This window comes from Medicago truncatula, chromosome 3 (assembly GCF_003473485.1).
Source record: "Medicago truncatula cultivar Jemalong A17 chromosome 3, MtrunA17r5.0-ANR, whole genome shotgun sequence".
NCBI classification, from domain to species: Eukaryota; Viridiplantae; Streptophyta; class Magnoliopsida; order Fabales; family Fabaceae; genus Medicago; species Medicago truncatula.
This window is the reverse complement of record NC_053044.1, coordinates 13,971,927-14,093,822: the sequence shown is the minus strand read 5'-3', so window position 1 is coordinate 14,093,822 and position 121,896 is coordinate 13,971,927. Positions and strand designations below refer to the sequence as shown.

The 121,896-nt window shown below is 35.6% G+C and overlaps 3 protein-coding genes, 1 long non-coding RNA gene and 4 other non-coding genes across 8 annotated transcripts; 6 read left to right on the top strand and 2 right to left on the bottom strand.

Moving 5' to 3' along the window:
* Positions 1-568: 568 nt before the first annotated feature.
* LOC25488847 (probable methyltransferase PMT2) lies at positions 569-7,140 on the bottom strand. Its single transcript, XM_013604000.3, has 7 exons — positions 6,911-7,140; positions 5,553-6,247; positions 4,764-4,974; positions 4,126-4,414; positions 3,163-3,528; positions 1,415-1,492; positions 569-1,066 (listed from the first exon to the last, which is right to left on the bottom strand). Exons 2-7 carry the CDS (start codon positions 6,198-6,200, stop codon positions 838-840), a joined length of 1,821 nt encoding a protein of 606 aa, XP_013459454.1. The 5' UTR covers positions 6,201-6,247; positions 6,911-7,140; the 3' UTR covers positions 569-837.
* An 11,323-nt stretch (positions 7,141-18,463) lies between these two features.
* LOC120579742 (uncharacterized) lies at positions 18,464-19,277 on the top strand. Its single transcript, XR_005645485.1, has 2 exons — positions 18,464-18,682; positions 18,878-19,277. It is a non-coding gene; the product is annotated as an uncharacterized lncRNA (long non-coding RNA).
* A 21,096-nt stretch (positions 19,278-40,373) lies between these two features.
* LOC25488844 (transcription initiation factor IIB) lies at positions 40,374-41,186 on the bottom strand. The gene has a single exon (XM_039831268.1). It carries the CDS (start codon positions 41,184-41,186, stop codon positions 40,374-40,376), a length of 813 nt encoding a protein of 270 aa, XP_039687202.1.
* Positions 41,187-69,826: 28,640 nt separating this feature from the next.
* LOC120579506 (uncharacterized) lies at positions 69,827-70,996 on the top strand. The gene has a single exon (XM_039831910.1). The coding sequence runs from the start codon at positions 69,827-69,829 to the stop codon at positions 70,994-70,996; it is 1,170 nt and encodes a 389-aa protein (XP_039687844.1).
* Positions 70,997-80,110: 9,114 nt separating this feature from the next.
* LOC120579826 (small nucleolar RNA R71) lies at positions 80,111-80,217 on the top strand. The gene has a single exon (XR_005645569.1). It is a non-coding gene; the product is annotated as a small nucleolar RNA R71 (small nucleolar RNA).
* A 12,259-nt stretch (positions 80,218-92,476) lies between these two features.
* Positions 92,477-92,583, top strand: LOC120579820 (small nucleolar RNA R71). Its single transcript, XR_005645563.1, has one exon. It is a non-coding gene; the product is annotated as a small nucleolar RNA R71 (small nucleolar RNA).
* Positions 92,584-97,942: 5,359 nt separating this feature from the next.
* Positions 97,943-98,049, top strand: LOC120579819 (small nucleolar RNA R71). The gene has a single exon (XR_005645562.1). It is a non-coding gene; the product is annotated as a small nucleolar RNA R71 (small nucleolar RNA).
* Positions 98,050-109,305: 11,256 nt separating this feature from the next.
* Positions 109,306-109,412, top strand: LOC120579816 (small nucleolar RNA R71). The gene has a single exon (XR_005645559.1). It is a non-coding gene; the product is annotated as a small nucleolar RNA R71 (small nucleolar RNA).
* The last annotated feature ends 12,484 nt before the right edge of the window (positions 109,413-121,896 follow it).

Genomic DNA, 121,896 nt, shown 5'->3' with positions numbered 1-121,896 from the left:
AAAGCTTGTTCATGTTTTCCCACATTTTTTTTCTCTGTTAATACTTATTACCGGACTTTATTATGCATCTGTTACCAGCAATCATGTGCACCTGGAATTCACAATCACCAAGGTGTGAACCTGACCATTTGGCTAACTAAAATGTCCAAAATCAGATTAGGTAACAAAGCTGTGGTAAGATAGTTTGAACGTTTGAGAAAATGAACATAAGGGTTGTATAAATAAGAAATTGTGAGTTAAACTTACTAACATTTTAAACAACTAATAATTAACACTTGCAATTAAAAAAATGGAGCTTATGCCCACAAAAGTTGATGCTCATAGAGATCTTTTCAGCCATAATCCACATCTACTGGAATGGTTTAAAGCAATATTTTAAATGTCGAACCGGCAAGACTTTTATGGTTCAATCACCTTAAACTGCCCGAATCAGGATGAAACTGTGGCCGAATCGCTAAAATAACTGAAACCTAGTAAAACGGCGGTTAACAATTCAGCCTACTGAATTGTTTGGTTTGGTTTCAAACAGCGGTTTAAAGTTATATATTCATAAAGCAGGAGACAATAGTTAACAGAAAAGAATCTTGAAACATAAGTCCCAAACCAAGCTCTACTATGATTTGAGGAGTTTCAAGATTCATATCATAGAATTGATGAATAACGACTATGATTTATATACTACAAAAATTAAGACATCTACAACTCTACATTCATCAAAATAAAGCATATATGCTCACTGATGTTAAGACTCTAGCCAATTTATACCCCAAATAAAAATCACAATTAGAACCATTATGTCGGCTGAAATCTTGGAACAATACTTCCATTCCGGTATCACTATGTGCTTGTGGTGTTGTCACCTGCAACCCAGTACCGCTTGACGGCATACAAGACCTTTTCTGAAATAAGTGGACCATCCTCGTGATCCACCATTTTGGTATTCCATCTCATTCCTTTTGCAATTCTTTTCACTTGCTTCAGCACACCAACCTGATCTCGGAATATAACCGCTCCTTCAGGCCGTAAGATACGGTCCATCTCCAATAAAATATCTTCCGCATTACACCTGCATTGATCATCAGAGTTAGGGAAAACCTAAAGTAGTTTGCATTACACGATTAGGTAGTGATTCATCACAGTGAAGCCTAATTCAATATGAGCTCCAAAAAGATACACACTAAAGATTCCTAGCGATTGGGTTCAATTTAGTATCAAATTGAGATACGACTCGCATGTTTGTAAGATACTGATAACCATGGTTTCTACTGCAATGTGATAACCATGGTTTCTATGCAGTGTCTATTTTAAGCATTTGACATTATTACCAATTTGTTTATGTTTCCAGTCACAGAAAATTCATTTTAGTTTATGCTTAGACCTGTACAAGTTAGGAAAGAGAGAGAATAAAACTTACGCGTTCTTGTACAAGGTGAAAACACCATTTGCATGGATAAGGTCATAAGTCCTCGGATATGTGGAGAAGGCTTCACACCTGGGAAGAAAATAGATAATTAATTAATAAACAGAACAAGGCTCGGTTTTTGAATTGCATGAGAACATAATCATTGACATACAACTAAGCCCATCTATTGCTTACTTAACATTGCCATACTAAATTCAGATTAAAAATCTCCGCGGGTTATAATTAATGAAAATTCACTGAAAGCAAATTTAGCAGGATTTGTTTTTGAAAGAAAAAATTCTGAGCGTGATCCTATTGCATCTTTCAGCAGATCATCTACTATATTAATTTTAAAGCTTCATCTCTTTTACTCCTATTGTTGTATGCTTTGTCCAATATATTAAACATCTACCATCTATACCCGGTAACAAATGATGATTGCTCATAGCATGCATATTGCAAACAATGAAATAAATATCATTGTAACTTTAGACTACTAAAATGTACTGCAGCTGCAGCAAACAGATCCCTGATAAACACACCAAAGATATTATATTTTATAATTTAGATTTTGTTCTCTCTAGTCTTCCTTCTCTACTTGAATCACTTAAAATTTTAACAAGGTATTAAAGTGGTACATCCGCCGTGTCTTGAGCTGTTCCTTTTTTAATCCTTAAGTTCCCCAAAGTTTAGAACACTTACAGATCTGACTAATTCCTCCCCCCTCTCCGCATTTAGGTTTGATGTGTTTGGTCAACTATTTTGCATTCATTGAGGTGGCTATATCTGATATGTTGTTGTTTTGGTACTACACGGCTTTTTATGAATTTTTGCATGGCACTCGGAGGAAAAACATGTGAAAGTGTTTGTCATGATGCCCTTGTTTAACTAGTGAATCTACCAGTAGTGATGACTTATACTAGCAATGGCTTATGTCGGCCACAAATCACACAGAACCCAAAGTAACAGTGGCTTATGTCGGTCACAACTCACACACGGGCCCTGTGTATATCAAAATATGCAACTGGTGGCCGTTAACTCTCCTCAAGGCATTATGTCCTTATCTCCAGTCACATGCAATTCATCCCATCTTTAGTCCCAAATTCATTTTGGCTGAGTTTCAAGTGCCAAACGATATGTATCTTAGACTAACTCAGAAGAGGTTTTCATATTTATTTATATGCTTCCTTGTTTGATTGGGATTAAGAGTTTAGTACTATATAAAGACGTATTGTTTTCTATTTTGTAACACATTGTTGTATTCAATAATTCAGAGTTCACTCTCTAACCAAATCCCTATATAACTTCAACAAAAAATTTATTCAATAAAACATATGAACCATCCAAAATTCTGAATAAATCACCAAAACATTCCTATTTCATTGTTATTTTTTTTTAATTTTAACAAGATACCAAATGCCATAATATTTACATTTCTCTTTATCCAGCAGATGGTCATAGACTCATAGCAATTATAATCTTAATGTTGACATCCTAATTTATAAATGGATTAGGTACATTGCTACATAGTAAAAAAAAATAGCATATCTGTCACCACAGTTTTACAAATGTATCAAAAACTGTCTCTTGAAGTGGCAGTAAGACTAAGAACAGTGGCATAAGGACTGTATCTAAGTTTAGTCCTTTATAGATTTAAGGAGAGAATTATAGAAAAAGATAACCAACTCAATGACTAATAAAATTCAGAGGAAAAGCCAAACAGAAAGAGAAAACAAAGAAAACCAAGTTAAGGAAGTTACCAATCATGATAAATTCCAATCAATCCACGCTCGAATACAACACCAAGGGTAGCTTTCTCAGCAATTGTAGGCACGACATTCATAACCCATAATTTTGGAGAATCCAGGGCAGCAGCAAAACTTCCAAAACCAGCATTCATGTCCATCACATTGCGATACCTCCCCGAGTCAATAATTTTGTTAACCCGCTTGTAAGCATTCACATGTTTCTTCCATAATCGGCTGTCGTCCTCAAATAACTGTGTGGATACGTGAGGAACAGATCCACTGGTGATTCTGGTAGGAACAACATTGAGTCTCTCTGGGAATGGCTTCCATGCACCACTAGGTTTAGCAGGAGTTACACAATTGTCCATCTTCTTGTACCTGATATTGTTTAACCATTTAGACGAGTATTGAAAACCAATGGTCCATAATCCAAAGGGTAGGGGCTGCACAGTAACTTCACATCATAAAAGACTGAAACTTTGATGCCTTTGTAACTATGAAGCACTGACACAGACACCAGACACAACACTGCCACGCCTACACTGACATGTTCAGACACCGGAGACGCCTACAATATGAAGTGTTGGTGCTTCATAGCTAAGAAAACATGTTTCTCAAGTACTCAATACCATGAAAGACACCATTTTACAAGCAATGAGTAATTCTTGCATAATGCATATAGAATAAAAATCAGTTTTTGTTAAATCCTTCCAATAACAGAACTAGCGAAATAGGTTGGGACTAGCCACTTACGGTAGAAACATGCCATCTGTTTTTCTTTTCAAAAACAGGGTATACAGTTTAATATTAATTACGTGTAAATTGTGAAGAAGAGTAATTAGTGTTGTCCTTCCAAGTTGACACAGAATCGGGTGTAAGAATAATAGGTATCTGACTATCAGAACATAAATCTGAACTAACCAGTGAAGCAAAAGAACAAAAGGAATGGGGGGAGAGAGAAGAGAAGCAATTTACCAGACATCATCGGAATTTGAGGATTCACATATTGTAGGTTGGGTATTTTGCTCACCGCATTCATCAATGTTTAATGCTTTTCTCCAGATTGCAATTTCACCTTTTTCGTGTTTCTTTTCCCAGCAAAGAAGTTTAGCAGTGTTCTCAATCTGCCTTTGCTCCTCCTCAAGTTCATTTTCAGGGCGTTGCCATGCTCGGAAGTTGTTCTTCCAGTTGATTGGAGGACCAGAAAGTATCCAATAACCACCAGGTCTAAGAACTCGGTCAACTTCCTTCATGTACAATCCACCTGAGAAAAAAGTTCCAATTATTATGATTTAATAATCAATATAGATTTAGTATATGAATCCAATTCTTAGTTGTCTAGAGTCGGTGCAAACAAATAAGTGTAGTTGTCTAAAGCTTATGGAATCGTTTCGTAATTAGACCAAGAATTTTTATTTTTTTTGAAGAATCTAAGCCCACCTAAATTGACACCGGAGAGAATCGAACCTGAGACCTTGAGGAGGAGCACACTCCAGGTCCCAAGACAATACCACTAGGCCAACCCAAGTGGGTTACCGAGAAATTTTAATTAGTAGATCCAATAGATTATATTTTAATCAACAATGGCCAAAAAAATTCATAAGTATTCTCACCATTTGCACCCCATGGAATCAAGCAGCGAGAACAATGTGCCATGTCAAAAGCTCCAGAAGGAAAAGGCAGCATTATTGTACCAAGAACACCAATGATTGCAGGAACACCTCTCTCCAAAGCAAATTGAACTTGTGCTTCATGAGAGTCCCTTGGTGCAATTGACATTGCAATGACATTTTTCTTAAACAAGTATGCGCCCCAACTAGCAACCTGGCATTATCAATGACAGGAAAGTGAGATAGAGCATAGAATCTACAAGTGGAAGCTACAAGCACACACACAGGGTTAAAATTGGAAAACAGGAAATAAACAATTGTAAAAGAGAGAATTTTGCATGGTTGAAGCATTCAGAAGCATAAGCTTCTACTAGAAAAGCTTATAAGATAAGAAGTCTTGACATCAGACAGAGGCACGGCACTGACATGCCGACACACGTAATGATTCGAGAAAATCAATTAATTGAATGTAACACATATCGGTGTGTTTTTGGTGTCAGTCACCGGACACGCCTTCAATCTAAAGCGCTGGTGCTACATAACTTATAAGTATTAGCCAGGGCTACTCATGATGATCGATTTTATTTTTCATGTAACCATCATGTGCATATGACCAACAAACAATGTCGTTTAATAACAGCTATAAGCGTAGCGGAATTTGAACAAAGTTTTCTTCTTCCGTGATACATTATTTAGTAAGGGAATTTGAACAATCCGCAATTGACAACGCTGCCAACAAAATAGTTTATTTATATCAAAACAAGGATGTTTGCTTAGTAGGATTTGACTTACCCCACAACCAGTATCTAAAGCAGTTCTAATCATCCCATTATCCAATGGAATAACACTTGCAAGTTGATTAATGTAAGCATCCGCACCCTGAGGAAACTGAGTTCCTCCACCAGGGAACCTAAAAACATTCCCTTCATACTGTATCCAATTCTGCACAGCCTTCTCAACTGTCAGGCTCTTGTAAGGCGCGTTTGCAAACGGCACATAATCACGACTCTTAGGCCAAGGAAACGGCGTCGAATACCCTTTAGGTGCGGCTATGAGACAATGCAATTTCTCTTCTTCAGGAGGACAATGCCTTTCTCTATAATTCATATTCTCTCGCGGAAACGTCATTGCCCTCGCTTGATCATGACATGGCGTGTAATCGATGTAGCTATCGTCGCAAGGCTTGAATTCCTTGACCTGCTCATCCACATCATCAGGCGTTCCAGCGTCATTATCATGGTGAGTTTCGTAATTTAGATCGGAGAGAACACTACAATCTGTGTGTTTAGTAATCTCAACAGCAATGCTATCTCCTTTTCCAAAACCACTCCTTTGCCACAAACCTAATATGTAGAAGAAACCACACAAAGCAACTACAATGAAAATTGACAGTGGACCTTTATTGTTTCTATTATCTCCAGGGTTCCCCTTCGTCGCCATGATGATGATGAATCTTTATAATATTTCCAACCAGACCTTATAAATCCCTACATAGTACAAAACAAAATTATATTAACAAATAAACGCGAAATTTATCAGATTTTAAATACAAGTCCACAACTGCAATATTTCGGTGACATCAAAGTTTCTCATGCCCCCGCAACCACAATTTGGGGCTGCGTCCATCATATTTGAAAACTGATATTTCAGCCATATCGTGAAAACATTCACAATATGTTTCACGATATGGCTGTAGACCTTATAAAATCTCCAGATAGTGCAATATGAAATTATATTAACAAATAAACACAAAATTAATCAGATTTTAAATATAATTCCACAACCATTGACATCAAAGTTTCTGATGCCTCGTCAACCACTGTTAACGGCCACATTCATATTTGAAAACTCTGATATTTCAGACATATCGTGAAAACATTCACAATATGTTTCACGATATGGCTGCAACATCAGAGTTTTCAATGTCTCTGACAACGCGGCCACAATTGAGGCCGCGTCTGTCATATTTGACAGCAATTCTCTGCAATATTAACCATCGCGATGTGACCGCTATTTAAAACCTTGACAATCCATTAAACTAACAACCAAGATGGAAATTTAAACAAAAAAAATTAAAAAATTGGGATTTAAAATTAATCAAAGAAATAAAATCTGTTACATCGGTTAATTAAGTAAGAAAAGTTGCTTACTGGTGTGAGAAAACCGTTGCGTTGCGTTGTGATGAAGGTGGGGTCCTATGAAATCATTGAAGGAAGGAAGGATTGTGAGATTGATGATAGTTTGTGATTGTGCATTGTAGAAGTGGAATGAATGAATGGGTGTTTTGTTTTTTCTGTTTGTTTGTGTCTCTCATTCACATATGGGTCACCGAAAACTTCGAGGAAACGAAATTCTGCTTCACTCATTCCTATGTATAATATCTTTCATTTCATTGGTTCTTTAACTAACTTCATCACTTAGTACTTATCAAACTTTTTTTTTTAAAAAAATTAAATGAATAATAACACATATTATAATACAATTTCTTACCGGACTATACTATTTTCTCGCGCGTTTTACAATATTTTAAATTATATAATCTGAAATGGGTAAAAATATTGTTCATCATTCTACAATAACCTCAAGAAAAAAATGGTCTTACAATAATGTGAGGGATTCTTATGAAAAACAATTTCCTTGATACAAGTTTTATTGGGCTTAAGGCACAATGATTAATTGATGCGTCACTTGATCGGTTGATATGCCAATATGATCGAAAAATTGCTTTTTTTGCCCCCGTATTACTCATAGACTCCATAGATCTCTCTCTCTCTCTCTCTCTCTCTCTCTCTCTCTCTCTCTCTCTCTCTCTCTCTCTCTCTCTCTCTCTCTCTCTCTCTCTCTCTCTCTCTCTCTCTCTCTACCTCTTTTAAGGTCTGTTGGGATTAAAGAACCGAGTGGTTTGAGAAATAACTTACGTTCGGTTAATTTTGGAATATAATTCAAGATACATCATGCTTTTATACTAGAGGTTAAGTTATGTACCTTCACTTCTTCTCCCACACTTAACCTCAAAATCACTCTGGAAGTTCAAATTTGGGGTAATTTTTCGCTCTCAAATAATTATCATTTCATGAAATAAAGTCTTTATACACTAAATTGTTGATCGAGAATTTCAGCAAGCGTACCAAATCGTTCGCAAGTAATAAAGTGATAAGTAGAATCATCTTCAAATAAATTGTCGTTTCAACTCGACAACTAGCGTTACTTATTTGAAAAGAAAATAAAAACAATTAAATTAAATAAAGCCAATAAACTAGGGGGTTGCAAGTTTGATTTGATTGCGCAAAGCAGTAGTGAATTAGTAACCTGATTTGATTGCAGAATGTTAGCGGTGGTTAAGATTTTTTGGATCCCCTCTATTTAATTGTTGGATTTAAAAGACAAATCTTCTATCTACTATGCGATGCTCATCTTTTCCTGAATCATCTTAACCTTCTCAATAGTCTGCTGAACAATTTCCGATCCCAACACAACACTTTCACTCGACTCATACCAACACAAAGGTGTTCTACATCTCCTCTCATACAAAGCATCGAAAGGAGCCATACCAATACTTAAATGAAAACTATTGTTGTAAGTAAACTCAATCAACGGTAAACAAACATCCCAAATCACTCCTTGCTTCAAAATACACGCCCTCAACAAATCTTCTAAGAACTGGATGGTCCTATCTGTTTGATAAGTAGAACTCAACCTCAACTTACTTCCTAAAGCTTCTTGCAAACTCTCCAAAATCTTCGATGTGAACCTTGGATCTCTATCTAATACAATGATAGATGGAACTCCATGTAGCCTGACTATCTGGTCAATATAAATCTTAGCCAACTTCAGCACTGTCATATAGGTCTTAATAGGAATAAAATATGTTGATTTAGTTAATATGTCTACAATTTCCCGAATTGAATCACTTCCCTCCGAGGTCCTTGGTGTAACGCCCTATTTCTATTAAAGCGATAAAACACGCGAATAATATGAATATTCAAGAAATAGACGCTACGTCTTCAACAAAAATCAAATCAACATGCATATATAAAAATTTTCAACGGTCGCAGCGGATATAAATCATACATCGCCAAAAATATACGTCATAACTCCAAATATATCAATACATGAAATCTTCAAAACCCGAGATATGGGCAAAATCTCCATAACATAAACAAATCCATAATCTCATAAGACTGACACCTAATCAGAGCCTAATCTAAGACTCTAAACACCGATAACGGAGATTAGCTCCTGCTATCCAAGCAATCACCAAGCAACTCACCGAAAGGAAACTAACCCTATACTTCGTCTACCCATTCATACAAACAGATAGGCGGTCAAAACCATTGGGGGTTAGCTTCACATCAATCATAATCAACATAAACAAACATAAGCATTCAAGGATTTCATGCATAACACATATACATACTCATCCCTCCTAGAATACTAACATCACATGATTATTATCCTCCATTCCATACACTTCAAGCTATCACATTACTAACATGGCATAGCAATTTTCATCATCAAAGGAATCACTAAATCATATATACATACATATGCAATTCTCACCTCATCATTATTATCAAAATAATTATCATCAAATTGATTCACCATGTGTATAAGTACAAACAAGTAAGGCATGCAATTAGAGCACAACTCAATATTTACAACCATCAACAAAGTCCACCAATGTACATATACACCATTCCACATATATCACAATATTCAACAAATTTCACCAATGCACAAATTCATCAAGTCTCAATTACATAGGTCATCTATCACGTCAACCACCAAGCACAAACACAACTAGGACTGATGCCAAGATATTATGCACCTAAACGCGACTTCTATATGTACAAGGTACCATCAACTACGACAAAGTCGTCAACTTATGATGCAACAAAACATCATCAACACGGATATAAAATCCATCAACTACGACAAAGTCGTCAACTCATGATGCAACAAAAACATCATTAACCATGTATGCATGAATATATGACTCAACACCAATAGATATATTCAACAACACATTCACCAACACCATTGGATGTAATATCCTATATCACCTTCAATTTGCATACATGCATTCACCAATAATATCACTATCAAAATTAGCATGTGTGGATTGACCACCTACAATTAACATTTAACATATTCAACCAACAACAAAACATAAACATGTTTAATTTGTCACAATTCATTCATCAAATAATCATCACCAAACATTTAGCATATATGCAATCATCAACAAATCGCCATTACTTAACATATATGCATTCACCGACATTATCACAATCAATTAACATATATGTATAACCAATATCAACTTCATCATATAATTCATCAACATCATATGATTTCCCACATTCCAAATAAGGAGAAAATACAACACCTTATGATAAACATCATATTCAACACTTAACAATCATTCACATATCTTCATTCAATCATATAAAGCTATTCACAAAAGATTTATAAGGTACTCGGCTTTAAAGAACCATTTTCGACAAAGTCCGTATCAAGTGGCAAAAATGGCCAACATGGATATTTTTCAAAGAAAAGTAACCTGTTCAAGTTTGAAAACGTACAACTCGATCTTAATTAATCATATAAGTATGAGCATAGGCCACTTACGAACTATCAAGCATTAGTTCAAAGATTAGCCTAAGTTCGTATGAGAAAATCCCAAGTTCACATATTCCACAATCCTTACATGCCTATTATACCATCCTTACATGGCTTGTCTAAGTCTATATGAACCGTAGACCAAGCTTGTAATCCTTTTAGTTCACAAAAGTTCATTTTCCGACAAAATCCGAAAAACCGAAACGACACAATTACAAGTTTCAAACCATTTGGAAAATCTAAGTTTCAACAAATCCAAGTCTGTTCCAGTAGAAAAGTTAGTGAAAACAGCAAAATTACACCTTCAAACGGTCGCCGCGGACCCCCACATGACTGCCGCCAAGCACCCGAATGTAACGCCCTCTTTAATTATTTGATTATTTTAATGAGTTTAGAATATACTTATATGATTTATTGATGAGTGGTATTTTGTTATGTTATATGTTGGTAGTTATTTGTTGTAGAAATATGTATGATTTGTTATAGAAATATATATGATTTGTTATAGAAATATATTTGTTATTTGTTATAGAAATATTTTATGTATATATGTATATATATATATATATATATATATATATATATATTTATATATTAGAATAGAATATTAAGATTTGGGATATAAGAGAAAAATAAGTAGGTTAAGGATTTTTATAAATAGGAGAGACCTAGTTTAAAAAAAACATAACGTAAGATCAATTTTGGAGAAAAGAGAGAAAAAGCCAAGAGAAGGGAGAAGACCTAGGAAAGCTGCGATTTCATTCTTTAAGGTAAGGGTGAGACTAACTTTGCAATCTTATTAAGTGTATGAATCAACGGTTACATTTAACATGAATTAGGATGAGTTTAAGAAGAATCGGAAATTAGGTCAAATTGAGAAAATTGATGATTAAACGGTGAAAACTTGTTAAAAGGATGTAGAAACTGTCCTTAGACCTTAGATAATGATTAGGATGAATTCTGGAATCGAGATTAGGCTTAAAACCATGAGAGTTGATGATTTTTAGGTGAAAACTGCATTCTGCCCATAGCGACATTCATCGCTCGCCCTCGCGAACGATGATCCTCGCCTCACGAACCACTTTCCCTCGCCTCGCGAGTTGCACGTCGCAGCTCGCCATAGCGAACAGATGAACTCGCCTAGCGAGCTAGACCAGAGAGCATGCAAGATTTCGTATTTTTGACTTTTGAGTTGAACCTTAGATGCTTTTGAGTGCCTGAACATGTCTAATAATGATTAGGAAAGAATGTAGAATGAGATTGAACTTGGAAAGACTTAGAATGAAAATTTAGAGATGGACCCCTGGGTAGTATTGTGACCTATATAAGAAGTTAATTATAATCTGTGAAGCTGTTTAAGATGTGTTGTTGTTGATTATGATGTGATATAATGTTTTATGCATTACTTGAGAATTATTTGAATATGATTTGATGTTGATGGTAATGTAATATATTTGTATATGCATTATGTGAATTATATAAGATGTTTAAGTTGTTGTTGATTATCATTTGATATTGTTATATCTTGAGATGTTTACGTGCTGCCTATGTTGCTGTTGTTGGTTATGTGAAATATTTATATGCCTTATGTGGAAGATGTATGATGTTTAAGTTGTTGATGCTTCACATTAATATTGTTATGTTGTGAATTGCTTGTGTTGTTTCTGTTGCTGTTGAATATTGATCAAGTTGCATGTGTTGGTCTAAGTTGTAAAGTTGTAAGTTGTCGTTCCAAAGTATTCCAAAGTATTGGAGTCTTAAGTTGTTGATGTTGTCTAAGTTGTTGAAGATGATGATGTTCCAAATTATTGGACTAATATAAGAGACGATGATCATGATGTTTAAGAGATCGAGTCCATGCATTAGCATACATTTGTTGGGGGCTCATGCCTTGGAGCTTTGTACTCACCACGATGGAGCTTATGCCCTGGAAGTATATTAATACTCAATAACGTTGGGGGCTCATGCCCTGAATTGGTACCACATGCATATAAGAGGTCTAAGTTGCATAGTCGAGTTGGAGTCGCATTTGTCGAGTCAAAGTCGTCGTTGATGAATTATCATCCATGAGTTGTTAAGTTGTTGATGAATTATCATCTATGAGTTGTTGAGTTGTCTTCTACCCATGTGTTGTTAAAGAAGTACCTATGAAGATTATACGATGTTCATGACGTTGTCAAGTTGTTTATGATGTTGTTTATAAGGTTGTCTATGTTGTTGTTATATTATTATAAAATGATGAGTAGGTGTCGTTACGTTATTATTATTAAGTGATGAATATGTTGTGATGTATATAATTATTATTATTAAGTGATGATTATGTTGTATTGTATATGATTATTATCATTAAGTGATGATTATGTTATGTTTGTTATATTTTTTATTAGATGATGAATATGTTGTTATTTAAGTTATTATGAGATGATGATTATATTGTGTTGTTTAAGTTATTAGTGATGATGATTACATGATGTTATCTATGAGTTGTTAAATGTACTTGATGATGGTTATGTTAAGTTGATAAGTTGTCTTTTATTCATGAATTGATAATGGGATGTTTGATGAATAATTATTATTATTATGAATTACGTATAGTTGCTAAGTTGTCTTCTATTCATGAGTTGCTAATGAGATGTTTGGTGGAGAAATGTTATTACGAATTAATGATGTTGTTATGTTGTATTTGAATTAGGATTAAGACGTTGTTATGTTGTATATGAATTATGATTAAGATGTTGTTATGTTGTATATGAACTATGATTATGATGTGATGATCTATGTTGGTTATGATTTGGTTATTATGTGTTATATGATGACGTTTATAATGTGATGCATATGAAGTAAATGATAATTAGAAGTTGGTTGAGTTATTAAGAATTATTACATGAAGGATTATTATTACTAATAGAGGAAGTTATTTATGTTGTTAAATATAATTAATGAATTATATGCTTAATATTATTGTTTTGTGAAATCTCACCCCTTCTGCTTGAAAATGTTGCTCTTCGTATGAGTAACTTGCAGATAACCAAGAATAGTTGATGTCATGTGAAGTTTCTCTCTCGTGTGTCTTAGGTGCTCTGATACGTAACAGGATGAGAACTTTGTTGTTGCTTTTCTATTCCTTACGTATTGTTTTTAAAAATTTATGACTATGTTTTTAGATTGGATTTTTATGAGACATTTATGAAGAGGCCTTCGTGCCAAAGACTGTTTTAGTTATTGAATAAATTCCACTGCGAAGTATTAAATATTTTGTTATTGAATTTTAAAGGATAAATAGTTATTTATTCAGTTTATGATTTTAAGAAAAGAATGTGACATTCCGTTTATGTTGAAATACTCTGATTTATATGTGAAATTTTTATGTTGGGAAAACAGGGTGTTACACCGAACACGGAGCAACAAACGTGTTGCCCTGTCCAGGGCGCCTGGCCCAAGGAGTGCAGCGCCCAGCGCTGGCTCTCTGTGACTGGGCGCCTAGCGCCCTACCTCAGGCGTAGCGCTGCGAAACGTGCTTTTTCGCATGTTTCGGCCACGGGTTTTTGCCATTTTTGCCCCAAAATCGAATAGTTAAGTCCCCTATCCATCAAAAATGATCCAAGGCACAACCCGAGGCTCTAACACATCGAATACACTCGTTTCACGGCATTTGAATAAAGTTTTGAAATTGATTTAATTGGTTTTTCTCAAAACAACAAGTCTTAACAACAACAATTCATCTCTTCCAATTTGACACAATTCAACAACAACAACTCAACATAATTCATACCCAAGCCATGATATGAGATTATCAACAACAATCAACCACAACCACAACCACAACTTATAATCATGCATTCCATCACAATTCAACCACAACATGTCATAATTCATCAATTGAGCACAATTCATAAACTACCCATTTATATATATATATATATATATATATATATCATGAACATGCAATTTCATCATCAACAATTCAATTATCATCAAATGAACATACTGAAACATATCACTACAACATGAGGACGAATTTCCACGATGAATCAATTACATGAAGTAGTTCAAAAGAGTAAGCGACAAAATGTAGACAGATGCGAGGTAGTGAGGTAGGGTAGTTGATGATGAAAACATAATTCCCTTAAATAATAAAGAGTCCAAGGTTGTGATTGGATATAGTAATAGGAGGGATATGATTGACGAGGAATAGAACATGTCTGTTAAAAATGAATACCAAAATAAATTGGGGAAATGTAAGTGTCTAAACGATTCGTAGTTGTGATGTTGATAAATGATCATGTAATGTTATAATATAAATGTCTTATTAATGAGTAACGATGAGAAATACTAAGCTTGTAACGACGATGTAACAATGAGAAATAATCTGTTTATAACAATGAGTAACGATGAGAAATACTATGTTTAAGCGATGAGTAACGATGAGGAGTACCTTGTTTCTAACAATGATAACAATGAGTTATATTTTCTCTTTGATGTTATGCATGATAAGGTGAATTGAATTACGATACGAGTGATTAATGATGTGTTGATAGGAAAATACTTGGTGACTATGTCTTCATGCATGCATATAGAATCATATTTAGGGTAACAATGAGAACGATGAGAAACGATGAGTGTATGTTCAGTAACACAACTCTGACATGCAATAAACAATGAGTAGGTATGGTACCGCATGCATATAGGTTGTATGAAAGGAGTACATGTGCATATAAGTGGTAGTGTTTTGAACTTGGTGTATGTATGAAAAGACGTGTAAACAATGAATGTATAAACTATTGAGAAAATCACTAAGATGTTGTAACTGATGATGATTGAAAATGATTATTTTTAATGTTATTCATATATCCCAATTTAATGTTATGAAGTATATTCTCACCCCTTTCTTGTTGTTGTATTTATGACATATGTACTCGTGCGGTATAGATTATCAGGACGAGGAGCTCTGGTTGCGTGACACTTAGAAGGCGGCGATGGGGAATTGTTTTCCATCATTTTTATATTAGTAATAAATAAACATGTAGTCAAATACGAGCTCTGGTATGTAACTCTAGGATCAGGGTGGCTATTTGATTCCATATTTTGAAGTTTGAAGTATTTAAATTTGTGACGTATTTATGAATGTTGAGACTTAATTTATTTTTAGTTAAGGATGACGGAGTTTCCGCTGCTAAAATTATGACTTGTTTTATGAGATGATGAAAATTAAGCATGTGTAACACTTATTTTCCTTTATTTTTATTCGACATTTCCCTTACTCCTTAATCTTATTAGGTTGCAACAACTTAACCCTAGAAATTTGGCTCCAAAATTGCAGCATTAAATGCTAAATGAGATAACCCTAAATTTTTTGGCTCTAAAGTGTTTGGGAATTTGAATTTCAAATTATTTTATTGGAACAAACCTACTAGCATTTATCAATATATGTTATTAATAACAATGATATTTTCCAAAGCAAAAATTTAACAAGCAAAAAATTAACCGAACAAAAATTTGACCAAGCTCCTAAATCATATCACCACTCCCTCTTTTTCCTCACTCTCTCTCTCTCTCTCTCTCTCTCTCTCTCTCTCTCACACGTAAGAACACACAAACTCTTTTCTTCTTCTTCTTCTTCTTCAAAAACACACAAAAACCATTCTTCTTCATCTTTTGCCTTCATTTCAATCCTCTAAAGTAAAAGCATCGTCTTCATTTCTTCGTCCTCTACAAAACCCATTTGCTTTCCACCACGCCGGAGTTGCACCATTGACGTTGACCACCGCGTCGGAAACACTTTCATCACCGCCGCTGCTGAATCCGTCAACTCCGATGGAGATAAATTAATGATGTCGGTGTTGTTTCCTTCGCTAAAACCATTGCCGCGGTTAGGTTTCACTTCCCTCCTTATAAAAATGAAAATCCAGATGCAAAAAAAAAACGAAAAAGATTTCAAATTTACGAAATTCGTCGACGACAGCGGATAGCGGAGAAAATCACTGTTGATGGTCAGCGGACAACAGAGAAGAAGGATGATTGCAGCAGTGAAGGTTCCGTCGACATGGTTCAATTTTTTCACAGGTAATATTTACATTCCTTCTTCTCATTTGGTTTACACTTTGATTATTTTGTCTTTCAAGGTTCAGATTCAAAAAATTGTAAAAATCAACGGAGGTTAGGATTTGTGAGTTTGATATGTAATTTTGTGTTTGATAATATATGGACGAATTGATAGACATATCTGAGAAAGGAAGTTACAAGGGCAATTAGAGACTCTTTTTCTTTGTTGTGATTGTTGCTATTTCCTCTTCCGATGTTGGCATCACCGCCCTAGATGCCATTATCTATCTCTCCAATTCATCCAGCCGTGACAGGTATATCTAGCAGCGAAAATTATGATTCAACTTTGATTAATTTTGAACTTAAGTCTGTTCAAAAACATTATACTTTGTGGAAGGTGTTATTTCTCTTTCAATCTATTTCTATAACTATGCTGAAAAACATTTTGAATATTACTTTTCTTCATTCAAATGGGAATCCTTTATATCTTTTGTTGTGATTGTAGCTAAGTTGTAACAAGCATTTTGACTATCTGAGGTGAGAGATAAATTTATCCCCAAATTTTGAAGTTGATTATCTAAAATCTAAATGTATGTAGTCATCAGATGATAGTGTGAATGAATCTTTCTTACGCACTTAACTAATCACCATGGACCTTTTTTGACGTTTTAACTAATCAGATGATAGTGTGAATGAATCTTTCTTACGCACTTATGGAAAATACAAAGCAGATTTTTCATTGGTCTTTGCCTAATCAGATACAGATGTTAATGTGAATACATTTTGCTCGATTTAAAATTATGGTGCTTATTTTTAATGTCTTTGTAACAGCTTAACTATAACCTTATGCATTATTAACATTCCCTTTTAGTGCATTAATATATTATTATGTTTCCTTGCTAATAACCTTAAAATAAGGCTTTCAGCCATTTCACTCCTTTAGATTGCGCGTTTAAAAAAAAAATGAAGATTTCTATATTATAGTGTTTCCTTGCTAATAACCTTAACATAAGGCTTTCAGCCATTTCACTCTTTTAGATTATGCGTTTAAAAAAATGCAGATTTCTATATTTTTCGTATTTCCTTGCTAATAGCCTTAAAATAAGGCTTTCAGCCAGCTTACAATTAGATTGTAGGTTTCTATATGTTTCTGTGCGTTTTAAAATGACTAATATTATTCCCATTTGTTTTTTCATAAAGGCTGACAAGATTCATGCTACCGTAAGGAAGTCTCTGGTGAAAAGTTTTCAGGCGAAGATAAGTGAGAGATCACTGTACGAGCTAGAACAAATCATGATTGGTTTCAATGAATGTCCTTTCAAGCTAACAAGGCATAAATATAAAATTACCATGATGCAGAACTCTAGGTGGATAAAAATCTAGAATGAGCCTAATATACCACTAAACAGTTTTGATTTTGAATCTTTTGAATCAATCCTGGCTTCAACAGTTGAGGAAAAGATAGTTGGTAATGCACTTTACAGTAAATGTAATAATTTCCACTGTATTTTTATTTTGTGTTTTCAATTTTATGACCTATTTGTTTTGGTGTAGATGTGATTGGTCACATAGTTGAAAAGGATGCACTGAGGGAGACAGAAAAAAATGGCAGGAAGAGCAGGGTCATTGATCTTACTCTCGAAGATCTGGAGTGAGTTACCTTGCAACTGTTTCATTCCATATAGCATAATCATCTTCATTTACTGATATGTTGTTTACAACATTCCACAGAAATCGTCGAGTTCATTGTTCTTTGTGGGGTAATTACGTTGATAAGTTCTTGCAGTATATGGAGGGCCATGACATGTCAACGCCAGCTATCTTAATGCAGTACTGCAAGCAACGAAAATATTTGAGTATAGATTGATCTGAGTTAGTTTATATTATTTATTATTTATAAAAAAAATAGGTTTTCATACCACTGATCATGTGTCATTTTATTGGAAAGGTATGATGGGAGTTTCAAATTCCTTTTTTGGAACAAATTTGATCATTAACGGGGATTATCAAGAATTTGCTGATTACAAATCTAACTAAGAACTTAAAACCGTGTCTTTAGATTTTCATATTTTTATAACAAATGAATCACATGTATTTTCTGATGGATGTTTTTCTATATTCTATTAGGATGCGAAATGCAGAAATTCGTGTGACACATGGTGTAAGTAGTATATCTGGACATAATTTTGTTCCTTTGAGCAATGATCTCCTCAACACTAGGAGGGATGTAGATTGAGGACCTTATTGAAGCTAACGAGGTTTGTGTTGGAGGTTTTAGTCTTTTTGACAGTTTAGGTTTCGTCTGATTGCATATTGACAATAAAATTAAATTTGAAAGGATGACTAAGTCCAACTTTGTGTTGCTTTTACAAGCCACATCTGGTTTAACAATTAAGTTATACTTCATGTTTGATTCAAAATTTCAAATTGGTTTTTATTCCTTACCAATGTAGGTGTGAATCGGAGTAATGAAGCACAATATTAAGGTGATAGTTTCCGCTAATGTAAAATGGCTTGGAGCAAGATAATAACGCAATGAACATGGTAGTTTAATGTTGGAGATGAAAAGAAGACTGAGTTTTGATGAAGTAAAAGCCTTACAAAAGAGCTTTAAGTTGAACAAGCTAGATCAAACGTGATATTAGAGATTTTGATGTTTTTATGTTTGAGTATAGTAATATCAATCACTTTGATTGCACAAATAAATAACCCATTTGAAATCCTTTTTATTTTCTTCAAGGAAAACCACTTGAAATGCTTTAGTTATGTGATAATCTATAACTACATTTACTACATCAATATGGTATATACATGGCGGTATCATGATAACTAAAATCATGAATTAAATGATCACATTGAAGCTAGAATTCCGACATATAACTTTTTTTGCATTTCATTATAATTAGATAGCATTGTGAAAAAAACATAGATAGCTAAACAGTAAGTAAACACATTAAGCCAATATAACTAAATGCTAATGTGATTTAGCTTATGTTTTGTCCATCCGTCTCTAATTATAAGTTTTTTTTTTAGGGTAAATACCTCTTTTCGTCCCTGTAATATTAGCGAATTCCGGTTTTAGTCCCTGTAAATAAAAAGATTTAGATTTTGTCCCTGTAATTTCTGATTCTTCCACTTTTGGTCCTTCCTTTCATCACGTCAGCAAAATCTGCATCAATTACGACCTTGTAATTTCAGATTCCTCCCACTTTTGGTCCCTGTAATTTCAGATTCCTCCATTTTTGATCCCTCATTTTACGTGCCATGTATGCAGATTCTGCTGACGTGGTGGAATGAGGGATCAAAAGTGGAAGAATTTGAAATTACAGGGACAAAATCTAAATCTTTTTTTTACAGAAATTAAAATCGGAATTCGCTAATATTACAGGGACGAAAAGTGGTATTTACCCTTTTTTTATTATAAATTGCATACTTAAATATAAGTCCCTATTTTTTTAAACGTAATATGTGTTTTGATTTTTTTCTCTTCAAACATACCATGATAGTAATACAAATTTATCTTTGATGAAGGGAACAATTGTTCATGGTACCCATGTAAATGCTAGAATAAGGGTCATTGAAGCACCTATCCATATATTAATGCGCTTACAACAAATATGATCGATCAAGTCTCACAAGATTTCTTTTTATTTGATTATTTCAACATTAAAAAAGAATGGTAAATTTTGTCAAAAAATTGCAAAATTAAAGAAAGTGAATGGTAAATTTTGAAATGATTTTAGCTCATAAGACCCGTGCGGCGCACGGGTCATCAATCTAGTTGTTAATTAAAGTTGGGGTCATAGGGTATTATTACAAATCCGGCACACAAACTCGATCTCAGAATTTCATAATCCCGTTCCCATCTACTTTGAAGTCAACTTTCTTACCTTGATTAATTAGTAGGAGTGACAATATGATCCACTACAAAATTCATCCAATCCATCCTCCACTAAACAAAAAATTTGTTAATGGATTGGTTTGGATCCACTCAATTAAAACTATGGATGGATTCGATCCACCCACCTTATTTTAAAAATCTAATGGATCACCTCTTTAAAAAAAATCCAATGGATAACTTCAAATAATATTAATCTTTTTTATTTAAATAATTATATATTTGAAAAAATAAAAATAATTTAATTATAAAAATAACTTAATAAAAAAACTGGCGGAAAAAAAAGGAAAAAATAATTTTATAATTTTTTTTTTATATTTAAATATTATTAATCTAATATATTATTTAATTATTTTATATTATTTTATTAGAGGTGGTGGTCAAGGCGGAGCTCCACCAGTCAACCCGGTGCTCCACCTCTGACCACCGTGATCCATCAGAGGACCGCCGCTGGTTGCCAGAAAATTGGACGTACCGCCACCGTGCGTCGCCGTTACATTGCCGGTGAACCACCGTGCTCAACGCCAGCGGCGGGTGACTGCCTCTGTGCCACCATAATATTTTAAATTAATTAATAATATTTAGTATGTTTAAATAATTAAATTTATTGGGCTTATTTTAATAAATATTGTTGATATATAAATAAGTAGTAAATATTATGTTGAATATTCATTCTGTAAATATATCATAGCTTAGTCTCTAAGCTACTTTACTTTTATATAATAAATCTTTCGTTGTGCTATTCAGTCACATAATATTTCATCACATGTCTCTCTTTTCTCTTTTATTTAACATGGTATCAGAGCCTATCCTAGTTCTATTGTTGGACTTCCCGCATCGTCCACGCTTCAGGCCCATTGAGTTGGGTTGAAGCGTGAAGGGGTATGTTGGAAGTTCCGCCTTTATTGCGGCCCGCCCCTAGCCGCCTAAATTGCGGCATTTGGTTTGCCTTCATTGCAGCCTCCATCACCTTCATTGTGTTGGCTTTGAGGGGCTGGATTTAGTCCCACATCGGATAAATAACACTCTTGAGAAGATTTTATAAAGAGGAGGCACTCCTCACCTTACAAGCCGGTTTTGTAAGGATGAGTTATCCCCCAATTTTCAACATGGTATCTAAAGCCTATTGAGACAAACTCTACACCGTGATTACCCGGTGGACCAACTGTTCTCCGGCGAGATTTTTTTTTTGACAAACTGTGTTTCATCTCCGGTTTACCCTTCCTTTGTTGCAGTGACATATTCCGGCACTCGTTCGAACATTTTTTCAGCCATAATAGCCACAACCGTCGTCGTAATCACCACTTCCGGCATCTTTTATGGAAAGTTAACACCACCATCCACTCCGTCTTTTCCATATTGGCCTACCCTCAGAAAAATCGCCGTCAGAAATGTCTGCACCCACCCGCACACTCCGCTCTCCTCTCTAACGAAAACCACCACGCACCTCCGGTTTCAACCGTGCGTGGAAGCACTTTCGGCCGCCGTTCAGGTTGCGTATGGTCTCTTCGGACGCGGAATCCTCTCCTGGTTCCAGATCCGGTGTTAGTTTTGGGTTTCGACCTACGTGTATTCATGTTGCAGTTTAAACAGTCGTGTTTTCGGACTTTTCGCACGCTTTTATCTCTCTCCTAACAAATCCGACAGTCAGTGTTTATGTTACTTGATTATTGCACATAACTTTTCATCACCGTTCTAGACAACCATCAGCCTCCATGACTTGTCCCAAATGTAAGTATTGCCACCGTTTGGGACATTCCATTTTTCAATGTTGGAAACTTCATGAATGCTCTTCACTTCCTTTGATTGCTATATCTGATGTCATTCGGATCATCGATTATATGCCAACTTATGAAAATTTTCTTCGATGGTTAAAATTTCGTCAAAGTTCAGCTATTTCGGGAGCACACATCGGTAAATCATTTAGTTGTAACTCTACATCACCCTCTCTTAATCCATGCGTTCTTGATTCAGGTGCAACTCATCATATTACCGGTAATAAAGATCTTTTGTTCTCTCTCACTACATCCGGTTATTTATCTAGTATTATCACAACAAATGGTTCTGAAACACAGTACTCTCTTCCCTGTCAATTACATTTGTCCTTTATGTTCTTGGATGCCCATTTAATTTAATTTCTATCACTCAATTGACCCGTTCGCATGACTGTGTTGTCACCTTTACAAATAGCAATGTTACGTTGCAGGATTTCGGGACGACAAATTGGCGTCAGGTGCGAGATTAATGGCCTTTATTATCTCTTAAATCCATCAATAGCATGCCCAACCACAAATTCCACTCTTACTATACATGCTCAGTTGGGTCACCCAAGTCTCCTCAAACTCCAAAGGCTGGTCCATAGTCTTTCTAAATTATCCGAGTTGCATTGTGAGTCGTGTCAGTTAGGGAAACACATTCATAGTCATTTTCCTGATCGAGTCAATCAATAAGCATCGTCCCCTTTTACTTTATTTTATTATGATGTCTGGGGCCCTTCTCGTCATATCTTCACTCTTGAGTCCAAATATTTTGTCACTTTTATCGATGACTTTTCTCACTGCACATCAATATTCTTAATGAAAAATAGATCTAAATTATTCTATATTTTTGAACAATTTTATCATGAAGTTCAAACTCAATTTGGAGTGTCTATTCGGTCTTTACATAATTGCATGCCTTCCTTAGTCTTAGGTAATCAAGTCCCACACTCAGTCCTTTTTCCTAATACCTCTTTACACTCGCTTCCACCCCGTGTGTTTGGGTCCACATGTTTTTTTCACGATCTTTCTCCTAGTCTTGACAAACTCTCGGCCCGATCACTCAAATGTGTCTTTCTTGGTTATCATCGGTGTCAAAAAGGTTATCGTTGCTACTTTCCTCCTCTTCTACGGTACCTCATCTCAGCTGATGTTACATTTTTTAAGTCTGTTCCTTTTTTTGGGTCAACCACTGTACCTCTTGACCCACTTCAGGCTGATATGCCAACCTTGTATGATATGTCCCTCTTTAACTTATTGTGTCTATCCCGCCCGAGTCCACTATTTTAGTTCTTCCTACAACCATTCTTGGCGACCCTCTCGCGGAGCCTCCCACTCCACGGCCTCTTCAAACTTACCAACCTCGTCAACCACCATCTGTTGTGCATGTTCCAACACCTGTTACAGATTTAGACACTGGTGTCATTCCAGACTCGCCTTTGTCGCCACCAACTTTACCTGATTTGACCACAAATGTTCCTATTGCTATTCGTAAAGGTATACGTCATACTAGATATCCATCTCCTGATTACATTGACCTGTCCTATCATCGTCTTAATTTCCCATTTGCATTATACTTGCTTGTCTTCTTTGTCTTCTGCTTCAATTACTAAATCTCAAGGAGAAGCATTATCTCACCCTGAGTGGAGACAAGCAATGATTGATGAGATGTGTGCTCTCCAAAGCAGTGGCACTTGGGAATTGGTTTCTTTACCTCCTGGAAAGTCGATAGTAGGTTGTCGTTGGCTTTATACGGTGAAAGTTGACCCTGATGGTAAAATTGATCGATTTAAGGCTCGCTTGGTGGCCAAGGGATATACTCAGATTTTTGGGTTAGATTATAGTGACACATTCTCATCTGTCGCCAAAATGGAATATGTTAGATTCTTTCTCTCTGTTGCAGCTATTCGTCATTGGCCTCTCCATCAACTTGCCACTTGGGTTTGTTTCTCAGGGGGAGTCATGTACCATGGCTTGTTGGCTGCATAGATCTCTTTATGGTCTTAAACAATCTCCTCGAGCTTGGTTTGACAAATTAAGCACAGTAGTGCAACAATTTGGTATGATTCGTAGTCAAGCCGATCATTCTGTTTTTCATCGTCACTCATCCCAACGGTGCATTTATCTTATTGTTTATGTGGATGATATTGTCATAACTAAGGACCTTGGTAAATTCCGTTACTTTTTGGATATTGAGGTAACCCAATCCATGGATGGTATTGTAATTTCACAAAGGAAATATGCTATGGATATTCTTGAAGAAACATGTATATTGAATGCCAAGCCAGTTGATACTCCTATGGATCCAAATGTTAAAATCTACCTAATAAGGGGGAGCCTCTATCAGATTCAGGAAGATATAAGAGATTGATTGGAAAATTGAATTATCTCATAGTCACTTGTCCAGACATTTCCTTTGAGGTTAGTATGGTAAGCCAATTCTTAAATTCTCCTTGCCAAGAACATATTTAATTTATCTCAGAGTCACTTGTCCAAACATTTCCTTTGCGGTTAGTTTGATATGTAACCCTAAACCTCACATATTATTTTCTAATAAAAATACAATAATTAATTAAACATGCAAGAGTGTCACACAGCTTCTTCAATTTAAAAACATTTCATTTAAATTAAAAATGTAACAAACAAGCTTTTGGAGTTCTTTTTTATCCTTGAGTTGTAAGTCTAAGGGGCCTCGGGTACTATACATAAACGAGATGCCATCTCAGAAAAACTTCACATACGTAATTTTTTTTTTAAATTTCCTTCACACAAGAATTTACAAAAACTTACTCCTTCTATATTGTGACCTTTTACCCATTACAATGACTATTAACAATGTTACAGTAATTATTACGGTGACCTAATTTTATTTGATTTAATAGTTTATTCACATTAGTTGTTATAGGAACATATCGCCTAGGCCCGATACTTAGAATAGATTCAATTCTTTTTCAGGTTAACTTTTTAAGTTGATATTGTTCTTCGATTAATCCACCTTCTTTGGTGTTAACGTTGAAATCTTTTCACAACTTCATAGTAACTCGGTTGTCATAAATTTACACTTTCGAATCATGTATATAAAAATTTGTTCTCAGAATACAAAATTTTAAATTATTTTTTTCAATTTAATTGAAAGATATTTAAAATTTCTATGATGTATACACACGGATCAGATCAATCTTAACTTCATGTTTATGTTTGTATTTTTTTTCTTTCAAACTATTCAACTACGGAAGACTCACACTTTGAATGATCTTTTTGGTGATGCTTATTGTAAATTTTCTCCCTTCTTTGCCCTAGTCTAGTATGCATGAGAAATAAATAATAATAATGATAACATATGAATAATTACAAATGGATTTACAAGCATTGATTATGTGATATATTGAATAGATTGTTTGTCATTAAAATGATAAATGCAATAAAAATTATATAGGGAATTTGATATTTTCTAGCTATAGCTGCAAACAATTATATTATAAGAGAACATTTATTGCACCATAAGGTTGGTTATGGAGGATCGATTTTGTATTTGTACACCCCCACAATTTTGCTAATTTGATATATTATCTATAACTATTAATAAAGACAATACTTGATTTTGGTGTAGTCTATTTTTTTTTTCCTACTTTACCCTTACAATTTGATTGTTTTTCCTATACCACCCTTCACGGTTAATTAACACTTTAGCAGTAACCGCCACAATTAACTACTACCATCTCATCCAATATTGATGTATGTGATTCACATAGAACAAACTCATGATAAGAGACAGAGAGAAGAATAAGGTAGTTTGGAAATCTTACTCATTCTTCATCACCGTACCGCCACAAATTGTAATCATCAAGTACACGCTTTCAGTTATGCCTATAAGTTCTATATATATTTTGATAAACTCATTCACACAAATATATACGCATGAATTTTATTCCAATTTGTAAAGTTATTTTGAAGCCTAAAGAAGTGTATATTGCTTACACGACCAAGATTTTGTTGGTGTTGACGGCATGTCGCTTCTTTCTCTGCAACCTATCTTTTGTTCTTATCTTTGATACACAAAAACAACAAGGACATGATTCTAATTCTAGAAATACTTCCAAATATTTTTTGACAAGAGAAATACTTTCAAATATGTTATTTTATTCTTGGTTTATTTGTATTTAATGTATTTTTTTTCTATATAAATTAATATGCATTCTTTTATACATAGCAATGAAATGTTGAAATATATGCACACATAGGACAGTGGCAGCAACAAGTTTTTCCTATCTCTTCTTGCTTTTTAATTTGTTTCATTCCTGGTTTTCCCTTACCAATCTTATCCTTAGCAAGTGATCATTATTACACTTGGTTTTGAAGAGACAGAGAAAAGGTGAAGAAATAGGAAAGGAGTTGAGCATCAAGGCCACATTTTTTCATCGGCCAGTTTAATTTTTTTTGATTGGGAAATGTGACGCTCAAGAAGTTACAAAGTAGTCGGTACAAAGCATCAAGAAGTTATAAAAAGAGAGTTCTCATAATGTGCCTGATCCATGCTTTGACCAGTTTTACTTTTTTACTTACGAACTTTTCTTTTAATCGTTCCTTTAATCTTTATGGGTGTTGATTCTTCTATTATGTTTTCTTTCTTCATGCATGGGTTGTTTAATCTAAAGGTTTCTTCAATTTGCATTCTTCTCAATTCATCGAAAAATATGAGATCCAATTAATGGTTTCTATATTTATACCTCATGTTGTTTTTCTCAAACTTCACTTTCTCTTTTATTGTTTTAGTTAGTAGTGAGTTTTTCTCAAACTTCACTTTCTCTTTTATTGTTTTAGTTAGTAGTTAGTGTATGACACAAATAGTCATTTTCTCTGTGATTTGTGTGAAGAACCTTAAGAAGATGAAGAATTTGAATGGCAATGCTTGAGAATGCGAATAACATTTTGCCTACCAAATATCTTATGAGACCAAAAGTTGTACAAACAGGAAAGAGGAATAATAGGGGAAGGGAGGGAGGGAGAGAGAGAAGAGAAGGGAGGGAAGGAGAGAGAAGAGAAGGGGGGACCAATAGGAAAAGAGGAATAAGAAAGCGATATAAGAGGGAGGGTCGTCGGTAGTCCATTGTTGAGAGATGGGGAGAGGATGAGAGATAAAGTAGGGAAGAACGACAATGTGCAAAGGAGGTTCTTATAAAAGGGAAATGTGAAGGAAGGAATGAAGGTGGTACTCTATACTAAAAAAATCACATGCCTTTTCATTTTCTAATTGGTCACTCATTACTTTTTATGTTTGTTTTCTTAGCTTTTGCGGGTGCAATTGAGTGTTTTCAAATGACACTATATAAATGTGATGTGGTTGGAAAGGTTGAACAACGTTAAAAGACTGAATTCGTTCTTACTCATTAATGCATTATTTTTTTGATTTAACTCTATCATGCATTCTTTTCAAAATATGTAGTTTTAAATTTATATTTTTTATAGAAGTAATGATTTTTTGTTGATTGATGTGTAGATATTTAGATTTGGGGTTGCTACATTGTCAATTTCCTAGAATGAATGACACCATACCATTTAAGGGTTGAATGAATAACAATTTAATCATGCCACTAAATATGGTCTTAAGGAGGCCTCTTACATATAGTAGAAAACATGACTCCATTCCGTTTGTCATTTTATTTGGTGTAAGCAATGCATTATGATAGAGGAATAATATGTGTATATGCATTACTGTCACAACTTTCCTTTTCATATTTACATTGTATTTTTACTCTCTCTCCCACCCTCTTTCGCTTTTTATTATTTTTGTCTCAAAAGAAGAGGGAAGAAATGGTTGTCCCAATTCATAAATAAAGTTGTCGATGAAAAATTGAGAATAATATTTTCACACGTTAACGCAGTAAAAAGAGCGGACAGACGGGCACGAGAGTGCCCGTCTGAACGCTAGTAATCATAATTGGGAATTAACAAAGCGCAATGAATTTATAATGAGTACCTCAATATTATCTAATGACATCCAAAATCATAGTTATTATAGTTCATTAGATAAATTAATAAATTATCCAACCATACCTAACTAATCATTTGAATTCTCTAATTTTTGTTGGTTTTGTGGGCTTGGTTTATATGCCTCCACATTTTTGTTATTTTTCTTAATATATCTTCTTTAACATATTTTTCTCCAAATTCTTAATTGTTTAATTGAGGTGCCAACATAATTGAGACAATAGAAATTTATGAAGACTCTAAACTTCCAATTTTTGCTTTAAAAAATATTCAATCTTTTTATGTATTCATTAAAAAAACTCAAACTTGTTGGTCGTGCAACAAAAGTTAGTTTTTTTTTTTTTTTTTTTTTAAATTGGAATTTCAATGAATTTGACAAAATCACACTAGAGCAGCCTGATTTGTTTGAAATTCCAAAATGCAGCTTTAAGTGAAATTAAGATGAGCCATTGTGATACTGATAAACACACCGTGATTCCAAACATGTAATCATTGTTTTCTATCGTTTGTAGTAGTTGGCCATAATTTTCCACATCCCATTATATATATATATATATATATATATATATATATATATAGACACACACTATTTTCGCTTCCTCTAATTTTTCTTTCTAAACAACATTTGAAGCAGTAAGGATGGGATAAGGGCATACTTTGGATCTTACGCTCATGGCAACCTGTGAGACATTGCTTTCTGTTGATTTTACAAAGAGTAACAATTCTTTTATTTTTCCATCTTTTCTTTTGGTATGTTCTTTGAATACAATTATTTTCTTTAGAAGAAGCATCAGATTCATCAAGCTTAACCATTTTATTATCAGATGTATATTTCATCCATTTGTGTATTTTCTAGTTTGAGCTTCTTACTAACCTTTGGTGTCCATTGATCATCGGGTTCTGCAAATTGAGCTAAACAACACCTTTTTGAAACAAATATAGTGAATAAACTTAATTCAGCATGTAAAGTGAATCAACTCTTTCTCAAAAGAAATTTAAAAATCCTTTTAGCCTCCAAAAGGGGAGTTTTATAGTTTTATAGGTAATTGAGGATCAGGTATTTAAGAAAATATTTTTCTTTTTTAAGGAAAGAAAATAAATTTTGGGTTAATACCTCTTTTTGTCCCTGTAATATTAGCGAATTCCGGTTTTAGTCCCTGTAAAAAAGAGATTTAGATTTTGTCCTTGTAATTTCAGATTCTTCCACTTTTGGTCCCTTATTCCACCACGTCAGCAAAATTTGCATACATGGCACGTAAAATGAGGGACCAAAAATGGAGGAATTTGAAATTACAGGGACCAAAATTAGGAGGAATCTGAAATTACAGGGACGTAATTTATGCAGATTCTGCTGACGTGATGAAAGGAGGGACCAAAAGTGGAAGAATATGAAATTACAGGGACATAATCTAAATCTTTTTTTTTATAGGAACTAAAACTGGAATTCGCTAATATTACAGGGACGAAAAGAGATATTTACCCATAAATTTTTAACAAGGGGTTGATTAGAAAAATCCATAGGGTCTCCTTGTGTGCTAGTCTAATAATGTTTATATAGAGCTCAAACTCATTTGATGAAAAATCACTAAACCAAGTATATAACTTGAAAAATTAGTGCAGGATAGCCAACTGGTGAAAGGGAAAGGAAATGATTATCAATGGGAAAAAAAGATAGAAGAAGGTAAAAATAGTAAAAATGTGCTTTTCAATAAAAGAATTGAAATATGTCATTATTGATCACAAAACTGATCACAATAAAAACCATTTTCATTACTGTTATTCTTGTCAGCTAAAGATTTACTTTTGGTTTTGTTTATTTGCTAGCTTATGAGGATTTCTTGACTTTTTCTACATACAACTCCAACACATTCTCTTAACATTTTCCCTTTCTTATAATATTAGCTTTCCCAACATCATGTGTAAAAAATATTGAAACCAATATGTAGATTTTTTTAACACATTTGATATAATATTAAATGAATTTGAGATATGCATATTATGCGAACAACATGGGGAAGGATCCTACAATCAAATAAATATTTGAGTCCTTTTAAAGGATTTGGATCCTCTTAAATGTGAAACACACTTTTAAAAGTATAGTGGATAATATCACATATTAATAAACAATTTAATAGCTAATATTTATATGTGTAGATGTGCATAACCAATTATGGGTTATTGGAATGTCAACTTATGTGTTATGTCCTTATAATATAAGCGTTTTCTTTAATCGTTTATCCAAAATAGCTTATTTTATATTAGAATTCAAAATCTTTTAGAATCATATTGCGCAACCATGAAATTACCTTTAACTAGATTAGAGGCATGATTCGTCAAATGTCCTTTTGAATCAGTCTTTTGTGAAAGCGGGGATCTCGAGTTATTGTTGTCCACCAAATTTAAAGAGCTTTCTAAACACTTGTCTTGTTGTTCATGAACATCCCAAGTAGGAGTCACTGGCAGGAGGAATTATACTCTTTTGAGAGATATTAGAGTCACTGAAAGAAGTATCTTTCTCAACTGTCACAATGACAATTTTCTCACCTTCATTAATATCAGATTCTACAATCATGTGAACTTAGGATAAAAAAATGGAAACGGAAAATAAATGAGTTCATATGATGGTAAGTAAAAGAATATGATATTATTGAAGATGAGGAAATTGACATTGTGAAAATGGAGGAAGGTACTGTTTTCAGTGACTCTGATATCTCTCGAGAAGAGTTATGCTTCATTCCAACAACTCATATTCAGGATTTTCTTGAACAACAAGACAAGTGCTTGGAAAGCTCTTTAAATCTGGTGGTGAACAACAACTCTTGATCCCCGCGTTAAGAAAAGGTTGAACCAAATGGACATTTGACGAATCACGCCTCTAGTCCAGTTAAAGGAAATTTCATGGTTGCACAATATTTTACTAAATTTGTTTGTATTCTAATAATAAAATTAAAACACTATGTTTGGATAAATGATAATGAAACACTTATAACATAAGCATGTAACATATGTTCCCTTGAGCTTAGCTTAGTTGGCAAGAACAATGCATAATATATGCAAAGTCCGGGGTTCGAACCCCGGACAACATGAAAAAAAATAAGCAAGTAACATATAAGTTTACTTTATGTGTGTGTGTGTGTATATATCATATTAACTATTAAGTTGTTTATCAATCAACAATATTATTCAATTTAACTCTTTAATGTTAGTTGTAACACCCCGTTTTCCCAACGTGAAAATTTCATTTATTTAATCAGAGTAATTCACCTAAACGGAATGTCACATTCTTTTCTTAAAATCATAAACTGTATAAATAACTATTTATCCTTTAAAATTCAATAACTAAAAAGTCTTTAATACTTCGCAGCGGAAATTATTCAATAATCAAAACAGTCTTTGGCACTAAAGCCTCTTTACAATATCATCTTAAACAATATCATCTTAAACATCATAGCATCTTTGATAAACAATTACCAAGTAATCACAACATTCGATCATCATCAATAACATAACATAATATTCACTTAATAATATTAATCATATATAGAACAACATAATCATCACTTAATAGTAACAATTATATACAACATCATAACAACTTAACAATATCATAATCAATATCTTACACAACATAGCAACACAACAATAACATAATCAACATGTTAAACAACGTAACAATATAACAATATCATAATCAACATGTTAGACATCATAATCAACATGTTAAACAACATAGCAACATAACAATATCATAATCAACATGTTAAACAACATAGCAACATCTTAGTCAACACCATATAATTCACATCATAAACATCGTATAATCTTCGTAGGTACTTCTTTAATAACACATAGGTAGAAGACAACTCGACAAACTCATGGATGATAATTCATCGACAACTTAACAACTCATGGATGATAATTCATCAACAACGACCTTGACTCGACATATGCGACAATGCAACTTAGACACTTATATGCATGTGGTACCAATCGTCATCATAAGTATTAATATACTTTTATCGTGCGGAGGACAAAGCTCCTAAAACGTGCGGAGGACAAAGCTCCTAATCGTGGTGAGGACAAAGCTCAATGAAATGTTATGCATGGACTCTTAACAACAAAACACCGTAATCATCGTAGTCAACATATCATCATGCATCCAATAATTTGGAGCTAAACGTCATCATTTCATAATATATATATAGACATCATGCACTTAGTTAAATAACAGCAGTAGCACAGTCAAATCACACAACAATAGAGATATCAATATATCAATTGCAATTCACAACATAACAATATTAATGTGAAGCATCAACAACTTAAACATCAAACATCTTCCACATAAGACATATAAATATTTCACATAACCAACAACAGCAACATAGACGACACATAAACATCTCAGGATATAACAATATCAAATGATAATCAACAACAACTCATGCAACTTAGTTAAATAACAATAGCAGCATAATCAAATCATATCAACAGCTTAATATCAATTCATTTTCAACAACTTCCTAATCATTCAATAATAATTCAAGTAATGCAATCAATCAATAAATCACATTATAAACACTTAGCATTTCAATATAGCTTCACAAATAACAGTTAACATCTTAGATAGGTCTCATTAGTACCTAAAGTTCCATTCCTAATCCATTCAAACGACTCAGGTCTCAAATTCCTCAAAAGCACTCAATTCTGAATGTGCTCGCGAGGCGAGAGTTCTTACTCGCCATGGCGAGTACCACTCATCTCCCAAACTAGTGTTGTTCTGGGTTCAATCTCGTTCTAAATCATTCTCTAATCAGTAGTAGGCACCTAAAGGTACTCAAAGGCATCTAAGGTTCAACTCAAAAGGTCGAAACACAAAATCTAACATGCTCTCTGCCTTAGCTCGCTATGGCGAGTAAGGTTGCTCGCAATGGCGAGCAATACCAAAACACTCGCGAGGCGAAGGGGAAGGCTCGCGTGGCGAGCGATGAAGATCATCACTCGCGAGGCGAGGATCATAGCTCGCCGTGGCGAGCGATGAATCTAGGCTCGGACATGATGCACTTTCTACACGAAAATCATCATCTAACAAGGTTCTAAGCCTAATTTCAATTCCAGAATTCATCTAAATCATTATCTAAGGTCTAAGGACAGTTTCTACATCTTTTTAACAAGTTTCCACCGTTTAATCATCAATTCTATCAATTTGACCTAATTTCCGATTCTTCTTAAACTCATCCTAATTCATGTTAAACTTAACCATTGATTCACATACTTAATAGAATTGCAAAGTTCGTCTCACCCTTACCTTATAATCAGGAAATCGCAGCCCCTCTAGGTCTCTCCCTCTTCTCTTGGCTTTTCTCCCTTTTCTCCAAAAGCAGTCGTACGTACGTTATGTTTTTCTAAACTAGGTCTCTCCTATTTATATAAATCTTTAACCTACTTATTTTCCTCTTAAATCCAAATATTAATATTCTATTCTAATATATACATATATATAAAATGTTTTTATAACAATAATAAATAACAAATATATCTCTATAACATATATATATATATATATATATTTCCATAACAAATCATACATATTTCTATAACAGATTATATATATTTCTACAACAAATCATACATATTTCTACAATAAATAACATTTATTTCTATAACAAATCACATTTATTTCTGCAACAAATCGTGTATATATTTCTATAACAAATGACATATATACATTCCTAAATCAAATAACATATATTATATTTTTAAATCAAATAGCATATATATATATTTCTAAATCAAATAACATATATATTATATTAATAAATATATAACATATATCATAACAAAATATCACTCATCAAAATAAATCATATAAATCACACAGATCATATAAGTATATTCTAAACTCATTTAAAATAATCAAATAATTAGAGAGGGCGTTACATTAGTTGCACACTTTAGACGATCCAAATCCTTTTAGAGGACTCATATCTTTATTAGAGTGTAGGTTCCTTCCTCATGGTGTTCTTAGAATTTTCATATCTCAAATACAATGATTATTATTTCAAATGTCTTTACATTTTTTACATATTGGTTTCAACCTTATTCACATATGATGATAGGGAAACGCGAATTAAAAGAAAATTAAAACAGTAAGAAATGGAATGGGAGTTGCGACTGAAAAAAATAAAAAAATACTCTTTTTTTTTATAAGGCCAAGAGAAAGGTTGGGCATCCGGGAGAGTCTAAAGCATCCCAACTAGGATGGCACCAAACAGACACCCCATCCTCTACCGCCTTTCCAATACGTAAAATTTATTAAAAAAATGGAAAAAAATTAACAATGAGGGGGGACTAAGCCAATACCCTCTAAAGAAAAATAAATAATTACAGAAAACTAGAAACAAAAATAGCTAAGAAAATCTATAGTTCGGCATCCCATTTCTGTCCCTAGCAAAATCCGCCCCCAAAGAGGGAGGCAACAGAGTGAACCACAAATAAACAAACCATTATGAGTGCAATTGTGCCAACGGTTCCGAAGACAAACATGAATAAGAGGTGGTATGCCTGGACCGCACTAGAGGAGTCCCCATGATATTCCAATAAATAATATTCATTTAAACGGTGGGAGGGGACCCTGAGAGCGGATTTTGTATGCAGCCTTTTGCACATAAATAAAGAAATACTCAAAAACTTGCAAATCAAAAAAACCTAAGAGTAAATCTTTAGCTAACAAGAATAATTATAATTAAAATGATTTCATTGTAATAAGTTTTCTGAAGATGTGAATCTATGTTGTTCGTCGGATTCACTCGCCAATCTTCTAGGTGTTTTGAACTTTTACCCACAATTTATTTTTGTTGCAATATCGTTTGGTGCCCGTATGTGGATTTGTTAGATTGTTTCCATGTAGGTGATTGATTTGGATTTTGTTACTATTCGTTTAGGGTTCCTTGTCTTTTACTGTTAGGTTGTTCCACTTTTATGCTGAACACAATCTATTTTATCTATTAGGGTTTGTTTATTCACTGGGTCAAGTTCTTTGCCTTGTCTTGCATTCCTTTTTAAGTTTTTTGTGCTGGTAATGGAGAAATTCATGATTCAGAAGATTGTGCGAATTATCAAGTTCCAACAGATATGAGTTACGCACAAATTAATGACCATGCATTACATAATAGTCCGTTATAAACACCATTTTCAGAGGATGATTTTTTTGTGGTAAAAAAACATTAAACTCCTAGTTATGAACACACTAATTGATATAGTAAAATATCATAGGTTAAAAAAAAAGATAAATAAAAAGCTACCGTCCAACTAAAGGACAAATTGATTATAGACACATACACAAACTTAACAAACTTCAGGAGAAACCATGAATTCCATTTATCACAAAATCTAACGAGGTTACAAAATGGTAACATCACTTAATACCGGTCTCTAACTCGATTACATATAAATTACTTACATATATTTAAAAAATATCAATTTTACTTGACCAAACAAAAATTCAATTTTATAACATTCACCTTGGATTTGGATTACATTTTAATGTTTGAAAAAATTCCTTTAAAAAAATTATATTAATGTTACTTATACATTAGTTTATAAAAATTGATATTTTTTGGGTTTACAAAAAGTAATTTCTACTTTTTTTGAAGGAATCTACGGTACACTTATGGTGTGTTGGATATGCTAAAAAATATGTATCGGACATACCAGCATAAAAATTATCAAAACAAGAACAGACATAACAACAAGAACAAACTTTTATGGTATTGAATAATTTTTTTTGTGGACAAAAGATTATTTTGATATTTTAGACAACTTGTACTTGAGACAAAAAGTTGTGTTATGATTTAGTGAGGGATAAAATTTCAGTTTTTGTCATGTCCCTTCCTCCAACGAAATTGTTTTGTTATGTCCTTCGTTTTTTAACATATCAAACACGCCTTTAGATATTTAATATGAACCGGTACATATCTAATATTTAATTTAGTAGTTAAATGAGTTCTTTATGAAAACAAAAAAAAATTATATCATTTACAATCATATAATAAGTAAATATCATTTACCAAAATATTCGAGTAATAAAATTTATTTTTATTTGAGAGGAGTTTGTTTAAATTTTTATTACTCATATTAATGAATATTAATTATTTTTTATGATAAAATATAATAAAATGGGTTAATAGTGTTTTACCCCGTGTAATATAGGTCATTTTCGATTTGATCCCCTGTAAAATATATTTTTGGATTTCGTCCTTGTAATTTGAAGATTTTTGCCTTTGGACCTTCATGAATTTTAACCGTACAAAATCGAAGATATGGGAGGGGTAAAGCAAAATTTTCTCAAATTAACAGAGGCGTAAACCAAAATTTGCTCATATTACAAGGGGGTAAACCTAAATTTGCTCAAATTATAGGGGGTGAAATTTTTCATGAAGGTCTAAAACCAAAAAATCTTCAAATTACAAGGATGAAATAAAACAAAAAAATTTACAGGGGGAAAACAGGAAATGACTTATATTACAGGGGGTAAAACACTATTAACTCTAAAAAAATTAGTATGATTCTATAAACAATGAAATAATGTTTTTTCTTATAAAATTATATTTTTTAAAGTATAAAAATCGACAAATAACTTTTTACTTCATGAAAATTGTCGGCAATATATTAATTTAAAACACAAAACTACCGATACATCTTAATATGCGAGTGTTGTAACACCCCGTTTTCCCAAGTTGAAAATTTCACATATAATCAGAGTATTTCAACATAAACAAAATGTCACATTTCTTTTTATAAAATCATAAACAGAATAAAATAACTATTTATTCTTCAAATTCAACAACATATCATGTTCAACCTTGGCACAAAGGCCTCAATGTAAAATCTTATAAAATTATTCCAACAACATGTTCATAAAACTTCATAAAATAATACGTAAGGAACATAAAGCAACAACAAAATTCTCATCCCGTTATGTATCAGAGCGACCCTAAGACAACGACACGTGAGAGAGTCGACTCGCTACACAACTAATCTTGATTACCTGCAAGTTACCCATACGAAGAGCAACATTTCCAAGCAGAAGGGGTGAAATTTCACATTCAAATAATAATAAGCATATAATTCATCAAAAACATTTAACAACTTAAACTTCATCAATTAATAACATTAACTCTTCTTATAATACTTCATTAATAACTCAACCAACTTCTAATCATCATTAACTTCATATTCATCACATTATATACAACATCATATAACACATAATAATCAGATCATAAACATCATCATATAACGACATAATCATCACATCATAAACATCATCTTATAACAACATAAACAACACATCATAACATCATCTCATAACGACATAAACAACAACGATTAATAAATATTAATTAATAATTCACTTAGTTCTTTATTAATAACTCATTGACAAATTACAACTTAACGACAACGACAATGCGACTTCTACAACTTAAACTCAACATATGCAACTTCAACTTCATAATCATGCATGTGGTACCAACCAGGGCATCAAGCCCTCAACATAAAGAGCATAAATACACTCACAGGGCATCAAACCCTCAACTTAAAGAGCAAAAGCTCACAGAGTATCAAGCCCTCAACGTAAGAGCAAAAGCTCACAGAGCATCAAGCCCTCAACTTCAAATGAGTATGCATGGACTCAACAACTTACAACTTGGACAACTTCAACAACTCATGTGACTCCAATATCTTGAAACAACAACTTACAACTTGACAACTTTGACTAACATATGCAACTTAATGATTTAATAATGAATACATCAGAGACAGTAACATACAACAACTTCACAACATAGCATCATTAATAATAACAACTTGAATGATATAACAACATTATTTTCTATATCATACCTTTTCCACATAAATATATGTATTTCACATTAACCAACAACATTAATCATTAATAACATCATAGTTATCAACAGGTACATTCATATAAGAAATCAACTTCATATATCATCATATTCATATACATTCATATAATAATTAAATCATCCAACAAAGATATTCACGTCAAACCAAGTTAGATCCATCACAACATAGGTTAAATACTCTTAAACCCCTTAATTAAACTCCTAGTACTTCTAGTTTTGAGGTTTGGAGACAATCCATAAGTTTTGGGTTGACCTAGAAATAGTTATGCGGAATTTTCATAAAAGTTCACTAAGACCTTCTTGAAGTATTTTCATCATAACTCAAAAACCAAAATTCTTTTTCAAGTCAAACCAAAGCCACTGGAAAGCTAACACAAAAATCTACAACTTTCATGTTTACACCAAAGGCCAATTCAAAACAGAAACGTGTGAAAAAGATGCAAGAACATGAAACAGAACGTGCTGTCAGAGAGCAACTCGGGAAAAACCCATTTTTCACCCCAAAATCTCAATTTTAACTTCCCTATGCCCAAATTTGATCCCAAAGTTTGTCAAAACATTTATATACATCAAAAGATTCTGAAAACCATATAAAACTTGACCCAAAACATTATTTTAGAAAATCACCAATTATCAACCTAATTCATCGGATTATCTACTCTTTATACAATCAATTTTAGTTTCAAACCCTAATTCTACAACATCAAAACCTACTAACAACTACAAGGTTAAACCCTTTTTCAGAATGATACAACTCATTATTAGAGAAAGCTAGTCCCACCCTTACCTTAGGTTAATGGATCGAACTATACAAGATTGCTCCTCTTCTCACAAGATTCTTCTCTTCTCTGACTTCTCTCTTCTCTTAGTTTTCTCCCTTTTTCTCCAAAAAGCAGTTTCACATAATCCTTATTTTCTAATTCTAACTCTCCCCTTTTATATAAATCCTTAACCTACTTATTTCCAAATCTACCCTCAAAGTCTCAATATTCTATTCTAATATAATATAAAATATTTCTATAACAAATAACAAATATATCTCTATAACAAATATATTTCTATAACATATATATTTCTACACCAAATAAGAAATATATTTCTACACCAGATAACATATATATTTCTACACCAAATAACAAATATATTTCTACACCAGATAACATATATATTTCTACACCAGATAACATATATATTTCAACACCAGATAACATATATATTATACTAATAAATATCAACATATAACATAACAAAATATCACTCATCAAAATAAATCGACTAAATTATAAAAAGACATCTAAACTCAATAAAATAAATTAATAATAAAATAGGGCGTTACAAGTGTATCATATACTGAAGCTCCCGTTACTCTTTTAAGTGTTGCTGTTTGAGTTAATTGACACAAAAGTTAAGATTATTCACTACAAGAAGAAAAATAACAAATCAGGTATATATTATATATTTTTTTTAAAGGATATTATTTTATCCTTTTATCAATATATATATATATATATATCTTGGTTAACATTTATTAATTTTGGTTCATAAAACAAAGTTCATAAAAAAAGCATCTCATAATTTTATGTAAAATTCAACTAATTTTACATTTGATTTTATTTTTTGTATTATTGATTTTAAAAAGACAACGAAATCCTTAAAACCCAACCCACCTAAAACTTTTTTTAAGTGAGGAAAAATATATTAGAAAAAGAAGAAATACAAAAATTTGAGGGGAAGATAGGACATCAAATTTTTATTTTTATTTTTAGGGGGAAGATAACCAAGTTCCTCTTAGTGCGAAAACTAATTCTTATATTCCAATGAAAATAAAGAAAATTATTCTAATATAATTTTTGCCCCAATGTTTCTAATACCATTGGGTGCACGTTTCCCATTTTCATTTGAATATTTTTCATATCCAAATCGATCATCTGTCTCCTCTAGGAATCTCTTCACTATCTCCATTGCTTGGCTTAATCACAATATCTTGATGCAAATTTTTATAATCTTCTCTCCTTAAAAGGGCCTCAAAAATTTCCGTAGAATCAATTTTGTACACTATTGATCCAAGTACAAAATATTCTTGAATCTCATTTACCATCCCTAGCTCAACCATTTCATCAACTCTTTTGCCTACATATTGAAATAGAGTAGGCAAATACACATCTAGTCAAATGAAAAAATAATCATATTTTGAAAGAAATGCAATGGCTGGATCCTCAATTAATTTTTTTTAGATAAGAATTGGACTCAACTATGCTATATATTAATTTTTTTTTGTTATTAAGAGACGCTTTCATTTCAAACAAAAAGTATACAAAAGTTCAATAAATCCAATACATCATCTAAGGTTGTTTAATATCACTGGTACTGATTTGTTTCAAGGGATGCAAAGGTTCTTCAGATCCTCTTCCTTTGCATACCAGGTTGGTATTATCTTTGAAACACGGGGATAAAGATCCTTGTATGAGTTCCTAATGGTTCCTTCCGCAACCCCTGTAGCAACTGATATATCTTTCAGGGATTTTTTATCATCTGAAAGCTGAGTTATGATGTATATAACTGTTGCAGCAATTGATATGGGACTTCTCCTTATATCAAATTCTTCTGAATTCTGAACAGATTCATTAGCAGCTTTAACAGCTTGATGATTCATACCAAGATTCGAACAAAATCGTCCCATAAAGTCCCCAATATGAGTTGTTCCCATTTCTACAGATTGACCACCATTCTCCAAAGCTAGTTGTTTCATGATGTATTGTTTTGCGCGGCCAATTTCCTTCTTGGTGGCTCCAATAGCAATCGAGGAAATTTCCTTTACAGTGTGTGGCTTGTCTTCTTGTCGACAAGCAATGTAGAGGCAAGCAGCCAATAATGCGTCCTGGTTTCTTGCCTTACTATACTTCTGATTTGCAACCAGCTTATATATCTCAATAGCTCGGTCCTTAATGGTCGGAACCAGTCCCAACTTCTCAGTCATAGTATCAATAATGAGGAGAGGGTTACTGGGACCACCGACACGAACATGATGGTTATTGACAGATTCGTTAGCAAAGGTTAGCAACTCGGAGGTTTCATCGATGGAGTGAGATCCCAAGACAAGACCACACTCTGAACAGACTGCATTGCCGGCGGAGTGGTCAAACACCACATCCGTCGCTCGCTTGCAGTCGCTGCAAAACGCATCGGACATGGTTCTGAGTTTCTGTCTCTTAGGTTTCAAGAAGAAAATGATTTTTTTTTTTTGCTGAAAGAACAAGAGAATGAACTATGCTATATAATGCTCTAAAGGAAACCATGGAATATATTATAAGATAGGAAAAACAATAAAAAAATATCCTCTTTATTTTTGGTCAAATTGAATATTAATTGCAGTCAAAATTATTTAAATAATAATATTATTTACCAACTATAAATGTGAATATAACCTCATACATATAATTTAATAAAGACAGTAAGAAATTTAAGAATAAAAATTATATAATTATCTTTAATTCGGTCAATGGTCATACAAACTTTTTTTTAATTTATTTTTTTTAGCTATCTTTTTCATTTTTAAGAAATGTTTTTTAGCTATGTAACAAAAAAAAAATCACTATATTTACAAGGACAATGTATAATGTATGCAAGGTCTGGGGTTCGAACCCCGGACACCACAAAATAAAAACCATAAAAAAAATGTTTTTTACCTATCTTGTTAGTAAGGGTGTGAATTATTTCAAGAAGAGGGTTGATCGAAACTCTGTTGTCACATTAATAGTTTTGTTCCTAAATAAATAATATGTAAATTAATTTATTATTTTGTTTGAGATGAGTGAACTACTCAATTGTTGTATATCTTTTATGTTTTACACTTAATTCATTTTTGAGTAAAAAGCTTAAAAATGTTTCGTTATATTGTCTTATAGGGAACACCACCAAAAAAAAGTAGTCTTATAGGGTTGGACAAAATACGGCCATGTCTTACGCTCATCCCAATAATAATGCATTGAACCGGGTCTGACTCGGTCAAAAGAAAAAATATATAGGACATGACAAGGACATAATTGAAATATGGACTGAGTTCAGGTCAGCCGTTGGGTTACTCGTCCCGTCCCAATATAATTTGAGGAATGCTCCTCTTGGACCTAGGAAAATATTTTTTTTTTGGATGGAGATCTGTTGTGTAGAGGGATTGAGCTCATCGTTGTCTGTTGTAGTGCTTCATGAGTCCTTCTCCACTGAAGGAGGCTTGTGTACTAATAACTGGAAAATAAGTGAATTATCAAGTTGCACTTAGCCCTCCATAATGGACAAGTAATTGAGTGAATGTAATGCCTTAAACATCTAATTAGTGCCTATTTTAAGATTTTATAGTTTTATTTATTTTTCGTGTTAATTAATCATTTAGAACTAGTGATGTTTGTTTATGATGTTTGAAGATATAGGTTATGGAATGACTCTAAATATGTGGGAAGCAGTAGCGTGGACGAAGGTTGTTTCTCAGAGGATTTGGAAAGCTGCAACGTCATGAATCTCTCGCCAGGTCGTACAAAGTACGAGCACGTGCGTCTAGTCTGGCCATTTCTTAATGGGGAATAATATGAATTGTCTCCAATGATTTAATCCTTGGAATAATAAAGGAATATCCCAAGAGGCAGGATATGATAAGGACATCACATGTGTAAAATGGAAAAAAGGTACACCTTGTAGTTGTAACACCCTAAACCCCGAATGCAATTAAATCAATTCTTTGAAAGAGTTTAGATGCTACATCTTCATTTTCTCCAAAACATACAAAAATCGGTTTTCATAAAACATGCAGCGGAAAAACATCATACATAAATATCTCATCAACATGTAATAATCCTGAAGTACATGAATAATAAAATCTTGACATCATGTCTCAGGTCTCATAATACATCACCAATAAATATATCAAATCTCAGACATCAATAGACAGTAAGTCTTAGCAACAAACAAAAATACATAGCAAAAAAATACAAAAATCCCGATACTTCTAAACTAGACTCCAAGCAATGATAAAGAGGTAGCTTCCAAGATAATCCACACACACACGCGCACACACACACACATAAATGTATATATGTTTTCCTTGTATTTTTGGTAAACAACCGCTGGTTTACAAATGGTTACTTGCAAGATCAACCAGTAAATCTTAAGACATATTGTGTTTGTTGTTTTTCCAGAAAATGATGAATGTTCTTGAGATTGTTATGCAGAATATGATTATAACCATTGATAAGAGGTTTGGGAGAATTAGGGTTTTTAAAAACATGCAACCATGACTTCAGCACAAGGGTTGTATTTATAGAAATCCTATTGTGCTCTACAAGTCAGAAGTCACTATTGAGCTTCCGTAAGCCCATTAAATCGTTTAGTGTTTTGCTAACTAATTAACGTGATTTGCTAAATGTACGCATCATATATGTCTTACTTATATTTCTCTTTTGATCGTTCTTTTGTGATTGACCCTATATGTTCTAGTCACGTTGACAATAATATTAAATTTAATATTTAATATTATAAACAATGAGCAATATCTAGCATCACATCATTGCTACCCAAGTGACAAGAATGTCAAGTGATATGACGAAACCTTTTCAGATAATATTCATGTGTACATATTACTCCTTTGTGCTCATATCTATATTGATCACAAGGCATAGATTTTTTCACCCTTGTATAGATCAATATTTATATTTTTTGATCCCAAAATATACTGAATAACGAACAAGCCCAATATCTCATTGTGACTTGATTCGGCATGACCATGAAATTTTACTGTTATATTTCATCAAGAGGCCTAAAGATATATCTCCTGTTATAAGGAGGGACAAATCCCATCTAGGATACTCATGTCCCTCAAGATGGTTCATCAAGTACCCATTAGTCAACATTATGGTTACCCTTTTACAAACAACGTTAGAATGGCAATAAAGCAATCGAGTCCACGTCTAGGGATTATAGTGGTTTCAGGTCTAAGAGTGATATACACCTTTATCAATGTGAGAATATCTTACGACATTTTCATAACATACTATGTAGCATTCTCACGGCAGGTCAATCCAGTATAAATATTCCTCCTAATATTTATACATATGTATAGACTTAATATCTCATATCCATGACCCATGAGATGTGGTCATCAGTCTACATATATAATAGTCTCTGTGCTTTATTATTATCCCAATTTATGTTAAAGCTTGACTACAGATACATTTAGAAATAGCTTTGTTAATGTTAATGTAGTTTCATGATTAAGTCACACTTAATATTCCATTACACGAACTATCTATTCTATGGACCGTATTAATCTTATAACAAATATAATAAAGAGTGCCATATATTATTTAATAATAAAAGTCATGATACATAACATAAGTTTAACATAAACTATTGGCCTCTAGGGCTTACACCAACAACTACGACGAGAAGCAATTATATGCATATGTGATTTCACAGCTAACTACTTTGCTGCAGAGTGCTGATCGATGTTTGCAGTAAAGGATACATATCAAATGTATTTCTGAAAGCTAGGAAATATACATAGGGTGTCTTTTGTGCTAGAAGCACTTTTTCCAGCTTTGAATCATGTTTTAAATACACTATTATTTGACAACAAGGTGTCTCTGAAACAAGAATGTTCTTCCTGATTCAACATAAGAGTATTTAGCAACTTCTTAAAACTTTGCAAATAAAATTGATGTAACTTTTTATATCACAATGATATTCATGATAGATTTGATCACAAACCTGTTTTAGCATGCTTTGCATTGCATCTTGCTATAATATCATTTTAATTTGAATTTTCTATAATACCATTTAGCCTAAAAAAACAATTGGTTTTGTAGTGATGGAAGTAGTTGTTTTATGCTTTGTTTGTAAATAAATTTTGTTGTTTTCAATTAGTTGCATATTTCTATTACTCTGTCAATTCTTTTAAATGAAGGGAAATGTTAACTAGTGCCCCCGGGCTACTGATTAAGGACTTTAAATGGTAAATTTTTATAGAAGTTTGTGTAATCAGTGCATTAGAAATTGAAAACTTTGACATTTAAAAAAAATAATTACTTAATTTAGCATTCTCAAAGCACTTGTTAACAAGACCAATAAATGAATCATTCCTGACAACATGCAATTTTAGAATGTTTTATTTGAGGTTGTCTACTCGCATAAGCACTTATAAAAGTGTTTGGCAAAATATATGAAAACAACTTATAACATTGTGTGAGCTTATTTTCATAAGTAATCCAAGATAGCTTATGAAAATAACTTATAGCATATACGAAAACAATTTAACTTTATTTTATCTTCTGTTATAAAACTTGCTTATACAAGAGCATTTGTCATGATAAGCACTTATGTTAAAATGTTATAAGCTTAAAATTAAGTTGTTAATCTAAATAGGGCCAATGTTTATACAAGAACATTTGGATATTGTTCAAATAATTGTGATTTGGTTTCTTCCTAGTTTTGTACCATTTTATGACCTGTGAAAACTGTTCCTTGATCAGTGGTAATACTTTATGGAATTCCAAACCTACATAAAATATGATTCTGAATGAAATTAATAACCACTTCTTGGGTTACATCTTTTTGTAGGATAGCTTCTACCCATTTGGTAAAATAGTCTATTCTAACCAATATGTATCGATTTCTTCCTGAGGAACTAGGTTTTATTTCACCAATTACATCTAGAGCCCATCCTCTAAATGGCCAAGGTTTTATGATCGAATGTAATTCACTAGCAGGGACATGTTGAATTCCTGCATGCAATTGACATTCTTGACACCCTCTTGCAAATTCTATACAATCCTTTAATATAGAAGGCCAACATACACCTTGTCGAAACAACAACCATTTCATTTTGTGACCGGCTTGATGAGATCCACATGCATCACTATGAGTGTCGGAGACTGCTACGTATGCCTCAGTTTCATTGAGACATTTTAATAAAACTCCATATCGAGTCTTTTTGAACAACTCATTTACAACAATCACATAGCTTAAGGCTCTATATTTAGTTTTTCGACTAACATTACCTGTAGGATTTTGCCAATACTCAATAATTGGTTTACGCCAATGGTTGTCTGATAAATTGTCAATGGCAAAAATTTCAGCATATTTGGTTCTCTTGCCCCCCCCCCCCCCCCCCCCCCAAGTTTTGGCATTGATAATTTATCTGGGAATAATTTTTTCGAAGCAAGCTTTTATCTTATTTTGATAAGCTCTTCAAACTTTACTTCAATGATCCTATAACCTGAAGCAATTTGCACTAACTCATTTGCTTCTTGGTTTTCGATCCGGGGTATATGTTGAATATTACATGATCGAAACATTTTAATAACGCGTTAGCAGTGACAAAATAAAAGATTAAATTTTCTTTAACGCATTTGTATTCCTTTGTTAACTGCTTGACAACCAATTCAGAATCACCTTTTATTTCGACATGTTTTACCTCAGCTCGAGTAAAATTTCTAAACCTGCAAGTAAGGCTTCGTATTCAGCATCATTGTTATAAAAAAATCTATCTAGTCGAAATTTGAAACTAGTGGGAATATTTTCAGGTGAAATGATTAGAATCCCCACTCTAGTGCCGTTTTTATGGTTGGAACCGTCAAAATAGAGTCTCCATGGTTGAACATCTACAAAGTTTAATGTTTCATTAACGACAGAGTGATCAACGATAAAATCAACAATAATTTGACCCTTAACAGATTTTAAAGATTGGTAAGTTAAAGAATATTATGTAAGTGCCAAAGCCCATTTACCAACTCTACTATGTAGTATTGGTTTCGACAACATATGTTTAATTATGTTAGAATGAGAATAAACATAAACATCAATAGGCTTTTTACATTGCTTAATGTTATACCCTGATTTTGGACCTAAAAATACTCGTTCAAATTTCTTTTCTAACACTGATATTTGTCAATTTACTGTTGTTTTACTCTGAACCTTTACTCTCTTTTCATCTGCATATTTTACTGTCTCTGTCTCGAAGTGTGTTCAATCATGATTTTCTTGCATAAAACTATCCAAAGTGTCTTTCTTGCATTACAAGTCATTTGAAAACTCTCTGAATCATTGCATTGCTTTTCTTGCATTTTATTTCAAAAATCATACAAAAAGGGTATTTTGGTCATTTCCTGCATTGGAACCCATTTTAGTCCCTGTAACTGTCTCTGAGTCTTTTTAACTTGTCTGTACAAATCATTGTTGAATCTCTGTTTAAAATCATTTCAAAAATTGCATTTGAGTCAGTTTAGTCCTAGGGGCATTTTGGTCTTTTCCTGTCAAAATTTCGGCAGAGAGGTATTTTAAAATACCTCATTTTTGTATTTGGTTCATTTTAGTCCTTTTGTTGATTTTATTTTTTTTGGTTTCACTTTACGTTTTGTCCAATTTACCAATTTTAGTCCAATTTTATTTTAATTGCATTTCAGTCCCTGAAACAGTTTCTAAAATTGCATTTTAGTCCAATACTTTTTAAAATTGCATTTTTAGGTCCTTTTTTGTAAATTGCAGTCCAGTCCTTCAATTTTCTTATTTTTGCAGAAAAGTCCCTAAGTCCAAAACAGGTGTCCTCTCATTGGTCCAGAAACACACATGGCAGCCTATAAATAGTGCACAGTGCCACACAGATCCACAGAATCAGTGCCACCTCAACAAACAGAATCACAATCTTCTCTCTCCATTCAGTTAGATCAAAAACTAAGAAAATCACCAAGAACGTGAAGAACAAAACTCAAACCCTAAATTTCCAGAACCACAATTCAATACCAAATTCAGTGAATCTTTCGCAATTCTCAGAGATTCATCACTGAGTCTTCATCATCGAATCGGTTTCCTTCGCAATTCAAGGTGCGAATTCGCCATTGGCAAACTCAAGCACCGATCACGAAGGAATCAGTGAGAAGAAGAAGAGAAAGAAGACGAAAAAGTTTGAACCAGCGAAGAAGAAGAACTGATTTATTTTTGGATTCAAATCCAAAAATCAACAAACAGAATCAAGTTCAAGTGTTTCCGAAGATCTTCTCTCAGAATCTCCAACTGAAACCACAGGTAAACACATAAACTTCATCTTTCTTGCTTAAAAACAACAACGAAGACAAATCAAATGTAGATCTATGGAGTTTTAAAGGTTTCATTCGAAAAAACTGAAAAAAAAACCTAAAAAATTTCATTCGAAAACCGTGAAGAAATTTCCAGATCTACGTTGATTCAAGCCTTGCATGCAAAAAATAAGTTCAGATTCGTGTTTAAAACAAAAAAGCATATCCAAATATGTAAAAAAATTTGAAATCGGAGAAACTTGCTCAACTCTGGCGGCGGCGTCGCCACCCTTGGGCGGCCGGCCACCACGCCGGAGAAGCAAGGTTCACCGGAGAAGATGAAGTTCATATTCTATTTTCCAGAAACCGGCGAGGGAGGAGAAGAGAGAAGTGAGAGCTTCTCTCACTAGATGAGAGAAGAGAGAGAAAGGAGAGGAAGAAATGAAATAAACCGGTGTCCATGTGCTTTTATAAACAACTGAACCAGTCCGTTTATTTCCGGTTCTTTCCCTTCATTCTGAGCCTTTAGATCTAGGGTTTGGCTTCCTGGATCAATCCAACGCTCCCTGTGTATCCGGATCTGTGGGTTTTGGGCTTGGGCTTTCAGTTTGTTTGTTTCTGCATCTTTTTTCTTATTTCTTGCTATTGGCACCCTGTTTCTTGCTATCTGAACCCCCTGCTTATCCAATTTTCTTGCAAAAAATTCCTAAAAATTCCTATATGTTTCTTGATGTATTTTTAATACTTTGGTGATGTTTTTACATGTTAAAAAAATGATAAAAATATATGTAATATTTTCTTGTTGATTTGTTCATTTTTTGATTAAACTTGTGAATTTTCTTGCCATAATTCGTTCATGAGGTCTTGGCATGATATGAGTGATTAACATGCAATTTCATGTTGAATATTCTACTGGTTGTGTGATTGTTTTACTGTTTTAATGTGATTTGTTAATTTCTTTTGTTACAAGTAATGTGTATTTTTTTTTACATTTTGGTTATTGTTGTCATTTTTACCGTTTCGCCTCGTAATTCTTTGCTTACTTTTCTTACCATTTTACACCTTGTTTTACTAACCATTTTATTTCTTGTTTCATTCACCTCATAAGCATTCTATCATTTCATCTCCATTTCCCATAGTTTAGGCCTTTTTACCTTTTAATTTCTATGTTAAAATGTCATGTAATATTTTAGGTAGTTTAAATTTCCTTTTAATTTCTTGCAAGACCATAGAATGTAAATTAGGGCAAATGTAACGGACAATGGACTCTCTAATGATGTACACCGACACAAGCACCGACACGCACACACGTTGTATGTTTACCGCTTTAGATGTGATGTTTAGGGAACGCTACACTTAGAAAAATATCAATTTTCCAAAATAAGCATATTCCATCACTTGAAATTTTTTTCCAAATAAACCTTGGAGTCAAAACTCCATTGAATTTTCCCTTTATTTTCTTAATCAAACTCAAATGAACTCTAATCCCAACTTAGACCTTTTTTAATAATAATTGAACCATCCATTCACCATTTTCTTCTCTCATGCCTTTACGGCCTCTTTCTCTTCTTCAAAACCGTTTTCCAAAACTTAAAATCAATTGAAACACACAAAAACATTTTTGAAAGAGAACTACATGGAATTTTGATCCCTTAAAAGGGTATGTAGGCAAGAGGTCAAAACTTCTCCAAGTCCAATAAAATAAAATCTCAAATACTCCTCCCCCCATTCTTAAAATAAACAACTTCTTTTTTCAATAAATAGCATTAAAAAATAAAGCGTAGACATAAAATTAGGAAAACGGTTCCTATAGAGTACTATAGTCGTTGTGGGTGCCTAACACCTTCCCGTAACAAAAGCGACCCCCGAACTTAGAATTTCTAAGGGTTTTCTCAATTTTACCCTTCCCAAGAAAAAATAGAGATTATCAATGATTGAAAGGTTCAAGCCTAATTAATGACTTGATACCCCAAAATCGTGATAACACTTAAGTTTCATGCAATAAAAGTATAAACAAAGGCATAAGTTTTCACTTGGATGATACCTTGTTTCAGCATCATTTAAAACCCTACTAAGATAATAAATGACTCTTTCTACGCCATTTTCATCTTCTTGAGCTAGCATACTATCTATGGTACAATCTGAAGCAGCTATGTTTAATTTCATCACCTTATCTCTTATAGGAGGAAGCAAAATAGGTGGGTTTATTAAATAAGCCTTAATGTCATCAAAAGCCCTTTGATGTTCTGGTTCCCACTTGAACACTTCTTCCTTATCCAGTCCAAGTAATGGCGAGAAAGTTTCAGTTCTACCACTTAGATTTGAAATGAATATTCTGCGAAAGTTGATTTTTCCCAAAAAAGATTGAAGCTCTTTCTTTGTCGAGGGCGGCTTTGTTTCCAAAATCGCTTTTGTTTTGTTTTGATTAATCTCAATACTTTTTATATGAACAACAAAACCTAAAAAATCACCTGCACGAACACCAAAGGCACATTTTAATGGATTCATTTTCAATCCATATTTTCTCATCCTCTCGAATGATTGTTGAAGGTGATTTAAATGATCCTTCTCAGCTGATGATTTAACAATAATGTCATCTGTGTAAACTTGCATAAATTTTCCTATAAAATCATGAAACTTATAATTCCTTGCCCTTTGGTAACAAGCACCAGCATTTTTGAAAACAAAAGGCATTACTACCCACTCATAGCAACCTAAATATTATGGGCACCTAAAAGCAGTTTTCGATACATCTTCTTCAGCAATATATAGTTGATTATAACCAGATAACCATCTAGCATACTTTAATATTCATTACCTGCTGCTGAATCGACAAGCATTTCTACCACTAACATAGGATAATCATCCTTAGGAGTAGCTTGGTTTAAGTCTCTAAAATCAATACAAACTCTAAGAGTCCCATTTTTCTTAACAACAGGAACTATATTAGCTAACCAATCTACATACTTGGCAGTTCTGATGAAACCACACTTCAAGAGCCTCTCGATCTTTTCTTTATCTTCGACTGAATTTGTGGTGCAAACCTGCTTGGAGTCTGTTTCACTGGTTTCTTGTTAGGTCCAATAGGTAACTTGAGTTCCACCATGTCTCGACTCAAACTTGGATTTCATTATAGTCCCATGCAAAACAGTCTTTGTATTTCAATAATTTGACAATCTGAACTTTGAAGTCTTTGTCGATCTTGGTACCAATGTATGTTGTTTAAGTATAATATTTGGTTTCGTTTTATTTAGATTTAAGTTTATTTTATTTAAATTATTATTTCCTTTTAGAGCTATTTTACTTCAATTGCATATTATTATATTTCATGAATGAATATTTGATTGATTGAATCTTGGAGCAAAAGAAAGGGGTTTGGAGTTGATCCGGAGCAAAAATACAAAGATTTGGAGACAAAAATACGTCTTCCCCAAGTCAGAAGCTTGGCACGGCCGTGCCACCTCCCAGGACCACCTTTTTCTGCTTTTGCTTAGATTTTAAGCTACTCTATTTTTGTTTTACCAAAAAGACCGCAGTTTGTTGTGGAACATTCTTGTGATGTAATTGCTTAGATTTTAAGTCGAATGTAAACTATAAATAGAGTAGCTAGCCATCACAAATATTCATTACCTGCTGCTGAATCGACAAGCATTTCTACCACTGACATAGGATAATCATCCTTAGGAGTAGCTTGGTTTAAGTCTCTAAAATCAATACAAACTCTAAGAGTCCCATTTTTCTTAACAACAGGAACTATATTAGCTAACCAATCTATATACTTGGCAGTTCTGATGAAACCACACTTCAAGAGCCTCTCGATCTTTTCTTTGATCTTCGACTGAATTTGTGGTGCAAACCTGCTTGGAGTCTGTTTCACTGGTTTCTTGTTAGGTCCAATAGGTAACTTGAGTTCCACCATGTCTCGACTCAAACTTGGATTTCATTATAGTCCCATGCAAAACAGTCTTTGTATTTCAATAATTTGACAATCTGAACTTTGAAGTCTTTGTCGATCTTGGTACCAATGTATGTTGTTTAAGTATAATATTTGGTTTCGTTTTATTTAGATTTAAGTTTATTTTATTTAAATTATTATTTCCTTTTAGAGCTATTTTACTTCAATTGCATATTATTATATTTCATGAATGAATATTTGATTGATTGAATCTTGGAGCAAAAGAAAGGGGTTTGGAGTTGATCCGTAGCAAAAATACAAAGATTTGGAGACAAAAATACGTCTTCCCCAAGTCAGAAGCGTGGCACGGCCGTGCCACCTCCCAGGACCACCTTTTTCTGCTTTTGCTTAGATTTTAAGCTACTCTATTTTTGTTTTACCAAAAAGACCGCAGTTTGTTGTGGAACATTCTTGTGATGTAATTGCTTAGATTTTAAGTCGAATGTAAACTATAAATAGAGTAGCTAGCCATCACAAATATTCATTACCTGCTGCTGAATCGACAAGCATTTCTACCACTGACATAGGATAATCATCCTTAGGAGTAGCTTGGTTTAAGTCTCTAAAATCAATACAAACTCTAAGAGTCCCATTTTTCTTAACAACAGGAACTATATTAGCTAACCAATCTATATACTTGGCAGTTCTGATGAAACCACACTTCAAGAGCCTCTCGATCTTTTCTTTGATCTTCGACTGAATTTGTGGTGCAAACCTGCTTGGAGTCTGTTTCACTGGTTTCTTGTTAGGTCCAATAGGTAACTTGAGTTCCACCATGTCTCGACTCAAACTTGGATTTCATTATAGTCTCATGCAAAACAGTCTTTGTATTTCAATAATTTGACAATTTGAACTTTGAAGTCTTTGTCGATCTTGGTACTAATGTATGTTGGCCTGTTAACTAAACCATCACCAAGATCAACTTCTTCCAAACGATCTTGCACCTTCATTCTTTTGGCGGAGCCCATTGGATCTTTCTCAAAACCTAAAGGTTTGTCATCATAGACGCAATCTAACCTTTGGTTTTCGATCGAACTGTACTAAAAATCATCTTTGGCATTCTTGATAAATTCTTCTTGTTCGATTTCGGCCTCTAAAGCCGCTTTTGCACTATTTTCGGCTACATAAGCCGTAATCTTGTCCCATATATTGGATTCAGTCATCATTAACGTCGCTATCTTCCGACCCGATTGGTGAGACTCCAATCTCAGGATGTCCCCACACTAGGGCCTTAGCATACATAGAGGCTCTGGTCCTGAGTACATTCTCTTCACTGACAAGTTCCTTTTTCCAGATGAATCCATATTTTGGATGAAGTTTCATGGACCAAAGTAAATTGTCATGATTTTCATGACAAATTTTAGAAATAGCACATGGTGCTATCTTCGCCATTTTTTTGTCGAAAGTCTTTTTGGTGATGGTGTCAACCTCAACAATAAAGTAACTTTGGTCAGCTTCAATATTTTCTAACACATCATCTTCCCTCCAAAGGGTAAGCCTTTGATGCATGGATGAAGGTACAGCCCTAACACCATGTATCCACTCCCCTCCTAGTAGTAAATTGTAATTAGCCTTCGAAGCAACTACCAGGGACAATGTTTCTCTTTTCACTGTTCCCACCACTAAATCAACCTCAACAGCTCCGAAAGAACTCCCAGATTTCCCTTTGTAGTTAGAGAGAAGAGAGAACAACACTATGTGGCTTCAAATCAGATTTTGATAAGCCAATATTTTTTAGGAGAGATTGTGGTAATAAATTCACCGCATGACCACCACCTACCAGCACCTTGTTCACTCCAATTTCATTGATTTTAGCTTGAATGAACAAAGGTTTGAGATGACTCTTCATATGATATTCAGGTGATGAGTCAATAATTAGTTGTTTAAGTATAATATTTGGTTTCGTTTTATTTAGATTTAAGTTTATTTTATTTAAATTATTATTTCCTTTTAGAGCTATTTTACTTCAATTGCATATTATTATATTTCATGAATGAATATTTGATTGATTGAATCTTGGAGCAAAAAAAAGGGGTTTGGTTCGGAGTTTAAGTACATTCTCTTTACCAAAAAGACCGCAGTTTGTTGTGGAACATTCTAGTGATGTAATTGCTTAGATTTTAAGTCGAATGTAAACTATAAATAGAGTAGCTAGCAATCACAAATATTCATCTTTTGTTCTTGGAATTCAATAAGTGTCAATTGTCTTTCTCATTAAAAGTTATTTCTTTTACTTTCTTGTTATTTGATTTATGTTCTTCTTCTTCTTCTCTATGTCTACGATGAACATGAGTGAGTAGACTTCTCTTGTCTTGGGATTGTTGTATAAGTCTAATGACATAATCCTAATCAAACCAAGCCTTAAACTCTAATTTATGTAACCCTAGTTTCTAATTTAAATTCACCATTTTAACATGAATTAACGAAAGTGGAGGGTTTGATAATTGTTAATCTATCATCTCAAATATCAATTCATAAAACGAATGTGGAGTTTTGATATTCGAACAAGTGAATTTAGACAAGGATTGCGAAACATGAAAATAGTCTAGCAAAACCTTGGGACATATAAAGTTTTGAATTTCAACGACTCTAATAGCAGTCAACCATGAAAATAGGCGTGGTTGCTAGAGGAACACACTCACTGAGACCAAAAGGATATGTGATAGTATAAATAGAAAGTTGTCCTTAGAAATTAGGTCTAACATGAGGATTTAGGTTTATGAAAAATTTGTCGCCATGACGGACCAATAATCCCAAGGCTCTTTTTATAATTATTTTCAAACGTTAAAAAACCCCAACTTTTCAAATTGAACTCTCTCTAATCATCAACTGAAGTTAATTGAATTAAACAACTCCTTGTCGGAACGATACTCTCGTATTACTACTTCGATAGAACCGTGCACTTGCAGTTTTATCCCATCATCAGGCTTCTCAAACATAGCTGGATTGTCTTCGACGCAACCATTGTTCATTACATAGTAACACATTGGCTTATGAACAACCATTTATTCAGTAAAGTCATATTCATCTTCAGTAACTTCTAATGTAACGTCATACTCAATTGGAAGAATTGACACAACACAGATTACATCGAAACTTGCTTCAGAATTAGTGAAATTTGAAGTCAATTCTTCGCCTTCGACAGGAAGATTTTCTTTGACAACTAATAGGGGAGGAAAAATCCTTTCCGTGGCTGGCTTCCTAAACATTTTGAAGGTCGCCATTTATTTGTTCTTTCCTTTGTCAGTATTCGTAACACCTTTCAAGGCATCAGCCTTCTTCCGATGTTGGAACCTACGCCATTGAGTCTTAGTCATGGGATTTTTACCTTTATAGTTGTTGTTATCGGCAAATTTCTTCGAATCAGATATGCCTTTTTTTTCTTCAAGTCAGGTGTTTCGTCTTGTTTGTTAGTAACAGTGACTCTCTTAACCCATTTCGTGGGTGGAGAGATGTAATTGGATTTTTCCCAGAAGAGAAAACCCATTGCTCAGTTGGAGACTTGGGAGTAGGAGTGAAAGTTTTCACTTGTCCTCTTTTTTGGCTTATGGTTGGAGGTGTGTCTTTGTGAGGAAAACCCCTTCTGTCGAAGCTGAACTTAGGCCTTTTATCAACCTATTTTCCTTTTCTCTTCGAATGTGGTTTAAATCCTACAACTTTTTTGGCAGCCTTTTTTTCAAATACATCACTGCATATGGGACACATCATCACTAGGGAGCAAGAAATTTTTCATCTATTCAGAAAATCAGTCAGATCTTCTTCAAGTTTTGGAAACACCACTTTTATTTTCTCTGCATATTTGCCTTCAGTAACCATTTCATCAGCACAATTATGGCTTTCAGTAGCCATTTCAACATCAACCTTTGGGCTTTCAGTAGCCACAACAGGTTCGATCTCAGATATTTCCACCATGTTCACACCTGTTGTGTCAACATACATGGAATCTGCTTTTTTCAAAGCATCAACATCAACATGCATTGGCTGCTTTGATTTGTCTCCAAATTTCAGCCTGCCTTCATCTAGTGTTATTTGCACTGAGTCAGTGAAAATTGCACAACAGGATGTGTTATGACCTAAAAAACCATGGAAATTACAAAATCCTCACTTTTGTCTTTGTTCTAGTAGAGGCAATTTTAGGCCCTTAGGCACTACCATTATGCTTCAGCAACTAAAAGATAAAAAATTTCATCACATTTAGTAACATCAAATGTGTATGTGTTAGAGCATATTTATCATTTTTAGGCTCTTCAGGAATTTTTCCATTAGATGGTGTCAACACCTTACATGTATACGGAGGTCCTGGTTTTAATTCAACGACATTAATTTCGCTTTCTTCGACAACACCCCAATGAATGTCGAATTCTCGGTTGTTGTTGTTAGTGTCGACATACGCAACCTTTTATTTTTTACCGAACCTATTAGTCCTTGCTTTTTCATCTTTAAGTCTTCCGACTTGTCAGACTCTATCAGCTAATTGTGCCATATCTCTTAGATATTGTGTATCTAGTTTCTTTTGAATAGAATAGTCTAGGCTACTAGTAGCCATTTCGAATAATTCATGTTCAGGAATTTGGGTAAAACATCTAGCCTTAAGGAGTCTGAACCTATTTAGATAATCATCCACATCCTCTGACGTTTTGCGTCGAGCACTGGTCTATTCTTTGAGACTAATTTTGGATTGGCCCATGTAAAATTGTTCATGGAACACTTTCTCTAACTGACTCCAAGTGAAAATGGAACCTGGGGGTTATGTTGTAAACCAAGTGAATGCATTTTTTGTAAAGAACTTGGGAAATACTTCATTCTCATATTCTCATTATTTGCTATATCATCTGCTTCTGTCAGAGAACGAGCAATATGTTCGACAGTAGATTCGCTAGTTTCTCCACCAAATTTGGTGAATTTAGGGACTTTCCAATCCCTGGGTAACTCTTCCATTAAAACATATTCAAATAAAGCCGACACCAAGTTAGGCCTATGTAAGCCCATATTGAAACCATTTTGGGTTAAAAGGGTTTCTACTATGTTGGCTATGTTATTTTGGCCCTCCAAGTTGTTTTGTTGGGCTCGCCTAATTACGTGATCGGCATCTTAATTCCTTTGAACTATTATGGGGACTCTTCCTTATACCCTTGGTGCTTGTGGTTCGACCATAGGTTGTTACAATGGGTTTTCAGGAATCCCACCATTAGGTCTATCAATGTACCCTTCGATATGCCTTGGGTTTTCATTATGAATTGTTGGCGTATTAGGCTCTGGAGGAGCGCCAAAGAAATCAGCAATTCGTCCCATTTGATCAGACAATGTTAGGTAACTATTGTGAGTTTCCCGAATCAAAGGGTTAAAAACTGTTCCAATTTGTTGGGCCAACATGTTGACAATTTCATGGTTAAAATCTTCCAATTGGTGTCTTAAAGCGACTAGGGAAGCATTGGTTAGTGATTATTGAGGGTTTGAACTAGGAACACTCGCGCCAGGATAATAGAATTGAGGGCGCATTACGTTTAAATTCTCTGAGTAAGTGGATGGATTAGTATGATGGCCTACGATAAATGATGGCGGCATGCCATATGGATAATTCCTGTTATTTAGTGCATAAAAGGTCCATAGGCTTTGGTTCGATTGTGCACCAAAACTTGCGTTAGACTGGGCTGCTGCAACAACGGTTGAGGCTGAAGCTGGCATGTTCGAAGATATATGGGAAGGAATTGTTACCCCTATAGTATCGTAATGATTTGCACCAATGGTTGGCATTGCTTGTGGAATTTTTTGTGAAGTCGCATCAAACGTTGTATCCGCAATCTATGCCATTGTTGGGCTTGATGGAGAATCGTTACTGCGTGAAGGACGTACCATTTCTGGAAGTTTTTTCTTATTTCTTAAGAACATACATATCAAGAGTTACAAGTCTTAACATAACAATTTTTCAAGAAAATTAAAACAAAAACCAAACAGTCCCATTGGGCATGCCAATTTGTTTACCATGGTTTATGGTAAACAACTGCTGGTTTACAAATGGTTACTTGCAAGATCAACCATTAAATCTTAGGCTTAATTCACTTTTGGACCCCTATCTTTCCAAAAGTTGTGGTTATGGCCCCCTAACCAATTTAAATACAAAACACCCCCCTATGTTTTGTTTGTTTGGCAGTTTTGGACCCCCAGTCCATTAGTGAGGTGCCACGTGGCCCCCTAAATAATACACGTGGCACCTCACTAATGGATTGGGGGTCCAAAACTGCCAAACAATCAAAACATAGGGGGCTGTTTTGTATTTAAATTAGTTAGGGGGCCATAACCGCAAGTTTTGGAAAGATAGGGGTCAAAAAGTGCAACTAAGCCTAAATCTTAAGACATATTGTGTTTGTTGTTTTTCTAGAAAATGATGAATGTTCTTGAGGTTGTTATGCAGAATATGAATATAACTGTCGAATCCAACAAAAGGTTGAATCTGTCGAGATTATTCAAAGGATTAACGTAAAAAGCTTGATAAATACAAGTAAATTGCAAGGAATTTAAAGGAATGAACTTAAATTTCATAAATTGAATGTATATTGGTACATAGATTCATACATTGTGACTTGTTACTCGTTTCTCTCTGAATGCGGATAGTTTGAGTATAAGTTTTTTTATGATTGAATTGTGACTCGTTTTTCTTATGAAAAACTATTATTTATACTAAGTAACTACCTACACAGAAACGTTCGAATGTAACTGCTAATAACTACCTAAGATACATCTTAATTGAATTTCAACTAAGACCCTACGATGATAACCACTACATGATTCCTTGATTCGGCACCAAATTCTCTTCGACTCTTGTTTCTTTGTTGAACCGATTCTCTTCAACTCTTACTTGTTCTCTTCGACTCTTACTTGTTTTTCGAACCAATAAATCTCTTTAAGTCCCAGAATTCGACCAAGTTAAGTAATCGAACTCATTAACTCTTCTTCAAAATCTGATTCAAACTTCATTAACTGCATTTATTATAGCCTGTCAAAAATAAAGGATAACAATCCTACTTGGTTATTCTAAGTCATATTCGTGTATTTTCACAAAAATCACTTATTTGACATCTTTCACAAAGATCAAGTATCATGTTCATATCAATCCTACTTGGTTATTCTAAGGCCATTGTTACAGATAAAAGTCATAGTCTTATCATTTCGTTTGAGAAAACCAAGTTTCAGAAATTCCAAGTTCATGTGCATTTTCACTCAAAGTTCATCTCAAAATCATAACACCAATTTAATCCAAATCAAATGATGTTCAAGTAGCTATATCAGTTAAAACATCATTTAAACGCATTTAAAGGAGCACTTGGGGATGTTCGGAAACAATCCCAAAGACTAGGAACATCCAAAATTATGGGTTTTATCCTGCGTCGCTCGCCACGGCTCATCGACTGCTTGCCTAGCAAGTTCATAAGGAACCGGAGCCCAGGATTTTAGGTTCATCTCGGGAACTCACACCAAATTTTCCCCAAAACGCCAATTTTGATCCCAATTGACCCAAAATCATTCCACAAACTTCACCAACAGTTAACATAATGTTTACCGGTGTTTTTGGTAAACAAGAAAGGCTGGTTTTGGTTATTACAAGCAGGATCAAACTAGAAATCCAAGGACATGTTGTGCAATGTTTTTCCAAAAAGTGAGTGAATGTTCATCAAATTCATAGGTTTCTTTATGAACAAGATGAGTTTGTGTAGTGTCTAATAATAAAAGAAATGCAAGTAAAAAGACTTTAAAAGTTTAAAACGCATAAACTTACAGAAAAGGTTAATTGCATTGCATTAATGTAACGATGGTTCAATAAATCAGATTACATACATTTTGTATGACTCTTTTCTCTAGACGAAAATACTTCAACTGCTAGAATTCTATAAGTGATTTGCAACCTCTTTTCCGTATGAAAAACTACTATTTATACATAGTAAAAACGAGTGAAAAGTGCATACTTCCACGATCAGCACTTGTTTCATAAAATAAATTCTTGTCCCCCCCGTTATCACTAAAGAAACCGCTGCTTTTGAATTTGAATTCTTTCCTCTTCGACGATAACTGCATGGCTTCGACGAATTTACGTCCTGACTCAAGTCTTGCCAAACTTCGAAGCTTTTAGACTCTTTCAAACGCTAAGTCTAGACTTTGTCGAAATCCCCATACTGAAGAAAAAGGACTTTGATTCCATAAAAGACAAAAGTCAACAAATGTTGACTGCATTAATTGAGCCTGTCGAAATTACAGGTTAGCAAATTGCCCCAAAAAAATGTCATTTTCGACTAATAAAATGAAGGATATCCAAATATTAGTATTTTCAATTGACCTTTTTAATACCTTGTTATCATCAAAATTCAAAGTGGTATTGTCAAACACATTTTGTTCTAACAATCTCCTCCTTTAATATGATGACAAACATTTGTATTAAAAAGTTCAATTGTTGGTAATCTAATTAACAAGTTGACTTTTAGGGTCTGAGGTTTGTAAGGTCCCCCTAAGTGCAATAGCTCTTTAAGGTGAGGTTTGTAAGCTCCCCCTAAGTTCTATACAAGTTAATTAAATTCAATTTAAAAACATAGTAACACTCAGAATAATATCACATGAAATGAAAGACTAAGAGATGTGAAGTAGTTCTCCTAGTTCAATTTGTTAAGAATTAAATTAGTGGGGCTCAGACCCTAAATATTATATCTACTCCCCCTTTTGTCATTAACAAAAAGTTAAAAAATGAAGACAAATAAAGAAGTGAGAAAAACATCATAAGCTAATTCCAATAATGCATCATAGTAAATAAAGCATATAAAAAAATTCAGAAGCAATAACAATGTATCAGAAGCAGCAAATTATAAAGGCAGTTTATCAGAAGCTAGACATAAGACAAAATAGAAATGTTATGAAATACAAGTTAAAATGAGTGCAATCTAAGGTTTGGCTTGATTCTTCATCATTTCCATCATCTCTCTCATCATGTTGGTCAGAGTCTCTGATTGCTTCTGCATTGCTTCTTTTAACTCAACATATCCTTTAGCATGTGCTTCTTCTCTTACTCTGCATTCTTCTTGATGAACAGTCATTCTTCTCTTACTCAACATATCCTAACAGATCTCTTTCCAGCTTCTTGATTCTTTGCTCTTGAACAGAATCATGTTTCAGCTTCTTAAGAATAGAAGCATCAGTTTGAAGTTTCAACTTAGTTAACCAGGTTAAATCAAGATTTTCTGAATGTACACTTGCAGTGATTATACTTGAAGCATCCAAGTAAATAGGGTATCTGTGATATACAACTTGCTCTTCTCTTGATTCATGTTAACTTCTACTTCTTCCATACTATAGATAACATCTTTGAACCAGTTCTTGAGAGTGTTGAGAGACTGATTATGAGCTTCTAGAGATAGCTTCTGAAGTTCACACATAACATAGTCTACTCTTTCTCTAAGAGCAATCCATTGATCTTCATAATTCTCCTTGTCAACAAAGTTGTTTCTAGATTGCACCAATTTGTTCAGGTCCTCAAAGATGTTCTCACACACCTCTTTTAATATAACAAAATCTAATAAAAGGGTAGGTGGGGGTGAGACATTTATAGTTAAAGGTTATGGAATGTTTTGAGCTGAGGAGCAGTGTTCATCTGTGCTTAGGATTTCAGTAGCATCAGTATAATCTGGTTCTAAGGGTGGGTCATGAACATACTTTAAAACAAAAGGAGAAGATGAGTCTAAAGATACATTGGCTTGAACAACATGCTTATCTTCAGCATCTGAATCTGTTGTGATAGTAAAACCAGATTAAATAGTTTGTTCATGAGATGGTTAAGAAACAATTTCAGCTTCTAAAGAGACAGCAGGCAAAGGTACAATAAATGGTTGTTCAACATGAGTTTGCTCCACTGATACTAAGATGTTAGCATCAGAAGCAGATTTACTAGGTGATGAAGACTCTTGTGAATTTGGATTTTGAGGTTCTAGTCTTTGTTCAGGTTAATGTTGTAGGGGGTTTTCTAAAACAACTTTATGAGAAGCTATTTCAGAGGCTTTTTCTGTGTTTGGAACATAGCCAGATAGTTCTCCTCTGTAATGATCAGACAAATTATCAATTACAGAGGTATCACTAGGTTGGTTTGTAGGTTGAGGTTGCGATTATGTTGGTGTATTGGTGTCAAAAGCTGGCTTAATAGTTTGAAGTTGCTTCAAAAAAATCCAGGTTGAAACCAATGATTAGGTGGCAGTTTCTGACTAACATCTATTCTTATTTGAATTATATCACCTATTCTCTCCTTAACAACAGGATACATAGGTACAAAGACATTGTAACACCCGTTAAAAATTTCAAAACAATTATCAGAGTAAACATCAAATAACGGGATATCACATTCGAAACATAATCCAAAATCAGTTAAATAACAATTGAACTTCAACAAATTTCTCAAACTTTGCAGCGGAAATTAATTCGAAATCTATAAATCGTTTTGGCACGTAGGCCCCATCAAAATATCTCAAAACAGTTAATCAACATCATAAATAATCACGTAAGGCAATGAAGCATGCATATCAAAACCCCATCCCGTTACGTATCAGAGCGACCTAGACGACTCAGTGAGGCAAGGCCACTCACGACAGCAAACTGCACACTAAGCACGATCACCTGCAAGTTACTCATACGAAGAGCAACATTTTCAAGCAGAAGGGGTGAGATTTCACAAAACAATAATATTAATCAATATAATTCAAAATCATAATTAACAACATAAACAATCTTAAACATCATTGCATCTTTGATAAACAATTAACAAGTATTCACATCATTCAATCATCATCAATAACATAACATCTTTTGACTCGACAAATGCGAATATTCAAATCTAAACCTCTTTATGCATGTGGTACCAATCAGGGCATTAGCCCCCAACATCATGGTATTAATATACTTTTAAGGCATCGTGGGGAGGACAAAGCTAATTCGTGGTGAGGACAAAGCTCCAGGGCATGAGCCCCCAACAAAGTATGCTATTGCATGGACTCAATCAATCTAAAACAATCTTAATCAACATCTCAATATGCATCCAATAATTTCGAGCTCAACAACATCTATTCATCTTATAATGACTCATGCAACTTAGTTAAATAACAGCAGCAGCATAATCAGATCACAACAACATTATAATTTCATAACAACAATTCATTTTCAACAACATCAAAGTTACTCAAGAATAAATCAAGTAATGCATTTTAATATTAAAATCACATTACAACAGCTTAACAATTCATAACAGCCTCAAAGACCTTAGTTAACATATTAAATAGGTTTCCTTACTACCTAAAGTTCCATTCCTAACCAATTCAAACCACTCAGGTCACGACATTATCAAAAGCACTCAGTTCTAGAAGTGCTCGCGAGGCGAGAGCATCTGCCCGCCATGGCGAGTACTTGCCAGATTTCCAACTAAGGTTGTTCCAGGTTCAATCTTGTTCTAAATCCTCCTCTAATCTTTAATAAACATCTAAAGGTACTTAAAAGCATCTAAGGTTCAACTCAAAAGTCCAAAATACGAAAATCAACATGCTCTCTGGTCAAGCTCGCTATGGCGAGTAAGTTTGCTCGCTGTGGCGAGCCACGACTTGTAACTTGCGAGGCGAGAGGTATTGGGTCGCGTGGCGAGCAATGAACTTCATCACTCGCGAGGTGAGGATCATCGTTCGCCAGGGCGAGCGATGAATGTTGGCTCGGGCAGAATGCAGTTTTCTTCAAAAATTCATCTAAACTCATGGTTAAAAGCCTAATTTCGATTCCAGAATTCATCCTAAACATATTCTAAGGTCAAGGGACAGTTTCTACATCAATCTAATCAATTTTCACCGTTTGATCATCAATTTTAGGGATTTGACCTTGTTTTCGGTTTCTCCAATTCAATCATAATTCTTGCTAATTAATCGTTAGAACTATACGAATTAACATTACTGAATCATTAGTCTCACCCTTACCTTGTTAGATGAAAATCGCAGCTCTCCTCTTGGTCTTCTCCCTTCTATGTCTTTTTCCTCCTTTTTCAAAATTTTGATCGTACGTACAAAGTGTTTTTCTAAAACTAGGTTTTTTCTTTTATATCTCTTCCTAATATCTTATCTTATCTCACTTTCTCTCCCAAAACTCTCTAAAATCTCAAAACAGCCCTCAACTAAATATTTTATTTTATTTTCAAATCTTATTTTATTTAACAATAAAATAAGTCTCAGATCTCAACAAAAATCATCAAATCTCATAACTCATCTCAAAATCATCTAAATCGTCATAAATCAACAAAATTCACACATATATTATATAAATATAATATAATTCGTCTAAACTCGATTAAATAATTAATTAAACGAAAGTGGGCGTTACAACTCTCCCCAACTTAAAAGATTTTCGTCCTCGAAAATTTACCTCAAGCAAACAACTCTGGATAAGACTCCAACATCTTACTCTCAAGCTCCCACGTCAAGCTTTCACCAGTCGCTCCAGCCCAAACGACTCTAACAAGGGGTATTTCCTTGCCTCTCAACGTCTTCACTTTCCGATTATCAATCCTCACCGGTAAAGTCTCTACCGTAAGGTTGTCTCTAACTTGCACATCATCACTCTGGATCACATGAGATGGATCCGGAACATACTTCCGAAGTTGCGACACATGGAAAACATCATGCGAATTCGAAAGATGCGGTGGTAATCCCACTCGATACGCCACCGTTCCAACTCTTTCCGATATCTGATACGGACCAATAAATCTCGGAGTCAACTTCTTTGAAACTCAAGATCTTTTCTGCGCTTATCATGATAACTCTTTTGTCGACTCTGCGACGCTTTCATTTTCTCTTGAATCATCTTAACTTTCTCAGTAGTCTGCTGAACAATCTCTGGTCCTAAGACCACTATTTCACCTGACTCAAACCAACACAACGGAGTTCTGCATCTCCGACCATATAAAGCCTCAAAAGGTGCCATTCCAATACTAGAATGATAACTATTATTGTATGTGAACTCAATCAACGGAAGATGACTATCCCAAGTTCCTCCTTGCTCAAGAACACAAACTCTCAACAAATCCTCTAGCGACTGAATCCTCCTCACCGACTGACCATCTGTCTGCGGATGATAAGCCGAACTCAATCTCAACTTAGAACCCAAAGCCTCTTGAAAACTTTTCCAAAATCTAGAAGTAAATCTTGGATCTCTATCTGATACAATGCTCGAAGGAACACCATGCAACTTCACAATCTCTTTGGTATAAATCTCTGCCAACTGGGCAACAGGGAAACTAATATTAAACGGTAGAAAATGAGCCGACTTCATCAATCTATCAACGATTACCCAAATTGCGTCGTTCCCTCTAGGAGTATTCGGCAAACTCGTCACAAAATCCATGGATATACTATCCCACTTCCATTCTGGCACATCTAAAGATACCATCATACCAGCAGGTTTCTGATGCTCAATCTTCGACTTCTGACAAACTAAACGGGAATACACAAACTGTGTCACATCACGTTTCAATCCAGACCACCAGAAAATCTTCTTTAAATCTTGATACATCTTCGTAGCTCCCGGTTGAATGCTCAAGCTACTTCTATGACTCTCTTCAAGAATCATTTTCCTCATCTCTGCATCGTTAGGAATGCAAATCCAACCTCGGAATCTCAACACACCATGGTCTTCGACTTTAAAGTCACCATCTTCAGTCTGATTACTAGCAACCAACAAGTCTACAAACTTGACATCAACTATTTGTGCCTCTTTAATACTCTTAAGAAATTCACTATCAATCTTCAGCATTCCCAGTTTCACACTCTGAGGTGACCATTCACAAACCAAACTCATATCTCTAAACGGTTCAAGTAATTCGAACTCTCTAACCATCATAGCGGACATATGCAATGTCTTCCTGCTCAAGGCATCTGCAACAACATTAGCTTTACCTGGATGATAATTCAAACCAAAGTCATAATCTTTCAGCAATTCTAGCCATCTATGCTGCCTCATATTCAATTCCTTTTGATCGAACAAATACTTTAAGCTCTTGTGATCATTAAACACCTCAAACCTCAAACCATACAAGTAATGTCTCCATATCTTCAATACAAAGACCACAGCCACCAACTCTAAATCGTGTGTCGTTCCTTCCAGCCATTCTGATATTTTACAACAAGTAGCAACAACAACATAAGATAGTAATCCAAATATTACTAAGACTCAACAAGACTCTTCTAATTGGCCAGACGGACCGACCTGCTCTGATACCAATTGTAACACCCCGTTTTCCCAATATAAAAATTTCAAAACAATTATCAGAGTAAACATCAAATAACGAGATATCACATTCGAAACATAATCCAAAATCAGTTAAATAACAATTTAACTTCAACAAATATCTCAAACTTTGCAGCGGAAATTAATTCGAAATCAATAAATCGTTTTGGCACGTAGGCCCCATCAAAATATCTCAAAACAGTTAATCAACATCATAAATAATCACGTAAGGCAATGAAGCATGCATATCAAAACCCCATCCCGTTACGTGTCAGAGTGACCTAGATGAATCAGTGAGGCAAGGCCACTCACAACAGCAAACTGCACATTAAGCACGATCACCTGCAAGTTACTCATACGATGAGCAACATTTTCAAGCAGAAGGGGTGAGATTTCACAAAACAATAATATTAATCAATATAATTCAAAATCATAAATAACAACATAAACAATCTTAAACATCATTGCATCTTTGATAAACAATTAACAAGTATTCACATCATTCAATCATCATCAATAACATAACATCTCTTGACTCGACAAATGCGACAATGCAAATCTAAACCTCTTTATGCATGTGGTACCAATCAGGGCATTAGCCCCCAACATCATAGTATTAATATACTTTTAAGGCATCGTGGTGAGGACAAAGCTCAATTCGTGGTGAGGACAAAGCTCCAAGGCATGAGCCCCCAACAAAGTATGCTAATGCATGGACTCAATCAATCTAAAACAATCTTAATCAACATCTTAATATGCATCCAATAATTTGGAGCTCAACAACATCTATTCATCTTATAATGACTCATGCAACTTAGTTAACTAACAGCAGCAGCATAATCAGATCACAACAACATTATAATTTCATAACAACAATTCATTTTCAACAACATCAAAGTTACTCAAGAATAAATCAAGTAATGCATTTTAATCTTAAAATCACATTACAACAGCTTAACAATTCATAACAGCCTCACAGACCTCAGTTAACATATTAAATAGGTTTCCTTACTACCTAAAGTTCCATTCCTAACCAATCCAAACCACTCAGGTCACGACATTATCAAAAGCACTCAGTTCTGGAAGTGCTCGCGAGGCGAGAGTATCTGATCGCTGATGATGTTGCATCAACACTAGCTTTTAGTTATGTTTATGTCATTTTTAGGACATTAAGAGAGTCAACTATTTGTAAATCTAGGTGAAATCAGACCAAAACAGGAACAGGAGCTCAAAAGACGAAACTGAGAAAAAGATGAAAAATTCCTGAGAGTTAAGAATCGTGCCACGATGAAGCTGGTTCGTGGCACGATAAGTAAACGTGGGACAAAGGTTCAGCACTGGAAATTTCATGGCACGAAGCAAATTGCAACGTGCCACGATGCTAGGTTTTGTCTGCTGCTACAAAGGATTAATGATGCTATTTGTGCCACGATTGGATCGTATCGTGGCACGATGATGGGCTTTCAGAAGATTTGGGAAGTACGATTTTGAGCATAGAAGACATCAGAAGACCGAAGAACAAGCCCTGAATCTCATACCAACTCATAGTTGGTCCTGATTATGTATGTTCACTGTCAATTATGTTTATAATCGTAAAACCATGAGTAGCTAAACTCTCGGTATGATTGAGCCATGATGAACCGTTGTAATATATGAATTAGTAGTTGATACTCTCTTATTTAATAATATTATTCATTCTTTATTCAAAATTATTTGTGTTCATTGCTTTTCATATAATTGCTTGTATGACTATTAACCCTAGCTTTTTGAATTATATGAATTGATATTAGGAATTGAATGACTATTAACCCTAGCTTTTAATCCTGAATTAGTAATTCTGTTTGATTCAACATAAGAACCTAGAGATAGGAAATTGAGAATCATGACATATGAATTAACTTTCTGACATCGCTTCCGCAGTTATTCAATGGGTTTAAGAGATTAAAAGGTTATAACTTAGGAAAGGGTTTTGATTCAAGAGATTGATCAAAACCAATTTGTTAATTCGTCGTAAAGAATGAATAGTAAGAAGTAAATAAGGGAGGTAATTACTGATATAGAACAATAGGGATTCATCGGCTTAATCATTCTTCTTTAATCATCTTTTCAAACAACTTTTATTTGCTTTTGTTATACAAAAACCATCTGCCTAGGGCAATCAATATGACTTTTACATATCCTAAAATAATAACGTACTTGCTATAATTGGAATTAATACAATCCTTGTGGAACGATATTTATTACTACTTCGATAGGTATTGGTATACTTGCCAATTCTCTATCAAGTTTTTGGCGCCGCTGCCGGGGACTGTTCATTTATTTCAACAAGGCAATTGCGTTTTTAAATTAGGATTTCTGCCATTTATTTTCTGTTAAAAAAAAATTATCTCTTGTTTCAGTATTCATTAACTATTTTGTATTGTGTAGTGCTATTGAGGTATTTTGCTGTTTATGCGAGGTAGACGTAATTCCGAAGACCTCGAGTACGATCCTGAAATTGAAAAGACTGCATGAGCTAACCGGAGAGCTGTCCGGTTGTCAAAGTCAGTTCCACCGGGTACACGCACACCTATACCAGATCCGACACTTATTGAAACTGAAACAACCACCCCTCCTCCGGTAATCACAATGGAAGAGGGTAACCCACCAGCAGCAAGGCCTAAGTTGGGAGATTATGGGTTAGCAAATCACCGTGGTCGCCTAACTCACGTGTTCAGACCTGCTAATCCTGTTGCTTTTGAAATCAAGGCATCCGTTCAGAATGGATTGAAGGAAAGACAGTTTGATGGTACTGGGACCATCAGCCCTCATGAACATCTAAGCCACTTTGCTGAAACTTGTGAGTTTTGTGTTCCTCCAGCAAATGTTAATGAAGACCAAAAGAAACTCAGGCTTTTCCCGTTCACTTTAATCGGTAAAGCTAAAGACTGGTTATTGACTTTGCCTAATGGGACTATTCAAACATGGGAGGAATTAGAGCTTAAGTTTCTAGAGAAGTATTTCCCTATGTTCAAGTACTTGGATAAGAAGCAAGAAATAGTAAGCTTCCGACAAGGTGAAGGTGAATTACTTTATGATGCTTGGGAAAGGTTCAATTTGCTTCTGAAGAGATGTCCAGGACATGAGTTTTCTGAGAAACCGTACCTCCAATTCTTCACTGAAGGATTAACTCATAGCAACAGAATGTTTCTAGATGCCTCAGCTGGAGGTAGTTTAAGGGTAAAAACTAATCACGAAGTTCAAATTCTGATTGAAAATATGGCCAGCAATGAGTACCGTGCTGAAGCGAAAAAGAAAGAAAGAGGTGTTTTTGGCGTAAGTGACACTACTTCCATACTAGCTAACCAAGCAGCCATGAATAAGCAAATCGAAATTTTAACCAAGGAGGTACATGCTTATCAATTGTCCAACAAACAACAAGCAGCTGCAATACGGTGTGATTTGTGTGGTGAAGGCCATCCTAATGGTGAGTGTGTGCCAGAGGGAGCTAGTGAAGAAGCCAACTATGTGAACTATCAAAGGTAAAACCCTTACTCCATGAATAAGCACCCTAACTTGAGTTACTCCAACAACAACACCTTAAATCCCTTGTTTCCTAATCCACAACAACAACAACAACCAAGAAAGCCTCCAGGTATTGAGGAAACAATGATGAGTTTCATGAAAATGACTCAAAGTAACTTTGAAGAAATGAAGAAGGGTCAAGACCTTGAAAGGAAGAACAATGAAGCCTCAAGGAAAATGCTTGAAACACAACTTGGGCAATTAGCTAAGCAGTTGGCTGAACAGAACAAAGGGGGATTCTCAGGAAATACTCAAGAGAACCCTAAAAATGAAACTTGCAATGTTATTGAGTTGAGGAGTAAAAAGGTTTTGACACCTTTAGTTCCAAAAGTTCCCAATAAAGTTGATGAAAATGTTGTGGAGGTAGATGAAAATGTTGAAGATGAGGAAGTAGTTGAAAAAGAGAGTGATCAAGGTGTAGTTGAAAATGAAAAGAAGAAAAAAACAGAGGGAGAAAAAAGTGAGAAGTTAATAGATGAAGACTCGATCTTAAGAAAGTCTAAGAGCCAAATTTTGAAGGATGGGGATGAACCACAAATTATCCCATCTTATGTGAAGCTTCCCTACCCTCATCTAGCCAAAAAGAAGAAGAAGGAGGAAGGACAATTCAAGAAATTCATGCAACTCTTCTCACAACTTCAGGTGAATATTCCTTTTGGTGACGCTCTTGATCAAATGCCGGTGTATGCTAAATTCATGAAAGAAATGTTAACGGGGAGAAGAAAACCAAAAGATGATGAGAACATCTCTCTTTCCGAGAATTGTATTGCTATTCTCCAAAGGAAACTTCCTCCTAAGCTTAAAGATCCTGGTGCTTTTACTATTCCTTGCTCCATTGGGCCGGTAGACATTGGAAGAGCTTTATGTGATTTAGGGGCAAGCATCAATTTGATGCCCCTTTCAATGATGAAGAAGCTTGGAGGTGGGGAGCCAAAACCTACAAGAATGACTCTCACTTTAGCTGATCGGTCAATCTCCTATCCGTATGGTGTGCTTGAACATGTGCTAGTTAAAGTGAACGATCTAATATTTCCTGCTGACTTTGTAATCTTGGATATGGCTGAAGATGAAGATATGCCTCTTATTCTAGGGAGACCATTCCTTGCAATAGGCCGTGCTTTGATTGATGTTGAAATGGGGTAGCTAATCTTGAGATTCCATAATGAACAAGTGGTGTTTAACATCTTTGAAGCAATGAAACACCGAGCTGAAAATCCTAAGTGCTACAGGATTGATGTGATTGATGAAATAGTTGAAGACAATTCTCGTGAACCCAAACCAATACACCCTTTGGAAGAGACAATTGTTAATTCTATAGAGAGTTGTGAACTTGTCGAAGATCTTGAGGTGCAAGAATGTGTTAAGCAACTTGAAGCGAATGAGCAGCTGCTTAAACCCACCAAACTCGAAGAAATAAGTAATGAAGGGAGGTTGGGGGCGAAATCATTGAGTAATGAGGAAGAAAAAGTTCCAGAATTAAAAGAACTTCCTTCTCACTTAAAATATGTCTTTCTTAGCAAGGATGTTTCAAAACCGGCAATCATCAGCAGCACCTTGACACCTTTGGAGGAAGAAAAATTGATGAGGGTGCTAAGAGAAAATGAAGGAGCTTTAGGTTGGAAGATTTCTGATTTGAAGGGTATTAGTCCAGCTTATTGTATGCATAGAATTCACATGGAGGCTGAATACAAACCAGTTGTTCAACCTCAAAGAAGACTGAACCCAACCATGAAGGAAGTGGTCAAAAAGGAAGTGCTAAAATTACTGGATGCAGGTATGATTTACCCTATCTCTGATAGCTCATGGGTGAGTCCTGTTCATGTTGTACCAAAAAAGGGTGGAATGACGGTGGTGGTAAATGAAAAAAATGAGTTAATACCCACCCGTATTGTCACTGGTTGGAGAATGTGCATAGACTACCGGAGGTTGAACACCGCAACAAGAAAAGATCACTTTCCATTACCATTCATGGATCAAATGATTGAAAGGTTGGCTGGCCAAGCCTTTTACTGTTTCTTGGATGGGTATTCGGGGTATAATCAGATAGCGGTGGCCCCAGAAGATCAAGAGAAGACTGCCTTTACTTGTCCATTCGGTGTGTTTGCTTATAGGAGAATGCCCTTTGGGTTATGTGGTGCACCGGCAACCTTTCAACGGTGCATGCTCTCCATCTTCTCTGACATGATAGAGAAGAACATTGAGGTATTTATGGACGATTTCTCTGTATTTGGTAAGTCGTTTGACCAATGCTTGTTTCATCTCAATGTTGTCCTTAAAAGATGTACCGAAACTAACCTTATTTTAAATTGGGAAAAATGTCATTTTATGGTAACTGAAGGTATAGTTTTGGGTCATAAAATAAGTTCTAAAGGCATAGAGGTGGATCAAGCTAAGATAGAGGTTATAGAAAAACTTCCTCCACCTATGAATGTTAAGGGGGTAAGGAGTTTTTTGGGGCATGCCGGTTTCTATCGGCGGTTTATAAAGGATTTTTCAAAAATAGCCAAGCCCCTCTGTAAACTTTTAGTTAAAGAAACTGAGTTTGATTTTGATGCTGAATGTTTAAATGCTTTTTCTTTGATCAAAAACAAGTTCGTGACTGCACCAATAATCATTGCACCCAATTGGGATTTACACTTTGAACTTATGTGTGATGCAAGTGATTATGCTGTTGGTGCAGTCCTAGGCCAACGCAAGAACAAATTTTTCCATGCAATTTACTATGCAAGCAAGGTTTTAAATGAAAGTCAAGTAAACTATTCAACAACTGAAAAAGAGTTGCTTGCGGTAATATTTGCATTGGAAAAATTTCGTTCTTATTTAATAGGCTCCAAAGTCATTGTTTTTACAAATCATGCAGCTCTTAAGTATCTCTTGACAAAAGGGGATTCCAAACCTCGACTTTTAAGGTGGATCCTTTTGTTGGAAGAATTTGATCTCGAGATTCGTGACAAGAAGGGAGTAGAAAATAATTCCGGATGAGCAAAGAAAGAAGGGGCCATCATGGCTGAATTTCCGGATGAGCAGCTGTTTGCAATAAGAGACAGACCTTGGTTTGCCGACATGGCAAATTTCAAGGCCGGGAACATAATTCCTGATGACATGGAACAACATCAAAGGAAAAAGTTTTTCAAGGATGCAAACCACTATTTGTGGGATGATCCTTATCTGTTCAAGGTAAGCACTGACGGTTTGATTAGACGTTGTGTTGCAGGTGAAGAGATCAAAAACATTGTGTGGCATTGCCATAGCTCAGCTTATGGGGGCCACCATAGCGGCGAATGAACCGCTACGAAAGTCTTGCAAAGCGGTTTCTGGTGACCTACTCTTTTCAAGGATTGCCATGATTTTGTGAGGCGGTGTGACAATTGCCAAAGAACAGGTAGTATTTCTAAGAGGAATGAGATGCCCCTAACGGGAATCATTGAAGTTGAACCATTTGACTGTTGGGGCATTGATTTTATGGGACCTTTCCCTCCCTCTTCCTCTTATCTCCATATACTTGTGTGTGTTGAATACATCACCAAATGGGTTGAAGCAATACCATGTGTTGCTAATGATTCCAAGACAGTTGTCAATTTTTTAAGGAAAAATATTTTCACTAGGTTTGGAACACCTAGAGTCTTGATCAGTGATGGGGGGAAGCACTTTTGTAACAACTTTCTTGAAACTGTGCTTAAAAAGTACAACATTAAACATAAAGTTGCAACTCCCTACCACGCTCAAACTAGTGGTCAAGTAGAGGTTTCCAACCGTCAGTTGAAACAAATTTTGGAGAAAACTGTAGCGTCTTCAAGGAAAGATTGGTCTAGGAAGTTAGACGACACTCTTTGGGCTTCTAGGACTGCGTTTAAAACGCACCTTGGGTTGTCACCTTATAAATTGGTCTTTGGCAAGGCGTGTCATCTTCCAGTAGAGTTAGAGCACAAAGCTTATTGGGCCATTAAAGCTCTTAATTTTGATCAAACTCTAGCTGGTAAGAAAAGACTCTTGAAACTCAATGAGTTAGAAGAAATGAGACTTGGTGCGTATGAGAACGCCGTCATTTACAAAGAGAGAACTAAGAAGTATCATGACAAGGGTCTGGTGAGGAGAGAGTTTTATGTTGGACAACTTGTTTTGCTGTTTAATTCCAGGTTGAAACTATTTCCCGGGAAATTAAAATCCAAGTGGTCTGGACCATTTATGATCGAGAGTATATCTCCTTATGGAGCTGTGGAGCTGAGTAAACCTGGAGAACCAGGGACATTTAAGGTTAATGCTCAGAGGATAAAACCGTACCTCGGAGGTGAATGATGAGATAAAACCGCAAGTGCACGGTCTTACCGAAGTAGTATAAAAGAGTATCGTTCCGACAGGGAGTAGTTCAACTTAATTAACCTTTAGAGGTGATTAGAAGAGAGAAGAGAATTGTAAGTTGGGGGTTTTTAAACGGTTAAAAAGCAATATAATAAAAGAGCCTTGGGATCGTTGGTTTCATCTAAATAACAAGTCCTTCTCAAACCAAAACCATAAGCTTATAATGTTATGTTAGACCTAATTTCTCAAGACAGTTTCTCTTAAGTTCCTCTAGCAACCAAGCCTATTTCGCTGACTTGATTACTATTGGATTTTGGTTCCTCTAACAACCAAGCCTATTTCGCTGACTTGATTGTTATTAGTTCCCTTGAAGATCGAAACTATATGTCTCAAAGATTGCAAAGCCTATTTCGCTGACTTTGCAATCCTTGTCTGAATTCACTTGTTCGAATATCAAAGCTCCACTTTCGTTTTATGAATTGATATTTGGAATAATGGACGAACAATTATCAAACCCTCCACTTTCGTTTCCACAGTTTGATAATGGTTAATCCATGTTAAGACGGTGAATTCAGATAAGAAACTAGGGTTACATAAGATTAAGGCTTAGGGCTTGGTTTGATTAGGATTATGTCATTTAGACTTATCCAACAATCCCAAGACAAGAAGAAGTCTACTCACTCATGTTCATCGTAGACATGGGGGAGAAGAGAGAAAGCATGAAAGTAAAAGACAAGAAAATAAAGGAAAGGAAAAGAACTTTATTTAGAAAAGCAATTGTCACTTATTGTATTCCAAGTAAAGATGAATCTTTAGTGATGGCTAGCTACTCTATTTATAGTACACAATTGACTTAAAATCTAAGCAAGTATATTCCTAGAATATTCCTCGGTAGATTGTGCGCCAAAATAGAATAGCTTGAAGTCAAAGCAAAAGCAGCAAAAGGCATCTGGAGGGTGGCACGGCCGTGCCAAGGCTAGCACGGGCCGTGCCAAGCTTCTGACTTGTGGGAGATATATTTTGTTTCCCAATCTTCATATTTTTGTGTCCAATCTGCTCCAAATCCCTTTCTTTTGCTCCAAGACTCTCTCCATCCAATATTCTTCCCTGAAATATAATAAATTGCATTTTAAAGTAAACTATCCTGAAAAGGAAATAATACTAATATAAAATAATATAAAATCTAAATAAAACTAAACTAAACAGCATATTAAAATAGCATATAAATGACTCATCAAACTCCCCCATACTTGAATCTTTGCTTGTCCTCAAGCAAAAGGCATAAACATAGTAGCATCAACAGTTAAATCAAATGACAATTAATTAAAGCACATGTCTCCTCAAGGGCTTAAATCCCAAAATGTACACTAATCACAAACTCAAGTATTTCTTGAAATCTTTATTCTACCCAACAATCAAGTTTCAAGTGAGTGTGTGTGTGAAGTCCAACCCTTTTCTTGCTCCTGTATAAGATAGGTATAATGAGGAAACATGGTCTAATCCTAGCACTAAACTAACCAAGAAAAATTCCTTCTACAATTCATATAAGAGAGATGGGAGTTTTTGAGAATCTTTGTTCTTTTGCCATATGCACATTTTAAGTTCTTTATTTAAGGAACACCATTTTCACGTAGGAGGTCGGAGGGCCTACCCCCTTCCCCAATCTAGATTCAATGGTATTCCTTAAAACATCGTCTTCACGTAGGAAGTCGGAGGGCCTACCTCCTTCCCCAATCTAGTTTCAACAATGCTTTTTAAAGTTTTTCTCAAGATAACAATCACCTTCACGTAGGAAGTCGGAGGGCCTACCTCCTTCCCCAATCTAGATTCAGTGATGAGATCTTGGATTTATTTGGCTTTTTGGCTTTTTATGAATTCCCTTATACTCACTTATACTACTGGCGCTTTGAGAGTCTTTAAAGGTTAATGCACCACTAAGATTAGAACGCGTTTCCTTAAAATACCTATTCATACATTTACTCAAGGGAAGCAACTTTGTGTTTTTCTTATTGGAGAATTTTATTCATTTTAAAACAAGATGTGGTTAAATCAAGAAGACTTAAAACACAAGAGTTTGCTTTTATGTACAAGAATCAACAAAATAAGAGGAGACAATGAAAAATTTTGTGTCATGATGTTTTCAATAAAAAAATAGCTACTTACCCATGCCTTTTACCATAAAACAAAACAAAAGAATGAAGTTCAAGGGAGTTTGGAAACACTACGACTAAAGACACTTTATTAGGCTCCCCCCACACTTAGGAGAAGCATTGTCCTCAATGATTCAAGATAAAAGAAAAATAAAAGAAAAGGAGAGGTAGAAGAGTGAGATAGAGATTGAAGAGATAAGGTGAAAAAGAGGAAGAGGAAAGCTCACATTTTTATTGAGGTCCATAGGGAGGGCCCTGAAGGTGTAAGTGTTGCATCATGTTCCGAAGCATTTGGTTATTTTCTTCGGATATGCGGTTGCCCCGAAGGACATCATTTCTTAGCCCAGATAATTCAACACCTTGCCTTGGTTGCTCGGTGCTTATCCTTTGTACCTCGGTTTGCATCCATGCCCATCTTTCATTGTTGTCGTTATGGTCATGGGGCTCTTCTTCATGGTGCATGTGGGCACCTTCTTCTTCACCTTGATTATGCTCGTCATGTATCTGTAATCCATCACCAACATACAACAAATTTTCCTCCACCTCGGGGTTAGTCCGAGATGGGTTAGGAAGTAGAAATAATAGTGGTATGCGAAGTTGAAGTGCATAAGTCATGGGTGGGTGAATCTTAATGAAGTTCATAGCAACAAGGGTTTCAATATTAAGTCTATTGTTGCCCTCAATTGGATTTATCCCATCTTCCTCACCTACTCCAAACTTTTTAGCGATGAAGGTAATAATACCACCGACTACTATCTCAGCTCTATTGTCAGGTCTAGCTCCTATGGAGGAAAGGTAGTCAAGTAGGTAGAAACAAGTATTAACGGGATTGTTACTAAGCATTGCCCAAAGCATAAAAAGTTCATCCGTCCTAGTGGTTCCTACTTCTTTTCTACCCCAAATGGTACAAGCCATGACTCTCTGGAGGTATCTAAGCACGGGGTTGTGAATGTTACTAGCTTTGTTGGTGCGGGGGTTATATTGCCTTAGCCCGGTAATGCGTTTCTAAAAGAGAGCGGGGTTATAGTGTTCCGACTTTAAATTTGGATTCCAAGAGTCATGGATGAACCCCGCATTTGCAAAGTCCATCTCTAAGCAGAAATTTTCAAGAGACATCTCATAATCCATATTCAAAAGTCGGAAGGAGACTCTATGATCGGGGTTGTCAAAATTCACTTTATCCTTCGTAAATTCAATAGAACTCAAGAATTCATAAGTGAAATTTTCGAAGCCCTTCATAGGTCTAAGTATATCAACCCATCCTAAATTTCCTAGTAAGCTGAACACATTATCCCTTAGTCCTAGCACACTCAAAGTATAAGGATCCGGATATCGACAAGGATGCAAAGGTTTAGAGATAAGAATTTTATACCTGTCCCTTTGCTTGGTGTCCTTGAAGATTATGCCATGATTCTTGGCTTGAGTCTTCTTCTTTTGTTGTGGTCCTCCGGAAGAGCTTGCTCCACCTTTCCTAGATGCCATTTATCTGGAACCTTGGTTGACCGTTTGTGTTTCGGGTGAGGGTTGGTTTTTGGGAAATGTTTTGAGTAGAAAAGGTTGGTTGGGTGATGGGGTTGGGGTTTGAGTAAGTGTTAGGAGTTGGATTGGGTGAATTGGTGAAGAATTTGTGGGGTTTTAGGTAGGTTTATGGGGGCTACGAATTTGGTGATATTTGGGAGGGATGGAGGAAAGTTGTATTTGATTGATGGGTTATGATTGAAATGGGTTTGTGATTGATTGGGTGAAGAAATTATGTGGAAATGGTGAAGTTTTGGGGTAGATATGGAAGCTTTGAATTTCTATGGTTATGGAGGTTTTTGAGAGAAGTGTAAATGGAGAGAGAGTTTGTGGTGGAGAATGAGGGAAGAAGAAGATGAAAAGGTGGGTTTATCCTTACCTGTAGTCGGGCACGGCCGTGCCAACCTTAGCACGGGCCGTGCCAACTTTCTGGAGTTTTGGCTGGTTTTGGATGTGTATGGTCTGGCACGGCCGTGCCAGTGTGAGCACGGGCCGTGCCAAGGTTCTGGACAGTGGCCTCAAAATTTTTCTCGTTTTCTTGAATCACCTTCGGACAATTACCTACAAAATAACTTAAAAACAAAAATGAAAGCAGTTAAATACGTGGGTTGCCTCCCACGAAGCGCTTCTTTATAGTCATTAGCTTGACGTTATAAGAAAGTGTCCTTAGAATGGATCAAAGAGGTCATGTTGTGTAGATGGCGCTAATAAGCGTTCTTCCACTTTATGACCTTTAATCATATTACAAGAATAGAGGGCGGGACCTTTCATATAATTCTCCAACTCAAATCCTATCAACTCATCACTCACTTGAAAAACAATCCTACCGTTTTGAACATCTATTATAGCACCCGCAGTGGCGAGAAAGGGTCGTCCTAAGATTATAGGGCACGCATTGTCCTCATCTATGTCAAGCACCATGAAATCAGTTGGGATTTCCATCCCTTCTATTTTAACGGGGACGTCCTCGACATATCCGACAGGTTGGATATCAGAACGATCGGCTAACTTCAATGTTGTTTCAGTAGGCTTTAGCTTGCCTAACCCCAGTCTTGTAAAGAGAGGTAAGGGCAACAGACTAACACTAGCTCCTAAGTCACACAAGGCATGGTGTAAGGTTTCATTCCCTATCAGACAAGGGATGGCAAAACTTCCAGGATCTCTAAGCTTTGTAGGTGGCTTCTTGATGATTGCACTATTGTCCTTTGTCAAAGCTATTGTTTCATTATGATCTATAGCCTTTATCTATGAAAAAATTTCTTTGAAAAACTTGGCGTATAGAGGCATACGAGACAATGCTTCAACATAGGGGATTTTAACGCAAATCTTTCGAATTATGTTAAAGAGTTTAGCGAATTGAGCCTCCAAGTTGAGCTTAGTAAGCCTTAAAGGTGTTAGGGCTTTGTTCTTATCAAGCGGTTTCTCACTTTTTATCACACCATTCTTACCTAGACACCTGACACTCTCCTTCTTGACATTTTTGGCCTTGGTAACAGTCTCTTCTATCTTACTACCCCCTAGAAAAATAGCGTTGACATGGGCTTTGGGGTTTGTTTCAGGCTGACCAGGAAAGACTCCTGGTGTTTGAGAAGAGATGGCCACTTGTTGGGCCATTTGGGAGATCTGGGTCTCAAGCATTTTGGTGTGTGTGGCGATGGAATCAACCTTGGTGTTGAGCTTGGAGAGGGAGTCGTTCAGAGATCCTGTTTGGTTTTTTAACTCCTGAAGTTGTTTATTTTGATTCATCATGCAATTTTCCAACAGTATTTCCAAACTAGATTTCTGAGCTACTCTCTGGTTGTTTGTATAGCCAGGTGGTGTTGTTTGCCCATAGGAACCTTGAGGATTTTTGTAAAAATTTTGATTTGGCCTCATTCCTTGGTTGTATTGAGCGTAATTCAGTTGCTCAATGTTAGCAGCACTACCTAACTGACAATCAACACCTATATGACCAGTTATACCACAGATTTCACAAGGAGGGGATGCAGAAGAAGGTGGGACAACATTAACATTAAGTTTTTCAATTTTTTGTGTTAATGCCTCAACCTTAGCAGCAAGGTGGTTATATTCAGAGACTTCGTGTATACCTGCCTCTTTCTTAGAGGGAGTAGGAGTGGTGACGGCTCTTTCGTTGGTCCATTGGTAATGATTCTGAGCCATGTCCTCAATCAAAGCATAAGCCTCCGTGTAGTTTTTGTTCATTAGAGCTCCACCTGCAGCTGCATCAACAGACATCTTAGTGGTATATGATAAGCCATTATAAAACGTGTGGACTATAAGCCACTTCTCTAGGCCATGGTGGGGACAAAGTCTAAGCATTTCCTTGAAACGCTCCCACGCCTCATAGAGAGATTCCCCATCTTTTTGATTGAAACGTGTAATTTGGTCTCTAAGCTTAGCTGTTTTGGATGGGGGAAAAATCGGGCGAGGAATGCTCGCCTCATATCGTCCCATGAAGTAATGGAACCGACTTCTAGGGAATGGAACCAAGCGCCAGCTCTATCCCTTAAGGAAAAGGGAAAGAGCTGAAGTCTTACGGCTTCTTTGTTCTCTTTTATGGTGCCAATGAGTCTAAGGAAGGAAGAAATATGGAGATTTGGATCCTCAGTGGGTGATCTAGAAAACTGGTTTTGCTGCACTAAATTGAGTAGTGCAGGCTTGATTTCGAAGTTATTACCCGCAACCGTTGGGTACACGATAATAGCTTGTGGTTCTTCCGTTGAAGGAGTAGCATACTCTTTGAGAGTACGTTCAGCCATAGCGGTATTATTTTGTGCCTCTCTCTTTTTCTTATGCAAAAATCTTTCGATCTCAGGAATAAATTCTCCGAGACTTTTGCTTCTTCGCATAAGAAACCGAGAACCCAAGAAGTTAGTGGTAAAACAAAAGAAAGAAGTAGAAGAAAAGAGGAAGAGAAGAGAGTTCTAATCACAAGGAAAGAGTTAATCAAATTAGTTTACTCCCCGGCAGCGGCGCCAAAAACTTGATTAGATAAAACCGCAAGTGCACGGTCTTACCGAAGTAGTATAAAAGAGTATCGTTCCGACAGGGAGTAGTTCAACTTAATTAACCTTTAGAGGTGATTAGAAGAGAGAAGAGAATTGTAAGTTGGGGGTTTTTAAACGGTTAAAAAGCAATATAATAAAAGAGCCTTGGGATCGTTGGTTTCATCTAAATAACAAGTCCTTCTCAAACCAAAACCATAAGCTTATAATGTTATGTTAGACCTAATTTCTCAAGACAGTTTCTCTTAAGTTCCTCTAGCAACCAAGCCTATTTCGCTGACTTGATTACTATTGGATTTTGGTTCCTCTAACAACCAAGCCTATTTCGCTGACTTGATTGTTATTAGTTCCCTTGAAGATCGAAACTATATGTCTCAAAGATTGCAAAGCCTATTTCGCTGACTTTGCAATCCTTGTCTGAATTCACTTGTTCGAATATCAAAGCTCCACTTTCGTTTTATGAATTGATATTTGGAATAATGGACGAACAATTATCAAACCCTCCACTTTCGTTTCCACAGTTTGATAATGGTTAATCCATGTTAAGACGGTGAATTCAGATAAGAAACTAGGGTTACATAAGATTAAGGCTTAGGGCTTGGTTTGATTAGGATTATGTCATTTAGACTTATCCAACAATCCCAAGACAAGAAGAAGTCTACTCACTCATGTTCATCGTAGACATGGGGGAGAAGAGAGAAAGCATGAAAGTAAAAGACAAGAAAATAAAGGAAAGGAAAAGAACTTTATTTAGAAAAGCAATTGTCACTTATTGTATTCCAAGTAAAGATGAATCTTTAGTGATGGCTAGCTACTCTATTTATAGTACACAATTGACTTAAAATCTAAGCAAGTATATTCCTAGAATATTCCTCGGTAGATTGTGCGCCAAAATTGAATAGCTTGAAGTCAAAGCAAAAGCAGCAAAAGGCATCTGGAGGGTGGCACGGCCGTGCCAAGGCTAGCACGGGCCGTGCCAAGCTTCTGACTTGTGGGAGATATATTTTGTTTCCCAATCTTCATATTTTTGTGTCCAATCTGCTCCAAATCCCTTTCTTTTGCTCCAAGACTCTCTCCATCCAATATTCTTCCCTGAAATATAATAAATTGCATTTTAAAGTAAACTATCCTAAAAAGGAAATAATACTAATATAAAATAATATAAAATCTAAATAAAACTAAACTAAATAGCATATTAAAATAGCATATAAATGACTCATCAGTGAACTCCCTACAAATAAAGCGGGAGTGGTGCTGAATGATCCTTAGGGGTCGTCATAAGTCAAGCTAGTGACGATAAAGAAGCGCTTTATGGGAGGCAACCCATCGGACTTAGATCCGCGCAGGTAGTTCTTTCTAATTATTTTTGTATTTAATTACTGCAATTTCTTTTACAAACAAAAACAGCAAAAAGATTTATTTTTTTTAGGAAGTTGAAAAGAAAAAAAAAAAAAAAATCTCTAAGTCATGACCATCGTGGCACGATAGTATTCATCGCGGCACGATTTGAGAACTTCTGAAAAGAGGATAGCCATTGGAAATATCATGGCACGAAGTTTCTCAAATCGTGGCACGTTTGCTGGAAGAACTAAGATCGTGGCACGAAGGGTATATGATCGTGGCACGAAAGTGGGAATTTCAAACATTTTTGACCATTACAGAAGGCATCGTGGCACGACAGACCCGTATCGTGGCACGATTGCTGGCCTCTATAAATTCATTCCAAGAAAATTTCTCATTCAAACCAATCTCCCCTACCAAAACTCTGCCAAAATTTCCAATTTTTCTCACAAATTCGCCCCATCACCAATTTCTAACCTTAACCTCACTACCAACCTTATATAACCTATCAATTTCACAAACAACTCACCTTTCACCATAAATCAAGCCAAACCCTAACTCCACAAATCCATAAATTCATCCACCAATTTTCCTCAAACCTAACCAAACTCCACAAATGGCTTCTAACAAACGCACCAGAGGATCCCGCAACACCCAATCAACCCAACCAACACAGCAACCCGGCTATGAGAAATTTTCTGATCCACAATGCGAAGAACGGTTTGAAAAAATTAAGGGGTACAAGTTTGCAGGCGAAAGGAAGTTTGATTTTATCAATCTGCAAAGGTATCCTCAGTTTGAAACGAAGTTTACTGCTTTAGGGTGGAAAGGGTTCAACAATATGGTGGTCAAAGAAAGCAACTGTACAATAGCACTTGAATTCTTTGCTAATGCTTACGGTAAGGAAGATGATAAGGCTGTTGTTAGAGGTAAAAGGGTTGATTACAGTCCTGAAGTGATCAATGAATTGTTGGGTTTAAGGGAGCCAACAGAGTGTCATGTGGAATGGAGGAGATCCAGAAGCCGTAGGAATTTTCCTACTGATGACGAGTTGGCTCAAATTTTGGCTGAAATTGGGAAACATAGGGTCGATTATGTGCGTTCACGAGCAACAGGTTTTCCAACTAGGATGAATGTGGTGGATCTGAAACCAGAGTACAAGGCATGGGCTTCTTTCATTCATTCTACCTTAGAAAGTGTATCTGCTACATCCGAGTTACCCATGGAGAGATTGTATATCTTGGAAGCCATCATTTTTTGCCATGGAATCAATGTGGGGCGACTGCTTAACATGAGTATTCAACAAATGGCTAACTGTGGCTCTTCTGTGACTTTGGGTCATTGCTGCCTAATTAATGCATTGTGTCAAGTTAAAGAGGTTCCGGTGGAACGAGGGGACATAATGTTTAATTCTAAAGGAGACATTGATGATACAGCTATGACAAAGTTTGAGAGGGAACTAGCTAGGCAAGGTTGTCGTGAACCTCAGTAGGTTCAGCCTATGCAGGAGGATGCACCACAACACCCGCCACTACACCCAATGTTGCACGATTACATATGTGGTATGGCTAACTGGGCCCAAGACACTTCATCCGAGCTTTATGTGAACGGGCCCTATTTTGGAGTGGAACTTTCTCCTGCTGCAGATCAGCACCGTCAGATGCCTCTCCAGGGAAATGCATTTGAGAGATTTAGTACCGAAGAGGCCATGGAGACCTATTTTGTTGATCAAAGAGGACGAGCTCAAGCTAGGGAGCAACGTGTCAGAGCTGACTACGCACGCGGGAAGGCAGCAAGTGAGCAGAGGGCTAGTTAGTTCTATGCTGACATTGAAGGAAGCTCCGAGGATGAGTAGTGATGGGTTTTGGAGTTTATGATTGTCTTTTCAGCTTTCCAATTTTCTTATTTCTATGTATTTTTTATTTATTTTTGCAGACATTGTGTTGATGCATCACTTGTTTAATCCTTAAGCTTGTATGCTTTTCTTTGTTTATTATTAATGAATCTGTTTGTTTTTGGAAACTTATCAGTCTCATAACAGTGTTGTACCAATGATATCTCAAAAGTTCAAAGGAGGATGATGCCTAATATGTCAAAGGGAAGTGTACGGCAAGGAATTAGGTAGCCACAACTTCCAGATACCTTAACTTGTAAGGTTCATAGCCACATTTTTATTTTTATTTTTTTCAATTTTACATATATGAGTGTTCCATGCAACTGCTGTTTCTAGAACTTGCGATATTTCTCTATGTGTTGATTGGTCTTGTTTTGTACACACTAAGGCAAGTGCTTGGTACCTTGAGCCTTTTTGAGCCTAACTTGATATAATTGTTCAAATACCCTTTGTTAAGCCAATTTGAGCCTTTAGGTATAGATCTTTTTTTTTCGGTGACGAGCCATGTTACAAACCTAGAAAGCCTTAGGAAGAATGTCCCAAGATTTTCTTTGAAGTTAAGCTTTTAGGTTGTGTGAAATGTGCAAGTTTGGGGTTGCTTCTGGTATTAGCAACTTATTAAGTTTGGGGTAGGGGATAGTAGAGAACAGAGATAAAAGAAAAAAAAAAGAGAAAAAAGCAAAAGGCACTTGTTACATGTGCAGAAAAAAAAAAGAGAGAAGGAAATTGTTTCAGAGACCAAAAATATCTATATGTCTCGAAAGAATAGAAAAGTTCTCTAGTATTCTCTTCTTTTAAAGTTGTAAAGGAGATTAGTGTGGTGTGTTCTTAGTGATCCAAGTAGGTTGAGCTTAACTTCATTGTTGTCAAACTACTTTCCAAAATATATCCACCTTTCACCTAAGCCCCGTTATAACCCCGAAAAGACCTTTAAAGTGTGTACTTAATTTTGACTTTGATTGACAGTTTAGAAATGTTTCAAGCTTATGGTAATACAGCAGACCTGCATGATGATTGAGAGTACCTATTCAAACATATGCGTGGAGTTGTGGAAATTGTGGTATGAGCTAGGCATCCGGTACATCATTACACCGGAAAGGCGTGAACTTTTGTACATATCATTGGTTGGTAATCTGTTATATTACTGCAATTTTTCCATTTGCAATTTGATTCCTTGAGGACAAAGAATAGTTTAAGTTTGGGGTTGTGATGATGTTGCATCAACACTAGCTTTTAGTTATGTTTATGTCATTTTTAGGACATTAAGAGAGTCAACTATTTGTAAATCATGGTGAAATCAGACCAAAACAGGAACAGGAGCTCAAAAGACGAAACTAAGAAAAAGATGAAAAATTCCTGAGAGTTAAGAATCGTGCCACGATGAAGCTGGTTCGTGGCACGATAAGTAAACGTGGGACAAAGGTTCAGCACTGGAAATTTCGTGGCACGAAGCAAATTGCAACGTGCCACGATGCTAGGTTTTGTCTGTTGCCACGTAGGATTGATGATGCTATCGTGCCACGATTGGATCGTATCGTGGCACGATGATGGGCTTTCTAGAACTCGAAAAATCTTTCTATATAAGGCGAGATGCGGCCAAGGATTAGGGTTCGATTTGGGAAGTACGATTTTGAGCATAGAAGACATCAGAAGACCGAAGAACAATCCCTGAATCTCATACCAACTCATAGTTGGTCTTGATGATGTATGTTCACTGTCAATTATGTTTATAATCGTAAAACCATGAGTAGCTAAACTCTTGGTATGATTTAGCCATGATGAACCGTTGTAATATATGAATTAGTAGTTGATACTCTCTTATTTAATAATATTATTCAGTCTTTATTCAGAATTATTTGTGTTTATTGCTTTTCATATAATTGCTTGTATGACTATTAACCCTAGCTTTTTGAATTATATGAATTGATATTAGGAATTGAATGACTATTAACCCTAGCTTTTAATCCTGAATTAGTAAATCTGTTTGATTCAACATAGGAACCTAGAGATAGGAAATTGAGAATCATGACATATGAATTAACTTTCTGACATCGCTTCCGCAGTTATTCAATCGGTTTAAGAGATTAAAAGGTTATAACTTAGGAAAGGGTTTTGATTCAAGATATTGATCAAAACCAATTTGTTAATTCGTCGTAAAGAATGAATAGTAAGAAGTAAATAAGGGAGGTAATTACTCATATAGAACAATAGGGATTCATCGGCTTAATCATTCTTCTTTAATCATCTTTTCAAACAACTTTTATTTGCTTTTGTTATACAAAAACCATCTGCCTAGGGCAATCAATATGACTTTTACATATCCTAAAATAATAATGTACTTGCTATAATTGGAATTAATACAATCCTTGTGGAACGATATTTCTTACTACTTCGATAGTTATTGGTACACTTGCCAATTCTCTATCACTCGCCATGGCGAGTACTTGCCAGATTTCCAACTAAGGTTGTTCCAGGTTCAATCTTGTTCTAAATCCTCCTCTAATCTTTAATAAACATCTAAAGGTACTCAAAAACATCTAAGGTTCAACTCAAAAGTCCAAAATACGAAAATCAACATGCTCTCTGGTCATGCTCACAATGGCGAGTAAGTTTGCTCGTTGTGGCTAGCTACGACTTGTAACTCGTGAGGCGAGAGCTATTGGCTCGCGTGTCGAGCGATGAACTTCATCACTCGCGAGGCGAGGATCATCGTTCGCCAGGGCGAGCGATGAATGTTGGCTCGGGCAGAATGCAGTTTTCTTAAAAAATTCATCTAAACTCATGGTTAAAAGCCTAATTTCGATTCCAGAATTCATCCTAAACATATTCTAAGGTCAAGGGACAGTTTCTACCTCAATCTAATCAATTTTCACAGTTTGATCATCAATTTTATGGATTTGACCTACTTTTCGGTTTCTCCAATTCAATCCTAATTCTTGCTAATTAATCATCAGAACTATACGAATTAATATTACTGAATCATTAGTCTCACCCTTACCTTGTTAGATGAAAATTGCAGCTCTCCTCTTGGTCTTCTCCTCCAAAAATTTTCCTCCTTTTCCAAAATTTTGATCGTACGTACAAAGTGTTTTTCTAAAACTAGGTTTTCTCTTTTATATCTCTTCCTAATATCTTATCTTATCTTATCTTATCTCACTTTCTCTCCCAAAACTCTCTAAAATCTCAAAACAGCCCTCAACTAAATATTTTATTTTATTTTCAAATCTTATTTTATTTAATAATAAAATAAGTCTCTATCTCAGCAAAAATCATCAAATCTCATAACTCATCTCAAAATCATCTAAATCATCTAAATCGTCATAAATCAACAAAATTCACACATATATTATATAAATATAATATAATTCGTCTAAACTCGATTAAATAATTAATTAAACGAAACTGGGCGTTACAGACATCATCAGGCTTTTTCCTAGTTTGGTTAGTTGATGATGGGGATAAGGCTTTGTTTGAAATGGTTGAGGATGAGGAAGTGTCTAATTCTGTTACATTATCAGTGATAGTGTGAGAAGGACAATTACCTCTAGTAGCTTCTGAAGTAGCAGCTTATAAAGTGCCAACTTCACGACAAGTGATGGGATAAAACTGCAAGTGCACGGTTTTACCGAAGTAGTATGAAAAGAGTATCGTTCCGACAGGGAGTTATGAATTCAATTAACTTTAGAGATAATGATTAGACTAAAGTTTTATAAGGTAGAAAGTTTTGGGTTTTTAATTGAAAGTAAATAATAAAAGAAAAGATAAAAGCCTTAGAATTATTGGTTCATCCTAATGACAAGTCCTTCAAAACCAAACTATTAAACTTATAACCTTATGTTAGACCTAATTTCTCAAGACAGTTTCTCTTTTGTTCCTCTAGGAACCAAGCCTATTTCGCTGACTTGATACTATTAGATTTTGGTTCCTCTAACAACCAAGCCTATTTCGCTGACTTGATCATTATTAGTTCCCTTGAAGATCGAAATTATATGTCTCGAAGATTGTAAAGACTATTTCGCTGCCTTTACAATCTTTGTCTAAATTCACTTGTTCGAATATCAAAGCTCCACTTTCGTTTTATGAATTGATATTTGAGATGATGGATAAATAATTATCAAACCCTCCACTTTCGTTTCCATAGTTTGATAATGGTTGATCCATGTTAAAGCGGTGAATTTAGATAAGGAATTAGGGTTACATAAGATTAAGGTTTAAAGCTTGGTTTGATTAGGATTATGTCATTAGACTTATCCAACAATCCCAAGACAAGAGAAGTCTACTCACTAATGTTCATCGTAGACAAGGAGAAGAAGAGAGAAAGCATAAAAGTAAATAACAAGAAAGTAAATGAACTTTTATTAGAAAGACAATTGTCAGATATTGCATTCCAAGAAAAGATGAATATTTGTGATGGCTAGCTACTCTATTTATAGTTTACATTCGACTTAAAATCTAAGCAATCACTAGAATGTTCCACAAGTAAACTAAAACAGAGTAGCTTAAAATCTAAGCAAAAGCAGCAAAAGTAGTTCTGGAGTGTGGCACGGCCGTGCCAAGCTTCTGACTTTGGGGGAGATATATTTTGTCTCCAAATCTTCGTATTTTCGTACCGAATCAGCTCCAAATCCCTTTCTTTTGCTCCAAGACTCAATCAATCAAATATTCGTTCCTGAAATATAACAATATGGAATTAAAGTAAAATAGTTCAAAAATGAAATAATATAAATATAAAATAAACTTAAATCTAATTAAAACGAAACTAAATAACATATTAAAATAGATAATAAATGACTCATCAAACTCCCCCACACTTGAATCTTTGCTTGTCCTCAAGCAAAAGGCATAAACATGGTAGCACAAAATAATATTATCATATGACAATTTAATTAAACACATGTCTCCTCAAGGGCTTCAATTTCAAGCGTACACTAATCACAAACTCAAGCATTTCTTGTAAACCTTATTCAACCCAACAATCAAGTTTCAAGTGAGTGTGTGTGTGTAGTCCAACCCTTTTCTTGCTCCTGTATAAGATAGATATTATGAGGAAACATGTTCTAATCCTAGTACTAAACCAACCAAGAAAAACTCTTTCTTCATTTCATATAAGAGAGATGAGAGTATTTGCAATCTTTTTGATCTTTGCCATTTGCACATTTTTGGAATTTCAACATACTTTATTTAAGAAACGACACCTTCACGTAGGAAGTTGGAGGGCCTACCCCCTTCCCCAATCTAGATTCAGTGGTGCCTCTTAAAACATCATCTTCACGTAGGAAGTCGGAGGGCCTACCCCCTTCCCCAATCTAGATTCAATGATGCTTTTTAAAGTTTTTCAAGATAACATTACCTTCACGTAGGAAGTCGGAGGGCCTACCTCCTTCCCCAATCTAGATTCAATAATGCAACCTTGAAATTATCTTGGCTATTTGGCTTTTTATAAACTCCTTTATACTAACTTATACTACTTTTACTTTGAGAGTTTTTAAAGGTCAACGTACCACTAAAATTAAAACGTATTTCCTTAAAATACCTATTCATACACTTACTCAAGGGAAGCAACTTGTGTTTTTCTCATTGGAGAATTGTATTCACTTTGAAGCAAGATGTGGGTATATCAAGAAAACTTAAAATACAAGAGTTCACTTTCATGTACAAGAAATAACCAATTAAGAGGAAACAATAAAAAATTTATGTCATGATATTTTCAATAAAAACAAGCTACTTAACCATGCCTTTCACAATAAAACAGAACAAAAGAATAAAGTTCAAGGGAGTTTGAAAACACTACGACTAAAGACACTTTATTAGGCTCCCCCCACACTTAGGAGAAGCATTGTCCTCAATGATTTAAAAGAAGAAGAAGAAGAAGAAGAAGAAGAAGAAGAGGATGAAGAAAGAAGAGAAGTAGAGAAGAGTAAAGGAAGAGGAGAGCTCACAATTTTATTGAAGTCCATAAGGTGGTCCTTGGAGGTGAAGATGTTGCATCATGTACCGGAACATTTGATTGTTTTATTCATTCATTTGATTGCCCCTTAGGACATCATTTCTTATCCCGATCATTTCAACACCTTGTCTTTGTTGCTCGGTGCATGTTCTTGTTAATGGTGCAAGTTTGCACCTACCTCCTCTTCATCACCCCCATCATCACCATCATTGTGTACCTGTGGGTTAGTGCCAACATAAACCTAGTTTTCTACCACCTCCGGATTAGTAATATCTGAATTAGGTAGAATAATCAAGAAATTAGTAGTATTGACTCTCCACTCATATTGGTAATTGTGAGAAGGGCCATGAATTCTAAAAAAAAACATGGCAGTGAGGGTTTCTAAGTCTAGATAGTAGTTTCCCTCAATCCTATTTATCCCTTTATTCACATTTACCTCAAATTTTCTAACAATGAAAGTGATGATTCCACCAACCACTATATCACCTTTATATCCAGTTTCTTTCTAGCAATTGAAACAGGATAATAAATCAAATAATAGAAAATGTTAACATGGTGGTTATAAAGCATAGCCCACAACAAAAATAGCTCAACATTCCACATCATTCCTACCTTTTTTCTACCCCATATGGTGCAAGCAATAACCGTGTGAAGGTACCTAAGCACAGGGTTGTGAATTTATTCAACAGCCTAATCATATGTTCATCTATTTCTAGTCTATCCATAGCATTAACATCAAGGTATCTGCAAGGAGAGATTGTTCTAGAGATTAGAGATTTATACCTATTTCCTTGCTCGGAATCCTTGAATTGGATCCCATGATTGCAGGTTGTTGATTGCTTCTTGCTTGCACCACTTCAATCTTCTCACCTTTCCTTTTTTATGCCAATGACCTTAGCTTGGTTTGGGTGTGGGTGGAGGTTAGGCTTGGACAAGGTTTATGTGGGAAGGGTTGGTTTAGTGATGGGGTTTGGTTTTAGTGAGGTTTATGAGTTGAATGGTGGAGATTGGTGAAGAATTTTTTTGGAATGGTGAATGGGGATAGATATGGAGGTTTGAAGATTGATGTTATGGAGGTTTAGAGAGAGAAGTTGAAGGATGAGGGAAGTTTGTGTTTGAGAATGAAGGAAGAAGAAGAAAAGTGAAAAAAAATGGTAAAAGAGGGTCAGGGACGATGGCACGGCCGTGCCACCACAGGCACGGGCCGTGCCAACTCTCTGGAAGTTGGTGGATGTTGGATAGGTCACAGGCACGGTCGTGCCAAGCTTCTGGACGTGCAAGGCTCAATTTTCTTCATTTTTTTGCATCATATTTGAACAAATACCTACAAAATAAATTAAAACAACACAAAACAAACAAAATAAAAGCAATTAAACTCGTGGGTTGCCTCCCACGAAGCGCTCTTTTAGAGTCATTAGCTTGACGATTAGAAGGTTTCTCTACCCAATACCCAATCTTTCCCAAAGGGATAGTGGCATCAACTTGAGATTCTCTCCCAAATTACACATAGCTTTTTCAATGGTTTCACTCTCAATCACACAAGGGGTGGAAAAACTCTCAATCACTATGAGGTTAGGCTTAACAAGCCTTTGTGAGACATGGATTTTGAGTTTATAAGGTAGTGAAACGATTGGCTTATCACTCTCTCCTATGACTTTCTCACCTTGTTGCTTTTCACTCTCTATCTCACCCTCAATTGTCTTAGTTTTCATAATGGGGTCCTCTAACTGCTTACCGTCCCTAAGTTGAATAGCATTTATAAGGTCTTTGGGGTTGGCTTCAGTTTGACCTGGAAAGACTTCGGGGGTTTGAGAGGAAGTAGCTACTTTTTGGGCTACTTGAGAGATTTGAGTTTCTAGCATTCTACTGTGAGTAGCAATGGAGTCCACTTTAGATGTAAGCTTGACAAAAGAGTCATTCACAGATCCAGTTTTATTTTTAAGTTCTTGAAATTGCTTGGATTGCTCCATAGCATGTTTTTCTAGTAACATTTTCAAGCTGGATTTCTGAGGGACTCTTTCGTTGTTTGCATAAACGGGTGGTGTTGTTTGTTGTCCAAAGGTATAAAATTTTTGCTCGGGACTTTTAGCAATACTACCTAGTTGGCATTCCACACCAGTATGGTCAAGTATTCCATAAAATTCACAAGGTGGTGAAACAAGAGCAGGTGTGACGACACTTACAGTTAATTTATCAAATTTTTGAAGAAGTGTGTCCACCTTAGTAGATAGATGATCAAGGGTAGAAACTTGGCACATACCTGCCTCTTTTTTAGAGGGTGGAGGAGTACCTTCAGTGATAACTCTCTCACTTGTCCACTGATAGTGGTTGTATGCCATGTTCTCGATCAAATCATAGGCTCCTGTGTAAGTTTTATTCATCAAAGCTCCACCTGCAGCTGCATCAACATTCATTTTTGTGGAAAACAAAAGACCATTATAAAAAGTGTGGATAATAAGCCAATTCTCAAAACCATAACGGGGGCAAAGCCTAAGCATTTCTTTAAAACGCTCCCACGCATTGTAGAGAGAATCAACCTCTTTTTGAGTGAATTGTGTGATTTGACTCCTTAATTGAGCAGTTTTACTATGGGGAAAGAATTGGGAAAGGAATGCCTTCCTCATTTGGTCCCATGAAATTATAGAACCAATTTTCAATAAATGAAACCAAGCACTAGCTCTATCCCTCAAAGATAAAGGAAAGAAGTGCAGCCTTACGGCCTCTTGGTTTGCCTTCAAAGTTCCACTTAGTCTTAAAAAAATTGAAACATGAAGATTCGGATCCTCAGTGGGTGATCCAAAAAATTAATTTTGCTGCACTAGGTAAATAAGTGCAGGCTTTATTTCAAAATTATTACCCTCAACCGTTGGGTACACAATAGCATCGTACGGCTCATCTGAAGATGTGATTGCATACTCTTTGAGAGCATGTTTCTCAGCCATATCGTTATTATTGTGTGTTTTTCATCTTAGAATAAGAACCCAAGAAGTTAACGGTAAAAACAAAGAAATAAAAATAAATTTTTTTTTTTTCAGACTAATCGTTAAAAAAAAAGTTAATCAAATTGCAATAACTCCCCGGCAGCGGCGCCAAAAACTTGATGGGATAAAACCGCAAGTGCACGGTGTTACCGAAGTAGTATGAAAAGAGTATCGTTCCGACAGGGATTTATGAATTCAATTAACTTTAGAGATAATGATTAGACTAAAGTTTTATAAGGTAGAAAGTTTTGGGTTTTTAATTGAAAGTAAATAATAAAAGAAAAGATAAAAGCCTTGGAATTATTGGTTCATCCTAATGACAAGTCCTTCACAAACCAAACTATTAAACTTATAACCTTATGTTAGACCTAATGACAGTTTCTCTTTTGTTCCTCTAGCAACCAAGCCTATTTTGCTGACTTGATTACTATTAGATTTTGGTTCCTCTAACAACCAAGCCTATTTCGCTGACTTGATCATTATTAGTTCCCTTGAAGATCGAAACTATATGTCTCAAAGATTGTAAAGACTATTTTGCTGCCTTTACAATCTTTGTCTAAATTCACTTGTTCGACTATCAAAGCTCCACTTTCGTTTTATGAATTGATATTTGAGATGATGGATAAATAATTATCAACCCTCCACTTTCGTTTCCACAGTTTGATAATGGTTGATCCATGTTAAAGCAGTGAATTTAGATAAGGAATTAGGGTTACATAAGATTAAGGTTTAAAGCTTGGTTTGATTAGGATTATGTCATTAGACTTATCCAACAATCCCAAGACAAGAGAAGTCTACTCAGTAATGTTCATCGTAGACAAGGAGAAGAAGAGAGAAAGCATAAAAGTAAATAACAAGAAAGTAAATGAACTTTTATTAGAAAGACAATTGTCACATATTGCATTACAAGAAAAGATGAATATTTGTGATGGCTAGCTACTCTATTTATAGTTTACATTCGACTTAAAATCTAAGCAATCACTGGAATGTTCCACAAGTAAACTAAAACAGAGTAGCTTAAAATCTAAGCAAAAGTAGCAAAAGTAGTTCTGGAGTGTGGCACGGCCGTGCCAAGTCTAGCACGGGCCGTGCCAAGCTTCTGACTTTGGGGGAGATATATTTTGTCTCCAAATCTTCGTATTTTCGTACCGAATCAGCTCCAAATCCCTTTCTTTTGCTCCAAGACTCAATCAATCAAATATTCGTTCCTGAAATATAACAATATGGAATTAAAGTAAAATAGTTCAAAAATGAAATAATATAAATATAAAATAAACTTAAATCTAATTAAAACGAAACTAAATAACATATTAAAATAGATAATAAATGACTCATCAAACTCCCCCACACTTGAATCTTTGCTTGTCCTCAAGCAAAAGGCATAAACATGGTAGCACAAAATAATATTATCATATGACAATTTAATTAAACACATGTCTCCTCAAGGGCTTCAATTTCAAGCGTACACTAATCACAAACTCAAGCATTTCTTGTAAACCTTATTCAACCCAACAATCAAGTTTCAAGTGAGTGTGTGTGTGTAGTCCAACCCTTTTCTTGCTCCTGTATAAGATAGATATTATGAGGAAACATGTTCTAATCCTAGTACTAAACCAACCAAGAAAAACTCTTTCTTCATTTCATATAAGAGAGATGAGAGTATTTGCAATCTTTTTGATCTTTGCCATTTGCACATTTTTGGAATTTCAACATACTTTATTTAAGAAACGACACCTTCACGTAGGAAGTTGGAGGGCCTACCCCCTTCCCCAATCTAGATTCAGTGGTGCCTCTTAAAACATCATCTTCACGTAGGAAGTCGGAGGGCCTACCCCCTTCCCCAATCTAGATTCAATGATGCTTTTTAAAGTTTTTCAAGATAACATTACCTTCACGTAGGAAGTCGGAGGGCCTACCTCCTTCCCCAATCTAGATTCAATAATGCAACCTTGAAATTATCTTGGCTATTTGGCTTTTTATAAACTCCTTTATACTAACTTATACTACTTTTACTTTGAGAGTTTTTAAAGGTCAACGTACCACTAAAATTAAAACGTATTTCCTTAAAATACCTATTCATACACTTACTCAAGGGAAGCAACTTGTGTTTTTCTCATTGGAGAATTGTATTCACTTTGAAGCAAGATGTGGGTATATCAAGAAAACTTAAAATACAAGAGTTCACTTTCATGTACAAGAAATAACCAATTAAGAGGAAACAATAAAAAATTTATGTCATGATATTTTCAATAAAAACAAGCTACTTAACCATGCCTTTCACAATAAAACAGAACAAAAGAATAAAGTTCAAGGGAGTTTGAAAACACTACGACTAAAGACACTTTATTAGGCTCCCCCCACACTTAGGAGAAGCATTGTCCTCAATGATTTAAAAGAAGAAGAAGAAGAAGAAGAAGAAGAAGAGGATGAAGAAAGAAGAGAAGTAGAGAAGAGTAAAGGAAGAGGAGAGCTCACAATTTTATTGAAGTCCATAAGGTGGTCCTTGGAGGTGAAGATGTTGCATCATGTACCGGAACATTTGATTGTTTTATTCATTCATTTGATTGCCCCTTAGGACATCATTTCTTATCCCGATCATTTCAACACCTTGTCTTTGTTGCTCGGTGCATGTTCTTGTTAATGGTGCAAGTTTGCACCTACCTCCTCTTCATCACCCCCATCATCACCATCATTGTGTACCTGTGGGTTAGTGCCAACATAAACCTAGTTTTCTACCACCTCCGGATTAGTAATATCTGAATTAGGTAGAATAATCAAGAAATTAGTAGTATTGACTCTCCACTCATATTGGTAATTGTGAGAAGGGCCATGAATTCTAAAAAAAAAACATGGCAGTGAGGGTTTCTAAGTCTAGATAGTAGTTTCCCTCAATCCTATTTATCCCTTTATTCACATTTACCTCAAATTTTCTAACAATGAAAGTGATGATTCCACCAACCACTATATCACCTTTATATCCAGTTTCTTTCTAGCAATTGAAACAGGATAATAAATCAAATAATAGAAAATGTTAACATGGTGGTTATAAAGCATAGCCCACAACAAAAATAGCTCAACATTCCACATCATTCCTACCTTTTTTCTACCCCATATGGTGCAAGCAATAACCGTGTGAAGGTACCTAAGCACAGGGTTGTGAATTTATTCAACAGCCTAATCATATGTTCATCTATTTCTAGTCTATCCATAGCATTAACATCAAGGTATCTGCAAGGAGAGATTGTTCTAGAGATTAGAGATTTATACCTATTTCCTTGCTCGGAATCCTTGAATTGGATCCCATGATTGCAGGTTGTTGATTGCTTCTTGCTTGCACCACTTCAATCTTCTCACCTTTCCTTTTTTATGCCAATGACCTTAGCTTGGTTTGGGTGTGGGTGGAGGTTAGGCTTGGACAAGGTTTATGTGGGAAGGGTTGGTTTAGTGATGGGGTTTGGTTTTAGTGAGGTTTATGAGTTGAATGGTGGAGATTGGTGAAGAATTTTTTTGGAATGGTGAATGGGGATAGATATGGAGGTTTGAAGATTGATGTTATGGAGGTTTAGAGAGAGAAGTTGAAGGATGAGGGAAGTTTGTGTTTGAGAATGAAGGAAGAAGAAGAAAAGTGAAAAAAAAATGGTAAAAGAGGGTCAGGGACGATGGCACGGCCGTGCCACCACAGGCACGGGCCGTGCCAACTCTCTGGAAGTTGGTGGATGTTGGATAGGTCACAGGCACGGTCGTGCCAAGCTTCTGGACGTGCAAGGCTCAATTTTCTTCATTTTTTTGCATCATATTTGAACAAATACCTACAAAATAAATTAAAACAACACAAAACAAACAAAATAAAAGCAATTAAACTCGTGGGTTGCCTCCCACGAAGCGCTCTTTTAGAGTCATTAGCTTGACGATTAGAAGGTTTCTCTACCCAATACCCAATCTTTCCCAAAGGGATAGTGGCATCAACTTGAGATTCTCTCCCAAATTACACATAGCTTTTTCAATGGTTTCACTCTCAATCACACAAGGGGTGGAAAAACTCTCAATCACTATGAGGTTAGGCTTAACAAGCCTTTGTGAGACATGGATTTTGAGTTTATAAGGTAGTGAAACGATTGGCTTATCACTCTCTCCTATGACTTTCTCACCTTGTTGCTTTTCACTCTCTATCTCACCCTCAATTGTCTTAGTTTTCATAATGGGGTCCTCTAACTGCTTACCGTCCCTAAGTTGAATAGCATTTATAAGGTCTTTGGGGTTGGCTTCAGTTTGACCTGGAAAGACTTCGGGGGTTTGAGAGGAAGTAGCTACTTTTTGGGCTACTTGAGAGATTTGAGTTTCTAGCATTCTACTGTGAGTAGCAATGGAGTCCACTTTAGATGTAAGCTTGACAAAAGAGTCATTCACAGATCCAGTTTTATTTTTAAGTTCTTGAAATTGCTTGGATTGCTCCATAGCATGTTTTTCTAGTAACATTTTCAAGCTGGATTTCTGAGGGACTCTTTCGTTGTTTGCATAAACGGGTGGTGTTGTTTGTTGTCCAAAGGTATAAAATTTTTGCTCGGGACTTTTAGCAATACTACCTAGTTGGCATTCCACACCAGTATGGTCAAGTATTCCATAAAATTCACAAGGTGGTGAAACAAGAGCAGGTGTGACGACACTTACAGTTAATTTATCAAATTTTTGAAGAAATGTGTCCACCTTAGTAGATAGATGATCAAGGGTAGAAACTTGGCACATACCTGCCTCTTTTTTAGAGGGTGGAGGAGTACCTTCAGTGATAACTCTCTCACTTGTCCACTGATAGTGGTTGTATGCCATGTTCTCGATCAAATCATAGGCTCCTGTGTAAGTTTTATTCATCAAAGCTCCACCTGCAGCTGCATCAACATTCATTTTTGTGGAAAACAAAAGACCATTATAAAAAGTGTGGATAATAAGCCAATTCTCAAAACCATAACGGGGGCAAAGCCTAAGCATTTCTTTAAAACGCTCCCACGCATTGTAGAGAGAATCAACCTCTTTTTGAGTGAATTGTGTGATTTGACTCCTTAATTGAGCAGTTTTACTATGGGGAAAGAATTGGGAAAGGAATGCCTTCCTCATTTGGTCCCATGAAATTATAGAACCAATTTTCAATAAATGAAACCAAGCACTAGCTCTATCCCTCAAAGATAAAGGAAAGAAGTGCAGCCTTACGGCCTCTTGGTTTGCCTTCAAAGTTCCACTTAGTCTTAAAAAAATTGAAACATGAAGATTCGGATCCTCAGTGGGTGATCCAAAAAATTAATTTTGCTGCACTAGGTAAATAAGTGCAGGCTTTATTTCAAAATTATTACCCTCAACCGTTGGGTACACAATAGCATCGTACGGCTCATCTGAAGATGTGATTGCATACTCTTTGAGAGCATGTTTCTCAGCCATATCGTTATTATTGTGTGTTTTTCATCTTAGAATAAGAACCCAAGAAGTTAACGGTAAAAACAAAGAAATAAAAATAAATTTTTTTTTTTTCAGACTAATCGTTAAAAAAAAAGTTAATCAAATTGCAATAACTCCCCGGCAGCGGCGCCAAAAACTTGATGGGATAAAACCGCAAGTGCACGGTGTTACCGAAGTAGTATGAAAAGAGTATCGTTCCGACAGGGATTTATGAATTCAATTAACTTTAGAGATAATGATTAGACTAAAGTTTTATAAGGTAGAAAGTTTTGGGTTTTTAATTGAAAGTAAATAATAAAAGAAAAGATAAAAGCCTTGGAATTATTGGTTCATCCTAATGACAAGTCCTTCACAAACCAAACTATTAAACTTATAACCTTATGTTAGACCTAATGACAGTTTCTCTTTTGTTCCTCTAGCAACCAAGCCTATTTTGCTGACTTGATTACTATTAGATTTTGGTTCCTCTAACAACCAAGCCTATTTCGCTGACTTGATCATTATTAGTTCCCTTGAAGATCGAAACTATATGTCTCAAAGATTGTAAAGACTATTTTGCTGCCTTTACAATCTTTGTCTAAATTCACTTGTTCGACTATCAAAGCTCCACTTTCGTTTTATGAATTGATATTTGAGATGATGGATAAATAATTATCAACCCTCCACTTTCGTTTCCACAGTTTGATAATGGTTGATCCATGTTAAAGCAGTGAATTTAGATAAGGAATTAGGGTTACATAAGATTAAGGTTTAAAGCTTGGTTTGATTAGGATTATGTCATTAGACTTATCCAACAATCCCAAGACAAGAGAAGTCTACTCAGTAATGTTCATCGTAGACAAGGAGAAGAAGAGAGAAAGCATAAAAGTAAATAACAAGAAAGTAAATGAACTTTTATTAGAAAGACAATTGTCACATATTGCATTCCAAGAAAAGATGAATATTTGTGATGGCTAGCTACTCTATTTATAGTTTACATTCGACTTAAAATCTAAGCAATCACTGGAATGTTCCACAAGTAAACTAAAACAGAGTAGCTTAAAATCTAAGCAAAAGCAGCAAAAGTAGTTCTGGAGTGTGGCACGGCCGTGCCAAGTCTAGCACGGGCCGTGCCAAGCTTCTGACTTTCGGGGAGATATATTTTTTCTCCAAATCTTCGTATTTTCGTACCGAATCAGCTTCAAATCCCTTTCTTTTCCTCCAAGACTCAATCCATCAAATATTCGTTCCTGAAATATAACAATATGGAATTTTTTTTTTTTTTTTTTAGGAAATATATTGATAATCAAAAAAGAGAAACAAAAAGAGGGAGGACAAACAACCAAAACCCTCCAAGATTAACAAAATCTAAAGAAAGGTAAACCTAACCTATTTCTGGCGAAATCAACTCCAATTTGTTGAGGAAGTTGATTCCACCAGAAATAAGTATTTAAACTAAGCCCAATATTAGCTAATTGATCAGCACAATGGTTCCCTTCCCTATAAATATGAGTTACAAAAAAAGACATTGATGATATTAAATGTAAACAGTTTTCCCATCTGTTTCTTAATTGCCAAGGAACAATCTTCATAGATTTAAAAGCCAAGGTCACCAACATTGAATCAGTTTCCAGCCATAAGTGATTCCAACCTCTGTGATGAGCCAACTCAATTGCAAACATTGCCCCATTTAACTCAGCTACTAAAGAATTTGAGATTCCAAGATTATAGGCAAAAGCTCCAAGAAAATCTGCATTTTTGTCTCTAAATATTCCCCCACATGAAGATGGTCCAGGGTTGCCAAGAGAGGCACCATCTATATTACATTTTATCCAATCAAACACTGGAGGTTGCCAAATTATCTCCTTAATTTTAGGAGCATTCCCATAATTGATTTTGACAGAAAAAGCTTTCAAAAGAACAAAGTCAGCAATAGAAGAATTTGCAGCACATTTTGAATTATTACCAGACATAGCAGTTGCTGAAATAATTAAGTTGATAGCTGACCGATGGTTTATCTTTCTACCAGAGAATATCAGTTGATTCCTGCAGTACCATATTGTATTTAGGCAGTTAATAACAGCTGAGAGGACAACCACCTTGCAGAGGGGAGACCAGCTTCTCTGAACCACCTTGATGGCCTCCTGAACAGTCACAAAGATGCAAGGAATTTTGATAATAGAGGCTAACCATTGCCAAATTAATTTAGCAAAATCACAAGTGAGCAATAAGTGATTAGTTGTTTCTTGTTCCTTTCTGCATAAGCAACAAATAGAGGGTAACTGACAACCTCTAGAGGACAGATTTTCATCTGTTGGAAGCTTATTGTGCAAACTTCTCCAGACCATAAGAGATTTTGAAGGAGGAATGGAGTTATGCCAAATGATTTTGGCCCAAGATATGTTCTGGCCAATCACACAATGATATTGATAAGCATCTTTAAAAGATAGCTTACCATCATGTGAGTGTTTCCACATTAGCTGGTCATCTTTATCAGCAACAGGGATGCAAACTTTGTATATGATGGATTGTAAATTGGGGAAGATTTGAACTAAGCTTACTGGGATATTCCATGTGGTGCCATTGATGAAATCACTAACAGTTGACTTCAATAAAGGATGAATGATAGGAGAGATGTTTAGAGTAGAAACTAAAGTCTCACCACACCAATTATCAGTCCAGAAGTTGATCTTTGATCCATTTCCAAGTAACCAAGATGAATTATCAATGACTTCTGTGTATTTGTGTTTAATTCCACTCCATATAGAGGAAGAAATATGATATTTAACTGGCTGCTGATTTTTCATTACTCTATTCTTTAAAAACTGAGACCAAGGAAGATGACAATGAATCATTTCCCAACAGAGTTTAAGATTTGAACCTTCATTTACCTTTGATAAAGACCTGACTCCCAATCCACCTTCTTTAGTAGGAGCACATACTTTGTGCCAAGCAACTGTTACAAGCTTTCTTTTGTTCACATCTCCACTCCATATAAAATTTCTCATCCATCTTTCCATGTCTTTTATCAAATTAACTGGCCAAGAGTAAATTGTAATGCAGTGAAGCAACATGCTATGAATAACACTCTTCACTAATTGAACTCTTCCTGCAATAGAGAGGAGAGATGCTTTCCATGCTGCTAGCTGGAGTTTGATCTTGTCAGCAATTGGTTGAAAATATGCAGTTTTAGCTTTGCCTTTAAATATTGGAACACCTAGATAAGAAAATGGTAAAGTGCCAATAGTAAAACCTGTCAAATTAAAGATTTGGGTGATTCTTTGTTGAGACATTGAACCAGCATAGAATGAAGACTTCTGAGGATTAACAAATTGGCCTGAGTTTATTGAGTAATCTGTGAAAAGATTTTTGAGAGTGTTAATGTTTGCGGATGTGCCCTTACAAAAGATCATTATATCATCAGCATAAAGGATATGTGATGGAGCTGGGTTGCTTCTTGAGCCATGAATTAACTTTAAACTACCATCTCTGACCAGCTTAGTAAGGCTTCTACTCAAAACTTCCTCAGCAAGACAAAACAACAAAGGGGATAAAGGATCCCCTTGTCTGACTCCCCTTGAACAAGAAAAGAAACCATGAAGCTTACCATTGATTGAAATAGACATCTTAGCAGAGTTCAAGATAGTTTTGATCCAACTGCAGAACTTATCACTAAAACCAAACGTGTTCAAAACTTTAAGCAGAAAATCCCAATTCAAAGTGTCAAATGCCTTTGCCATGTCAACCTTTATTGCAAGATTTCCACCAAATGTCTTTTTGTGCAGCACATTAATAACTTCTGAAGTCAAACATATACAGTCTTTGATACTCCTCCCCTTTATAAAACCTCTTTGTTGAACTGATGTTATTGCTGGCATGATTGTTGAGAGTCTATCAGCCAAGATCTTTGAGATGAGTTTGAACTTGAAATTTGCTATTGCTATTGGCCTATATTGTTCCACTGAATCTGCATGGTTAATTTTTGGAACAAGAGCAATAATATTTGAATTAAAATTGGGAAGTAACCAACCAGATGTGAAAAACTGTAAAACAGCTTTACATACATCATGTTTGATTATTTCCCAGTAATTTTGAAAAAAAATTGCTCCAAAGCCATCTGGCCCTGGTGCACTATCACTATTTAAAGAAAACACTGCATTTGAAATTTCATCACAAGAAGGTAACATTGTAAGCATATTGTTGATTCTTTCTGTGATAAGATTTGGAATAACCTCTTCAATCATACCAGTTTGAGTGACATTTGGATTGTTGGTAAAAATATTGGTAAAGTGATTTACAACATGTTCAGAGATCAAATTAGGGTCAGTCAGTGTGATTTCACCATTCTTCAAAGTTGAGATAAGGCTGGAGGTTCTTTTGATCTTTGCAACTCTATGAAAGAAAGCTGTGTTTCTGTCTCCTTCACAATGCCAATTAACTTTTGATTTTTCATGCCAGAAGACCTCTTCTATGTTCAAAGCACTCTCTAAATTCAATTGAGCAGCCTTTTCTTGATCCATTAGAACATCAGAGTATCCAATACTATCAATCTTCACTTGAATATCATCAAGTTCTTTGTATGCATTATCAACTTGAGAGTGAACATTACCAAAAGTATTCTTGTTCCATACCTTTAAAACCTCCTTCAGATTTTTAAGTTTTTGATTCAACACAAACATTGGACATCCTACAACTTGATTGGCCCAGCATTGTTTGATGATATTGATACAATCCGGATGAGCACTCCACATTTTCATGAATTTAAAGGAAGAAGAGAATTGAATGTTCTGGGTTTGGAGTTCAAATAGGATGGGGAAGTGATCAGACCTAAGTTTGGTTAGGGTGCAGGCACTAAGTGATTCACAGTTATCTATCATAAGTTGGTTCACAATGGATCTGTCTAATCTTTTTCTGGTATTGTTTCTACCTCTTCTTCCATTAGTCCAGGTAAAAGCAGAACCCCTAGTTGGAAGATGGAATAAATTGTTAACATCACTCCATTGCTGGAAATCTAACATAGGTAATCTGGCAGGGGTATGGGAACCTTGATGCTCATGAGACCCTAATATTGTATTAAAGTCACCAATGCAGCACCAAGACAGTTTATGTTGGGTTTGAATGTTAGAAATCGCTGACCACAACTGTCTTCTCTTAATATAACAAGTGGAAGCATATACACCAGTGAAACCAAAAGGCTTACCACTAATATCAATTTGAATTGAAATTTGTTGATCATCAACACTAATTAAGTTTGGGGAAAGATGAATTGAACATAAACACCAGAGATTAGGGATTAAAGAGTTTCTATCATTAACACAAAACACTTTAAGACCTAGATTAAGAAGCCATCTAGGTGACAAATCAGACACAAGCATCCAAGGTTCAGAAATGAAACAAACATCAGGTTTATATTTAGATAATAGTTTTTTAAGAGCTAATTTTGTAGGAGAATTAGCTAAACCTCTTAAGTTCCAATAAAGGCACTTCATCTAAAAGGCTTGGGAGCACCAACCTTTGATCTTGTGATATAAGGCTTTGATTTTGAACTCTTCAGCAATGCAGCTCTCTTTTCAGCTTTCTTAGTTGTTTTACTTGTCACCATCTGAAATTCATGCTCATCAACTTCTGGAACTGAATTATCTGCTTGTTTAGACATGGCTTGCTGTGCTGGTAATTTACCATACAAGTTCCTATTTGGACTGCTGGGATTGCCTGCATCAGTTTGTTGTGCATTATCATCAAGTAAATCATCAGTTGGTTCCATCTCCTCAAGATTTGCCCAAGAATCTTTTAGAAAGTTTATGTCTTTTTGCACAATTTCCTGTACTTCATCTTCATAGTCTGAACTGTCATTCTTTTCAGAGCCAATTCCCATTTGAGTTGCATCAACAAACTCATTAGTGTTACTAGAATTTTCAATGTCATCCTCGTCGTGATTATTGCCATTCATGCTTTTATCTTCTGCCTGCACTGGTGCGTTTTGCTCTAGCTCTTCATTAATTTCTTTCTCCAGATCCAAGTCCTCTTGATTCCTATCTTTTGATGTTGCGACTTCAACATTAACCTGTTCAGGACCCTGATTCTTCTTAGGAGCATACACTTGAACAACATGGCCTTTCTTTGCTTGAGACTTTTGTGCCATTTCTATGTTTTCAATGGGTTTCCTCTTACAAATTTCAAAGTAGTGACCAGTACACTTGCAATAACTGCAAAAATCTGGGAGATTCTCATATTCAACATCCACAAAAAAAGCATATCCTTTTCTCTCCACTAGAATCCTATGGCATAGTTCTTCATTCAAGTTTAAATCAATCAGAACCCTAGCGTAGTGACCAAATGATCTTTCTAACATGGATTTGCTAGTTATGTTATCTGTGCATATTGGAGTACCAACCCCGCTCGCAATAGCAAATAAAATTTTGGGGCGCCAATACTCTTGAGACAAACCTAAAATACGAATCCATACCTGTGTGGTTGCTTGCTGCTGAATGCTAGGGTTAAAATCCTTTGACCATGCAAACAACTTGAGAAAGCCTGGGTTTAAATTCCACGAACCGGAAGATCTAACCCTTCTCATGTCTTCAACCGAAGTAAATGAAAACTCATAAAACCCTTTGCCAATAGATGTCACTCCCCACCTACCTATGTCTTTCCATAGAACAGCTAGCTTCTTTCTCAAGCTTTCAACAGTAATAGGGTTCGACCCTTTGGGCCAGATGATTCTCCCTTGCAAGTTGTGCTTGCATGCATCTAATCCAGCATCATATTCATCATCTGGGATCTGTATTGCCCTTCGATCACCCTTGATGCAAGGTTTTGGCAATTGACTGAACGGAATGTCACAAACATTGCTTACAGCTTGAGCAAATGTTTTTTGATGCTTGTTTTGTGAAGGTGTAGGTTTGGAAGTTGGTTTAAGGGGTGGAATCGGTTCATTTTGCAGACAAAGCCAAGGACAAATGATGGAATTGGAGGTGTTGTTGGCGGTGGTCATGGTGGAATGTTGGTGGTTGACGGTGGAAAAGAAGGTTTCTTAAGGGTAAGGAAAACTATGTTGAACAGTACTTAAATCGCACTAAAATCGCCTAAGTAATCAGAGAACATGTTGAAAATCTCTCTAATAAGTTACTTCCCTAAAATAAAGTTTAAATTCAACAATATGGAATTAAAGTAAAATAGTTCAAAAAGGAAATAATATAAATATAAAATAAACTTAAATCTAATTAAAACGAAACTAAATAACATATTAAAATAGATAATAAATGACTCATCAAACTCCCCCACACTTGAATCTTTGCTTGTCCTCAAGCAAAAGGCATAAACATGGTAGCACGAAATAATATTATCATATGACAATTTAATTAAACACATGTCTCCTCAAGGGCTTTAATTTCAAGCGTACACTAATCACAAACTCAAGCATTTCTTGTAAACCTTATTCAACCCAACAATCAAGTTTCAAGTGAGTGTGTGTGTGTAGTCCAACCCTTTTCTTGCTCCTGTATAAGATAGATATTATGAGGAAACATGTTCTAATCCTAGTACTAAACCAACCAAGAAAAACTCTTTCTTCATTTCATATAAGAGAGATGAGAGTATTTGCAATTTTTTTGATCTTTGCAATTTGCACATTTTTGGAATTTCAACATACTTTATTTAAGAAACGACACCTTCACGTAGGAAGTCGGAGGGCCTACCCCCTTCCCCAATCTAGATTCAGTGGTGCCTCTTAAAACATCATCTTCACGTAGGAAGTCGGAGGGCCTACCCCCTTCCCCAATCTAGATTCAATGATGCTTTTTAAAGTTTTTCAAGATAACATTACCTTCACGTAGGAAGTCAGAGGGCCTACCTCCTTCCCCAATCTAGATTCAATAATGCAACCTTGAAATTATTTTGGCTATTTGGCTTTTTATAAACTCCTTTATACTAACTTATACTACTTTTACTTTGAGAGTTTTTAAAGGTCAACGTACCACTAAAATTAAAACGTATTTCCTTAAAATACCTATTCATACACTTACTCAAGGGAAGCAACTTGTGTTTTTCTCATTGGAGAATTGTATTCACTTTGAAGCAAGATGTGGGTATATCAAGAAAACTTAAAATACAAGAGTTCACTTTCATGTACAAGAAATAACCAATTAAGAGGAAACAATAAAAAATTTATGTCATGATATTTTTCAATAAAAACAAGCTACTTAACCATGCCTTTCACAATAAAACAGAACAAAAGAATAAAGTTCAAGGGAGTTTGAAAACACTACGACTAAATACACTTTATTAGGCTCCCCCCACACTTAGGAGAAGCATTGTCCTCAATGATTTAAAAGAAGAAGAAGAAGAAAAAGATGAAGAGGATGAAGAAAGAAGAGAAGTAGAGAAGAGTAAAGGAAGAGGAGAGCTAACAATTTTATTGAAGTGCATAAGGTGGACCTTGGAGGTGAAGATGTTGCATCATGTATCGGAACATTTGATTGTTTTATTCATTCATTTGATTGCCCCTTAGGACATCGTTTCTTAGCCCGATCATTTCAACACCTTGTCTTTGTTGCTCGGTGCATGTTCTTGTTAATGATGAAAGTTTGCACCTACCTCCTCTTCATCACCACCATCATTGTGTACCTGTGGGTTAGTGCCAACATAAACCTAGTTTTCTACCACCTCTGGATTAGTAATATCTGAATTAGGTAGAATAATCAAGAAATTAGTAGTATTGACTCTCCACTCATATTGGTAATTGTGAGAAGGGCCATGAATTCTAAAAAAAAAACATGGTAGTGAGGGTTTCTAAGTCTAGATAGTAGTTTCCCTCAATCCTATTTATCCCTTTATTCACATTTACCTCAAATTTTCTAACAATGAAAGTGATGATTCCACCTACCACTATATCACCTTTATATCCAGTTTCTTTCTAGCAATTGAAACAGGATAATAAATCAAATAATAGAAAATGTTAACATGGTGGTTATAAAGCATAGCCCACAACAAAAATAGCTCAACATTCCTCATCATTCCTCCCTCTTTTCTACCCCATATGGTGCAAGCAATAACCGTGTGAAGGTACCTAAGCACAGGGTTGTGAATTTATTCAACAACCTAATCATATGTTCATCTATTTCTAGTCTATCCATAGCATTAACATCAAGGTACCTGCAAGGAGAGATAGTTCTAGAGATTAGAGATTTATACCTATTTCTTTGCTCGGAATCCTTGAATTGGATCCCATGATTGCGGGTTGTTGATTGCTTATTGCTTGCACCACTTCCGGAGGCTTCAATATTCTCACCTTTCCTTTTTTATGCCATTGACCTTAGCTTGGTTTGGGTGTGGGTGGAGGTTAGGCTTGGACAAGGTTTATGTGGGAAGGGTTGGTTTAGTGAAGGGGTTTGGTTTTAGTGAGGTTTATGAGTTGAATAGTGGAGATTGGTGAAGAATTTTTTTTGGAATGGTGAATGGGGATAGATATGGAGGTTTGAAGATTGATGTTATGGAGGTTTAGAGAGAGAAGTTGAAGGATGAGGGAAGTTTGTGTTTGAGAATGAAGGAAGAAGAAGAAAAGTGAAAAAAAATGGTAAAAGAGGGTCTGGGACGATGGCACGGCCGTGCCACCACAGGCACGGGCCGTGCCAACTCTCTGGAAGTTGGTGGATGTTGGCTAGGTCACAGGCACGGCCGTGCCAACATTGGCACTGGTCGTGCAAGGCTCAATTTTCTTCATTTTTTTGCATCATATTTGAACAAATACCTACAAAATAAATTAAAACAACACAAAACAGACAAAATAAAAGCAATTAAACTCGTGGGTTGCCTCCCACGAAGCGCTCTTTTAGAGTCATTAGCTTGACGATTAGAAGGTTTCTCTACCCAATACCCAATCTTTCCCAAAGGGATAGTGGCATCAACCTGAGATTCTCAACCAAATTACACATAGATTTTTCAATGGTTTCACTCTCAATCACACAAGGGGTGGAAAAACTCTCAATCACTATGAGGTTAGGCTTAACAAGCCTTTGTGGGACATGGATTTTGAGTTTATAAGGTAGTGAAACGATTGGCTTATCACTCTCTCCTATGACTTTCTCACCTTGTTGCTTTTCACTCTCTATCTCACCCTCAATTGTCTTAGTTTTCATAATGGGGTCCTCTAACTTCTTACCGTCCCTAAGTTGAATAGCATTTATAAGGTCTTTGGGGTTGGCTTCAGTTTGACCTGGAAAGACTTCGGGGGTTTGAGAGGAAGTAGCTACTTTTTGGGCTACTTGAGAGATTTGAGTTTCTAGCATTCTACTGTGAGTAGCAATGGAGTCCACTTTATATGTAAGCTTGACAAAAGAGTCATTCAAAGATCCAGTTTGATTTTTAAGTTCTTGAAATTGCTTGGATTGCTCCATAGCATGTTTTTCTAGTAAAATTTCCAAGCTGGATTTCTGAGGGACTCTTTCGTTGTTTGCATAAACGGGTGGTGTTGTTTGTTGTCCAAAGGTATAAAATTTTTGCTCGGGACTTTTAGCAATACTACCTAGTTGGCATTCCACACCAGTATGGTCAAGTATTCCACAAAATTCACAAGGTGGTGAAACAAGAGCAGGTGTGACGACACTTACAGTTAATTTATCAAATTTTTGAAGAAGTTTGTCCACCTTAGCAGATAGATGATCAAGGGTAGAAACTTGGCACATACCTGCCTCTTTTTTAGAGGGTGGAGGAGTACCTTCAGTGATAACTCTCTCACTTGTCCACTGATAGTGGTTGTATGCCATGTTCTCGATCAAATCATAGGCTCCTGTGTAAGTTTTATTCATCAAAGCTCCACCTGCAGCTGCATCAACATTCATTTTTGTGGAAAACAAAAGACCATTATAAAAAGTGTGGATAATAAGCCAATTCTAAAAACCATAATGGGGGCAAAGCCTAAGCATTTCTTTGAAACGCTCCCACGCATTGTAGAGAGAATCAACCTCTTTTTGAGTGAATTGTGTGATTTGACTCCTTAATTGAGCAGTTTTATTATGGGGAAAGAATTGGGAAAGGAATGCCTTCCTCATTTGGTCCCATGAAATTATAGAACCAATTTTCAATGAATGAAACCAAGCACTACCTCTATCCCTCAAAGAGAAAGGAAAGAAATGCAGCCTTACGACCTCTTGGTTTGCCTTCAAAGTTCCATTGAGTCTTAAAAAAATTAAAACATGAAGATTCGGATCCTCAGTGGGTGATCCGAAAAATTGATTTTGCTGCACTAGGTAAATAAGTGCAGGCTTTATTTCAAAATTATTACCCTCAACCGTTGGGTACACAATAGCATCGTACGGCTCATCTGAAGATGTGATTGCATACTCTTTGAGAGCATGTGTCTCAGCCATATCGTTATTATTGTGTGTTTTTCATCTTAGAATAAGAACCCAAGAAGTTAACGGTAAAAATAAAGAAATAAATTTTTTTTTTTTTTTCAGTCTAATCGTTAAAAAAAAAATTAATCAAATTGCAATAACTCCCCAGCAGCGGCGCCAAAAACTTGATGGGATAAAACCGCAAGTGCACGGTCTTACCGAAGTAGTATGAAAAGAGTATCGTTCCGACAGGGAGTTGTGAATTCAATTAACTTTAGAGATAATGATTAGACTAAAGCTTTATAAGGTAGAAAGTTTTGGGTTTTTAATTGAAAGTAAATAATAAAAGAAAAGATAAAAGCCTTGGAATTATTGGTTCATCCTAATGACAAGTCCTTCACAAACCAAACTATTAAACTTATAACCTTATGTTAGACCTAATTTCTCAAGACAGTTTCTCTTTTGTTCCTCTAGCAACCAAGCCTATTTCGCAGACTTGATTACTATTAGATTTTGGTTCCTCTAACAACCAAGCCTATTTCGCTGACTTGATCATTATTAGTTCCCTTGAAGATCGAAACTATATGTCTCAAAGATTGTAAAGACTATTTCGCTGCCTTTACAATCTTTGTCTAAATTCACTTGTTCGAATATCAAAGCTCCACTTTCGTTTTATGAATTGATATTTGAGATGATGGATAAATGATTATCAACCCTCCACTTTCGTTTCCACAGTTTGATAATGGTTGATCCATGTTAAAGCGGTGAATTTAGATAAGGAATTAGGGTTACATAAGATTAAGGTTTAAAGCTTGGTTTGATTAGGATTATGTCATTAGACTTATCAACAATCCGAAGGCAAGAGAAGTCTACTCAGTAATGTTCATCGTAGACAAGGAGAAGAAGAGAGAAAGCATAAAAGTAAATAACAAGAAAGTAAATGAACTTTTATTAGAAAGACAATTGTCACATATTGCATTCCAAGAAAAGATGAATATTTGTGATGGCTAGCTAATCTATTTATAGTTTACATTCGACTTAAAATCTAAGCAATCACTAGAATGTTCCACAAGTAAACTAAAACAGAGTAGCTTAAAATCCAAGCAAAAGCAGCAAAAGTAGTTCTGGAGTGTGGCACGGCCGTGCCAAGCTTCTGACTTTGGGGGAGATATATTTTGTCTCCAAATCTTCGTATTTTCGTACCGAATCAGCTCCAAACCCCTTTCTTTTGCTCCAAGACTCAATCCATCAAATATTCGTTCCTGAAATATAACAATATGGAATTAAAGTAAAATAGTTCAAAAAGGAAATAATATAAATATAAAATAAACTTAAATCTAATTAAAACGAAACTAAATAACATATTAAAATAGATAATAAATGACTCATCAACAAGCAGGTTCTTCCCTCTGAACTTCCATTGCAGCCTTAAACAGTTCACCAGTTTCCTCAGTAACTAACCCTTGGACATCTTCTGCTGACTTAGTAACCTTCTGAGCATCTTTAGCAGCAGTGTCTTTCACTAAACTTGCAGCAGGTATATCTATTTGATTTGCAAGAGCAACAACTTTATCTAAAAGATAAGCTGCTTGTTCTGCCGTAACTTTCTTGTTCCATTCCATTCTTGTAACAAGATCAGTAGCAGCTTCAACTTCTGCATCTTCTTGTAATACATAGTCAGATACCTTCATCTTCCTTACACATCTTATTTTCTTTGGAATTTTAGGTTGAGGATGATCAGAGAGAACTTTTGAAGATCCAACTGAAGTTCCACCTCCGGTTCTCTTGTCTAGAATCTTCACTGGCTCTAAGTCTTTAAATTTTTCTTGAACTGTTGGAATTGCAGGTCCTACAATGTTCTCTTGAGGAACAACCTTTTCTTTCTTAGCCTTCTTAGGTTTCTTAGGTTTTGGATCTGAGACTTCAACTTCAGCAGCTTCTGAAGTGATCTTCTTGGACTTTCTCTTCTTACTTGCAATCCTGAGAGGAGTACCAGCCATAGTATATGGTATTGTGCTATAGTTGATAATTTCTCCAGTCTTCTCATGGTGAGTTGTCACATATGCAACAAGCACTTCGGGAGGGTCTTCCTTTGAGATAGGTGGAAAGTCTGTCATCAGGTCGGATACAATCATGGATTCCTTCAAGTCACTTTTTAGCTGGTCAACTTCCTTTATAATGCACATACTCCTTAAAGTATATCCACTGATGTATTTTCCAACTACTGTGCCCAAATGCTCATCAGCAACAACATTAGAATCCTTCAAAGCTTTTAGAAGATCTCCTTGATAGAAAATCTCTAAAAGTAATCTTCCATAAGGAATGAATTTTCTATTGTTGTCTTGGCTTTCCTTTGGCTTTCCTTTTGTTCTAGTAAATTCCTTCAATACCATTTCTGCTCTGGTTTCGCCTTCCAGACTAGGGTCTATAAGAATCTTCTCCACTTCTTCTAGCTTAGTAGCATCTTTGTCAAAAATTTCTGCCCTGACCCTGAAGTACTTCACTAGTGCCTCACAAGTTGGTCCATTCAACATACCAAAGTAAGCATCCAATTTTTGATGAAGAAGATAACTTGTGAGATCAACCTTGTGATGCATTAATGAAACAAAATCTACTGGATTTTCAACTTGTACAACCAACTTGTCTTCTGTGATCTTCATAGTTTTAGGCTTGACTTTGTAAGATTCTCCAGAATCTAGTTGCATGGAGGTAGCTTGACTAGAACTTGATGATGCCGTGAAGATTGATTAAGATTTAGGGTTCTAAGGTTTTGATTTTGAAAAAGAAGAGATTTTTAGAGATACGATATAAAAACAGAAAGTGTAGGTAGTGTTGTGAGTAGTGTGTGATTTTTTCTAATGGTGTGTTTGGTTTGGAAAAGAAGTTGTGAAGAGAGAAAGAGGTGAGAGAGAGTATGAGAAGAGAGAACTATGAGAGAAATAGAGTAGATTTTATGTATTGTTTGGTATAACAGAGATAGGAGAGAAATTGAAAAGAGAGAAGTTGAATGATTTTATGAGTTGACAAAAATGTCCCTCTCAAAAAAATCTTATATTTGTAGTAAACAAAAAAATATAAAAAATGTTAAAAAGTTTTTTTTTTTTTTTTTTAAGAAATCAAAATGTTATTAAATCATTAAGAGTGATTCATCTCGCACAAGGTGTGTAAAAGAGAATCACCCAACAAAATACAAGGTTACAGTCTGTTACCAAAACAAACGCCTAGCACAAAAAAGAAGAGAAGAAAGCTAGTCCCTAACACCCATACATAACAAAGGGTTCCGCCACCAGTCAGTATATCGGAAGGCGGTATTTATCATTTTAGCTTACAATCAAGAAAAGTACAAAAATTTAACACTGTCCAATAAATTTACCATTTCCTGTGCCGTCAGCCGGCGTGGCATCACTTGGAGAAAAGAATGAGTAAACCACGGTAATCACGCCAAATGGCCAAACTGTTAAAGATGATCATGGACGGATTCTGGAGGAGTGAAATTACAGAAGATACCACAAGCTGCCAAAAATATTGCAATTGAAGAAAAGGTGATATGTGGTCTCTAGGTAACCACAACCACCTACATAAAGAGAGTCTTCATCATGGAGGACTCGTCGGCGGAGAAGGTTATCTTTTGTGGGGAGTCTGCTGCGAAGAAGTCTCCAAATAAACACGGAGACGTTTTGCGGAACCTGTTTCAACCAAGTTGCATCGAAAAGGCCAGTATCCAATTCAGTGTCAGGCATCGTAAGATACTGGTAAGTCCCCTTAACGGAATAACCATTAGTACAATCAAGAATCCACCGCCATCTGTCAAAAATAGAATCCTGCAAGACAACATTAGACAACAAAGTCGAGCACTCAACCTCCACCTCCAACCCCCCACCCTCTAGTAGCCATATCCCTAACAGACACCCCTTTATTTTCAGCAAGGCAAAAAAGGCGAGGAAATTTCATGCGTAAATTCACTGCACCCACCTAGTTATCTATACAAAAATAAGTGTGAACACCTCCGCCGACCACCCTACGAACGTTATCCTCAAACCAACTCCCCACCCCCAACCCTACTCCACTACGAATTCCAAAAAACATCCTCCACCAAACCGAACTATTCCCCCCTTCCAACAGTCGCCCTCCCTCTTCACTGTATCTTGCCTTTAAGACTCGATACCATAACCCCTCCTTATCCACCAACATACGCCAACACCACTTTCCCAACAACGCTACATTAAACACCCTCCACCTCCTGACACCTAGCCCTCCCTCCTCCTTCGATAAACACACAGTATCCTAGTCAACCCAACAATTTTTCTGACATCCTCACCACCAAAAAAAAAATTTAAATAAAGATTCAATGGAAGAAATTATACCTGTAAGGGCCTTGAAGAAGGAAAGAAAGTAAACCGGTAGAGATGACAGGACCGATTTGAGAAGAATCAGACAACCACCAAACGAAAGAAATTTGATCTTCCAGTTCGACAATCTAGAGGTTATTGTAACGCCCTAGTTGTTATTTATTTTATTTTGAATTATTTGGAGTCTCATATATGATTTTATATGATTTTTGGTGATTTATGTGGTGTGTGCATTTTAATATATGGTTTAATAAAATAATAATTAAAATTAGTGGGAATTATTATTATTTTAGAAATTAGGGAGTTAATTAGGATTTAATAGAATTAAGGGGAGTTTAATGAAATAAAAGGGGAGTTATAGTTTGGGAGTTAGGAAAAGAAAAGGTCAGAAGTAGTTTTACGTGAAACAAGTTTTGGGAGAGAAAACCAAGAACAAGGGGAGAGAAGAACAAGTAGAACCAAGATCAACCGTGTGTCGTGCGATTTTCTGAACTAAGGTAAGGGTGAGATTTACTTTCAATAGTATAGATTGTAATTCTGATTTTGATTTAACATGTTTCTGGTAGAAATTGAGAAATTTGGGATTAGGTTTTGATTATTGGTTTTTGAATGAAAAAGTGTAGAAACCATAGAATTGAATGGTGAAAAGAGTTGTTAATCAGGTAGGTTAGTGATGGGTTAACGTTTTAATGATAGGGTAATCATACGGTGATGTTTATGGATGATTTTGGAGAGTTTAGGGTTGAGAATTGAAGCCAAGGAGGCTCCCATGGTAGAAAATCGCAGAAAATCTGTAATTTTAGTATGTCTGATACTGTCGAAATCATGAGGCGATTCTAGAAATCATGAGGCGATTTTGACAGAAAAATCTGTAATTTTAGTATGTCTGATACTGTCGAAATCATGAGGCGATTCTAGAAATCATGAGGCGATTTTGACAGAAAAATCTGTAATTTTAGTATGTCTGATACTGTCGAAATCATGAGGCGATTCTTGTGATCATGAGGCGATTTTGACAAAAAATGTGTAATTTTAGTATGACTGATGTTGTCTTACCATAAACCCTAAAATGCAATTTTCTTCACTCCAAATGCCTCCAAACTTCTTCCTAAGTGTAGGGACTTTATCCTAAACGTATAGAGATGTTTTTAGGAAAGATATAACGTTGTATAAGGGTCTAATGAGTTCATGAGTGGTCCTTGGGGTAGGGATGGAAGTTGTCTATAAGGGTATAGCCTCTCAATGTATCTAAGTTAATATAATTGATGTTGTTGATTACTAATATCCTTGAGTTGTTGAATCCTGTTTGAACGTTTTGAGTGGAGCTTGATGTATGAGCATGATTAAGATAAATTGTGCATTTTTCTGGATTGTTGGATTGATTAATGATGAACTATTGATGACTGTGTTGTATGTTTACATTCATTAAATCATACAAGTGTGGAGTTATGGAGAGTTGAGTCATATACATATATATATGCATTTGTTGAGTTGTATGTAGATATACACAGGTTGGGTAGTTGCATAACATCAAAGTGGGAGAGCTTCGGCTCTGGAACGCCTTGTTGTTCAAAGTGGTGGAACACTAGTTGTTCAAAAGCGGTGTTGAGCGGTGAGGACTTAGGTCCTGATGAGAATGCTTTAACCATTCGACAGCGGTGTGGGTCACGGCCCTGATTATCGTACCACATGCATATTTGCATTTATTGAGGAGTCTAGGGTGTTGTCTTAGCGGTGTTGTCATGTCATTTGCATGAGTCGGTGTTGTTGGTTGTAGTTGCCATATTGACGATGATGATGTTGTTTGATGAAGTATATATTTATACCTATATGATGATGATTGATTTGATGATGATGATGTTGTTTCACTACTAAAAAAATAAAAATTAGTGACGGAAATTTATTGAGGGAAAACATGAAATCCCTCTCTAATTCTGTCACAAAATTTTGCGACCAACAAATTTGTGAGAGATTTTATTTTTTCCGTCACTAATTTCCCTCCCTGATTTTTCTTTTTCTAGTAGTGTTTTATGAAGTATATATACATATGCATATAAGATGATGAACTGATTATATTTAGGGTGTTAGATTCAATTGACGAATTTTAATATCTATATCTTATTGTTGTGAATCTCACCCCTTCTGCTTGAAAATGTTGCCCTTCCTATGGGTAACTTGCAGGTGATCCTGAGTAGTTGGTGGTGGCTCAAGTGTCTAGGGCTCTGATACATTTGGGATGGGTTTACCTTAGTTATGTTTCATTCCTTATGTATCATATTTTGAAACTTGTTGTTGTAGCCCTTTTTAGTGGTTGAATTTATGTTGTTGAGGCTTTTATGCCAAGGATTATCATGGAGAATTAAACAGTTAATGTTGTTGCTCTTAATGCAAATATTCCGCTGCAGATTATTGAGGTTTAATTAAATAGTTTTATATTTCTATTTAAGAAAAATTTGAAAATGTAGTGTGACATGCCCGTTTGGGATTTACTCTGATGTATGTTTAATTATTTAATTACTTTTGGGTAACGGGGTGTTACAATTGGTATCAGAGCAGGTTGGTCCGTCTGGCCAAGTAGTAGAGTCGTGTTGAGCCACCTAAGATAGAGTGTCAACTCTAAAGTTGTCTTTTGTTGTCCTGATTGTTGTTTGTTGTGTCCTCGGTATGAACTTGTTGGAGTATAACCATGTCCATATCAATTTCTTTAGCAAGACGGAGCATTTTTCTTCTGCGGAAGAAGAGAGTGGAGTTGAAATTTTGACTACGAAAGAGATGAAGCAGCTAGAACGAGATGGGATTCTGATGTATTCTTTAATGACATATTTGTCGTTAGAAAACCAAGCTGTGGTTGGCAGGTTACCAGTGGTGAACGAGTTTCCTGAAGTTTTTTCCGGATGAGATTCCAGATGTACCACCAGAAAGGGAGGTTGAGTTCTCCATCGATCTAGTACCAGGAACGAAGCCGGTGTCGATGGCACCTTATCGTATGTCGGCATCCGAACTTGCTGAGTTGAAGAAACAGTTGGAGGACTTACTCGACAAGAAGTTTGTAAGACCAAGTGTTTCACCGTGGGGAGCGCCTGTGTTGTTGGTAAAGAAGAAGGATGGTAGCATGAGGTTATGCATTGACTATCGTCAGTTGAATAAAGTTACGATAAAGAACAGATATCTGCTTCCGAGAATTGACGACCTGATGGATCAGTTGGTTGGTGCAAAGATTTTTAGTAAAATTGACTTGAGGTCAGGTTACCATCAAATCAAGGTGAAAGATGAGGACATGCAGAAGACTGCCTTTAGGACACGATATGGTCATTACGAATATAAGGTGATGCCTTTCGGTGTTACTAATGCGCCTGGTGTGTTCATGCAGTATATGAACAGAATTTTTCATGCTTACCTGGATAAATTTGTGGTTGTATTCATTGATGACATTTTGATCTATTCGAGAACTGAGGAAGAGCATGCAGAACATCTGAGGATTGTATTGCAAGTATTGAAAGAGAAGAAGTTGTATGCCAAATTGTCAAAGTGCGAGTTTTGGTTAAGTGAAGTGAGTTTTCTTGGCCATATTATTTCTAGTAGTGGTATTGCAGTGGATCCTTCAAAAGTTGATGCAGTATCACAATGAGAGACTCCGAAGTCGGTGACAGAGATCAGAAGTTTCTTGGGTTTAGCTGGTTATTACCGCAGGTTTATTGAGGGATTCTCAAAGTTAGCTTTACCGTTGACTCAGTTAACCTGTAAGGGTAAGTCTTTTGTATGGGATGCTCAATGTGAGAGTAGCTTCAATGAGTTGAAGAGAAAGTTGACAACTGGGCCTGTTTTAATTTTGCCTAAGCCAGAAGAACTGTTTGTTGTTTACTGTGATGCGTCTAAGCTGGGTCTAGGAGGTGTTTTGATGCAAGATGGTAAGGTGGTAGCGTATGCTTCTAGGCAGTTGAGAGTGCATGAAAAGAATTATCCTACTCACGATTTAGAGTTGGCTGCGGTGGTTTTTGTTTTAAAGATTTGGAGGCACTACTTGTATGGTTCCAGATTTGAAGTGTTCAGTGACCATAAGAGCTTGAAATATTTATCTGATTAGAAGGAGTTGAACATGAGGCAGAGGAGATGGTTAGAGCTATTGAAGGATTATGATTTTGGGTTAAACTATCATCCGGGTAAAGCCAATGTAGTTGCAGATGCTTTGAGTAGGAAGACATTACACATGTCGGCCATGATGGTAAAGGAATTCGAGTTGCTTGAACAGTTTAGAGACTTGAGTCTTGTTTGCGAATTGTCACCCCAGAGTGTGCAGTTGGGTATGATGAAAATCAATAGTGAATTCTTGAATAGTATCAGAGAAGCGCAACAGGTTGATGTCAAGTTTGTGGATTTAATAGTTAATAGTAATCAAGCTGAGGATAGTGATTTCAAAGTTGATGAACAAGGTGTGTTGAAGTTCAGAGGCAGAATTTGCATTCCCGACAACGATGAGATGAAAAGGTTGATTTTGGAAGAAAGTCACAAGAGCAGCTTGAGTATCCATCCGGGAGCTACGAAGATGTATCACGATTTGAAAAAGCTGTTTTGGTGGCCTGGTTTGAAGCGTGATGTTGCTCAATTTGTTTATGCATGTTTGACTTGCCAGAAGTCTAAGGTTGAACATCAGAAGCCCGCAGGGTTGTTGACACCATTGGATGTACCGGAGTGGAAATGGGATAGTATTTCTATGGATTTCGTGACAAGTCTACCAAACACTCCGAGAGGACATGATTCTATATGGGTTGTGGTCGATAGATTGACGAAGTCGGCGCACTTTATTCCGATAAATATCAGTTTTCCGGTGGCTCAGTTGGCGGAGATTTATATTCGGGACATTGTGAAGTTGCATGGTGTTCCGTCGAGTATTGTATCAGATAGAGATCCGAGGTTCACTTCTAGATTCTGGAAGAGTTTGCAAGATGCTTTGGGCTCGAAATTGAGGTTGAGTTCGGCTTATCATCCTCAGACAGATGGTCAGTCGGAGAGAACGATACATTCCTTAGAGGATCTATTGAGGGTGTGTGTACTTGAGCAAGGTGGAGCTTGGGATAGTCACCTACCGTTGATAGAGTTTACTTACAACAATAGTTACCATTCGAGTATTGGTATGGCACCGTTTGAAGCCTTGTATGGTCGAAGGTGCAGAACTCCTTTGTGTTGGTTTGAGTCGGGAGAAAGTGTGATGTTGGGACCAGACATAGTTCAACAAACTACAGAAAAGGTTAAGTTAATAAGAGAACAGATGAAAGCGTCGCAGAGTCGACAGAAGAGCTATCATGACAAGCGTAGGAAGGACCTTGAGTTTCAAGAGGGAGATCACGTGTTCTTGAGAGTCACTCCTATGACAGTTGGAGGCCGTGCATTAAAATCTAAGAAGTTGACTCCGAAGTTTATTGGCCCATATCAGATATCTGAGAGAGTCGGGACAGTGGCTTATAGGGTGGGTTTGCCCCCTCATCTTTCGAATTTGCATGACGTGTTCCACGTGTCGCAGTTGCGGAAGTATGTACCGGATCCTTCGCATATTATTCCTAGGGATGACGTGCAAGTTAGAGACAACCTTACGGTGGAAACCTTACCGTTGAGAATTGATGATAGGAAGGTGAAATCCTTGAGAGGTAAAGAGATACCGCTTGTGAGAGTCGTTTGGGGTGGAGCGACTGGAGAAAGTTTAACTTGGGAGCTGGAAAGTAAGATGCGGGAGTCGTACCCAGAGTTGTTTGTTTGAGGTAAGATTTCGAGGACGAAATCCTCTAAGTTGGGGAGAGTTGTAACGCCCTAGTTGTTATTTATTTTATTTTGAATTATTTGGAGTCTCATATATGATTTTATATGATTTTTGGTGATTTATGTGGTGTGTGCATTTTAATATATGGTTTAATAAAATAATAATTAAAATTAGTGGAAATTATTATTATTTTAGAAATTAGGGAGTTAATTAGGATTTAATAGAATTAAGGGGAGTTTAATGAAATAAAAGGGGAGTTATAGTTTGGGAGTTAGGAAAAGAAAAGGTCAGAAGGAGTTTAATGAAACAAGTTTTGGGAGAGAAAACCAAGAACAAGGGGAGAGAAGAACAAGTAGAACCAAGATCAACCGTGTGTCGTGCGATTTTCTGAACTAAGGTAAGGGTGAGATTTACTTTCAATAGTATAGATTGTAATTCTGATTTTGATTTAACATGTTTCTGGTAGAAATTGAGAAATTTGGGATTAGGTTTTGATTATTGGTTTTTGAATGAAAAAGTGTAGAAACCATAGAATTGAATGGTGAAAAGAGTTGTTAATCAGGTAGGTTAGTGATGGGTTAACGTTTTAATGATAGGGTAATCATACGGTGATGTTTATGGATGATTTTGGAGAGTTTAGGGTTGAGAATTGAAGCCAAGGAGGCTCCCATGGTAGAAAATCGCAGAAAATCTGGAATTTTAGTATGTCTGATACTGTCGAAATCATGAGGCGATTCTAGAAATCATGAGGCGATTTTGACAGAAAAATCTGTAATTTTAGTATGTCTGATACTGTCGAAATCATGAGGCGATTCTAGAAATCATGAGGCGATTTTGACAGAAAAATCTGTAATTTTAGTATGTCTGATACTGTCGAAATCATGAGGCGATTCTTGTGATCATGAGGCGATTTTGACAGAAAATGTGTAATTTTAGTATGACTGATGTTGTCTTACCATAAACCCTAAAATGCAATTTTCTTCACTCCAAATGCCTCCAAACTTCTTCCTAAGTGTAGGGACTTTATCCTAAACGTATAGAGATGTTTTTAGGAAAGATATAACGTTGTATAAGGGTCTAATGAGTTCATGAGTGGTCCTTGGGGTAGGGATGGAAGTTGTCTATAAGGGTATAGCCTCTCAATGTATCTAAGCTAATATAATTGATGTTGTTGATTACTAATATCCTTGAGTTGTTGAATCCTGTTTGAACGTTTTGAATGGAGCTTGATGTATGAGCATGATTAAGATAAATTGTGCATTTTTCTGGATTGTTGGATTGATTAATGATGAACTATTGATGACTGTGTTGTATGTTTACATTCATTAAATCATACAAGTGTGGAGTTATGGAGAGTTGAGTCATATACATATATATATATGCATTTGTTGAGTTGTATGTAGATATACACAGGTTGGGTAGTTGCATAACATCAAAGTGGGAGAGCTTCGGCTCTGGAACGCCTTGTCGTTCAAAGTGGTGGAACACTAGTTGTTCAAAAGCGGTGAGGACTTAGGTCCTGATGAGAATGCTTTAACCATTCGACAGCGGTGTGGGTCACGGCCCTGATTATCGTACCACATGCATATTTGCATTTATTGAGGAGTCTAGGGTGTTGTCTTAGCGGTGTTGTCATGTCATTTGCATGAGTCGGTGTTGTTGGTTGTAGTTGCCATATTGACGATGATGATGTTGTTTGATGAAGTATATATTTATACCTATATGATGATGATTGATTTGATGATGATGATGTTGTTTTATGAAGTATATATACATATGCATATAAGATGATGAACTGATTATATTTAGGGTGTTAGATTCAATTGACGAATTTTAATATCTATATCTTATTGTTGTGAATCTCACCCCTTCTGCTTGAAAATGTTGCCCTTCCTATGGGTAACTTGCAGGTGATCCTGAGTAGTTGGTGGTGGCTCAAGTGTCTAGGGCTCTGATACATTTGGGATGGGTTTACCTTAGTTATGTTTCATTCCTTATGTATCATATTTTGAAACTTGTTGTTGTAGCCCTTTTTAGTGGTTGAATTTAT

Coding starts and splice junctions, on each gene's coding strand:
- LOC25488847 (XM_013604000.3), bottom strand. CDS start 6,200: ATGGCGACGAAGGGGAACCCTGGAGATAATAGAAACAATAAAGGTCCA. Junction 4,975..5,552: donor CTTTAGATACTGGTTGTGGG/GTAAGTCAAATC, acceptor TGATAATGCCAG/GTTGCTAGTTGGGGCGCATA. Junction 3,529..4,125: donor TCAAATTCCGATGATGTCTG/GTAAATTGCTTC, acceptor AAACAATATCAG/GTACAAGAAGATGGACAATT.
- LOC25488844 (XM_039831268.1), bottom strand. CDS start 41,186: ATGTCCGATGCGTTTTGCAGCGACTGCAAGCGAGCGACGGATGTGGTG.
- LOC120579506 (XM_039831910.1), top strand. CDS start 69,827: ATGAATAAGCACCCTAACTTGAGTTACTCCAACAACAACACCTTAAAT.